General features: G+C 39.5%; 1 protein-coding gene across 1 annotated transcript; it reads right to left on the bottom strand.

Moving 5' to 3' along the window:
• Positions 1–48,578: 48,578 nt before the first annotated feature.
• SIM1 (SIM bHLH transcription factor 1) lies at positions 48,579–130,628 on the bottom strand. The gene is made up of 12 exons (XM_010389423.2): positions 130,320–130,628; positions 129,021–129,643; positions 119,411–119,493; positions 115,901–115,990; positions 115,248–115,356; positions 115,020–115,105; positions 114,136–114,335; positions 113,802–113,908; positions 112,941–113,088; positions 85,083–85,251; positions 51,870–52,272; positions 48,579–49,517 (listed from the first exon to the last, which is right to left on the bottom strand). The coding sequence occupies exons 2-12, from the start codon at positions 129,193–129,195 to the stop codon at positions 48,787–48,789; spliced, it is 2,301 nt and encodes a 766-aa protein (XP_010387725.1). The 5' UTR covers positions 129,196–129,643; positions 130,320–130,628; the 3' UTR covers positions 48,579–48,786.
• Between the last annotated feature and the right edge of the window lie 13,551 nt (positions 130,629–144,179).

Genomic DNA, 144,179 nt, shown 5'->3' with positions numbered 1-144,179 from the left:
TGAGTCCTGACAACCTCTTATGATTAATATCATCATTTGTAGTCAATGAAATTGATTTTTTCATCACCTTCAAAGCTCTATAAAAAGAGGACCAAGAGATGTATGGGCAGTTGGAGGTGATTTGTCTTTTACAATTTACAAAAGTGATAAAGAAATTTAGCAGAAAAAGGAAACAATTTAACAGTAAGTTAGGAGGCTTCTGTCATAGAGCAAATTGAATCACTGTGTGTTTACAACAAATTCCATACTAGTTCTGCCTAATTACAAGACAAAATATTTCCAATTTCGACTCAACCTCAGACAAATTCCCTGCTGTATCTTTACTGGCTGCATTCTTGAGCAACTTGGAGACTATTTGCTCAGTATTTGCAATGAACCATATGTTTTGGGTAATTTCTCACCGTAGTTTAAAACACCAATATCCTTCTCTTCTCTTGAGTAGAATTGAGTTGAGTGAAAACCTCTAACACCAAAAAAGCAATATTGTTTACTAAATCTGAATGTCTCTGTCAATTAAGAATAAAATACAGTGACCAAAAAAGAACAACTTTTCCCACTTGTACATCCATTTCCCCCTCTCACCTGTTTCCTCTTTGGGAAACTCTTCTCTCAGGTTTAGATTTGTTTTAGAAAATCAGCCCTTAGCTTCATTCCTTTGCCTTTTCTCTGTTTTGTCCTCAGTGAAAAATTCTTCTGGAAAACGGCATTTTATGCCTGAATTGATAGCCCAAGCTTTTAATTCTAACATTTCAAAACATGGACTAAGGGAGATTATATATGTGTCTTGTGTTTCATGGACTTAGGTTTGTGGTAATTTAGGTCTAGATTGCTGATAATATTGGGGCATTATACAATATATAGTCTGACAGTGGCCATAAAATGGACATTTGTTACTGCACTGTGCTTCGTGTTGCTTAATGGTGTCCACAAATATTTGCAAAACATAAAGAATACTGATATTTTAATGATGCAGTAGGATTGCATCAAATAAAAAGCACTTTAGCTATAGCTGTGTGACAGCAAAATTTACTGCACAACAATGGCAACAGAATTTAAATGAAAAGTTCTATGGAAAAGAATAGCCTGCTTTTTCTAGGCTTATACGTGTGTGTGTTTTTATTGGTGTGCTAAATTGATTCTATGCAGTAAATGGCATCATTGCTTTTACATAGCATTTTGATAATTTCCAGATGGTTCGTGTTTTCATTTTGCATTGAAAATTGTGAACATGGAATCATTTTCCAAAGTTTTAAAATGTGACGTAGTTGTGAGTCTAAACCTACATAAACACCATAACTGTGTGAAAACCTTTTTTTCTATATAAATGTAACATTTACAGACATATTCTCTATTAACTGGACAAAATCACTTTATGCCTAAAACTAACTTATTGTTGGTGATGGTGATGACCTTAATAAAGATAGTCATTGATGAGCAAACTATTTTGCCCTCTATCTGTCTACTAATATTCGTTCAACCAAAGCTAAAACTTCAGTGTTTCTCTGCTTCATTTTTCTCTTTCTCTTCAGAACCATCGGTCTCAAAGGAATGTTGCCAAGGTGTCTGATTTCCCAGAAGTCCACTGCCACAGCCGAGAATTTGATATTAAACCATAGTGTTTCTTCTGCCCACCCTGTTGGTGGTGATCCCATTTCAGCTCAGTGCACAGTCTGCATTGCCGCCCATTCTTCACACATGTCTGCCCCCAAAGATCTTGTGTTGCCAACAGCTTTGCCACAGGATAGTCAGGCTGGCTGAGATCCAGAAGCACGTTGTGGGTGATCCTGCTTTGTGTTTCATGTTAAGTACGGCTGGTGGACGATGATGAGGGAATGACTCGAGATGCCAGATGTGACATCTAGTGAAGGTTGGATACGATCATCACGCTAGAGAATTTCCATTTGGTGTGGAACTGGATGCCATGTTGGTTTCTTGCAGTCTGTTTTGCAAAAGATCATTGCCAATGTTCTCGATGTGATTATCTTTGCCGAGGAAACTGAATTAATCCAGGTAGCAAAATTCTTACTGTCTCTAATATGCTAATTAATAACATTTGTTCCATATGTGCATTTTAAGTCATAAAAAACATGTTTCCAACAAACCAAAAACATTCCTTCAACTAATATTGCTTTATTCTGAGACCTGTGCTCAGTATAAGGATAAAGTGGAGAGTAAGACAACCTGTAGACTTAACATTAAATTGGGTCTGTATTTTTTCCCTTCTTCAATGAATTGCTTTGGCATTACAAACCTGATTCCAGAACAGTCTTTAATTGTGCTATCAATGGAAATGCCACAGTTTTGGATATATGCCAGTATTATACTATAACCTTGGACTGACTAAAAATACTGTGCAGCTAATTAATTAAACCATATCTCTTCTTGTTTAGAGTGTGGTTTGTTGCAATACCTAAATGTAGTCTTGTAGATATTCAAACTGAAAGTCTCTTACAGAACAAAATATGTTACTTTCTAATTCACTGCTTCCCATGCCACCTATGAAACATAGATGTTCATACATATATGCACGCATATACACATATTTACTTTCTTCCCTCGAAGTAACTTCAATTGGTCATTTGGTGTGTGTGTCTTGTGCTTACATATATGTATGTTCACATCACAATTATATTTCATGACTGTTTTGTATACATGCGAATACTACTATTGTTTCATGCATTGTTCGCTTAAAAATATGTCTTAGAAATCTTGCCAAGTAAATGTGTGTTAAGTCTACCGCTTTCTTTTCAACCACTGAATAATATTCTTTACTATAGATAGACAATATTGGATTTAGCCCAGGCCTCCACTGATGTATCATGGTACCATTTCTCATTTAGAAGGAATAATACTTTATTGCCAATTTTTTTCTATTTAAAGGAATTTCCATGGAAAAGCTACACCATACATATGATCTCCATTTTCAATATGCTATTCTTTTTCATTTGTAGTGTTTGAAATGTATCAAAGCTCCGTAAGAGAATTCTGGGTCTAATTCTCTCCGGAGTCTTCGCTAAAGTACTCATTGCTTGAAGGCATAAGTTTCAAGTTATATATTTGGTGGCAACAGTAATCTCCAAAGTATTTCACACTTTGCATTTTTTAAGATAATTAACTAGTTTATAGCATTACATTCCCAGCATTGAAATTTAAAAACTGTACTTTGGAGCTATAAACCAAGTGACCTGTAAATCTTTATTTAGATGACTTAGAGAAGGTCATGTCTCATAAAATCTGAGCATATTAGTACAATTTGTTATTCACTTGATTGAATTTTGAAAAGCTAGCCTCAATAGGAACAGAGGATGGATCAAGATTAAATCTGTGTGCTTTGATTATAACCTTCAGAGACAAGACATACAATTTGTCCCTTCAAATTCCTTTTTGGTGAAGATATAAACAAATGTCAATGGAAAAGAATATATTTGTGAGTAGTGATAATGATGTGGTCCAAATAACTCAGAGCAGCAATTTCATCCACACTTCCAGTTACTAGTTGAATTTTGTCCCCTAACAGAGATGGTACGTCGCTCAAAATCACTATTTTTTTGAAATCTCTCTCAGGTTGTAAGCTTTCTGACATTCTATTAATACAAAATATGTCAGCACACACAGCTGGTGCCATTTCAAAGAATGGACATATTACCAGTTTCTTGAGAATTTCTAAGTTGAATATTATCATTTTTATTATCTCATGCCTCTCTTTAAAGGATCAACTAATTGAATTTAAGTTCTCCACATATCTCTACACATTTAACCAAGTTCTGCATAAATCAGTATGCTTAATTTCCATAGTATACAGGATTGGTTTTGCAAAGATTTTAGACTAAAGAATAAGCCCCGGACTGTCTATGAAGCACATTTGAGGCCAAGAGCTTTGGGCATAATTATTGCTGACTCAGGAGTATTGGTTTTTTCTTTAACCCCTGTTCAGGTTAGCCAATAGTCTGGCTTTGTCCTTTCTACTCTCACAGACCTAATCCAAATGTTATCCCAGCACACCAAATTCTTAGCAGAAACTGAAGGGGAGATCATTGTCCAACAATGGTAAATATTCAATTCCATCCCCTTTGTTCCTAGGTTTAGGAGGTGAAAGAGTGAGTCAATCGGAGAAGCAGAATTTTGTATTTATTAATGCAACCTCTATCAGCACAGTGAGAAAAGTAATCATTCAGCCTCGGGAATGTTTGCCTGCTTCTGCAGGCTAAATGCTGGCACTCTGCCTGTCTCAGACTTTCTCAAGCTGCTCACAATACTGCTGCTGCCTCTGTGGGCCCATCAAAGGATGTCTAGGAGTCTGTTCATTTCAAACAAATCAAAATATCCATACTTCATGCTATCATCTCATGTGATAAAGTCTAATGTCTTTAGTTCCTCTGTAACGTATACTTTTTCTTCAGTTTCTTTGATTTTCCATTATTTTCACTACAATAGTAGATAATTTTGTGGCCTGTTTTTACCCAAAAACTGTATGAAAAGATTATATCAAAACTAATGGCCAACTAAAATGAGATACCAGTTCACACCCTCGGAATACTTAAAATTAAAAAGACTGACAATACCAAGTGTTGGCAAAGATGTGGAGCCATTGGAACTCTCATCCATGACTGGTAGAAATGTGAATTGGTTCAGCTACTTTGAAAAATAGTTTGGCAGTTTTCTACAAAGTTAAGTATGTACTTTTCATATGATCCAACAATCCTCCTCCTTGGTATTTACTCCCAAAAAATGAAAACATATGCCCACAACAAAGACTGTGTCAAAATGTATAGATCAACTTTATTCAGAATAACCCAAAGCTAGAATCACTCCACTGTTCAACAGTAGGTGAGTCAATGAGTAAACAAATTATGGTATATCCATACAATAGAATCCTACTTGGTAATATGAAGAAGCAAACTACTGATACACACAACATGGGTAAATCTCAAATATATTTTGCTGAACAAAATAAGACAGACACAAAAAAGTACAGATGGTATGATTCCACTTACATGAAATTCTGGTAAAAGTGGAAAAACTAATTTACAGAAAGCAGATCAGTTGCTGCATGGGGCCAGGGTAAGGAGTGTATTGACTGCTAAGGAATACAGGAAAATTTAGGGGAGCAATGGAAATGTTTTATAGCTTGATTGTGGTGTAGTTACATGGATATATATAATTGTCAGACTTAATGGAATTGTATATGAGCACATTTTATTGGGTATGTTATACCTCAGTAAAGCTGATTTTTAAAAAATTAAATGGCCAGACATTAAGAAAGAGAATTCCTAAATCTGTCGAGATGAGCCTGAAATGAATAAACAAAGAGCAATTCACACTTCTATAAGGAGCATATTTTAGCAAAATTTGGGGGAAACAATTAGGTTCAGAGATGTTTATATCGTCAAGCCAGTAATCCCACTTCCAGAAACACATCTTAAGAACATTATGCGATCATTAAAAAAAGACATATGTAGGAAAATGTTAACTTGGTAGCAAAAATAAACATTATTTACAGTAGCAGGAGTAAAAATTTACAAAGGAATCATCCCAATGCCCAACAATAGGAAAATGATTATGAAAATTTTAGCACAACTCAATAAAAGATTATTCAATGATTAAAAACATTGAAGATCATGTAGCGGTGTGAAAAATGACCATCATATAATGTTAAAGAATACAAAATTGTGTCTGTACAATACATATCTCAGATATTTTGTTCACATATGACATGAATTAAAGGGAAACATAGAAAAATAGTTATACTTGTAGAAGTAGAAAGAGAAGCCGTTTACTTTCTTCTGTTAACGTTATCATATTATTCTTAGAACAAATAATGAATAAATGTTAGATGACCCAAAAGTGCATTTTTTGTGTCCTAACATCATCATAAGCTACTCTATGGGCTGCATGCTGCTTAGATACCTGGGAAAGGGACAAATCAATGTGCCCAGTGGAGTTAAGGGGACAGTATTCATCTGTAAACAAGAATGAACATAAGCCATGCTTTTCTCTTGACAAACTTGAAGTCCATATTTATCTCGCTCAAGCTTTTTGTTTCTTTCATTTTCACCTCTGTCGTTTATGATTTAATGGCAATTGCATTAGGTTTTTTAGCTGCATAACAAATTATATCAAATTTACCTGCTTAAAACAACACATACTTATTATCTCAGAGTTTCCATAAGTTAGAAGTCCAGGCATGGCTTAGCTGGTCCTCTGCTCAGAGTCATGCAAGGTGGCAATCTAGATGTAGACCATACTGCGTTTCCCCAAGCTCTCATAGCTGTTGGCGGAATTAATATTTTTTTGATTATAGGACTGATTGTTATACAAGGCTGCTCTCAGCAACTAGAGGCTCCATCAGTTCCCAGCAATGTAGCTCTCTCACAGGCCCTCTCACAACACTGCAGTCAACTTCCTTAATGCTAGCAGAAGCATCTGTCTTTTCAGAAAGGGTTCAATCTTTCTTTTAAGGGCTTTCATTTGAATAAATCGGGTCCACCCAAGATAACCTCCCTTTGAATCAACTGACTTGGGTCCTTAATTACACCTGCAAAATTTGAATGAATTTTATTTAAATAAAGTGGACCCACCCAAGATAATCTCCCATAGTCAACTGATTTGGGTACATAATTACATTTGCAAAATTTTGTAATCATGAGAGTGGCCTCCATCATAATCATAGGTCCTGTTTATACTCCAGGGGAGGGGATTATACAGGGTGTAGGCGCCAGCAGGCGAAAATCTTGGGTTTCATCTTAGAATTCTGCCTGCCACTGTAATTGATATTTATTATATTTACTTACTTATATTATTAGTTTATATTTACATATTACATATATTTGCTATGGTAAAAAGAGGATTCCCACAGAGATTGAACCTAATTGTATGTGTCCACTACAATTTCTAAAGGTATTGCCTGAAACAGACACACACAACACACACACACACACACACACACACACACACAAACCAATAATAAAGGAAAATGATGTCCTTGCAAGGCTGTCATCCCTATAAGCAGAGAAGCCACTCACCTTCATATGTAAACATAACTGGCCTCCAGGGAACTCACCGTTTCCTTCATTTAAGTGATTTATTATTAGGTTAAGATAAGGATAATTAATATGAGCAGGAATTCCTCCAGTTCCTTTTCCATGTCAGTGACAGACATCACTAGTAGATCACAGCATTTCTTTACGCTGTGTCCAGACACAGCTTCAGAATTCCCAGCACAGCTCTTCAGAATCCACAAAAATAAGTAGCAGTTGACACATGAGATTAAGTCTACTTACTATCCCTGGTTTAAAATACTGTTTTCAGAAAGTGCCAATTAAACAACAAATTTGAATGCCAGCTATCATTAAGGCATTTCAAAGAACTTACACCCAAATTCAGAAAAAAATAAAAATATTCATAACGTATTTCATTTTGTTTTCATTCAGATTAGCACTCACTGAGGTTCTTAAAGAAAAATATATATTCCCTACCATTTAGATCACTAACTTAATTGACAAAAAAAAAAAAGTGGGAAAAGTTGCATTGTGCTTCTGAAAGCATATTTGAGAAGAGCAATGGAAAGACAGCTTTCTTATTTCTTATCGTTTTCCTCCATAGGGCACTTCAGAATTTCCAGAGTGAATTCATGGTATGATATCACTTAATTCTTGAAATAATGTTGCAATACAGGCATTATTATAATCTTCCCTTTAAGTTGGAGAGGTCAATATAGGTCAATTGAGATCATATAGGTGACCACATCACTTGCCGAAAATGAGAGTATTCTCTGCAGATAGAACCAGAATCAGTTTATTGTAGTTAAAACCGTATTTACTGTCTGCCAAAGAATCAGCCTTGAGAAAGGGCTTTAACAGAATTATTCAGGCTACAAGTAACACCAACTCAAGCTGTGTTAAATAATAAAGTATCTCACATAACAGGAAGTCCAGGCTGTTGTGTCAGTTACGTTAACAAGGACTCAGGTTCTTTCTGTCCATCTGTCCTGCTGTCCTCAGCAACCACTTCTTCCTAAAACTAGTTTCCTTTTCCCACTCCCCATGGCCTCCATACAGAAGCCTCCTACTCTCCCCAAACCCTCTCTGATTCATGCCTAACTGCTATCTGTGCACCTACCCTGAATCATTTTCTGCCTCTTCCTTATCCTCTCCATTTGACTACCCCTTTTATCTTTAGTGAGTTCTCACTCTTTCCAGTAGAAACATGATTTAGTATTTTTCTCCTCCTGCTCGGATAAGCAATTTCCATTTACAGGAATCAAAACATTATTTATTCTCAGCTACTGAGATGAGCAATATGCTCATGTATTCACATTCAGGTGCTAGAGCTATTCAAACTATCCAAGTACCTACAGAATAAGCTTTTCAAAACTTAAGCACAGTTTCCAAAAACATAGAAACAAATTTTCCAAAGTCCACTTTTTCTTTTTTTACAATCTTTGCTAAATCTGGTTTTGAACATGTATCTAATAATAATTCCTTAGATGTATATGGTAACAGTCGAACCTTTTCAAACCACATAAAATAACTGATTTGAGCCTTACAACAATTCTACAGGGCTGGAAAAGTGTGTGCTCTGACCCCATTTGTATCTGAAGCATTTCTTTCCTCTTACAGAGGCATGAGCGTGATAAGCGGAACGTCATAGACTCCTCTGCAAATTATTGCAACATGCATTGAAAAGCTTACATTTGCCAGGCACGATTAATTCAGTGATTACATTGAAGAACACAGAGTGGTAATATGCATTGTAGAGGATGCTATAATATACATCTTTATTAACACATATTAATTAATAATATATTCATATCTATTTGTGATTAATATATTAGCTATTATATATTATATAATCAATAAGAAGTAGGTATGTATTTCACAATACTTAAAGAGATTTGTAATTTATGATGCACTTTCACATCTGCTCTCCCATGGTAGAGGCTGCCATGCTTGCTTTGTTCCCTGTGACCCTGCTAACAGCCAGCCCTGGTTAGATTCAGAGCCCCAGAGCCCACCAAATACTTTGGCAAGAGGAATAAATACCCTCAGCTGTGTACCACACTAGGTGACACCCCACCAACTGATGACAATACCATGAGACATACAGTGAGAGGACTCACTGGTTAAAAATGAAGAGAGAGCAGATAGAAAATGAAAAGGGAGAGGCTGAGCCGCGGAAATGTGCAACCAGTAGAGCTGCCACGTTATCCTGGAAGATGTTCCAGTCTTCGCTGACACCTGACTCTCCAAACCTGAGGCAGCTTCTCGACTTCCTTACTTTCTCGTGGATCCTTAGAAACGCCCCACCATCTGAAGTCCCAGAATTTGTTGTTCCTTGAAACTTGAAAAAGCCAACACACTGATTTCATGAAGTGAAATGTCACTAAACATTCTCTGGATTAATCAACAAAATCAAATCTTTTTTCCCCTCTAAATGAAAAAGACAAAGGAAAAATAATAAAGATCGAATATTTTAGTATTAGGAGGAAATCATTTTATTTTCCTGAACAGAATTATGTTTTCAATTACCAAAGGGTTGAAAAATCTTCAGACTAGAAAAGAAAAAGTACTTTCAGTTTTCCCTCTTTCCCACCCTAATTAAATAAAATATATGTGCAAGGGACAGAGTATCACAATATTTGCCATAAATGAACCAAGCACACAATATCTTTGCAATTTAACAGATTGTTCAGTTCCATTTAGGTCACATTGGACTTTCATTTAAAATGCATCATGTTTTATTTATTATTTATAATTATACCACTAAATGCTGCTAAATGTACTGAGTCTAGATGGTGCTTGTAGCATGCAAGGGTTTGGGCCCAAAAACTAAGGTCACATAGACCTGGAAAGTGAGGCTTAATATCCACTGGCTTACAGAGTGAATGTTACTTTTCCAACACTATCCACCCTCTGAAACTGTGTTAGGATGACAGAGTTAACTCCATTTTGTGAAACCATGTTTGAGGTTAAAGTCACCTTTAACAGTTTGCTGCCCCAGCAGGGAAATAAATAAATATAAGTAAATAAGAAATAGGCATTTTGTAGCAAAAAAAAAAAAAAAAAAAAATACACATCCCTCGTGTATGTTTTTCTTCTAGTGAGTTGTATGTGTATTTGAAATGGGTAAAAAATGAATCAGGAAGCAATGATTCTTGCTTTAAAGGAAGAAAAACATCACTTCTTATTGAGCCAATTTCCAACAGATAATTAATCTATATATGTTGTTGCCACTTAGTAGTTTGACCCCAGGACAGCAGGCAGAGTCAATCTCTCTGTCTCTGTCTCTCTCTCTCTCTCTCTCTCTCTCTCACACACACACACACACACACACACACACCCCTCACACAAAACTCTCTCTCTGTGTCACATACACCTGCATGTACTAAGGTCCAAAGTGTCATTAGTAGTAAATACAGTCTCTGTTTAAAGATGATAACTCAGTTATTCCAAGATAGGAAGCTCTTTTACCCTTGACACCTGCATAAAAGTGCCAGGTATTTAAAACAAGTTGCCTGGTATTTATTTCCAAATACCAACAGTATTACTGCTGCAGCTAGATAAATACCACATGACATGAGGGATAACAAACATTCTGCCATGGCCCTAGATAGATCTGAGTTTACAAAGATTAAGGCAGACAACACTGAGAAACTCAGGGCAACCAAAGAAACTAAAAATATGACTTTCTCTCAATGGTGTGAAAAGCTATGGGAAATTAAAAAAAATAAGCTTCATAGAAAGCTTTGTAAAAATAACCTGGAGAAAACACAAATATGAATATCAGCAATAAATTAAACATACCTGGAAGTGGGTGTTGACTCAGACAATGCAAAATTTTGAAACTGGGACTTGAGACCAGTCCTTAGAAGGATATGAAATTGGCAGCAACAGGAATGGGCACATCACTCACAAACTTTGAAAAGTTAAAAATACTCTCCTCAAGTAAAGTGATTTTCATTAAAGTTCAAAAAGCAGGACTTAAAGTTTCTCTTCTCACGCAGTTCTCAAGAGCACTCTTCAGCTTTCACTTCCTTCTTGCCCAAAGGCAAAGATGACATAGCTGTGTCTTTATGAATTTTCATCCACTCTTATAAGAAAACTGAGACACACCAACACTTTGAAAACATTTAAAGATAGTTCTATTTTTGAATCTGTGTGACCAGGAAATCCAAAATAATACATTGACTCAAAGTCTTGCAATGTTTTGATTCATATCCAAGATCTACACAAAGAACGGCTTTCATTCTTTGAACAAATAATTTCTGAATGTCTACCATATGCCAGGCTCAGCACTGGGCACTGGAAACTTAACAATGGTATAAGAGGCTTTCAGTAAGTATTTTTTTTTTCACTCATTTGAACCAAAATTAGGATGAAATGGGGCAAAAGATGTGAGTTAGTAATTGTTCATTAAAGACTATTTTTAGAATTGTCTTAATTTTAAAATAATTTTATTTTTTAATGGATGCATAATAGATGTACATATTTTGGTGATACGTGTGACAATTTATACATTCATGTAATGTGTAAAAATCAAATCAGTATAACTGGGATATCTATCACTTTAAATATTTGTCTTTTCTTTATCCTAGAAACATTCAAATTATTCTCTTCTACCTATTTTAAAATATACAATAGATTATTGTATATAGTCATTCAACTGATCTCTCAAACTCTAGACTTTATTTCTTCCATCTAATTGTACATTTATACCTATTAATCAACTCTCTTCATTTCCCCCATCTCCAGTTTTATCATTGCAAAATACGATTACAACTCAAACTGATATAGCAAAATTAACTTGACAAAGTAATAAAAAATAAGACAGATTAATATATAATTAGGAACTCAATTTGTACACATAAATAAATACTTCTAAAATATTCAATAACCATTTTTTCTCTACTAATTTACTCCTCCACAATTTTGTGCATACTATTAATTTTAAATTTTAATGTATTGAGATTTTAAGAAAATTTTTAACTCAGTTTTCTCCTAAATAATAAAAATTTCCACATATAAGAGACCAGATCCATAAGGTTTGGGGGGCTTCTATATGCTCTTCTGCATACTGCTCTTCACACTCACATCCCATTTAGAGCCTTCCTCTTAGGTGTCTTGGTTAATTCTGAAGCTGGCTGGGCACATGAAAGTGTGCAGACATTCAGTGCTCCCATTGGAAGTTTACCTCTCAGCCCAAAATATAAACATTCGCATTCTCACTTAGAAGAGGATGAGAGAAGAGAGCAAATCAAAGTAACTTAAAAGCTGTTACAGCATTTTAAATGTTCAGTCATTTAATCACTACCTTAACATAGACATGTAAGTTATATTTATTAATACTAAAGAAAATCCTGCCCTGGTTATAACATCATTTTGTTACGTATTATAAATAAACTTTTGTCTGTTGGAATTGTTTTGTGCAAAAGTAACTGAGTCACATGACAGCATTCGAGATTTTAACAGAAACCTTTTTTGCTGGTGGAAGCTTCTGTTAGAATGTTACTCACAGAGAAATCACAAGTGCATTTTTTGTTACTAGGGAAAGTAGAACAGATATGCTGTTAGACTTTACCTTCCTTTAAAGCCCAAAGAAAGAAAAGATTTCTACTGCCTTAACAGTTTGAAAGCAAGTGAAATAAGCTTTACTTCCCAAAGCATTCTTGTTTAGAACACTATGCAATTCAAATTCACTTTGCAGAAAATAAAATCAGAACATTTAAGAGGACGGAAAGGATCCTAGAAGAAAAGACTGAAGGAAGCCATGTGTCATTAATTCAGTTATAAATTATTAGCTGAAAGCAGCCTCTCAGCACTTGTATTTGATGAACAAAAATTGATTGCTTCAAGGGCATTTCAATCCTTTTGATGTTCCCATCTTTTAGCCCACCACAAATCTGAATCCTTAACAGAATGATTATAGCATTATAGTAATCCTGAGAGCCAATACTAAAGGATTTGCAGGAGCAATGGAGATCAATAGTTTGAAAAAAGAATGTCTTTTTGAATTGACAGCGCTGTCTCGCCTGATCGTGAACCTGAACAAAATAAGTGGAGTCTAAATACACAAGCAATCTCACAGGCCAAGCTGAGCTGCTGCGATGAGCCAGTTCTCTGAGAGCTTGAATAGGCCTGAGCGCTGAATATTTCTAAAGGATTAAACCCAAACTAATGGCAACCCAAAGATATTTTGCAAACAATCAGCTTTCCCCCAAAATAGTTAAGATAATACATTATGGGTCTTGGTTTGGTATTCAAAAGACTGAGTTCAGCTACAGGTTCAACATTTGCTTTTGCATAGAGTTTGAGATTATGGGAAATTGGATTAGCAGCCACGCTGTCTTAATGGCCATCTCCTTTGGGCTACTTTGAAATTGAGAATCCCCGCAGTATTTCAGGATGGACTGGAAAGAACTACATCCTTAACACATAACATGTTAGAAAACCCAACGAGCCAGAATTATTTAAAGACACAATTGCCCGCATCTATGGGATTTTCAAGTTGTAACATTATTTGATACCTCAAAAGACAGAGAAAGACAGCTGACTGTTAAAGACTTCTTGAACAATTCAAGGATTAGCATAATATTATACATAAAGGAGAGTAAGTACAGCACAGGCACTTGCTCACCACAGTAGGGGCATTGTTAGGAAACGCAAATGGACTCAGTGAAAGTGTGAAGGCATCTTAACATTGTCTGATGGCCCGCATGTTTTAACATTGATGTATATATTTTCCAGTTCTTTGTTTCCTCAAGAAGAGGCAGCTTAGTCCACTGGAGAAAGAAGTCAGAAGACTTCAGATGGCACACATCTGGAGAACATCCCATGGAAAATTGTGAATGGCTAAGTAATCTCTTTCAGAACTAAGACAAGGAGTGGTAATTTACGGTTTAACAGACTACAAAACCTGCCATTAGTTCTAACATACAAACTTTAAACCAATGATTTGAAAGAGTAAAATACACAACAACAATTAACAGAAGGAAAACAGCCATCCTGCATGACACAAGTTCCACACTTTCAAAGATTAAAAAGAAAAGAAATCTTTTCTCTAACCGAGTTTATGTTTTCAGCCACCGGGCAAGACAGCCTTGCCGGCCATTGCACTGGTGGGATGGTGCTGATCCTCACATTTCTGGCATCTAAAAGAGTGGCTCAAATTAAAAGCATGTTGAAGTCACAATCCTTGAGAATTGTGCTGGAGCAGGCTTAAACATTTTATTTGGAGGCTATGCGTGATAACATGTGATCCTTAAAGTTAACCTTTTTTTTCAAGCTGTTTAAAATGTTTTGTAGCTGTTCTTGTCTAAATGAATCAAAAGAAGGATAAGCAGGAACCAGCATAAATAATAGCTGCCTTAAAAGGGGGCAGCAAAATTGATAGCTCTACAAATGGCAGCCACCTGTACCAGGAAAACTCAAAGAAAGAGAATAAGTATTTGAAAGAAAGAATAATTGGAGATGTGACAGCAAAGAATAGAAATCACTCCCCAGAAGGTGTTTAAAAAGCTCTTCTCTCTCCTACTTAATCACTGTTCCCTTAAGCCCATAAATTAAAATGCAATGTGTATGTTATATGCATTATGAGCATGAATACTCGTGTAATCTAAAGAATCTTTGCTCAGCTTGTTTTCATACTGCCAGACTCAATTCCATAAATAATATAAGAACAACAAACACTTACAGTGAACCGCTCTGCATTACATTATCTCACAATTTTATTGAATTGTGGTATTGATAGTCTGTTACTTAAGACTCTCATATTAGTGCATAAACAAAGACTTGATTTCTCTAAAAAAAAATTATCATTCTTTCCTTTAGAAAAGGTATAACAGATACATCACTAAATGTGAAAGAAATTTATAAAAGAATAAAGAACTTGTTGGCAATATATCCCTGAGAACTTAAATGGTACACGTGATGGATGATGGAGTGAGTCAAATGATAGCTTTGTTGTATTAAAAGAAGTGTTTTAAAGAAGTCCTTTGTTGGAAAAAGAAATGCACAACCTTCTAATTTTTGAAAGAATAAGAAATATTTAACCCTAACTCTTTAGTAAATTAATAATTCAATCCAACCAACTTGACTAGCATCAACTGGTCTTGTAATAGGGATTCAATGATAAATAAGATACTTGAAGGAGCTTGAAATCTAGTAGGGGTGATTGTTGTGCCCTTGAAATGTGCCTGTGCTATAAAAGAAAAATGTATGTCATCTTTGTCCTTAGGTTCCTGGCACAGAGTTCCTAAAGCCGTTGGAATTTCCTGAGTGATAAGAATGGCTTTTATTATTCATAAGAAGCCCCTTTTGATCCTGTCAGAGTTTATGTTAATGAAGTAACTTGGAATGGGGTCCCTAGGTAGACTCAGGATAGGTCTGGTCATCAGGAAGACCAAGTGATTAGAACTGGAACTTTCACTTCCTCCCACCAACATCCAGGAATAAGAGGGAGATCTAGAGATTAAGATCTGTAAAAACTCTTGACATGTGATGAGCTTCTGGTTGGCAAGCACATGGAGGTACTGGAAGGGTAGCTCCCTAGAGAGATCATGGAAACTCTGCACATACACACCCCAGCTCCCATACATTTGGCTGTTCCTGAGTTTTCCTTTATAGTAAACTGGAAAGTACAAATAAAATACTTTCCTGAATTCTGTGAGCCATTCTAACAAATTATCACATCTGAGAACAGGGGTCATAGAAACCTCAATTTATAGCTGGTCAGTCAAAACACAAGTGGTAACTCAGACTTGAGTTACTGGCATTTGTGACTGGCATTTGAAGTGGGGGGGGGGTCAGTCTTGCAGAGCTCAGCCCTTTAACTTGTGACATTTGACACTAACTCAGGTAGATAGTGTCAGAACTGAATGGAATTGTAGGACACCCAATAGAGAAACAGTTTTCTATTAATGTCATTAGTATTATGGTTTTATTATTGCCAATGTCACCTAAAAGTTGATCTGATTTTCTATAAATACCTATAATTTCAAAGGACTTTTAGTATCATTTACAAGTGAAAAAGCTATGTAATCAGTTAAAGAGCAGGTCAAGCCTAGCAACACTATGCAACACAGTCTTCCCCAAATACTTCCCTTAGAACAATACACAACAAAGGTTATAGGTTTGTTTGCCTGATGTGCAGCAAGTCAACATACAGGACATTGGGGATGGCAGCAGAGAAAGAACTGAATGGGGAGATAGAAGGGAATCTCAAATCCACCTCTCCAAGGAGCTGGTTCTAAGGATTTTAAAGGGTTTGCAGGAGGCCGAGGTGTGAGGACTATTAATTAGTTGAAGAGTGTAGAGTGAAGTCATGAGAGAGAGAGAGATGAAAAAACTTCATTATTACACTGATATGATTCCTCTGTGGGGGTCTATAAATTGGATGGCATCAGCCATTCCACTGGAATTCAAGATCTGAAGAACATCTTAAGCAATTCTTAAACATAAAGCCTTATAATTCTAACATCAGTGATCCTATCTGTAAGACCAGGGGGAATGCAAATGGTCAGTATTTAGTGCTACATGACTTTTGGTTACAAGGAAATGGGCCAAAGTGCAGTCTGATTAATACATAATTATAACTGTATTTCTGCCGAGAACCCAGCATGTAATCCCTGTTAACCCTGTGGGGATGGTTTCTATAACACGTGCCAAGGAACACTAGTCTCAAAAGATGTTCTCTACAGAAAAAAGATTCCATGGCCAATTAGTTTAGTAATTACAAAACTATACATAGATTAGAGAATCACAATATATATATCACTATATAAAATCACTTGTGAAAAAAATTATTTAATGAAGAAAAGAGCTTAACTCTCTTTAAATTCAGTATTGCACAGCATGTCTGAACATGCAATGCCTTTATTCATTACACCATTAACATCCTTGAAAACAAGAGTTCTAGCGAACACACGTTGGGAAATTTCTGTGGATCATCCTCAAGGACCAGTTTTTGAGCCAGACCAAAGCAGTGATTTCATTTGCTCTGAAATTCTATCTCAACTGATACCAGAAACATTACATCATTTTGTTCTTTTTAAAACTTTTATTTTAAGTTCAGGGGTACATGTGCAGGTTTGTTGCATAGGTAATCTGTGTCATGGTGGTTTGTTGTACAGATTATTTCATCACCCAGGTATTAAGCCCAGTGCCCATTTGTTATTTTTCCTGATCCCCCCCCCACCGCCACCTTTCACTCTCTAATAGTCCCTAGTGTGTGTCATTCCCCTCTATATGTCCATGTGTTTTCATAATTTAGCTCCCACTTATAAGTGAGAACATAATGGCATTTGGTTTTCTGTTGCTTTGTTAGTTTGCTAAGGATAATCTTTCCTAAACATGAGTTAGCACAAACCATTTCAAATATTCTTCACAGATTTAGAGACATCCCTCAAAACCTGCGTTAGAAATAAATTAATTAATCAATTATGTCTTAAACGTTCAGCACAACTATAAAATTAGACTAATTCCAAATTTACGTAACTAAAGCAGATGAACCGTTCTGTGTTCCAAATGTTAACAAAATTTAACTGTTGGAAACACACATGGAGATTGAGTTTCACTGCATAAAAATAGAAGAGCAATAGAATAACAGAAGGCCACAAAGGAGTGGCAGGAGCCTGTGGGTGGTGGCAGTGGACTTGTGCACTTCATTTGAGATCATCGCTGATGAGAACCAGGAGTCTTTAAGGTATCTGGATGCTACTCTGCTACCTTAAATGAAAACAGAGCTTTAGTTATACACATGGAGAATTCTTCATGAAACTGAAGGCCAAGAATGCAACTGGGACTGCACACCAGGAAGCATCCTGGAAGTCAGCTCTCTTCCAATCTCTCCAAACTGCATCTTGGCTTCTTTCTACTGTCTACTCCCTTCCTCTCTCTCTCTCTGCAGATAGGCCTTTCTCCACTCCTCACTCATGACTCATGGCAGCCTCTGGCCTCCAGGTCTACATGTTCAGCCACATGAAGTAACTAGAGGTCTAGTTTCAAAGCCAAATCATTGAACGAAAAAATGTGACTGGTCTATTGCAGATCAGGTGTCTTCACAACGCTGCCTAAAGGCACAAATAAAGATGCACATCAAAATGACCTCCAAGAGCCCACCCTGTGAAGCTGAAGTGTAGTTAACCAAAGAACCAGAGATATCCCATGAATGAAGGAGGCTCTCTGATAATATCCACTGAAGGTACTGAAGCTGTGGTTTAGCAATTTATTACTTCAGAAAACAGACAGGGTTTAGTGTTACACATGTAGGTAGATTGGCAAATGCCATTACTAATACTAATAATGGAAAGGCACGATGAGCAAATTAATAGTAAAAGCAGAATTTCAGCGGTACGTGGAATATTGTTATCTCACTTCAGAGGAGATACAATGAGAAGCTTTTTCACTTCTTGTCTGATAACACAAACCAAATTTTAATAAGAAAAATGCTTTGTTTGTTTGTTTTGAGATGGAGTCTCACTGTCACCCACGCTGGAGTGCAGTGGTGCGATCTTGGCTCACTGCAACCTCTGCCTCCTAGGTTCAAGTGATTCTCCTGCCTCAGCCTCCTGAGTAGCTGGGACTATAGGTGCATGGCATGCCACCACGTTTTCGGGTTTTCTTTTTTTTTTTTTTTTTTTTGCATGTGTGTTTTTAGTAGAGACAGGGTTTCATCATGTTAGCCAGGATGGTCTTGACCTCCTGACCTCATGATCCTCCCACCTTGGTCTCCCAAAGTGCCTGGATTACAGGTGTAAGCCACCGCGCCCAGCTGAAAAATGCTTTTAACATTACCTTTAAGATATGTTTCCACTTCAAAATAATTGCTAACATGTTCTGAGACACTATTCTAAGCTTTTTAGGTGTAGTATCTCAACTAATAATCCAGCAACTCTATCTATGATAAGGTATTAGTTTCATCTCCACTTTACAAATGATGCAACTGAGGCTTAGAGTGGTCAAGAAAATTTTCAAGGGTTACATAGCTAGAAAACAGCAGAGCCAGGGCTTCAACCAAAAAAACCACACTGGAACCCTCCGAATAATAAGTCTGTCCAATCCAGAGTCCAGGAGAGGGAGAAACTGAGGCTGCCTGGAGCTGCATAGTCACATGAATGTTGCTTCAACATTAGTAGGTATCACCTACCTTCCTCATAAAACAAATATACTCAAACTTAAAAATGAAATTTAAATCAGTGCACTAACAAAGGCTCAAAACATACAATTTCACCAACTTCTCAACACTAAGCATTACTGCCTTAGTAGACTGTTAAGCACACATGCTCTGCACCATATGTAGAGAGATACTCATTCCACAGGTCCTGGGAGTTAAATTTTTTCCTCATTTCATATGAATTGAGAAGAATTAAAAGAGTTTGTGTTGGGGTGAAAAGCTTTCCAGGCAGGTTTTGTTCACTGAAGTTAGAGGACAGTTAATTTTAAAATATGTGCACTTAAGAACAGCGTTTGATCTGCCAACAAATAAACCAAGAATTTTCAGTAAAATGGAAAAAGTTTTAAGGTCTGGAAGTGATATAAACTTGTCATGAAAAATAAAATGTTTCAGTTGCTTGATAGCAGCGTGGTGCCAGTTCTGATAGACACTCTAGGATCCAGAGATTTCCCAAACCAGGGGCATATGGCAAAGAATTGTTATGTACAGAGGTTTGATCTAGTACTGTACGACCCTGTTAGCATTCAGCAGTTAGTAGATACTTAAATGTTAGTTTTCATCTAGCCTTAGTTGGAAGGAAGAGAAGATCTTGAAGTTCCAAAGCAAAACTGGTAAAGTTCTCTGTGTCTTTCAAAGTCACCGTCGCTACCTCTGCACATACTTCCCAGTAACCTGGGTGGGCTCTCTCATGGATGGGCTCACATTGCTCTCAAAGAGCACAAATGCTGTCAATTAAAGCAATGACTCTGAATGAAACAAGTCTACTCTTAGCTATACAGTTCTGTGCATGGAACTGCAAAGGCAACAAAAATTCTAATAGCAGGGATGGGAAAATAAAAGTTCAAAGATTAGGAGACCCTAGGGCTAGAAACAAATTCAAGGAGAGTGTTGTAGGGCTGAACAGAAGCATCCAGTGAGAGCAGAAACCTGAATATGATTATCACAGGACTTCCTAAGGGGAGAACCTGACTGGAATGTGAGGGAGAAGAAGGCACAGTGGGAAGCCATAAAATACACTTTCCTTCTCTGGTCCTCAACAAATGAGCCTCATCATCATCCCCAGACATCACAGTTAAGTACCCTGAAAAGCTCCACTTCAAAATAAGAAGGAATACGAGTTAGACAAACTCAGTTTGTTGAATACAAATTATCCACAGCCTTATTAGAAATAAAATGTCCTTATTAATAAAGCACTCTGGTTATCATATAGGCTGTATATGGATTACGATTTTTATCATATATGCTGTATATGGATTACAGATATGAATGCACAAAAGTACATTCACTGCCTTAAATGGAATAAATCTGTTTTTTGTTTTTTTTTTCCTTAATGGTGTGCAGACCCTTGAGGATCCCATTCTGTACAGGCACAACATCATTTAGCAACATTTATCATTCAGCTGAAGATGTGTGAAATTGCTAGTTAACACAAATCCCTTTGATGGTCTGTCAGATTAAAACTCAGTTCTCACTGTTCGCAATATGTGTTCTATATATAAATTAATATATTATAACTGAAGTCAAAACCACAGCTAATATTGACATTGCCATATTATTAGGCAAGGGTCCATTACGTGTTCAGGAACTCCAAGTTGCTGCCTTGCACAGATAACACCCACACTAACCAGCTCCTCATTTCCCTCCCTCTCTCTCCTTTCCTCTTCTTGAGTAGCCCTTTGAGTACTTTCCCATCTTACTCCTTTTTAACTTGGACTGCTTTCTTTATTATGCCTTTTTATGTTCCTGTGAGTTAAAGCATATATTCTTCAAATTTGAATGTAAAAATCAGTCCAGAATGAGTCAATCAATAGAATGTGCTAGAATTACTACTGGAAAGATGGAGGAGGGAGGGAAAGGAGAGAAGGGTTTAATGCTTTGCAAAAAAAACCAACCTTCTCTATCAGCAGAAAGCATAACCCACTAGCATTCCAAACAGGCTGTGCTGAACTGGTCCTGCCCCTCTCCCCATGCACACACATACCAGGGTTGTCTCCATCCTGGAGCCTCCACACACACGGCTGGCACAGCATCTGGAATTTTATCACCATTACAGAGAGAGGATCTGGATGAACCCACTGCTGGTTACTCCAAATTTTTCTCATGACTGAATGGCTTGATATGCATTAACTTGCATGGTATTCTTTGTAGTTGATTTTTGCAGATATTTGCTCTTTCGACACATTTGTATTACAAAGAGGAACATATGGTCCTCAAGGAACCATTTCTATATGTATACGTTCCAGAGTTTTCAGATCTTTTTTGTTTCTAATTTAGCTTTTAAAAAACTTTTTTTATTTTTACACTTTAAAGATGGTTTTTCTACAAGGACCACATATAATCATACTTAAAATTCCTTAAAGTCAGTGGCATTTTAGTGAGCATACTTTACGTAGGAGACAAATATGTAAGACAAATACCTAACACAAATAGACAAGAGGCTTAAGAAAGAAGAAATACAAATAATATATTCCCATGGAGTAAAAGTATAGAGGGCTGCATTTTTGTCTGTAGAATGGTTATCCCTTAACTGGCATTTCCTCTATTCACACAAATTAACACAGGCCACCTCTAGCATCTCAACCAGGATCTTGGCGTTTTAAAGGCTGTTCTCCTTTTATAGCTGGAGTACAGAGAGAAATATGGAAGATGTGGACTAATGGGAATAAAAAGTAATCCTGCCAAATAAAAAAAACAACAAAAAAAAATGGGTAGACATGATATGACATGTCTCAGTGGAGGTATTGTGGCCCAGCGGAGAAAGAAAACTATAAGGACGATGCATATGTATTTGCATTGCTATAAGTGCTGCAATAATTATTCAATGACCTAAGGACTAAGGTTTTCAGCTATGAAAATTATAGTTACTTGTAGCTACTTATAACAAGATTTTTTTAAATGATTAGAGCAAAAAGTTAGCTGAAGCTCACTTCACTCCATGATTTACTTCTTTAAAGCAAAATTAATGATAACATGATATGTTTTATAAACAAATGCCACAGTAAAATGGATAAATGCATGAACTTCAAGGCCATTCTTCCTAGCTTTCAATCCTGGTGCTACCACTCATTATCTGGTGGCCTTGGTTAAGTGAGTTAACCTCTCTATGCTTCAGTCCTTGGCATTAAATGAACAGACAATAGGTGCTGCCACTTCTGTTATTTTGACTCATTTTTGTATTAGCAAATATATAAACACTTATACTAACTGGTTTAGGTGGGGATAAGTAATGTTAGCTAATATAACAAACTCCAAAATTTAAATTAGCTTAACACAACAAAAGTATTTCTCACTCATGTCAAAGGACAGAGTGTGGAGATAGTTTTACTCACCAATGTGGGAGCTAGGTTCCACCTATTTGGTAGTTGTAGTTTCTTCATATTCTATGGCCTTGGTGTCCATCACTGGATCTCCTGCATCCAGTCTGCAGAAAGAAAGCTCAGGAAAACGCAGGGGATTTAGGAAGGCCTAAAAGAAGCTTTCATCATGTCCACCACATTTTGTTCTCCAACACCTAATTATGGCTGCATCTGGATGCAAGGGGGTTAGAAAATACAGTCTTATAGTATGCCAGAAAGAAGAGGAGAAAATAGATTTTGGAGAGCACTACAGGTTTTGTGACAAGACACTCTCCTTCTTACTAGTCATCTTTGACACAAAGGGCATTGGTAGGAGTTTACTTGGGATTTAAAGATGGAAAAAGGAAGCAATGCCTTGCAGACATACAAGTCTGCAAGCAATGCCTTAATAGACTTATCACAGCAATAGTATGTATATGATGTAATATTTATGACCATTAAGTGAGAGAGTATAGGTAAAGAGCCTGGCACCTAGTAGATATTCAATAATTGTCAGCTGTTTCATTAATTATTGTATATGAATTTACAAATCTTAGGCACATCATATACCAATTGCCTTTTTTGAGAATGTAAAATATTCTTCCCACAAACCTTTCCATACCAGTGTATATATTTTATATTCTCCTTTTACTTGACTCAAAATGAATAACCTTTGTAATAGGAAGGTCAATCCCAAGCCCCAAAGCACACTGAATTCTATATTTTCTAATAATCTTATTACTTATTTCTCCTAGATCTCATCTCAGTTTCTCTTAGTTATTTTTCTGAGAGTCCTGAGAATGGAATAAAGTAATGGTGTTGGGATATTATATGTAACCTGAAAGCACTGTTGTGTTACCAGTCAAAAACATGATCTTCCTCACAATTTCTCTATCTATCTCATAGCTTTCATTTTCAAAGTGATTCTGAGATTCCACATATTTTGCAGAAGATCCTGAGAATCAATTAAATTGAGAGTACCAATGTAAAGAGTAATAAGCTTTATACTAACTCACTACAGGTATTATAAAATGTAGTCCTATTAGAATAGGAGGAAAATGTAATTACGTGATTCAAATCTAGAGGCAACTTGTGTCTGTTAGGTCATGGAAATACACTAGCAAATAATCTCTTCCATGGTACTATCCTGTAAGAGCTAATTCAGGAATTATGTTTCTTCTATAGAAACTATAGTTATCAATGTGGTGGTTGGGGGGCGGGGTGGTGGTAGAATTATCCTCTAACAAAGGAGCAAAATTGCTCTGTTTAGAAATTTTTACTTTACTTTTGTCTAAGACACTTTGTTTCGATCATTTTTCAGCAAGAAGATCAAGCTACCCGTATAAGATTGACAAAAAAAGAACACAAAATAAGACTAAATTAAGCCTTCTTTACTTTATGGTAAGAAAATGTCAGCCAACATATTCTGAGTCCTTGCTATGTGCCAGATGTTGTTCTAGGTCCTTTGAGGCAGGCTCTATTATTGTCCCCATTTTACAGACAGGAAATGGAGACTGGGAGAAGTAACTTGCCAAAGGCCAGGGGCTGATTTGGGGCAACGCTGGAATTTGAATATAGGGAACCTGGCTCCAGGGTCCAAGTTCTTAACCATGACCAGCCCTTAATAACTAGAAGGTGACAAACTACCTGAAACTGATACCCAATGTAATGCGTTAAATACTTCTCATGTTGTTTATGTGTAGAAAAATAACTATTTGTTATTCCAAACCAATAGCTGGCCCCATGCCTGAACATAGGAATTCTTCCCAAGCAGGACCTTGGGCTTAGCACATTGATATGGTTAGGCTTTGTGTTGCCACCAGAATCTCATCTTGAATTGTAAGCCCCGTAATCCCCATGTGTCAAGGGAGAGACCAGGTGAAGGGAATTGAATCATGGGGGTGGTTACCTCCATGCTGTTCTCATGATAGTGAATGGGTTCTCATGAGATCTGATGGTTTCATAAAGGGCTCTTCCCCACTTTGCTGGGCACCTCTCCTTCCTGCCACCTTGTGAAGAAGGTGCCTTGCTTCCTCTTTCACCATGATTGTAAGTTTCCTGAGGCTTCCCCAGTCATGCTGAACTGAACTTCCCCAGTCATGAGTCAACTAAAGCTCTTTCCTTTATAAATTACCCAGTCTTGGGCAGTTCTTCATAGCCACATGGAAATGACTAATACGCACATATTGCCCTAAGGATCTTAGCTCCTATTAGGTGACTCAAGACATTGTTACTCAAATATGAGTCAAATGATGTAACATAGGAAACAGATGAACTTTATCCCACAGTCCCCATACAGTATCTATGAGCTTTGTCTTTCAACGAACCCATGAAAAGATAATAAATAGCAAAGAGTAACTCCAGGAGCCTAAGAGCTTGGCCTCAGTAGCAGACAGGAGGCTTTGAGGCCTAATACTCTATTACCACTTGTGTGACCAGTTACTTTAACATGCTAATAAAAGTACTTTTCCTGTTAGGTTTTCCTTTTTTTTTTTTTTTTTTTTTTTTTTTTTTGAGACAGAGTCTCACTTTGTCACCCAGGCTGGAGGGTAGTAGCGTGGTCTTAGCTCACTGCAACCTCTGCCTCCCAGCTTCAAACGATTCTCCTGCCTCAGCTCCTGGGTAGCTGGGATTACAGGTGCACGCCACCACACCCGGCTAATTTTAGTATTTTTAGTAGAGACGAGGTTTCACCAGGTTAACCAGCCTGGTCTCGAACTACTGACCTTAGGTGATCCACCCACCTAGGCCTCCCAAAATGTTGGGATTACAGGCGTGAGCCACCACGCCTGGCCCTATTAAGTTTTCTAAGGCAATAACATTTCTCAATCTTTCTGTGTGGAAGTACAGAGGAGACTCAAGGTGTGATTTGGTAGATTATAAAAATGGCAGTGTTTTAACCTCCCTGTGACACACAGGCAGAATTCTAAAGATGCTCTTCCTAACCCCAATATTTCTATTCCATGCCCATTCAAACGAACCCTAATCTACATACTGCTGTGAAGGGAATTTTTAGGTGTAAAGTTCCAAGTCAGTTGACCTTAAGGTATGGAGATTTTGGTAGGCCTGACACAATCAAGTGAGACCTTTAAAAGGAGAGAGTTTTCTCTAGCTGGTGGCAGAAGAGGAAGTTAGAGATTCAAAGCATGAGGGAAATTTTATAAGCCATTGCTGGTTTGAATATGTGTCAAGGAGTGAGGGCAGACTTTAGGGCAGAGAGAGGACCCTGTTGAAAACTGACACTAAGAAACAGAACCTCAGTCTTACAACCAGAAGGAGCTGAATTTGACCCAAATTACCTTAGCAGAGTTTTCCCTCGAGCTTTCCAGAAAAAAGCCCAGCCTGGCCAATACCTTAATTATAGTTTTGTGAGGCCTTCAGCAGAGAACCCTGTTGTTCCTGCCCAGATTTCTGAACTAGAGACCTGTGAGCTAATGAATGATATTGCAGCCAGGCACAGTGGCTACACCTGCAATCCCATCACTTTGGGAGGATGAGGTGGATGGATCACTTGAGCCCAGGATTTCAAGACGAGCCTGAGCAACATGGCAAAACCTGGTCTCTACAAAAAATACAAAAATTAGCCGAATGTGGTGATATGCTCCTGTAGTCCTACCTACTGGCAGGGCTAAGGTGGGAGGATTGCCTGAGCTCAGGGAGGTTGAGGCTCCAGTGAGCCGAGCATGATCACGCCACCACACTCCAGCTTGGGCAAGAAAGAGCTCAATAATAACAACAAAAATAAGAAATGAGTATTGCAATAAGCTGTTACATTTATGAAAATGTGTTACACAGCAATAGAAAACTAATACATTCCCCAACCCTTTACTACTACACCCTTCATTTAAAAACTCTTAATCTCAGTAATTCTTAATTTGTTCACAATTTCACCAACTCCTGAAAAAAACATATTTTTATTTGAGGTTTTCATGCCATTAAAAAGGCTGCTATAGACTGGATATTTGTGTCTCCCGGCCAAAATTCATATGTTTGAAACCTAATCCCCCAATGTAAGGGTATTTGGAGATTAGGTCATAAAGGCGGAGCCCTCATGAATGGGACTAGTGCCATCATAAAAGAGGCCCAGAGAGGTCCTTGCTTATTCTGCCATGCTAGAACAGAGGAAGAAGATGGTCTTCTGTGAACCAGGAAGAAGTCCCTTACCAGACACCCAATCCAAGCACCTTGAACTTGGACCTTCCAGCCTCTGGAACTTTGAGAAATAAATCTCTGTGGTTCATAAGCCACCTGGTCCATGGCAATCTGCTATAGTAGCCTTCATAGACTAAGACAGAGGCCTACACTGAGCAACTGTAAGCCCTAGGCAACCATTTTTGTTTAAAGTACGAGGTAAGCTAAGCACGCTGCACTTCAGCCTGTAGAGAAAAGAAACTTCTCAGAGCACACTACAGATTTGCAGCCTCTGCTGTGTGCCATAGAGTTGTGTGCCAAGTGTCACACATCTTAATCTTTGACCAGAAAAATAAAATCTCTGCTCTTCCCTTATTAATCAAACGAGCAGGAACTGGTTTGATTCAGCAATACCTTCATCCATTCTCCTCTTTCTTCCAGGTTACAGTTTACATACACATTTCACTTTCCCTTCAAAAAAGTTATTTATGTCATCAATTGACTGTCATCTAGAGATTCTCTTTATCACAAACAAATGTATAAAGAACAGGATACCAAACAGTATATACATACACAGTAGATAGATAGATATAGATAGATAGATAGATAGATAGATAGATAGATAGATAGATAGATAGATAGACAGACAGATGATAGATAGAGATCCAGATAGATAGATCCATAGATCCAGATGGATGGATAAATAAATAGATATATAGATAGGTAGATAGTTAGATCCATAAATTCCAGAAGGAAATACACAAAAATTGTAAGAATTGTTATCTCTGAATAATGGGATTGTGAATATTTCATAATTTCCTCTTTATTTCTAAACTTCTACAATGAAAATGCATTTTTAAGTCTGAAAAAATATTATTATAAAAGAAAAAATTTCCTGCTAGTGGATAAAGCAACATTATTCATGCACTTGGAACTTTTTCTTGGATCCTAGACAAAGATTTGAACCACTCACTTGCCATGATAAAATTTGTATCGCATTTGCCCTGCACTGGGACATAGATGATCCATTAACTTGAACTAGAAGATCTAAGTTCAAGTCCTAAACTTGCCACATGTGGCCTCTTCAGAAAATCATCTATTTTTCTCTTATTTTCTTCTTTATAAAATACAGATGGTGACATCTGCTCGGTCTTGAGAGGATCAACAAGATCCATATGAAAGGAGCTTGTAAATTTAAAATCATTATGTACATGTTTAGGTGGTATCATTTTTAGTTTAATTAGTGTTAACAATCCTCTTTCCAGAATTGCCTTGTGAATGCTGATTTTCCTCATCCCGGTCATTAATACAATAACATGTTTTTCCATAATTTGGAAACACTATTTTTAAAAAAGCCACTTCTTTCTTTCCTTTTTATGCTGTCCTTATAGAAAAAATCTTTGTTTCAAAATATTTATTAAATCAATCAAATCAGTTGGATAAGATTATGGGCAAGTATTTCTCCATTGTTGCAAAAAGAACCCAAAGACTAACTCAGATTCTGTGAAACAGTCTAATTTCACAGACCAAGACCTTTCTCTTTTTAAAAAATTTGTATAAATTTGTGTACAAATGTGATTTTGTTACATGGATAGATTTCAAGGAAACACAAGTTTACAGTAAAGCCTGCCCTGGGCAAACTGAGATCTATCTACATGAATATTACCTTTCTGAATATTTTCCCTCACACATTTTTTCACTTACTATGTTTCTACTATATTTGCCATTTGCCTACTTCTATAACATGTAACGTCCAGTGAAAAAAACCACGAACTAGTTCCCACTAAGGAACAAATAAATAATGAGGCTATGGTGTCCTATTGTAACAGACTGTCAGGAAGAAGTGTTAGAGTTTCAGTCTTCACAAACAGGTTGAAAGTCAGAAGGCCTATCTAGACCACTGAAATCTTATTGTGTGGCCCAATACTTACTCCTTACCTCCACCAACCTACACAGTGTGCTAACACCCTAAAATTATTTCTTATTGCTTTTCTCTTCCATCCCACCAGCCTGTATCTTACGCACACCCACACCACACCCACACACATTGTCAGTGTTGATAGTATTAGTTATAAATTTCCAAACAAAGTTTAATGTTTGAGTGACTCATATATTAGGCACATTTAAAAAACAGGAACTTTTCAATTTGAATTATTTTTTTCTTTTGTAAAATATGTGACTGACATTGTTTGATATCATCAACAAACTCTCCCAGTTGTCTCATACACCAGAAGTATAAGTGGCAATTTAGTGCGATAGTTTTGCACAGATTAGAACGTGAGCTTAGGAGGCTCTGGACCTTGCTTGGCTTCTATGGTGGTTCAGATCATCAGCTCTGTGTCAGAGCCTGTGTTTAAATCTCAGCCCCAGCACTAACTAGCAGTGAGAACTTAAGCAAATATGTTCCTGTGAATCAAGTACTATTATTATCTACATTGTGCAGACCAAACCTTCAGTTGGTTTGGTCTATACAATTGGATAATAATAGTACTTGATTCACAGGAGCTCAAGTAAAGATCTGAGAATATATTACATATAAAGTCCCCAGCATAGCACAGCGTTGGTCATGTAGTACACATCTGATATTTGTTAATTATTGTTGTTATACAAGTAGAGGGTGAGGCTAAAAATCTCCTCCTGGACTAGGATTCTATGATATAATTAGGGTGACGTGCCACCGTTATTTCTCCCTAAAAATCGTACTTTATTTCAAATATTTTTTATCCAGAATATGCAATGTGAATTTCTTTCTTCTATTCTTCAGAGGGCCCGAAGTTTCCTTCTGAATGGAGCATAGTTCGCTACCTTCATTGAGGCACTAAGCAAGACAAAAGAATTTGTCCCTGATTCCCTCACATCATGTAAAAGCATGTGTGAAACTAAGGAAACTTTTCACTATTTCTCCTTACCCATCTCCTCATCAAAAACCTCTCCCACTGAAAGTGACTGCGTGCTTTTAGCACGGGCAGTGAAGAGCATAGAAAGTTGGTGAAAGCAAAGAGAAATAAAGAGCCCAATGGTGTAACCTTTCGAAAGGGGATAGGGCAGGACAGGATGACAGTGTTGCAAGCACTGCAGAAGTTCATGCTCACATGCATCTTGAAAACAGCATCTCCACTCCCAAACGTCTGGTCCTAATTCCACTTGGAGGCATTGGCTTTGATATGAAGGAGCACAGCCAACACCCAGGAGCTGGATCCCCATGTCACCAGCCTCCTGGGGAGGGCTGGAGGCTGCTTCACTGAGGATCCTATCCCTCCCCAAAAAACTCCAAGTGAAAGCAAAGCTCAAGCTTACAGGAAAGCCACACAGAGGATGGGCTTTTTTTTTGCAATATGGGATAAACGGATAATGGATAGATTGCAAAAGAGGATATTCAAATGTCCTTGGTTCTTTTTACTTTTCTCAGTTGGTGTTTGCCAAGCAAAGGGTGAGAAGCTTGTTCTCTTTTTTGTACATTGAAGGGTATTAACATTTTATGGAGAGGAGATGGATTGGTCTTTTTGAAGTGCTTGCTTTGCTATTATTGCTCAAAGAAAGAAATCAGTTCCGCATTAAGCTGCGGCTCTCGTGGTAGCCTGGGAGGCCAGAGGGACGTTGTTGTCTTTCCACTTTCTGAACTCAACACACACAGCTAAGAGAAAGTCATGGGATTCCTCGGGTCTGCTTAAGCCGCTTGCAAATTATGTGGCTAAATTGGATCCAAACTACTCAGCTGTCGTTTGTTGCTAAATGGGTGCAGCAAGAAGCCCCTTCTGTCCCCAGTTGGACTATCAGAAAGTAGGGGAAATGCCTCAGCCAGATTGCAGATTAGACAACAATGAGGCGATCTCTCAGGCCTTTGGGAATCCATATCTTATACTCAAATTTCCCCAATTGTGGTATAATGAGAAAACTTGGAAGCCCACTTCAAAAATGCACCCAGCCACTCAGAGTGAAATGAGGAAAGTGCCATCTTCCATTGGGCTTCCTCATCAACACACCTGAAAACTCTCTGGCCATCCATCCTACACACCCAGTGCCAATATCCTCATCATGGCGGTTTGGCAGCTTCCATTTGCTTTTGGGCACACAGCTCCTGTGGCAGTCCAGGTTTTCCTAATACATTTAAAAAGCAGATGCCCACTACCCTGATATATGACCACAGCTTCATTCACCCATAACCAAGTTGTGATATTTTATCTTTATTATAAATGAAAAGTCTGACTCGTGACTTACAGTAAGTCATTTAAAAATCTCCAAGCCTCAATTTCCTCATCTGTCTAATGAAGATTAAGCATGAAAATGTATGGTAAGTTTCCAGACTTATTGCAGGCCCTCTTTCCATTGTCCACTGTCATGGTGATTAACTTTATGTTCTGAGCACAATAAAGTTCTTTGTACATGCTGGCAAAGTTGTCCAAGAAGAAATCTTTATAGCCATTAAGAATACCTCACCAAACCTCAGATATTTATATAAATTTAAATTCTCAATTGTTCAATTACATTCCCTAAAGCTTATGATTTCAGCAAGAGAATAATAAATAACATTAAGATGGAAAATGGGTTGAAGATATCATTACCCCAAACTTCACCTCCTCTAAAGGATTTTATTCATTGTATAATCTGGACCAAAAAAGAAAGTTTTTTTTTTAATAAAGGGAGAAGAGGAAGAAATAATAATGTGATCTACTGCCATTTTCCCATTTTTCTTTCAAAGTGACTCCCTGTCCATCACTGATAGGAGGCTACCTCTGGGACCCCAAGCCAAATCATATCAGTAGAGTTAGAAAACAGTAAATTTATTTTTCCTCTCTGGGCATCAGAACAGCATATTTTATAGTGAGCTACAGATGCTAAATTATTTGAATCCTTGTTCAGATGTTCCTAATTTACATTGTCTGTGGCAAATAAAAAGATAAGTATGATCCATATTGCAAATGCATCATACTATGATAAATCTGTAGCCTTCTTTCTCTGAGTCTTCTTCACCTCGTGGAATTTATGTTGCAGTCATAATAATGTCAGACCTACACTATGAATATCTTCCTGCTAATTATGCCATGCTTTTAAACAGTGCCCATTTATGAAGACAGTATTACGATATTCTTGATTATACCCTAAATAATTCTGTAAACATAAAACATGCTTAATAATATTGGAATTCCACTAAAGAACTGCAATAAAAATAAAACTATGACATGCATTCCAATGTTTTCTTTTTCCTTTTATAAAGAATGCTTTTGATGAGATGCAACATCCTTTAAAATCTCATGAACTAAAAAATACTCATATATATTCTGACTTCAGGTTATTCCTAGAAATAGAATTGAGGCCAAAGAACAATGTCAGAATAATAATTATAGTTATGATAGTATTGATCATAATAAGTAATATCTATCGAGTGATGAGCTAATTATGTCCTGGGTTAAACTATGCTACCATGCTTTGAAGATATTATTTTAAATCCCCTTATCAATCCTTTAAAGTAAAAACTCTTCCCCATTTTATGGTTGTGGATACTAAGACTTAGAGAGTTCAAGGACTTGTCACATTTAGGCTATATGATCTTATGAGTTTTCAGATTTCAAAATATCCAAAAGCAGAAATGGCAGAAAATTTCCAGTTGGACTTCCAGCCTATCCACATAATTTTTGGCAGGCATGTATATAAGCTATAGAGACCTAGAAGGCAAACTTCCATTTGGGTTTTGTGGGCCAAATCCTCATAGCTATAGTAATCTCACAATGTAAATGCTCTAGAATCGGGCTCTGATTCCAGGTCAGATGTGTTGCCACACAGACACAGTGGACAACTTATGAGACCTCTTTCTGATTGCTTTCCTCCCAAGGCTCCTGACCACCCAGCCCTGCCTTACCTCACACCTGTCTCTACGTTCACAACGTTTCTACTAGAAGAGCTCTTAGAACAATGGCCACAACAACAGTCTACCCTTTTAAAAACGTGGTCTTACATGACTAAGGCAGCTGATGGGACAACTTCACTTTTCAAACTGTTCTTCTGACATTTTAAAACCTTGATTCCATGTCCAAAGCTTCATTCACATGCAATTTGGCCAAGTTTACAGTTCTGAAGAGCATGTCCAAATCTGCAGCATGTGACAGAGTCTGGGTGGGAGTGGGGGGATGGTATTGTTACTCCTCTGTGATATCATCTGAACCTGTAACATGCATATCAATCTGGGATAGTCCCATGGGTAGTAGGACAGTGGAGAGCTGGGTTCAAAGCACTTGGAATACAAAGAAATTCATTTTCATTCAAATGAACTATCCTAAACATAAAGAACAAAGTTAATAATCAAGATATACCATATATGCTGAGGATGCTAAAATGTGATTGATTTACTTTGACATACAAAAATAGATAAATCAAATTTTTCTATAATTTAAAATTTACAACCTAGTGCTGTAAAAAACTGACAGACTACTAGCTTCATTAAAATCCACACTTCCCCCCACCCAACAAAATAGTCTCAAATCTTACTCAGTATAATTAAGTGATCTGGCAACTTCTATATAAAGCATCTTGAAATAGCATGAATAGCTTCTGTGTTACCCCACACCCTAGGATATCACCGCAAACAAAATTTCACACTTAACAAAACGAAAATGACTCCATGTGCCTTGGAGAAAATTGGAAACATTAGCAGGAATCTGTGCAAATGAATTTTTCCTGATCAATTATAATATATTAAATAGTACTTGGTTTGAGAAGAATATTACAAGGTTTGGGTACACTAATTTTTTAAATATTTAAAACGTTTATATTCTTCACATCTTTCACAGATTTTTTTTTTCTCCCAAGGATAAATAAAAAAGAAAATCCAGTTCTATTCATTTCTTTCAATATAGCACACTAGGACTTCCTCATTTAAACCGCAGACAACGTCCGCTCTAGTCCCCTCCTCCCCTGAGCCTGAGTCGAGGGAGACTCTCTCAATGTATGCTCAGCCACCAGCTACCACAAGTCACTTAAGTAAACACAGAGGCACCTTGGTGGAAGCAATTGCATGGTCTGAATACCATCAACTGACACTTCTATTCAGTGACCCTCTCAGGTCTCAGAAATAGTCTTTTCAAATTCCGGGTCTTGAGGTATTGATTTCAATCAGCAGCTTTTCCTAAGAGCATCATTTCAAAAATAGCCCTGTCACAATTTCTACTATCTCATCTTAGTTTCATCTGGGCTTTGTATTCCTATTTGAAACCATTCAGTGAGATGACACCAGAGGGTTTTACTGAGACATTGATTCAGCTTCATGCATAGGCAATAGAATGTATTCTCCTGTATATGGGAAAACATTAATACTTAAGTTTGGTGGAGAATGGTTTCAGGTTTAAACAGTCCAGGTATTATTTTGCTCTTCTTGTAAAAATAAAAAGCCCAAATTAGACCACTCTCATCATAAAATTCTCAAGCTTATTGCTGAACTGGTGACTTAATAAGTCAGTAGCAATCCTAGTCTTTCAGGACATGTAAGAGATAGTCTAAAAGCAAAAATGAAAAAGATGTATATGTATTTCTGTTCATATCTGCATACATGTGGTTGAAGTAGGAAATATGAAGGAATGACCTATAATTTCAGTATAAATTTCTTATAATTGACCATGATATCTATACTATATTAAGGTTTTCTGAAGTTGTAATTATAATCCGCCCAACAAATATATTTGTTGACAGTGATCAAAAGAAAATGACATCCACTAGTTCATTTTGCAGTGGGGGAGTGAAAGTTTAGAGTCACTCATAATCTTACATGCAAAAATCTTCTTGGATCGCCCCGATAATTCTGCCATGACAGGTAAATCCAGGTTATTTTTCTATCTTAAAAGGAAAAAGAAGGGAGTTAACTTTACTTTCACTGCTCTAAACACTGCCATAGATATTTAACATTTAACATAGATATTTAAATGTTTTTCCATTTAATCTTTACACTGGTCCTTTGAGGAGGTAATACCATATTTACAAATGAAGAAACAGACACAATGTCAAGTGACCTGCTCACATTTTTAGGAAGAGTTAGAATTGCGGGTTGAATCTGGGTCTGCAGAGCACAAACACAAGGCAACGTTTTAGCATCTACTATGTGTACCTGGTGTTATATGTGGTGTGGGTATGTATGGATGTGTGCTTACCCTGATGTATGCTGTATGCTGAGTGATGTATGCTTTCTGCCCTCAAAAGGCCCATGTTCAAAAAAGGACAAAAATAAGAAAATGAATTACAATGGAAAATATAGAAGAAAAGACTTGAAATTGAAGTTAAACATTAGCACACTGAATACAGAAATATATTAAAAGAATAATTTGACCAAGCAGGTTTTGGCTAGGAGTTCAAGAATATGTCAACATTAGGAAAGAATATCTCAAATTAAGAAATTAAGGGGGGAAAAAAGTACTGTCATCTTGACTACCAAAATTCTGTTGATAAATTCAAGCATGATACTATTTTTTTCAATATACTAATCTAAAACTCAAAAAAGAAATATTTAAGTATTGAAAAATATTGTCTACATAGAAAATCCAGAGGAATCAACTAAAAACTATCAGAAATAATGAGGTCAATAAAAGATTATCTGTATAAGGTGAATATGCAAAAATCAAGTGCTTTCCTATACATTATCAATTCCAAATGAGAAAAAATGTTATAGAAAAAGATCCACATGTTGATATTAATAGTTCAGAAAGTTATTGAATAACCATGAATCAAGTTAAGAAATACATAAAACTTATATGAAACAAACTATGAAATTTATTAAAGGGCAAGAGTATGGTCTCATATCCTGTTGAAGGGAGTGTCTACTTTTAGAATGTCTTTGAAGGGCAATTTGATAATACTTATAAAAATTAAAGATACTCTTTGAATCAGCAATTTTGCTTCTAGGAATCCATTCTACTGAAATTTAGTCACAGATGCAAAAAGATATATTTGCAAAGATGTTTATTGTACATATGTACATGATGTAAAATAACACATAAAAATTAGAAGGAAGTAGATGTCTGTTAAAAAGACAGATTTCTATCATAAGTAGAACTATAGCAAGCCCATACAATAAAATACTATAAAGATAATTGAGAGCTATATGAACTCATATAGAATGATGCCTATGATATATTGTTGAACGAAAAAATTTACAAAATTGTATGTATTCTCTTTATTACTGCACACATTTGTGTATTACATCAATTTTTAACTAGTCCCTTGTTTTTATAATTTTTTAAACCTTATAACTCATAGTACACTCAATAAATATATAACAGAAATATGAGCCATGCACTGTAGGAGCCAAGAAAGGAGTATAAAACTTTCCCAAAGAGAACTAGACATCACACGAGAACTATGTGCCTTGAAGGGCGAAGAGGAATTTCCCCAATAAATAACGGTTGTGGAACATTCCAACCAGAAAACAGTGTGTGCCAAGGCCTGGGATAATGAAAGGCAAGGCATATTGCAGGAAGAGTGAAAAACTCAGTACAGCAAAAACCTAGGGTACCCAAGGTGACAGATGGAGATAAGGCTAATGAGGTAGTTTAGGGCTTAGTTGTAAAGCACCCAATGTGACAGGCTAAGGGATTTAAATTTCATTCAGCTGCTACAGGGACATAAAAGGGCTTTCTAAGTAGATGAATGACATAAACTATTTGGGAAGAAGACCCTGTCAGCAGTGTGGGAGATGTACAGAACAGGGGAAAGGAAAATTGGGGGAAAATTTGAAGGAAGAATGAGAGGAAGTTGAATTTGTGTTATTATCTCAGTAACAGAGTAAGATTTGGGAAAAGTGTTTTTTAAAAAGGATTTGTGTCATGGAATACAATTTAAAAATATGGAATATGCATCATAAATGCAGAAAGAGATTTGGGGGCAAATTAGGGGAAAATGTAGATTTGAGAGGGAAGAAGAGGTGGAACACAATTGTGTTCAGTGACCATAAGCCAGAGACTGTGCCAACGTGTCTCATATATAATCTCCTTTAGAATGCAAGTTGTGGGTAAAAATCATTAACATGGATGAGACTCAGAATGATTACTGTTCAGGTTTTAAAATCGGAATGTTGAAAACAACTTGCAATCCTCCCTCTGCCCCCACAACAAAAAGAAAGAAAATATGAAGAAGCTATAATCCTGTTTATACAATCCAGAGATTATCTGGGGTTGCACAAGCCACAGGAGGTTTTATAATGCTGACTGAAGACCAGATGAAATAATCTGAAATACATGACCATTTGCAAGGCACATAGTCACTCATCCAGCATATTCATTATGTTTCTCTCCTTTGTCAGGTGCTGTTAGAGGGGCTGGGGCTGAAGGTAACAGAAGGCACAGGGTATAGTCCCTGCATTGAAGGCCTTGCTGCTGATGAAAGAGCCCACACAAACATACTAGAGAGCACAAGAAAACAGCTGGCAAGCTGGCCAGGGACACTTGGAGTTCAGAAAAAAAGTGCATATCGAGGCAGTGCACAGGGGTCAGTCAAGGAGGGGGCCACGTCAGGCAGGCTTCACAGGAGGGGTGGCATCTATGCAGGAGGAAAGGACTGAAGGGCATTTGAGATTATCCGTCGCCACCTTCCCCAACTGTGAACCTCGTGTGTCAGGGGCTACACGGAATTTTGTCTGTAGTGGCCTGGGACTAGCTGAATGTCAGTCAGTAGGTGGAGGCACTTCATAAATGTCAGTTAAGCACTGACTGAATGATGAATGAAGGGGAGGTGAATTCTTGGAGACCCGTAATACTAATAGCTAACATCTATTGAGCACTTGCTGTATACTGAGGGTGCCACAAGCATTGCTTCATTGAATGTTCACAAAGGTTTTTTGAGATATAAATCTTCTGCATCCCCATTTTACCAAGGAAAGAACCAAGCCAGAGTGTTCAAAGTTGCATCACTAGTAAGTAGCAGGGCTGGGATTCAAATCTAGGTCTGATTTAGCATGTAAGCACGTGCACACTGGCTACACTGCCAGTCTCTCAGAGACAAATGATGTGATATGGGAAAATGAGTACACCTGTGTGTTGGGTGTAGACTAATTATGTAGGAGAGTAGTGGAAGATGATTTTGAAAATGGCAGTAGAGCCACGTGCAATGACTCACACCTGTGATCTTAGCACTTTGGGAGGCCGAGGTGGGCAGATTGCTTGAACTCAGGAGTTCGAGACCAGCCTGGGCAACATGGCAAAACCCCGTCTCCAAAAAGTAGAAAAACTAGCCAGGTGTGGTGGCACAGGCCTTGAGCCCAGAAGGTCAAGGCTGCAGTGGGCCATGATCACACCACTGCACTCTAGCCTGGGTGACAGAATGAGATCTTGTCTCAGAAAAAGAAAGAAAGAAAATGGCAGTAGAAACTAGATTGGAGGAAATCTTAAATACCAAGAAAAGGGGTCAGGATTCTATATGAAAGACAATGAAGAGCTGATGATGACTTGTGCATGAGGGAACCATAAGATAAAAGGGGAAAATTGTACCTTAAGGCTTGGGAGTGTGTGTAAAGTAGAAAGTAAGGAGTGTATCATGTCATCTAAATACACAAATAAATGAATTATTTTGTTGGTAATAGGAAGAGAGAGGATAGTATTCAAAGGACTATCCTTATTTTTGTTCTTCGTGTTTTGTATTTTTTTTTTTTAATTGAGAGACTGAGGCATATCTAGAAGCAGAAACAAAGGAGTCAGTGAATAGAGAAAAGAAGGGAACAATTAGCAGTGTAACTGCATCAGTATCACAGGAAGACGAGTTACTCTTGGAAAGGAAAATCACTTGTTTTATGAGATAAACAGGCAGAAAAGAAGGGCAAAGATACAGACACATTTTGAAGTGTTGGAAAGAGATACTGAAACGTTTCAGGAAGGTAGGACTATAAAGCACTCAGTCTTCACCTAAGAATCGGATTTAGGATGCTCTCGGAATGGAAAACAGCTGCTGTGAGGATTGAGCCAGAGTAACTGAGCAGCTATGAGGCCTGTGGGCTGAAGGCTGGGCCCATCTGGGAGCATGTGCATGTGTGTGTATGCATGTATGTAAGCATATGTTAAAAGAACACTGACGTACCTAAAAATCCTGGGAAGAAGCTGAGAGGAGTCAAAAATGAGAGAAGTGGGAGAAGTGTGAGTAGACGAAGAGAGCTATGGAAGCATCGAAGACAGAATGTCCAAAGGGAGGCAAGAGGACCTTGAGACAGAAGGAAACAAATTCACGCCTGATCACAGCCTTCTTTCAAAAAGTGCCACATATTGGATGACAATAAGTTATTGTTAAGTTTGGTATGTATGAGAGTGGCATAATGGTTATATATGTATTTTTAAGACCTTATCATTTAGAGATGGTTCCTGAAGTAAAATGACATGATGTCTGCAGGGTAAGGGGAGCCTGGGAAAAAAAGTAAAAATTTGGAGCAATGGAATATGACATAATATCCGTAATGAAGGACACTTGACCATAAACCAACTAAAGAGGGCATGAAAGAGTGGCAGAATTCTTAAGCCATTTTATTTCCATTAAGTGAAGGAACAGCAGTGTCATGAAATAAAAATAAATTTCAAAAACAAGACATTCTGTGTCATTCATAACAAGGCATCTCTTATGTATTTGAATTTTATGTAGGGAAACTAGCAAGGTTAATTAGATAACAGACATGGGTATTTAAACAAGGAACCCGCGAGCCTGGAAGGAGTATCTAACCAGTGTAAAAGCCAGCCCGCTCATCTCTTTTACTCCCCACCCTGAAAAAACTTTTCTTAGCTATCGACAACCCTTAATTATGTAACAGAATTGCAAATGTGAATTAAAAACATGCCTCTGACCTTTTAAATTAAAAAATAGTTTTAGCATGCTACCATGGACAAGCCCTGTCTAGCCTAACTAATGGGGCATGTGACTCACACAACAGCTGAAATTGGAAATTAGAAATGTAGAAATGCACTGAATAATGAACCTCAATTATTGCCTGGATGACGTCTTCTTATGTTAGAACCCAATTACCCATTTCCAAGTGAATCCTAGAGACTTCATCCACAAAAGACTCCTCAGGTTCAGGTGTTTTTTGTTTTTTGTTTGGTTGGTTTGGTTTTTTGTTTGAGAGAGATATATATCTCAAATATATATATATATATATATATATATATATATCCCCACACAGGAGCCTGGCCTGGAGGAAGCTGAACAAAGCAGAGATTATTTACAAATTCCCAAAGCGGGGGCTGTTTTACATTTCTCCCACCCTGGATCTAGTTCCATCAGTAACTACAGTACATATTAAGTTATAAAGTATAATTATTAAAAGGCCAAGAAGTACTACAGAGAATCGACCCTCCTAATACTATAAGGCAGAGAGGCCAGTGGCGGTGGATGGCTGGGTGGGCCTGAGAGGCTGCCTCAGTTCCTGATACCTATGGGTTACACAATTACCAAGGCAGCCAGAGACAGACTGATTCCAGCCGGCGCACATCATTGCTTAAAGATATCCTACAAAAAAAAAAAAAAAAAAAAAAAAAAAAGATATCCTACAGGAATCATCTGCAGTTAGAAGGGCAGTCTTCCTGTCAGATAACTTGCAACAAGTTCCCCCTCAAATAAGGAAAATACATAATGTGGTAGTTGAAATAGCAAAACCAGGCCCTTAAATAATGCAGTCATTGCTGACACATATTGACTCTTGCTTGAGTGAGTTTTGGTTGGTTTTTATTCAAATAGGAAGGAAAATTTTCCATGAAACAAAACAAAGTATTTAATGACTGTGATGAAAAAGTAAAACTTTTGTTTGGGTTCATGTCCTGAAAATGTTAGGTAAAACATGTATACAGTTTATAATTACTAATGAAGCCATTTGCGTTTTGTTAATTGAGAAAGTCTCAAAAAAAAAAGTCAAATATTGTGCAGAACCTTTTAGGATAACTTTCCTGTGAGCTTACTGTGCCCTAAACTTTTCTTGGTATCATGGTCATATAAAAGAAACATCAGAATCCTCATTCAGCAGGAAAGAAAAATGTATGTAAGGGGCATATCTATATATATGAAAGAAACAGCCTATAGAAAGAAAACAGAATGAAGTTAGGTAAAAGAAAACTTTATCTAACTTCATTCTGCTTTCTTTATATACATGCACACACACATATGCATATATACATCTATATGTGTATATATATAGATGAAACATGCATTTTGTTAATTGAGAAAGGATGGCTGGATGGGCCTGGAAGGCTGCCTCAGCTCCTCATACCCATGGGTTGCATGATTACCAAGGCAACCAGCGACAGACTGATCCCAGCAGGCTGATTTATTATATTAAATATTATATTATTATATTATATTATATTATATTATATTACATATACAAAGAGCAGAATGAAGTTAGGTAAAGTTTTAGAGTAAATCATCCTGAGTTCAAATTTCATCTCACCACTTATTAGCTCTGTGACTAAGTTACTCAAGTGAGACCTTGAGTCTCAGTTACCTCATTAATCAAATGGAGCATGTAGGTATCTTCCTCTGTGATGGTCTTCATTCAGACTTCTGTGATGATCTGAGCTTGATTCAGCGTGTAGCACATGGTAGTTCAATAAGTGCTTGTCATTTTTACGATTATCTAAAGAATTTATACTTCAAAGCATATAGAGAAAATCAAAGACCCATTGTATGTCCTTTCTTATGACACCCTGCAATGAGAAAGATTCTTGGTGCCTATCCCATTTGAGACACATAATAGGTATTCAATAAAAGTTGTGGATTAAATTGGAAGTGCAGTTCTTTTGGAGAATAAAATAGGTGAAAACAATTTTATTTGCAGAAGCAAAAGCCCAAAAACAAGTATTTCAAAGAATCATATTTGAAAATATCTGATAAATGCTATAATATTAATAACAATGATATCCTCATATTTTGTTCACTTCATAAAAATGCTTCATAAAATACGAACTATATTTCCATTGAATTAGACAGATATTGTGTAGGTTCGTTAAATTGGCCAATAGTTGACAATTTCTGAGTACTTTAGGGCAAAACAGAAATTCTCAGAGGAGAAAAAGAAAAGCACGTTGGGCATTATGAAAATGCTTAAAAGAGGCTGGGCGTGGTGGCTCAAGCCTGTAATCCCAGCACTTTGGGAGGCCGAGACAGGTGGATCACGAGGTCAGAAGATCGAGACCATCCTGGCTAACACGGTGAAACCCCGTCTCTACTAAAAATACAAAAACTATGACCCAGCCATCCCACTACTGGGTATATACCCAAAGGATTATAAATCATGCTGCTATAAAGACACATGCACACGTATGTTTATTACGGAACTATTCACAATAGCGAAGACTTGGAATCAACCCAAATGTCCATCTGTGACAGACTGGATTAAGAAAATGTGGCACATATACACCATGAAATACTATGCAACCATAAAAAAGGATGAGTTTGCGTCCTTTGTAGGGACATGGATGCAGCTGGAAACCATCATTCTTAGCAAACTATCACAAGAACAGAAAACCAAACACCGCATGTTCTCACTCATAGGTGGGAACTGAACAATGAGATCACTTGGACTCAGGAAGGGGAACATCACACATCGGGGCCTATCATGGGGAGGGGGCAGGGGGGAGGGATTGCATTGGGAGTTATACCTGATATAAATGATGAATTGATGGGTGCTGACGAGTTGATGGGTGCAGCACACCAACATGGCACAAGTATACATATGTAACAAACCTGCACGTTATGCACATGTACCCTAGTACTTAAAGTATAATAAATAAAAATAAAAAAATAAAAAATAAAAATACAAAAACTAGCCGGGCGAGGTGGCGGGCGCCTGTAGTCCCAGCTACTTGGGAGGCTGAGGCAGGAGAATGGCATAAACCCGGGAGGCGGAGCTTGCAGTGAGCTGAGATCCGGCCATTGCACTCCAGTCCGAGCGACAGAGCGAGACTCCGCTTCAAAAAAAAAAAAAAAAAAAAGAAAAGAAAAGAAAAGAAAAAAGAAAATGCTTAAAAGAGAAAAAAATAGATTGCCAGATAGAATAGATTGCTACCTGGCAATCTGTTTTGGTTTGACCTTAATTCTTCATTCTAAATTTTTAAACTACTTTGGATTCCAAAACAAAAATTATTCAGAGAGTATTTTTAAATGACAACAAATTAAATAATCTCAATATTTTAGGTTTTCTTTTCATGTAGGCATTAAAAACGTAATCTTTACTTTCAAATTTTCTGCTTTATTTAACAAAGAAGTCCTGCGTAAGTTGTCCTAATGAAATGTTGAAAAACCATTCTCCAGCGTCTAATAAAAAACAGACCCATTGTTTAATAGTTGCTGTGCATATGTATATGCTTCTATTCCCGGGTCTCTTACAGTATGTGTGTGTGTACATTTTTTTTTTGTGTGTGTGTGTGTGTGTGTGCGTTTAGTGCTACCCATTCCAATAGAATCTAGAGCTAAAATGGTTCCTGTTTCTTTATAGTACTCCTTTGGTTGACAGTCTTCTTTGTCCTATAGAGATTTTTCTTTCAATGAATAACTCAGACTCAAACTGCATATTGGTAACTATATTTTAAACCAAAAAAATTCTTCACATAATAAATACATTTTATGCACATTAACTTTGAATTTACTTCAGAAAACTATTTACAATATAAATAATTATAAATGGGAACACTTTGCAAGATATCATTGACATAGCTAATATTTTCTACTTTACATTCCAAAGTAAAATTTCAAATTACAGCTTTATACTACAATGTCACTAAAAACTATACATTGCAACATGGTGTTTGAAATATTGGCGATCAGTATCTTTTCTCACAAATATAATCCTTTTTATAGCACATTATTCAAAAAACAAATGTAAAATATTTTATCTTTTTTGAAGTGTCTACTCATAATGTTTCATTTTTTGAAATATTTCCCTTTGAAAAAAAGAAAAAAATTACAGTACTTCCAAAATTTTTTCCAGGCCAATTTCATTTCTTTTGAAATGTAAACACATCAGGGTTATTGGGTGTAAATTTAACTGTGATTACATGTGTCCCAGGTCAGCAAATTAGGGTAAATTTCCCCCAACCCCATATAGATTTATGAAAGCAAAGTCCCATGCAGCAAAGTTGCAATAAACAAAACTGTAAATGTTTGGTTTAAAATTAGCAATTAGGATTTCTTATGTGAACCATCATTTATTTATTTTTATGTGTGTGTGTGTGTGTTATAATTGGATATGGTACATTTTCATGAATATGTTATAAAAATCATATTTTTCTGTGTGTGTGTGTGTGTGTGTGTGTATGTGTGTGTATGCTTTCTACATACAGTCCTAGAGAAGGAACTCTGAACAAACCCCTATTTGGCAATGACTACACTCTCACTTTTTGAGTTAAGCACTATCCATACAACCCTTGCAAGAAATTAGCACCACACAGAAATTTCCCCCAAGAATATTTTCTATGTCTGATACCTTTTGCATGTGTCCATAACTGCTCTGTCATTCATTTAAAATTTAGAATGATAACGAGTGTTTTATCCACAATAAGTTCCACAGTAAGAACTGGTTCAATAGATTTTTCTGTCTTGGACATAAATCCCTATTCACAAAAACTTGACATTTACATGAAAGTTGAATCATTTACTTGGAGGACCATAGGATTTACATTCTTTTAAAAATCATTATGAAAACAGGATGTATGTCTACATCTATGATCTGAGTGAACTGGGGAACCAAATCTGGGCATTCAAACATTTTAAATCAGAAAGACTTCATTTGGTTGTATTAAAGTGTAAGCTATTCCACTAGGCCAGGTGAGTAACCCCAAAATGGTCAAATGCTCAATTTTCCAAATATCAGCATTCACTCTGTCACTTCCAAATACTACTAGGACTGATAGATTGCACTGAATATCTTAGTAATATCCTACTCTTGAAAGAAGAGCTATAAAAATCAAATGTGTATTCAGAAGGTTTCTTTACCTGTGCTGCCGTCCATCAAACTTACTTGGTTTAGACCTTGAAGGCGGAAGTCTTGTATTTCACTTTAAAATGTCTATGCATATTTTCCAAATGGTCTTGTATTATAATTGATCCTCATCCCCCATAAGAAGAAATAAAAATTGGAGCACATTATCTTTTTTTAGAAGATCCCCTAAAGTTTATTTTAAGTGGGATTCTTTGCCCAGAGGCAGCATGTGACAACATGGCATAGAGTGAATTAAGAATAGTACCAATGGAAATAATCTAGCCCTATAAAATACAACCAAGAAAGAGCAAGTGGTTTTTCTGTATAAATGCTGAAGGCAATCATTTATTGCATCTGGTCTCATTTTGAATGACACCTCAGCACTGTCATATTATCTTTTATCAGGCAATTACAGTTTAGTTAAGCGAGCATAATATGACAAAAGACTTGTGGAGCTGAAGCACACCTAAATATCTGACCTGTAGTGACTGTGACATTAATATTACGCATCCCAAAATAACACATCAAATCTGTATATTCCCAATAACAATTTAAACAGAATTTTCCCCAGAAAGATTGGGGAAACGTTCATTTACTTCTTTGGTCATCCAAATTTTTAAAATAGGTATGGCAGGTGAAATGGGCAGTAAAGATACTTATTATTACTAGAAAGCAGAATTCTACAAAACCATGAGTTATATTTTACCTAATGAACTGATACATATTATACCAGTAATTGGATAGAGCACATTTTTATGTATCCCCAAGGTGATATAAAAATCATACTTCTCCATCTATTTCAATCAAATTTCGTATGTCTCAACATTTGGCAAAGTTATGGAAATTAAGAATTAAAACTAAAGCCACATTAAGTTTAACTGATTAAATTATCAGGAACATATTTATTCTATATACTATTTTTAAAAGACACAGATGACATTTTCATCATGAGGAAGTATGTTCCTTCACAGAACAAAATAATGTAGATTATAAACACATTTTAACACATTCACATGTATATTAAGAAGGTACATTGTCATCAAATGTCTTAACTTACCTTGGGTCATTTTGTGATAATCATGCCATATTGCAAAAAATGTAAGCTATACAATACGGTGAGTTAATATGATATTTTATGTAATGTAATAAAGTTGCTACTATAAAATTATTGACATTCAGTAAATTTTAAAATGGTTATGTACTTAAAACTGGGTCAATCTACCAAAATTTTGAATCAAGATATAATTTAGTTACTTCTGTATTCCCTTAAAAATATTGGTCATGTCATTTTGAAGACCATTATTCCTTCTGATTACTCTCATCTGTGAAATTCATAATTTCTTCCTTTCACCAGTTAACTATCTTCCATATAAAAATTCCACTGAAATTCCTTTAGTGACAGCCTTTTCTTTAATATCAGTTAATTTTCCCTGGTTCTTAAGTTTCCAGTTCTTTTAGCTTCTGTCCCTGACACATTTGGTAGAAAGTATAGCCACCAAAAATACCCATCTGTGAAAATTACCCTTCCAAAATACACCACATTCATCAAATATTTTTGTCTTCCAAACACTTATCAATCTACAGAATTCTACAAAACCGTTAGCACTCTTAAGACATTACTTCATGTTGCAAACTGATCAAAACTCCATTTGATGTATTCCAGGATTTCTCATAAATAATTTTCTCAAAATTACTAAATACTCGTTTGTATCATTCAAAATTTAGTTTTTATTGTAGAGTCACCCCTTGGTATAAACAGGGAGTTGGTTCCAGGACCACCCCCATATAACCAAATTCTCACATACTCAAGTCCTGCCGTTGACCCTGTGGAGCTCGCTTATACAAAACATCAGCCCTCTGTACACTCGGATTTCACATTTCTCCAAATACTGGGTTTTTGATCTGCATTTGATTGGAAAAAAAAAAAACCACATATAAGTGAATCTGCACAGTTCAAACCCATGTTATTCAAGGGTCAGCTGCACTTTGAATTTTTTGAAAATATATATAACCACTAACTTTCTCACTTACTTGCACTTTTTTGCATTTACAGCACAAATGTTAACATTATCTAATTTTATGGAGCCTCTTCTTGCGTATACAAACAACCCAATATTCATCTTTCATATTATCATTCAGATTGTCACCTACCTATGGACTGTCAAAGAACTGTGTGTTAAATGATGAAAATATACTACTAATCCCTGAGTATTCAGTTTCATGTTCTGTTTCCAAAATTATAAGTTAAGTTCTTCCAGTACATTCCCCTCCTTAAATATGGCAAGAGTTTTGGGGATGAGACTCCTAGGAAATATTATCTATGAAATTTCTCTAATCACTTATATCATTTTGCCTTAATTACTAAAGAATAGTGCAGTAAATAAATCTTGATATTTTTCTTCTTTGTCATAAATTTCTACCAATTACGTTTTGGCTAAATCTAGAAAGTTAACTGTAACCTGCCTAAAGGAGCCCACACACCTGCTTAAGTCACAAAGCATCTAAACTTCTGTGTACAGAAAAACCAGAATGATCAGTCTTGACAACTCATAGCAGAGAGTTAATTAGGTAGTAAGTTCAGTTCTGCTCTATCACAGAACATGGAATGTTAGGGCTGCCTTACAAACCAGGAAATTAGAGCCCAGGCATGGTGAATGACACAAATGTGATCGCAAAATTAAGTTATAGGTAGGGCCAAAATTAGAATCCAGAGATCTAGTCAGCTGGCCTTTCTACTATACCACACAGATGTAAGACCAAGTTTGTTGTTTACCAACAATAAGGAAAATAAACATTTTGCCTATTCCTTCAGAGTACCGCTCTTAGCTTTTAACTACTTGTCTATCAGCCTAAGCTTTTATCTTAGATCCTCGCCTGAGGCTTTCCACATGTTGTTACACTGGCACATATATGCTTTGAAACGTTTTCAAACACTTACACTGCTGTCATGTAGCACTTCACTGGTTTTCCTTTTATTTTTGCATGTATCAGTCTTTTTTCTGGGTGAATTGGTCTGAATTTTTTTATTTAGTTGGTTTTCCAAGCAAACCCCAAATATGTCATTTACTTATGCTGAGCCCTTAAATTGTGTCTTTTGAGATATCATTTTATTTCACTCTGCCTCTGGCCTTTCCATATTCATAGAACTTCTTCCAATTGAGCACACCAGGTTTTTGATGTGTGTCCCAACATCTCAGTGTTTTTACTTAGAAAAACCCTTAGCGCCATGTCAGTGCAATCCTCGTCCTTGTCTAACTGAAAAGCAAGGTGAAAAATTACCTCTTCCTGATTGTTTATAATGGATACCAGGTGAAAATTCATTTTTGCACCACATCCAGAACCATTTCTCTAATTTACGCCTGAACCAAATGAGCTGGCTGATTTGAAACCACAAAGAAGTCAGTTTATAAGATATATCTCTCTCTTTCTCAGTTATTTTGGGAATGGAAATTTCTTTGAGAAGTTTAGACCGGGAGCAGTGGCTCAAGCCTGTAATCCCAGCACTTTGGGAGGCCGAGACGGGCGGATCACGAGGTCAGGAGATCAAGACCATCCTGGTTAACATGGTGAAACCCCGTCTCTACTAAAAAATACAAAAAACTAGCCCAGCGAGGTGGCGGGCACCTGTAGTCCCAGTTACATGGGAGGCTGAGGCAGGAGAATGGCATAAACCCAGGAGGCAGAGCTTGCAGTGAGCTGAGATCCGGCCACTGCACTCCAGTCTGGGTGACAGAGTGAGACTCCGTCTCAAAAGAAAAAAAAAAAAAAGAAGTTTAGTGTGATAGAGTCCAAGAAAATTACCCATTTTTTATGTATTTACATTACATAGCCTATATTTCCATATGTAAAATGTACACCGCAGTTTGTAAGTAATAGTTTGTGTGTATGAGGATCACTGGATAGTCACAATGCAATGTTGTCATTCATCAGTCCTCTCACGTGGTATATATGCACACTTGATCTACATGAATATTTTTCTATTCAAAATTTATCTATTCTGGTTCCCATATAATTAGAGGGGAAATCTGTGTATTCAATTTAGCTCCATTTTCTATGTATAACCCTGAATGCTAGTGCTATGTTTTCTTTGATTTTATAGGAACACGTATCAAATACCCAGTAACTTAAGTTACCCTCTCTAACAATCTGTGGCATAGTAAATGCTGGTAACGGGGTATTAAACTATAAATACGTTTCAGAGATCCTTAAAGAACAAAATATTTCAGCAAAACATCAGCTTCCATTGGTTATTATAACAGATGTTCCCTTGTGTCCTTGTGCTGGGTCTGGTTGCATCCTTAGATGGGAAGTTACATCAAAGTGTGAGCCATTACAGCCCAAGGAATAGTTTCTAATGGTTTCGCTGTCATATAAGTGCTCCAGGGCATATCCAGTTAATGTGTAAGCATGCTTATCAAAATACTGCCGGTGAGAGCCAAAGCAATTTGGAGAGACAGTAGGGTGGTCTCCTGCTGTCTGATGAGGAGATATATCTGAATGCAGATAGTCTTTAGCTAGGATCAAACTGGATTTTGAAATGCGATCTGAATTGGGACTACTTATCCGTGATAGTGCGGTGGGACTGTTGTCATAGTCATTTTCATGGGGGCTCAACATTTTTCCCTCTCTCTGTTGGATGTGGTCACATGGTGAAGTGTTGGCAAGAGCAGAGCTGTGGCAGACTTCACCTGTTGGTGGGGGCTGTTGGTAGTTTGCAAAACAGAGGGAGTGTTTTTTCCCAGCCCCGTTAATGGAAGCCAGTTGGTCTGAGGGGGCTTTCCTTAGTTGTAATCTGTTCTCTTCTTCTTTAATCATTTGCTGGGTGGCTCTTATAAGAGTTTCAATTTTGCTGGGTTCATGTGGGCTACTTTGATACTGCTCAGTACGATATCGGTCACCTGATTCACTGGCCGACCCAGGGTCTGGAGAACTGACCACACTATCTTCATCCCAATGACCTCGCCCTAGAAATTAGAAAAAGTCCAAAGTAAGTGATCTCAGAATTCACCCTCAAAAATAAATATATTTCATTTTTCTATTGAAATAAACTTTATATCTTTCATTTTTAATATATGCGCCAATATTTGAAACAGGCACAGGCTCACATGATAGAGTGTCAACTCTCTGTACTGGATTCATATGAAATCAGTGAATTTTAAATGCAGACCAAGTTTATAACAAGTTTCTTAGAAGATAAACCTTGTTCATTGTGAATTACAATTAGCAAAATGGTGAAGTGTGTTTATACTTCTCTATGGATATATGTTATTAGACCTGTCTGACTGGAAATAAGAGGAGGATGCATAGAATTTGGTTTACGTTATTCACTAGAGCACTGTCACGTTAAATTGATGCTTGGAAAATGTTTTCAATTGGACTTGAGGGAAATAATTATATAGGCTGAACTATTCTCTCACTTCCAAATAAATAACCTAAAATGTTAATATTGCTAAATATATCTTAAGTAGAGTTAAAATAAAGCTCTAATATATCTTAAGTACAGTTACAATAAAGCTCTAATATTCATTTTTAGAGTATTTGAAAGTTAAAAATATACATCTATTCACATAGATATATATGTAAGCATGGATGGATATAAATGAAGATTATAGATATAGATACAATCTTGCCCAAATAAAAACATAAATATCATCTTATCAAATTTGGTGGTAAACATCTCAGCTTCACAGGTAATCATCTAGTAACTCAGGTACCTTAGATTGTTTTTGAAGTAAGGTAAAGAATAAGGCCGGGCATGGTGGCTCACATCTGTAATCCCAACACTTTGGGAGGCCCAGGTGGGTGGATTACCTGAGGTCAGGAATTCAGAATCAGCCTGGCCAATATGGTGAAACCCCATCTCTACTAAAAAACACAAAAATTAGCCAACCATGGTGGCAGACACCTGTAATCCCAGCTACTAGGGAGGTTGAGGCAGGAGAATTGCTTGAACCCAGGAGGCAGAGGTTGCAGTGAGCCGAGATCGCGCCACTGCACTCCAGCCTGGGCAACAAGAGCGAAACTCTGTCTCGAAAAAAAAATTTTTTTAAACAATAAGGAAAGAAATAAAATATGGAGGAGTAGTGCATCCAAAGTATATTCCATAAACCAAATTATTCTCAAAACAGTCTGAAGTCAATATAAAAAGAGAGAAGAGAAACAAGTAGGAATATATGAAAGCTGTAAATTGCTTAATGCAGCAGAGAAAGCCTGGATCACACTGTTCATTGCTTTCCTTTTCTCTTTTCTTCTTGTTTTATTTCTAATATTTTCTTCCAGACCCCGTAGGTTAAGCCAGGATTTTCACTTAACTCTATTCTTTGGCAAGTAATTGCCCTTTCCTCTGGGTTTCCATTACCAGTCGACCAAACTAGGGATACTCAAAGTAAAATCAGGAAAAGAGAAAGCAAGAATAGAAACAGATTAAAATTACTCAGCTTCTGAGTGGTATTTGACAGGAAGGTTTATTAACGGAAAGAATATTGCCTAGCACATTTCTCATTCTAAAGACAAATGTAGTAGTATTGGGGCCTTCAGATCAATCCTAATGTCACTGGCTTTTAATGAAATAGGGAGGATTCCAAAGACCGGTCTGGACCCAACCTTGGAATGGACGGAATGAACTCTCCTTAACCAGTTTACTTTTGAAATGAACAAAGGGAAGCATTAGCAACAATCAAGGCTTTAGCTATGGTGCCCATTTCAATGTGTTTATAAAGCCGTATAATTATCCCAAGGTGAAAATTGCAGTGCATTCTACATATTGCTTCATCCTTTACTCACAGGATCATCATTGTGGGTTGTCATAATGATGGGGAAAGAAGGGGAAGTTACTGGCATTTAATGCCCAGAAAGGTTAAACATCTGTGATATGTGTGACTGTCCATAAAACAAAGACTGGCCGTCTCCAACATATCAATAGTGCCCTCATTCAGAAACACTGCTATGACCAAATGAGCCTACAGACTGTTCAAGTCCACATTTGAAGCATGCAAATACAAGAGAAAATAATGCACGAGGAACGTAAATGCATACACACTACAAATTCAATAGACATATTCAATAGTAAGCTACATAATTTCAATATTTTCTGATGTTTAAAATAGGAATCGTTTTTATTCACTTGTCAAAATTAAATGTATTTGGCAAATACTAGCAAAATTCATAACAGAGTGAACTTTTAAAAAAAATCTCATGGGTTCTGATTTGTAAATCAAAGAAGAGAACTATTTGGTCATTCTCTCTAGTGTCACAATATGATGAACCTGCCCAGGGCCTAAAGCTTGGAGTTCGGGAACCCTTTCACCTGCTCTTACCATGGATCCTGTGGACTGAAGCGATGTGAGGCATGCTGTTTTCATAGGCTTCTCTGCTTTCTGGGGAGGCCTTGGTCAGGGGCAAGGCTGCGCGAGAGCCCCACCAGGGCTCCCTCCCGGCCTGCGGCGTTCCCAGGAAGTACCTGCCTGCCTCACACCGGCCTCCTTCACAGGCCTGGGTATGGAAATGCCTCTCTTCCACCAGCCTGGAATGGTCAAGCGCAAAGCCATAGCAGAGAGAGCTGCGGTCCGAGAACTGTCTGTAGGCGCACGATGCGTCGTGCTGGGAGCCCGGCCTGTCGGCGGGGTCCAGAAGCTGCGGAGAGGCCGTGTCGGTCAAGGGACTTCCGCCCCACTGGCTGTCATGATCAGATTCTGATCTTTCCGTGTGAAATCCCGAATACTGAAACCGAGTAGGGGAGAAAAGTTCATTTCAAAAATCGATCAATCAGTAAACGAAAACAAACAAACAAACAAACAAAAAACAGCTTTTATTTACTCTACAAGCACCCTTAAGGTCTAATTGTCCTGAGGTCGTCAAAATAACCGTTGCTTTGGCATCATGGCTTGGTGCAGGTGTGCATACCTAACTGGGAATTACTTAATTCATTATGATGCTTCCAAAGAAAATCCTTTTGGCTGCTGAAAGCAGGAGATAAAAATAATAATGACAACCATCGACTGAAGTACTAGGCCCTGAATGAAGTGCCTCATATGAACTATCCACGTAGCTCCTATAGGAAACCCTTAATGGCGCTATTAGTATCCCCAGTTTATGGATAGAGAAGCTAAGGCTCAGAGAGAGAAAGTGATTTGCCCAAAGCCACAGTGTTAGCAGGTGACAGAATGAAGATTATTGAAACCCAGGTTCTTCATCTACCTTGACAGTATTGCCAAAGAGAGATTCCAAGTAAGTTCCATATTTTATTTCTATTTGCTTTCTACGTTTTTTTTTTTTTTTTTTTTTTTTTTTTTTTTTTTTTTTTTGACAGGGTCTGGCTCTGTCCCCGACTGGAGTGCAGTGGCGTGATCACGGCTCACTGCAGCCTCCATCTTCTGGGCTCAAGCAAACCTCCCAACTCAGTCTCCTGAGTAGGTGGGATCACAGGTGTGCAAACATGCACAGTTAATTTTTAAATTTTTGGTAGAGACAGGGTCTCACTTTGTTGTCCAAGGTGGTCTTGAACTCTGGAGCTCAAGCAATTCTCCCACCTCAGCCTCCAAAAGGGCTGAGATTACAGATATGAGCCACAACACCCAGCCTACATTTTTTCTTAATTAAAACAAACAGACAAAAACCTAAGGTTTAAGGCACCAATGTCCTGAAACTTAATCTTCATACTTGACTGTTAACTTTCTGAAGGCCCTGCTGGGTAGATGGCAGAACAGTTAATAAGTGCTTACCTAATTCAATTGCAATGTAACTCTTAAGAAGTCTTGTCCCATACAAGAACTGGGCCTATTCACTAGCATTTGCCTCTTGTTTAGAAGATGAAACTTGAAATATGCATAGGGTCACCAGAAAATAACAAGCCACAGGCATTGCTGTGCCTCGTTGGAATTAAATGGCTTATCTACTCCCAGACTATTTGGTCAGATTTTGAAAGAAAATATAAAATGTTTGGTAGATCTCCCTCAGAAGTGTGCTCAGTTTGAAGGCTCTCGTGAGCCACTAAAATCAGTAATATAATAAAAATTTTTACCAGTTTTGGGTTGCCTAATGCCAAACAATTCTAGGTACTGTAAAGAGATTACCTACTATGATAATGATGGATGCCATTTATTGAGAGCTTACTATGTGTCTGGCAATATGCTAATCATTCCATATACATTTCATCATTTAATCCTCACAACCACCTGAACATAATATAGCTCCATTTAATAGAGGAAGAAAGGACATTACTACAAGTTTTAATAAGATGCTACAGCCACTTCACAGTTTATCTGGTCTCAAAGCCTGCACTTAAAACCATGATTTTACATTTCAGATAAAACACTGTTAAGGAAGAAAGGAGAGAAAAAATGATCCAATGTTAGGGAGATTTGCAAAGAAGGAGCAGGAACTGTTTCATAGTCCCAGGAACCAAAATACAAGTCCATTTTAGACTTTTATTTCTTATCCCAGAATAAACAGGGGTGGGCATGTGTGGTGTTGTGGAGGGAAGAAGAAAAATTCCTAGTCTCCACTGCTGTTCCTTTGTCACCCATGATGAGAACTTCACAGGACAAAACAAACCTTCCCCTTACCAGTAGGCCCACCCTGTGGGAATAAGAATCCTGGCTCTTCCCATTTCAGTACAAAGAGCCATCTCAGCCGAGGGCTCTTGGGGATAGAGAGATGAACTACACAGGTTCCTCTGGGGAACCTCCAAAGTATGCCAATATAGCATGCTCAGAACAGAGTCCTGTGCAAATTCCGGGTCAAAATTTTTCCTTTGCCATTTCTAATTATTACTTTAATTATTTTCCACATGCACATGTGGGCTATCACTATATTCCATCAAGAAAAAAAATTAGAAAATCCACCTTCTCTCCCTGCAGGGTTGTAGGATAGGAGACATCAAGGCATCCTGGGACTCAGATCCTATATCATGCCTTCCACATGCCATCATCCACTTCTCCCAGTGAACCCAGACTCTCTTTTCACAAGATACCACCTTCACTTTCACCAAAGCAGGGTTGGCGCTTCCTCACCTTACTGAGTGGGGATCCAAGTGCTATACATGTACATGTGTTCCTTGAGAGTACCATCCATGTGCTTGCCTCAGAGAAACTCAGACCATCAGTGTTATTCCAAGCTAGGAGTTGTCCAGATTCTGCTTGTTTTTATAAAAGTATAAACCAGGTCTATTTCTGAGGTACTCCAGTCAAGACTTTTGAACCCTGTTAAGAGGGGGAAAAGCTTTCCCTGAGTGTGTATGGGAAAGTGCTATTGGCGCAACAGAGAAGAACATTCTGTCCTTCAATCAAATGAAAATTCAACAAGAGACAACCTGGGCATACAGGAGGTATACATTTCAAGAGTACCCAAAGAAGAATTTGAAGGATAAGCCTCTTGTCAATAGGCAGGAAACTACAACAACACCAAATGCATTGCCCTGAGATATTCAAGCAGGTGGAAGTTGGTTGGTTCAGTTAGTCCAAGACCTCACGCTGCTTAGGAGATACAGAGGAAAAAACCTCACAGTAAACTTTTGTTTTCAAGACCTATAAATTTATACCAGTGGGCACCATCAAAACTCTGAGCCACGTTCATCGCTTTAAAATGAACTGCACTTGATGTAAACTCTGTTGAGGACACTACAGCCACATTACTTGATCCAAAATATTTCAGGTATTCATTATATATTTGAGAAAAGAGAGAAGGCAGAAAGAGAGGAAGGCAGCCAGCCAATATATGTAGTGTGTGCGGTGCAATGAATGAATACTGCATAAAAATGCAGTAGTGGGTTAGATTAGACTTTATCTAACTTGTCTTTCAGCTCTACTACTCTTTACAATATAGTAACTATTCAGTATCGTTTCTAGTGTTGAAATGTTTGAGTCTTGTGCCTGTCCCTACATCTCAGTTATTGGAAGAAAATAATTATTGAGAACAATGATCCAAGTCTACAAGTTTTTATTGTCATAATTATAAAAAGAAAGTTATTGTGTAAATTATAATTTTACTATAATGCCTATTTTTCCTCCAAGTATCCCGTTATGACACAATTTCATTAGGAATTACATGCTGCTTTTTGGTCAATAAATTATTACATTCTAGAGGCTTCTGAGTTTGAAGGATAATGGCAACCACTGTAATCTGGATCTGTCCACACATTCTGCCCTCAAAACCTATAAAGTCATTAAGAAGCACAAATTAAGTCACACATTACCCATACTATCAGCATTACTTGGAGGTAGAAAATGTGACAAACTTCAAATATGCTCAACTGATTTTTGACAATTCAGTGAAGGAAACATAAACTTCTCAGCAAATGGTGCTAGAGTAATTGGACATTCATAGGCAAAAATCAAATAAATCTCAACCTAAGTGTCACAGCTTATATAAAAAATAACTTAAAAGGTTCACAGACTTAAATGTAAAACATAAAATTATAAAACTTTTAGAAAATAACATAAAAGAAAATCTTCAAGGTCTAGGACTAGGTAAGGAGTTTTTAGACTTGACAACAAAAACAGAATCCATAAAAGAAAAAAATAGATAAATTAAACTAGATCAAACTTAAACATTTTTGCTCCAAACAAGACCCCATTAAGAGGATGAAAAGACAAGCTATAGGAAGGGATAAGGCATTTACCGACTACATATCTAACAAAGGACTAGCCTCTAGAATATATACCGAACTCCCAAAACTCAACAAGAACAACAAAAAACGGTGAAAGATATGAAGTGGCACTTCACTGGGTAGGATATACAGATGGCAAATAATCATATGAAAAGATGTTCAACATCATTACTGACTAGGAAGATGCAAATTAAAACCACAATGAAATATCACAATATACCTATCAAGTTGGCTAAAATAAAAAATAATGACAACACCAATTGCTGGCAAAGATGTAGGAAAACTGGATCACTCATACAATGCTGATGGGAATATAAAATGGTGTACTTACTCTAGAAAATAGTTTGGCAGCTTCTTAAAAACAAAATGTGCAATTACCACATGTAATCCTGGACATTTATCCCAGAGGAATAAAAACTATATTCATATAAAACTTGCACACAAATATTTATAGCAATTACCTCTCTGCACTTCCAAGTCCACTTTGTTTCCTTTCTTTTTCAATGTGGCAAAATACACATAACATAAAATTTACTATCATCCATTTTTAAGTATACAGTTCAGTGTCATTAAGTACATTCATGGTGCCATGCAACCATCACCACCATTCATTTCCAGAACTCTTCATTTTACAAAACTGAACTCTGTACCCATTAAACAATAACTCCCCATTCCCTCTTCCCTTCGGTTCCTAACAACCACCATTCTAACTTCTGTTTCTATTACTTTGACTATTCCAGGTACCTCACATAAGGAAATTTGTAGAGTATTTGTCTCTTTGTGACTGGTTTATTTCGCTTAGCATTATGTTCTCAAGGTTCTTCCATGTTGAAACAGGTGTCAAAATTTCCATCCTTTTTAAAACTGGAGAGTGTTCTATTGTATATACCACAATTTGCTTATCCATTCACCCATTGATGACATTTGGGTTGCTTCTACCTTTCAGCTATGAAGCTACTATGAACATGGATGTACAAATATATCTTTGAGACTCTGTTTTAAATCCTTTAGGGTATATAACCAGAAATGGGATTGCTGCATCATATGATAATTCTATTTTGAATTCTTTGAGGACCTGCCATGCTGTTTTTCATAGAAGCTGCACCATTTTACATTCCCATCAATAGTACAACGGGTTCCAATTTATCTACATCCTCACCAACACTTGTTATTGTGTGTGTGTGTGTGTGTGTGTGTAGTAGGAGTAGTGGTAGCCATCCTAATGTGTGTGAGATGGTGTCTCATTGCAGTTTTGATTTGCATTTCTCTAATGATTAGCAATGTTGAACATCATTCCACATGCATGTTGGTCATTTGTAAATCTTTGGAGAAATGTCTATTCAAGTCCTTTTCCCATTTTTTAATTGAGCTGCTTTTGTTGTTATTGAGTTGTTATAGCTTTATTTTTAATAACCAAAAACAACAATAAAAAAATGAACTATTGATACATGCACCAATGTGGATGAATCTCCAGTGAATTATGCTGAGTGAAAAAAGTCAATTCCAAAACACTGTATGATTCCATTTCTACAGCATTCTTGTAATAACAAAATTACAGATATGAAGAATGGATTAGTGCTTGCTGAGGCTAATGACAAAAGCAGGAGCCAGAGAGAGGTAGATGTGGTCATAAAATGGCAACATGAGGAATCCTTGTGGTAGTGAAATTGTTCTATATGATGATAGTAACAATGCAATATCCTGGTTGTGATACTGTACTACAGCTTTGCAAGGTGTTACCACTGGGGAAACCAGATAATGAGTAAATGGGCACTTTCTGTGACACCTGCATTTTAATTTAGAAATATATCAAAATTACAATTTGATTAAAAACAGAAAAACAGACAAATCAAGAAAACACATTAAATATAGCATAATGCATACAGTAAATATTAAATAATATGACAGCATTAAATCAAACATATCAAACCCATCAATAAATGTGAATTGGCTTAAATCACCAATTTTAAAAAAGAATTTTCTGATAATTTATAGAGCAAACCCAATTCTATACTGAACATGTGACATACCTGAAACACAGTTTCAAAAGGCTAAAAATAAAGGAAAAGGCAAACATAAACAAAGCAAATGTAGACAATAAGAAACCAAGAGTTTGGATTGTAAAACCAAGCAAAGTAGAATTTAGCCTTTAAAAAAAGCATTAAATAAAACAAACAAAACAAAAGACATTTTATGTTGCTAAAAGCCAGAATTCACAATGAAGATAGAAATGTTATGAATATTTATGCATCAAATAACATTGCAATGCCATCTATATGAAGCAAAAGCTATAGGAGATCCAAAGGAGATATAGAAACACTGACAAATAAAAGACTAACATACCACTCTCAGTAACGGAGTAAAGTGAATTTTAAAAATAATAAAGACTACAGAAGACTTAAAAAAAACGAAAACCAATCAGTTAAATTGTATGGCTATGTATCACTTCAAATACTGATAATAAAGAAGAAACCTTCTTGATGTAGATGCCCAATCATCAAAATCAAGCAAATATTAGGTCACAAAGAAAACTTCAGCAAATTTCATGGAATAGAAATATAAACAACACTCTCTGATCACAATGCATAAAAATGGAAATTAAAAACAAAATTAAAAAAAAAACCCTTCGACCTGAAAAAAAAAAAAAAAAAAAAAAAAAACCTTTAAATAACCTTTTGGGAAAATAGGTAACCACAAATTATGTAAATTAAATACAGAATTCTGGAGGTAAAAACTACATATCCAGACCTATGGGATCCACGTTTTGAATAGCTTTACATAGGAATGATAGGGACATGTCAAAACGACACAGGAGCCAGCTTGAAGGAAATCCCTCGGCCAAATACAGAAAAACTTAAGCAAAAGTAAATGACAGTAATTAATAAATTGTAACCCACTAAATAAACCCATGGGTCCAAACTGATAAACAAATTAGCTAATAAATAGGGAAACATAAACGAATCTTCCTTACAGGAGAGTGCCAACTGATAAATATGGAGGGAGTAGTTGAGTTAGAAAATAAACATTTTGCAATCACCTCAGTAAAGATTTATTTGGGCACAGATGATCATGGATGATAAATCTCGGGGAAGAACTGTTGAGAAATAGGCTATTTTTATGGTCTTAAAGGGTTTCCCCACAAATTGCTTTTTAATTGGAAAGGGAAAAAAAAGTTATACAGTAAAGAAACCAAACGATACTTTCACCAGGTGATCAAAATTAACATCACCAACCAACTCAGAGCAGATGGACATTATGTGCCTCTGGATGTGACAGACACTCTGAAGACACAACCTTACTAATGAAGTATTCCAGTGGATACTGTATAACCAGAATCTAACCATGAAGAAGCAGCACACAAACTCAAATTGAAGAATATTCTGTAAAATAACTGGGCTGTGTTCTTCAAAAATACCAATAACATGAAAGAAAAGTCCAGGCTAAAGAACTATTCAGATTAAAGGAGATGAAAGAGGCATGAAAATTAAATGTAATATAGATTCCAGGACTGAGTCTTGTACTAGAGAGGAAATAACAAATGCTATTGGGGACATTACTGGAGAAATCTTACATCTTACACCTGTAAGATTAGATAAAAATCATCTTATGAATGTTAAATACTCTGATATTGATAATTGTGCTGTGGTTGTATAAGAGACTATTCTTGTCCTTAGGAAATACACATTGATGTATTAAGGTTTAGGTAGAGGCATGATATATGTAACCTACTCTAAAATGGTTCAAAAAAATAAATAATAATGAGGGCAGAGGGAAGGGAAAGAGAAAAAAATGATAAGGCAAATGTGGCAAAATGCTAAGCACTGGTGAACCTAGTGTACAATTATACTATTCTTGCAACTTTTCTTAAAGTATGTAATCATTTTAAAATAAATATTTGAACATCAGAAAAATCCCATATAGTAAACTTATATCTTATTTTTATAGAATCATTTCAGACAAAGCCTTTTTTTAAACAACATTTTTCTGAAGAAATGGAAACTTGTTTTAATAAAGCTATAATTTAATTATTTAAATACCTTTGTTTTTATTTCTGACTATTAATATTTTGCATATGAAAATATAAAATTATCAACCAGGAATTTCAGTACAAATAAACCTTGGATTCAGATATGGGTACATCCTGATATACTGCCATTTGATATGACTTGTGCAAAGGATCACTTTTCTTGGGCCTTGGTTTTCCCATTTGTAGAATAGGAACAGACTACCTTATAGGATTGCAGTAAGAATCAAATAAATAATACATATAACAGCACTAAAAAATACAAATGGTACAGATATGCATGTGTCATGTAAAGGTTGTTGATTAATCACTTTCACTTAGGTAAACAGAAATGGTTACCATCTTGTAAAAATTATTTTCTGCCATAGACTATATTGTCTAGAAAAACCATGTTTTCAGTACCATCTTATAGGCAGGTAAAAGATAAGATATATGTGTTAAAGTGTTAAAAAAAATCAATATTCCCAACTGCAGAAAGAAATCAGGCCACTAGCCAGTCATCTAAATACTGGGGCCTCTTCTTCCAAATACTGCAGTTTTCAAAGCTGGAAGGTAGTTTGGTACCAACAGTTTTTATCATTTATACTTTGATTAAGAGCCTAAAGATGTGTCTTGAGAGTGGAGAGGAGGGAGAATCGTGGTCAGTTAGGTTTAATGCAAGCCTGTGGATGGTTCTCCTAGCCTTTCTTGGTATTAACACTATTTTTAAGTAAAACAGTCACGCTTTATGAGTTAGAGAGTATTTGCTCTTCTTCCTTTGAAAAGGTAACAATGTTTTCTCCTATATTTGAAGCTGAGAAACTGAATGATTCCTTTATTTTCATTAGATTATGCCAATCAAGTAAGAAAGTTCAGTGAAAATCTAGCTTTAATTTTGCTGAAACCTCTTTCTTCTTAGAAAATTTTTTGTTGTTCTGAATACTATGCACCTTAACTTACCTCAATTTCATATTTAAATTTTCAAAACAAGCATTCATTTTGCAAATTAAAATATGAGTCAGATGATGGATGCTCTTGTTCTCATGAAACATGCAACCAAATGCCATCCACCAAAGGTGGACTGAGGCTGGCAAGCAAAGAGCTCAAATGACTGCCAAAACTGGATTTCAGATGACATCCACAGTCCCCCAGCTCTCCTCTGAAATTCAGCTTATAACAGAATCCTTCCTTCTAGAAGAGTTAAAGGCCTGAGCCATCCCTCGGGGCTTAATATGCACCCAATGGTATCTATTTACAAAAATTCATTCTAACATTCATTCTAATATTTATTGAGTGACTGCTATTTGCAAGGCAGCATGCCAGGTGATAGGAGAAATACAGCCCCACCTTCAAGGTGTTCACATTAAGAGGGATATAAACAATGAACAGAACATAACTTTAATACAATTTTAAAAAGGCAAAGACCTGAATAGAGAGGAAAACAAAATAGTTTAGGAGTTCAAAGAAGGAAAACATTACTGTTTCCCTTAGTAAATGGGTTATTTAGGAAAAAGGAAAAGAACTGTGACTTATTAAGTAGCAACTTACTATATTATTTTCTTATGCTAACTAATACCCATCACAATAGTTACCATTATAAAACACTTGCTATGCATTAGTCACTATGCAGATTCCATAGACATTGTTTTATTAAATGCTAACAACATCTTAAAAGTATTATTAATCCCTTTACAGACATAACAAATAAGGTCCAAAAAAATTTTTTGGCCCAAAGTTGCAGAATTAAGAAGTTTAAGAGGGGACATGTAATTCCAGAACCCTTACTCTTTTCACTGTCCCATACTTTGATATACTGTACTTAGATAATAAAGACAACAGTGTCCTATCCTCAATGCAGTAATAGATTTCAGGTTCTCAAGCATCTTTTTACAAAGGGGACTTTCTCCAGCCTCTACACCCCTTAATCCCCACACACCCTTACGTATGTCCTCTAATCACTCAAACAGTCTCCTACCACAAGTACACCCATAGATATTCTTCTTTCAATTACGGTCATAAGATTCATTCCTGCTTCAACAGCATGTTCCAGACAAGTGCTCTGCATTCATCTGGATGTGACAGCAACCACCCAGCCCAGGAAAAATGCCAGATGTTCCAACAATAGATGTCACAGTTATCTATTTTTATTCTGGCAGCTCATTGAGGTTTTTATCATTTATAGCTGTAAAATATATAAAGAGACCCTCTTCTGGTAAAGTCCTGTTTTTCATGAAAAACTTTCACTCTATCAGGCATGAGCAGCTTTCCTCTTGATTTGTGTCTGAACCATGAGAAAAAAAAAAAAAAATCACAGATGCAGACTGCATTGTACTAAGAACATATGCATGCTTTTAAATCACTTTTATCTTTTTTTCTTTTACTAATGTAACCCTGAAACATAAAATATGTTCTTTTTTTTTTCATTCACTGTTATGGGAAGAACAGATGGTGAAAGGGTTAGATTAAAGTAATACAGCATGTCCATTAAAATAACCCCACTTCTCGGGATGCTTCCCTCAAACAGGAGTCCTGTTTACTATCAAGAATGGCCTTGACTTACACACATTGGAAATTGCCAGGAGTTTTCTCAAGGATAAACACAGGAGTAAGAGAAAAACTAATATCAGAATCAAATGTATTTTTAAATGACAATAATACAACTTATTTTGCTAATCTGAGAGGTTGATGGAAACCATGTGCCTGTGATAATGTAACTGAACAGCAGTGAAATAATAAAGTTTATTTCTAACTGGAAAAATTTTAGTACCTAGAAAATATAACTAAATAAAACTGCAAAGAGAATATCAAGTGGAAATTATTTGCCACATTCCTGCACTCCTACAAATAATAGAAATGTTTGCTGCCATTTCATTTCTAATTTATTACCTTATTAATAAACAGCAAGAATAAATCTAATCTAATATTTTTAATGAGAACTAAGTATAATTTGATTTCTAGACAAGTCTCACAAATTTTTAACATTGGAAAAGAACCCTCCTGAGATATGTTTGTGAAATTTAATTCAATTACATATAGTTCCTAAAGAATCAAGCTTTAAAAAAACTTCAAGAAAAGTTGGAGAATATATTCTAAAAGAAAAATTATATCAATCTTGAGTCACATTCCAGAGTTGAAAATAATTTGGCTAGAGGAACTGAGCAGTAAATATACCCATTTATACTATAAATAATTAGATGGTAAATACTGAATCAAAATTCAGTTAATAGAAGTTTTAAATATTTTGGCCATTTCTTCCTTCATTTTAAAGAATAGTATGAATTATCAGCTTCCCAAAATCAATTTTAAAGTATTTATTCACAAGATTTTCCCCCATTATGTTATAATTTGATTCATTTATAGTTTAATCTATTATTTATTGTGACTTTTTAACCTTTTATCCACATTTTAGTCATATTTAGCTCTAAAGAAATATTCTGGCAAGAAAGCTTTTATACCTGTAAATTCTCTGATATATTTCATGAAGTAGAAACATGGGAAGTTTTAAAAATATGCCTCAAATGTGGTTTGAAATGTCATAGGCCTTCTCTTAATCCACCCCACCCCCCCAAAAAAAGTTACAAAAATGTTCCTGGGATTTGGTTAACTCATTTTTCTCACAGAAAAGTAACCATAGTCGACATCTCATTAGCTGTCAGGGTGATGTGCAGCTGGAAGGGAATCAGCACGCAGGACCCAGGGCTGGGTTTCCTTCACTGTAACTCTATAAGGAATCTCCTATAGGATTCCATATGGAGAGAGTTGTTCCCAAACCATGAAATCTACAATCCATCCCTTTTGTAAATCCAAAGGTGAAGTCTTAAAGACTTACAAGCATTTTCATTGCACTGAAAATTTTAATCAGGCAACAACAAATTAGAATAAGTATTTAATTAAGTCCTTTATGTCATGGCATCCACGACTGTAAATGATTAAGTATATCCCAACTGGCATAGATAATATAGGAATAGTTCTAGCCTACTGGGTAAAATCCTGGATTTCCAAAACCAATAGTACTAATTTTAATTTAAAGTAGCCCATCTTCCATGATGGGCTTCAGGCATGTGCCACAATCACTTTGATCCTTTCACTGATGCTCTGACTCACTCTCTGATTTTTCACATGTAAGTGGCAGATTAAATGGGTTTGAATTAGATGGGTACAGGTGGTGCCACCTGCTCCAACCCCTTGTTGCAGCTTTGTTTGGTCTTCCACTGTTTTATTCTGTGTTTGGACAAAGCATGGACTGCCCAAGCTGTTCTTGGGAATGTCCTAGAACTAGGCCAACAGATTGGGAGGCATATTACCAACCTTCTGCACACTGAAAGAGGAGGTCTATCAGATTTGTAATTTTGTAAAAAGAAATTGAAGCTTAAAGGCCCTCCACCAAGTTGAGCAACTGTGAATGGAAGGATAAGTCTACCTTTTCTTCTTCTAAGTCCAGTACAGTAAATATGAGGAAAACTAAAATAATATAAACTATATTAAACAATAGATATCAGAACCTTTTCCTCAAGCCTTACTGCAGTATAATTGACTAATAAAATTGTATACATTTATGGTATACAGCACCATAAATTTAATGTAACTATGCATCGTGAAATAAATACCACAAACAAGTTTGTTAACACATTCGTCACCTCACATCATTACCTTTTGTGTGTGTGTGGTGTGAAAACTTAAGATTATTCTTAGCAACTTTCAAGTGTACGATACAATATTATTAACTATAGTCACCATGCTCTACATTAGATCCCCAGAACACATCCATCTTATACCTGAAAGTTTGTACCCTTTTGATCAACATCTCCCCGTTTCCCCCATCCTCCAAACCCTGACAACTAGCATTCTGTTTCTATGAGTTTGATTTTTTTAGATTCTACATATAAGTGAAATCATGCATATTCTACATATAGAATATTCTACATTTTTTAGATTCTGCATATAAGTGTAATCTACATGTAAGTATTCATCTTTCTCTATGTGGTTTATTTCACCTAGCATGATTATCCATTTTGTTGCAAATGGCAGAGTTTCTTTCTTTTGTGGCTGAATAATATTTCATTGTGTATATATATACTTTTTAATCCATTCATACAGTATTCCATACATAAGTGAAATCATATAGTATTCATCTTTCTTTATCTGGCGCATTTCACTTAGCAGGTTGATTTATTTTGTTGCAAATGGCAGAATTTCCTTCTTTTGTAGCTGAATAATATTTCACTGTACATAGATATATTTTTTAATCCACTCATCCATCAATGAACATTTAGGTTGTTTCCATGCCTTCATTTTGAATAACGCTGCAACGAACATGGGAGTGCAGACATCTCCTCAACATACTGATTTTTTTCCTTCAGGTATATAAGAAGTGAGGTTGCTGAATCATAGTTCTATTTTTAATTTTTTGAAGACCTTTCATACCATTTTCCATAATGGCTGTACCAATTTACTAACAGTGCCTGGCTTTCCCTTTTCTACACATCTTTGTCAACACTTAACTCTTGTCTTTTTTAATGATAGCCATTCTAACAGGTACAAGGTGATATCTCATTGAGGCTTTGATTTGCATTTCTCTGATAATTAGTGATGTTTAGCACCTTTTCATGTACGTGTTGACCATTTGTATGCCTTCTTCAGGAAAAGGTCTATTCAGGTCCTTTGCTCATTTTTAATCAAATATTTCCTTCTTCTTTTCTTTCTTTTTTCTGCTTCCCTTTTTTGTTTATTTTGCTATTGAGTTGTACATGTTCCTTATATGTTTGTGATATTAACTCTCTACCAGATATATGATTTGCAAATATTTTCTCTCACTCCAAAGGCTGCATTTTCATTATATCATTTCCTTTGCTATGCAGAAGTTTTTAGTTTGATGTACTCCCATTGATTTATTTTTGCTTTTGGTGTCAATGCTTTTGGTGTCATATCTGAAAAATCACTGTGAAGACCTATGTCAAGGACCTTTTTCCCTATGTTTTTTTCTAGAAACTTTATAGTTTCAGGCCTTACATTTAGATTTTTAATCCATTCAAGTTACTTTTTGTGAGTTGTCTAAGATAAGGGCTCAATTTCATTGTTTTGTATGTAGATATCTGGTTTTCCCAGCACAATTTATTGAAAAAACTATCCTTTCCCCATTTTGCATTCTTGGCATCTTTGTCAAATATTAGTTGATCATATACACGTGGGTTTAATTCTGGGCTCTCTATTCTGCTCCACTGGGGTATGTGTCTGTTTTAATGCTGGTACTGTTATTGTATGGATTATTATAGCTTTGTATAATAATATTGTTTGAAGTCTGGAAGTGTGATGCATTCATCTTTGTTCTTCTTTCTCAATAGTGCTTTGGATATTTTGGTTCTTTTTTGGTTCTGTATGAATTTGAGAATGTTTTTCTATTTCTCTCTTTTCTTGTTTCTAGTCTTAGAGGGAAAGCTTTCAGCTTTTTACCATTGAGTATAATGTTAGCTGTGGGCCTGCCCTATGTAATCTTTATTATGTTGTGTTATATTTATTCTATACTAATTTGTTGAGAGTTTTTATCATGAAAGGATGTTGAATTTTATCAAATGCTTTTTCTGCATCTATTGAGATGATCACATGATTTTTATCCTTCATTCAGTTAATGTGGTATATAACATTTATTGATTGTGGATGGAACCAACCTTGCATCCCAGGGATAAATCCCACTTGATCATGGTGTATGATCCTTTCAACGTGTTGTTCAATTTTGTTTGCTAGTAATTTGTTGAGAATTTGGGTGTCTGTGTTCACCAGGGATACTGACATGTCATTTTCTTTTCTTGTGGTGTCCTTTTTGGCTTCAGTGTCAGGGTATTGTTGGCTTTGTAAAATGAGTTTGGAAATGTTCCTTCTTCTTCAATTTTTTTGGAAGAATTTGAGAAAGATTGGCGTTAATTCTTTAAGTGTTTGGTAGAATTCACCAGTGAAGTCATCTGATATTAGACTTTTCTTTGTTAGGAGGGATTTGATGATTGATTTAATTGCCTTACACATTAATGATGTGTTCAGATTTTCTGTGCCTTAATGATTCAGTCTTGGTAGGCTGTACATTCTGGAAAAGTATCCAGAAGAGTAAGTTATCCAATTTGTTAGCATATAATTGTTCATAGGGGTCTCTTACAATCCTTGATATTTCTGCAGTATCAGTTATATTTCCTCTTCCATTTATATTTTTTTATTTGTGTACCCTGTCATTTTTTTTTTTTTTTTTTGGTTAGTCTAGCTAAAGATTTGTCAATTATGTTGATCTTCTCAAAAAACTAACTCTTACTTCTGTTGATTTTTTCTATTGTTTTCCATTCTCTATTTCATTTATTCCTGCTCCAATCTTTATTAACTCCTTCCTTCTGCTAAACTTGGGTCTAGTTTGTTCTTTACCTTATAGTTCCTTTAGTTGTAAAGTTGGGTTATATAAGATCTTTGTTTTTTTCTTAATGTAAGTGTTTACACACTTTCCTATTAAAACTGCTTTTGCTGCAACCCAGATATTTTTATATGTTGTGTTCCCATTTTCATTCATCTCAAGATATTTTTTATTTCCTTTTTTATTTATTCTCTGATCCATTGGTTGTTCAGGAGTTTGTTAATTTCCATGAAATTGCAATTTTTTCAATATTCCTCCTGTTACTTATTTTTAGTTTCATACCACTGTAGTCAGTGTATATTATACTTGATATAAGGCCAACCTTCTTGAATTTATTAAGACTTGATTTGTGGACTAACATATGACTATCTGGAAAACGTTCTGCATGAGCTTGAGAAAAATGTGTATTCTGCATCAGAACCTTGACCTTACAGAAAAACAAAGCAATTCAATGCCCTGTAATACACTAAGGGGGTTTCCTAAAAATCTGTGAAAGAAGGAAGAATTAAAGGAATCTACATTTCTTAGCTAAAGATACTCAAATTCGACTTCATTAACTCTAGAAGGGTCAAATGCCACCATAAACTGTCAAATGAGGCATTGCTCTCTTTAAATTTACTGTTTAGTTTTAATAATACTTTATTCCATAGATTTTGTTAAAATAAATTTCCCTAGATACATTTTGATAGTAGATTCAGCCATTCTGCTCTTCTCTTCTTTTCAGCTGGGGAGCAGAATCACAAATTGCAGCTTCATTTCCATTAAGCCAGAAGCAGAGGCTTCCAATTTGATTTAGCACAGTTGCTCCACCCACTGCCTGATTTCTTTTTTGAAACTAACTCTTCCTCAGATCCAAACCATGCTACACTATGGAATAGTGACATGTTGAACATAAATTATGACTTATATCCAGGAATCTGTGGGGATGAGAGGCGGAGCTGCAGCTGTGCTTTGATGGGTGGATAGGATTTGAGAAGCAAGTTATCCTCACACAGAGTAAATAGACTCTAGCAAGAGTGGAGTGCTGACATGGGGGTGGGGTTGGCAGGTAGACTGAAGTGGGTAGAGTGAGGCAGGCAATGGGCCAGACTGTCAAGATTGGATGTCATACTATAACCAATGAGGTGACTCTGTAGGTATTTAAGCAGATAAGGTAAGGCATAATGAAAATCATATTTCAGGAATCTTACCCTGGCAGGAATGATCAGAGACCAAAAGAACAATAAAGAGGCAGATAAGGTTCTCTAAATGTGATATCCTGTTCCAGAGAGCCTGGAACCAGGCAAAGACAGTGAGGAGGGGACAAGAGTTAAGAAACATTATGAAGGAACATGACCCTCACAAGGCCTTTTGTGTCTATAAGATGAAAAACCAAGCCAAACAAACAGAAAATAGTTTGAGATGTTTTCCCTTTATTATGGAGAAAATCTATGTTTCATAAGCATAACACTATTAAAGATGTAGAACAAAAAGTGTACATAAACTAGTAGAAGAATAATAAGAATGTAATCTAGAAAGAGACTAGTTATCAGGAGAACTGAGCCCTGGAACTAGGGCTGAGCCCATAAACACGGGTAACTGAGATGGAATATAGGGTCAAATGGCATTTCCTACACAGCCACTCAACTGCCAATGAAGTATTTTATTATCAAAACACACACACAAAGTAAATATCAGCTGTCACATATTTCCATTTTGTACTGGAGATTACAGTGAGGACAAGAAGACTAGAAAGCCCAGCTCAGGACTGGAAATGGATGGTTCTCTGTCCCTGGAGTATGAGACAGAGAGTGCTTGTTCAAAGTTTTACTCTCAAAAGAACCCTTAGATTCCACCACATCTAATTCCTCCTCAGCACTTAGGTGTTTGATTTTTATTACAGGATGTGGCATTTGCAGACCATCCCTAGGTTGTTTTGTCTCTTTACAGAGGTTATAAATTTCTTAGTAGCAGTATGTTCCCTTCCTCTTGGGGTTTTTAATATCTCCACAGACAATTAACAAAGTGTCCCCATACTTTTAAATTTTATTTATTTATTCATTCATTCTATTACCATTTAGTGAGTAAATATGTGGATGCTGGGGAATGGAGGGGGAAGGAGGTGGATATGAAAAGACATGTCATTACTTTCAAAGAGATTATAGTCCAAGAGAGGAGATATGACATGTCTAGAAGGCCGTAGAAGGCAGATTATTCTAAATAGGGGTCCAAAGGAGAAATATAACTCAGTAATATTTTATGAAAGAGGTGGTTCTCAATCTGGACCTTAAGCAGAATTTTGAAAAATAGGGGCAATGCATGCAGAAATAAATGCATAGGCACAAGCATGGGGGCAGAAAAAGACAAGGCATTCATCAAACAGTGAGTAGACCGGTCTACCTAGATCACAAAGTTCAGATAGGGGACCAACAACAGAGAATGTGAGGAAGGTTATTTAGGGTCCAATTATAAATGACCTTGAGGAACCGCTAGGGCAGTGGCCTCTGATCATGGTCTGGGAGACATGGCAGACTGGGGAGGAAAATTTTCCAAAATAGGGAGAAAATTAAGATGCTGTTACAATCGTCCAGGCTGAGGGACCTCCCAGGACACGGGCAATGAGGGGAAGAAGATCAAATGGGCAAAAGCATAGAAAATCACAGCTTGGGCTGGGTATGGTGGCTTGTGCCTGTTATCCCAGCACTTTGGGAGGCCAAGGTGCGTGGTCACCTGAGGTCAGTAGTTCAAGACCAGCCTGGCTAACAAGGGGAAACACGTCTCTACTAAAAATACAAAAATTAGCCAGCCGTAGTGGTGGGTGCCTGTAATCCCAGCTGCTAGAGAGGCTGAGGCAGGAGAATCGCCGGAACCCGGGAGGTGGAGGTTACAGTGAGCCGAGACAGTGCCACTGCACTCCAGCCTGGGAGACAGAGCGAGACTCTGTCAGAAAGGAAGGAAGGAAGAAAGGAAGGCAAGGAACTAAGGAAGGGAGGGGAGGGAGGGAGGGAGGAGAAGGAAGAGGAAAGGAAGGAATAATGACGGAAGGAAGGAAGGAAGTGAAGAGAAAAGGAAGGAGGAAGGGGAGGGGCAGGGGGGAAGAGGGCGGGAAGAAGGAAGGAAAAAGAAGAAGGGAACTTTCCTTGAGAAGGAGGGCAGAGCGAGAGAGAGAAAGAAAAAGAAAGAAAAAGACGAAAGAAAGAAAGAAAAAAAGAGAAAGAAGAAGAAAGAAAGAAAAAACCGAAAGGAAAGAAGAAGAAAGAAAAAAGAAAGAAACGAAGAGAGAAAGAGAAGAGAGAACGAAGGAGAGAAGGAAGGAAGGAAGGAAGGAAGGAAGGAAGGAAGGAAGGAAGGAAGGAAGGAAGGAAGGAAGGAAGGAAGGAAAAGAAAGAAAGAGAAAATCACAGCAGGGTATTCAGAGTGAGCATGAGTCTGATCCTTGAAGGGGCACCCAAGTACACCAGGAGTTTATTAACTGTCATCTTGCAGCCCCTCTGCAAATCTTGTAAATAGGGATAAACCCAGTCCTGCTGGTAACTCCCCTTAACATGTGAGCTCTCTAAGCCTAGGGGCTATTGGTTCTCTCACTATCTGCTTCCAACTCCTGCCTCCAGATCATTGCTGGAAGGGCAGGTCAACTCCCAACACATACCACCACCACCACACCTACCACACTGACATCACCACGTTCCTTTATCTCATTACATATTACATGTGTTTAAACAATGTTTACATTTTAATCTTGCCCATTGAATCTGTAAGCTCTCTGGGGTGAGGATGGTATCCTCAGGACTTAACATGTCTCATCATTCTCCTGCTTCTTTCTCCATCTACCTCATCACCTTGGTAGGAATCATTCATCCATTCACTCATGCACTCACTCAATATCTGCTAAGGACTTCTAGGTGGCCAAGGCAATCTGGTTACCAAGGGCAACATCTTCTGTCCTCATGAACCTTACCTTTACTGCCCCAAAATTTCTTCCTTTTACCATGTCATTGTTGCTAGGTCTAATTTCACCTTCCTCATTTATGCCACTTTTTCTCATTGTTTCTTCTTATTGGTCTTTTCTTATTCAATAACTCCTGCCACCTTACTTAGAAAACTAATGTGACTAAATCTAGCCATCCATTTACTTAATTTTTGTGAGATGTGTCATCTTTAAATTCTCAGTATCAGGAATGCATTCTAAATGCCATGTATCAGTGTGTATTATGATGTTATGATAGTAAACATCAATAAAATATTATACCTGGGGGGGCGGAGCAAGATGGCCGAATAGGAACAACTCCAGTCTCCAACTCCCAGCGCGAGCGACACAGAAGACCGGTGATTTCTGCATTTTCAACTGAGGTACTGGGGTCATCTCACTAGGGAGTGCCGGACAATCGGTGCTGGTCAGCTGCTGCAGCCTGACCAGCGAGAGCTGAAGCAGGGCGAGGCATCGCCTCACCTGGAAGCGCAAGGGGGAAGGGGATCCGTTTTCCTAGCCAGGGGAACTGAGACACACAACACCTGGAAAATCGGGTAACTCCCACCCCAATACTGCGCTGTAAGCATACAGGCATTCCAGGAGAATATATCCCACACCTGGCCGGGAGGGTCCCACGCCCACGAAGCCTCCCTCACTGCTAACACAGCAGTCTGCCGCGATCTATCCGCAAGGCAGCAGCGAGGCTGGGGGAGGGGCGCCCGCCATTGCTGAGGCTTAAGTAGGTAAACAAAGCCGCTGGGAAGCTCGAACTGGGTGGAGCTCACAGCAGCTCAAGGAAGCCTGCCTGTCTCTGTAGTCTCCACCTCTGGGGACAGCGCACAGCTGAAGACCAACAGGGGAAGTAGCGGGAGCCGGTGCAGACGCGAACGACTCTGTCTGACAGCTTTGGGGAGAGCCGCGGATCTCCCAACGCGGAGGTTGAGATCTGAGAACGGACAGACTGCCTGCTCAGGTGTGTCCCTGACCCCTGAGTAGCCTAGCTGGGAGAAATCCCCCACTAGGGGCAGTCTGACACCCCACACCTCACAGGGTGGAGTACACCCCTGAGAGGACACTTCCAAAGGAAGAATCAGACAGGTACACTCGCTGTTCAGCAATATTCTATCTTCGGCAACCTCTGCTGCTGATACCCAGGCAAACAGGGTCTGGAGTGGACCTCAAGCAATCTCCAACAGACCAACAGAGAGTCCTTCTGACTGTCAGAAGGAAAACTATCAAACAGGAAGGACACCTATACCAAAACCCCATCAGTTCGTCACCACCATCAAAGACCAGAGACAGATAAAACCACAAAGATGGGGAAGAAGCAGGGCAGAAAAGCTGGAAATTCAAAAAATAAGAGCGCATCTCCCCCTGCAAAGGAGCGCAGCCCATCACCAGCAACGGATCAAAGCTGGTCAGAGAATGACTTGGACGAGAGGAGAGAAGAAGGCTTCACTCCATCAAACTTATCAGAGCTAAAGGAGGAATTACGTACCCAGCGCAAAGAAACTAAAAATCTTGAAAAAAGAGTGGAAGAATTGACAGCTAGACTCATTAATGCAGAGAAGATCATAAACGAAATGACAGAGATGAAAACCATGACACGAGAAATACGTGACAAATGCACAAGCTTCAGTAACCGACTCGATCAACTGGAAGAAAGAGTATCAGCGATTGAAGATCAAATGAATGAAATGAAGCGAGAAGAGAAACCAAAAGAAAAAAGAAGAAAAAGAAATGAACAAAGCCTGCAAGAAGTATGGGATTACGTAAAAAGACCAAATCTACGTCTGATTGGGGTGCCTGAAAGTGAGGGGGAAAATGGAACCAAGTTGGAAAACACTCTTCAGGATATCATCCAGGAGAACTTCCCCAACCTAGTAGGGCAGGCCAACATTCAAATTCAGGAAATACAGAGAACGCCACAAAGATACTCCTCGAGAAGAGCAACTCCAAGACACATAATTGCCAGATTCACCAAAGTTGAAATGAAGGAAAAAATCTTAAGGGCAGCCAGAGAGAAAGGTCGGGTCACCCACAAAGGGAAGCCCATCAGACTAACAGCAGATCTCTCGGCAGAAACTCTACAAGCCAGAAGAGAGTGGGGGCCAATATTCAACGTTCTTAAAGAAAAGAATTTTCAACCCAGAATTTCATATCCAGCCAAACTAAGTTTCATAAGTGAAGGAGAAATAAAATCCTTTACAGATAAGCAAATGCTTAGAGATTTTGTCACCACCAGGCCTGCCTTACAAGAGACCCTGAAGGAAGCCCTAAACATGGAAAGGAACAACCGGTACCAGCCATCGCAAAAACTTGGCAAAATGTAAAGACCATCGAGGCTAGGAAGAAACTGCATCAACTAACGAGCAAAATAACCAGTTAATATCATAATGGCAGGATCAAGTTCACACATAACAATATTAACCTTAAATGTTAATGGACTAAATGCTCCAATTAAAAGACACAGACTGGCAAACTGGATAAAGAGTCAAGACCCATCAGTCTGCTGTATTCAGGAGACCCATCTCACATGCAGAGACATACATAGGCTCAAAATAAAGGGATGGAGGAAGATCTACCAAGCAAATGGAGAACAAAAAAAAGCAGGGGTTGCAATCCTAGTCTCTGATAAAACAGACTTTAAACCATCAAAGATCAAAAGAGACAAAGAAGGCCATTACATAATGGTAAAGGGATCAATTCAACAGGAAGAGCTAACTCTCCTAAATATATATGCACCCAATACAGGAGCACCCAGATTCATAAAGCAAGTCCTTAGAGACTTACAAAGAGACTTAGACTCCCATACAATAATAATGGGGGACTTCAACACTCCGCTGTCAACATTAGACAGATCAACGAGACAGAAAGTTAACAAGGATATCCAGGAATTGAACTCATCTCTGCACCAAGCGGACCTAATAGACATCTATAGAACTCTCCACCCCAAATCAACAGAATATACATTCTTCTTAGCACCACATCGCACTTATTCCAAAATTGACCACATAATTGGAAGTAAAGCACTCCTCAGCAAATGTAAAAGAACAGAAATTATAACAAACTGTCTCTCAGACCACAGTGCAATCAAACTAGAACTCAGGACTAAGAAACTCAATCAAAACCGCTCAACTACATGGAAACTGAACAACCTGCTCCTGAATGACTACTGGGTACATAACGAAATGAAAGCGGAAATAAAGATGTTCTTTGAAACCAATGAGAACAAAGATACAACATACCAGAATCTCTGGGACACATTTAAAGCAGTGTGTAGAGGGAAATTTATAGCACTAAATGCCCACAAGAGAAAGCAGGAAAGATCTAAAATTGACACTCTAACATCACAATTAAAAGAACTAGAGAGGCAAGAGCAATCACATTCAAAAGCTAGCAGAAGGCAAGAAATAACTAAGATCAGAGCAGAACTGAAGGAGATAGAGACACAAAAAACCCTCCAAAAAATCAATGAATCCAGGAGTTGGTTTTTTGAAAAGATCAACAAAATTGACAGACCGCTAGCAAGGCTAATAAAGAAAAAAAGAGAGAGGAATCAAATAGATGCAATAAAAAATGATAAAGGGGATATCACCACTGACCCCACAGAAATTCAAACTACCATCAGAGAATACTATAAACGCCTCTACGCAAATCAACTAGAAAATCTAGAAGAAATGGATAATTTCCTGGACACTTACACTCTCCCAAGGCTAAACCAGGAAGAAGTTGAATCCCTGAATAGACCAATAGCAGGCTCTGAAATTGAGGCAACAATTAATAGCCTACCCACCAAAAAAAGTCCAGGACCAGATGGATTCACAGCTGAATTCTACCAGAGGTACAAGGAGGAGCTGGTACCATTCCTTCTGAAACTATTCCAATCAATAGAAAAAGAGGGAATCCTCCCTAACTCATTTTATGAGGCCAACATCATCCTGATACCAAAGCCTGGCAGAGACACAACAAAAAAAGAGAATTTTAGACCAATATCCCTGATGAACATTGATGCAAAAATCCTCAATAAAATACTGGCAAACCGGATTCAGCAGCACATCAAAAAGCTTATCCACCATGATCAAGTGGGCTTCATCCCTGGGATGCAAGGCTGGTTCAACATTCGCAAATCAATAAACGTAATCCAGCATATAAACAGAACCAAAGACAAGAACCACATGATTGTCTCAATAGATGCAGAAAAGGCTTTTGACAAAATTCAACAGCCCTTCATGCTAAAAACGCTCAATAAATTCGGTATTGATGGAACGTACCTCAAAATAATAAGAGCTATTTATGACAAACCCACAGTTAATATCATACTGAATGGGCAAAAACTGGAAAAATTCCCTTTGAAAACTGGCACAAGACAGGGATGCCCTCTCTCACCACTCCTATTCAACATAGTGTTGGAAGTTCTGGCTAGGGCAATCAGGCAAGAGAAAGAAATCAAGGGTATCCAGTTAGGAAAAGAAGAAGTCAAATTGTCCCTGTTTGCAGATGACATGATTGTATATTTAGAAAACCCCATCGTCTCAGCCCAAAATCTCCTTAAGCTGATAAGCAACTTCAGCAAAGTCTCAGGATACAAAATTAATGTGCAAAAATCACAAGCATTCTTATACACCAGCAACAGACAAGCAGAGAGCCAAATCAGGAATGAACTTCCATTCACAATTGCTTCAAAGAGAATAAAATACCTAGGAATCCAGCTTACAAGGGATGTAAAGGACCTCTTCAAGGAGAACTACAAACCACTGCTCAGTGAAATCAAAGAGGACACAAACAAATGGAAGAACATACCATGCTCATGGATAGGAAGAATCAATATCGTGAAAATGGCCATACTCCCCAAGGTTATTTATAGATTCAATGCCATCCCCATCAAGCTACCAATGACTTTCTTCACAGAATTGGAAAAAACTGCTTTAAAGTTCATATGGAACCAAAAAAGAGCCCGCATTGCCAAGACAATCCTAAGTCAAAAGGACAAAGCTGGAGGCGTCACGCTACCTGACTTCAAACTATACTACAAGGCTACAGTAACCAAAACAGCATGGTACTGGTACCAAAACAGAGCTATAGACCAATGGAACAGAACAGAGTCCTCAGAAATAATACCGCACATCTACAGCCATCTGATCTTTGACAAACCTGAGAGAAACAAGAAATGGGGAAAGGATTCCCTATTTAATAAATGGTGCTGGGAAAATTGGCTAGCCATAAGTAGAAAGCTGAAACTGGATCCTTTCCTTACCCCTTATACGAAGATTAATTCAAGATGGATTAGAGACTTAAATGTTAGACCTAATACCATAAAAACCCTAGAAGAAAATCTAGGTAGTACCATTCAGGACATAGGCATGGGCAAGGACTTCATGTCTAAAACACCAAAAGCAACGGCAGCAAAAGCCATAATTGACAAATGGGATCTAATTAAACTAAAGAGCTTTTGCACAGCAAAAGAAACTACCATCAGAGTGAACAGGCAACCTACAGAATGGGAGAAAATTTTTGCAACCTACTCATCTGACAAAGGGCTAATATCCAGAATCTACAAAGAACTCAAACAAATATACGAGAAAAAAACAAACAACCCCATCAAAAAGTGGGGAAAGGATATGAACAGACATTTCTCAAAAGAAGATATTCATACAGCCAACAGACACATGAAAAAATGCTCATCATCACTGGCCATCAGAGAAATGCAAATCAAAACCACAATGAGATACCATCTCACACCAGTTAGAATGGCAATCATTAAGAAGTCAGGAAACAACAGGTGTTGGAGAGGATGTGGAGAAATAGGAACACTTTTCCACTGTTGGTGGGATTGTAAACTAGTTCAACCATTATGGAAAAGAGTATGGCAATTCCTCAAGGATCTAGAACTAGATGTACCATATGACCCAGCCATCCCACTACTGGGTATATACCCAAAGGATTATAAATTAGTCTACTACAAAGACACATGTACACGTATGTTTATTGCGGCACTATTCACAATAGCAAAGACTTGGAATCAACCCAAATGTCCATCTGTGACAGACTGGATTAAGAAAATGTGGCACATATACACCATGGAATACTATGCAGCCATAAAAAAGGATGAGTTTGCATCCTTTGTAGGGACATGGATGCAGCTGGAAACCATCATTCTTAGCAAACTATCACAAGAACAGAAAACCAAACACCGCATGTTCTCACTCATAGGTGGGAACTGAACAATAAGATCACTTGGACTCGGGAAGGGGAACATCACACACTGGGGTCTATCATGGGGAGGGGGGAGGGGGGAGGAGGGAGGGATTGCATTGGGGAGTTATACATGATATAAATGATGAATTGATGGGTGCTGACGAGTTGATGGGTGCAGCACACCAACATGGCATAAGTATACATATGTAACAAACCTGCACGTTATGCACATGTACCCTAGAACTTAAAGTATAATAAAAAAAAAAAAAAAAAAAAAAAAATATTATACCTAAGATATATACCCACTTAAGTAAACTAACAAAAAAGGTATACAATCCTATATCTGATTCCATGTACCTACTTTATCTACCATAAATATCTATTTTATACTGTTGTGCTCCAAAGCAAGGTGAAAGCCAAAGAAGTTCTCTATTAAATAAACTGCATTAGAAACAACCACTTTTGCCTATCTCTACTGTTAGTTCCCTTCCATCTCTTCACCCTTTTGCACTGTCTCCTAAAATGTTCCCTTTCTCTGTGCTCCTTTACCATGCATATTCACTCAGCAAGATTGTGTGTCCTTTATAGCAGACTTCACTATAACCTATTTGAAAAAAAGCACGCTGGTTCCTCCTGAGATCCAGTTTAGAAAAATAGGATAGTGACAAATGAATTTGGGAGTATAAGGAAGTTAATTAATGGGGAATAGTGTGAACAGAATGTGATTTCATAAAGCAATCATGGAGAAACCCTGTTTGGGTAAAGGGATGGATGGGCAGAAGCCAACAGTCCCTGGACACCACTGTCTGCCCCTTGCCTCAGTCATATGCCAAGAGAATAAAAGGGCAGAAATTGTGGCCTTGAGGCCCTATGATCAACGACATCTTATAATTCCTCTCTAACAGGTTAGCTTTGCCTGCCCAACTAGACCCTAGTCTCTTAAGAGTTCACCTGTATTACTTTACTGCACATCATAGTACTTAACTAAATGCAAGAGTTAGTAAAAACCAAACTACAGAGGCTTCACCCCACTGAGTAAAATGTTTTCTAAAATGTGAATCTGAGATTCATTTATGAAAACCATCTAAAAAGATTATAAAGGTCTACTCTAATAATCTCCTAAAATTTCAACAGAAGAGGAAGAATAATCTCAAATTTATCCATGGACAGGAAATACAAATGCACCTATCTAATATAAGACTTTCTATGAAGATAACCTGAATTTTTCTGGCAATATGCATTAAAAATTTTTGTTTTTAGTGGTCCAGGATTACATGTTTGGGTGTTACATATAAAACATGAAATGAAGGAATATCTATACTAATAGTGATCAAAGTGCTATGTACAAAGGGATAACTATGCTTAAGAAATTATTGACCCTTCTGATATCTGTGACTTAAAAAGTCAGTCTCTCAGCATATAGTCACTAGTATATTTTTGAGACCAGAGAAAACCTTTGCAAAAGAAGAGTTTCTACCTTCACCAAAAGGAAGCCAGATTGCTGGCAATGAAAATTAAGAGATTTCTGTGGGATTATTTAAGGTAACAGATGTAGAATAAAATCTGCAAGTGTTACAATATATCAGTAGCAAGTGATTAAATACTTTCAGATTTCAGAAGCATACAGTCTTCTGTATGCACTATTATTACTGAATTATATAGTGTATTGGTTATTACTGACTAGGGAAAAGGCAAGAGGAGGGCAGGATGATACAATAAAACAGGATGGCACGCACTGTCTGTAATAAATGTAACTATAAACATGCCAGTGAGAAGTTTAAAAGGAAACTCTGGAATGAGGAGGCAATTTATTCATGATTGACATGACTAAACCATGACAAGATAACCTCCAACTGGTGTTAATGTAGCTATAACTAGTTTTATTAAAATAGACAGAAAATATTGTAGCAATGTCTAGCAGACAAAGTCTTTGAAATAAATTTATAAACTCAGTATTTCTAATTCAACAGAACTCTGAAAAATACATTGCTATTTTCATAAGCATAACAAATGTCATAACAATAAAATACAACTGTCATAATGGTAAGATTGCCACCATACAGCAGCACAGTAGCTATGGGCAGAATCTTTGGAAATTAACTGTAATATTTCTTACAATTTTTCCAAAACCATTCAAAACAATTTTATTTTGACCTCTCCTGTCCCCAGTAATACCTTGAGGTACAAAGGTAACTGAGTCATTCATTAAGTGGTCATAATATAATCAAGTCTAACATCATTCCTAAGGGTATCTCATACCAGAAAGGGACCTAAAGTTTCATCTATTAATGGAGACAAACTGAATGATGGTTGACAGAGCAGTAGCACCATCATCTTGGACAAACACCACCACTTTAAGTTCCAGCTCCCTTTCTAGCCTCATGCATTTCAAGGAAATCACTTCTCTTCTAACTACAAGCAGACAGAAAGAACAGACAGTAAAATAAGATAAGACAGCTCGGGCACAGAGGGAGGTGGTGGGGAAGTCTCTTGGGTAACTGCCAAACTTTACCCTCATACAATAGGCCCCAGTAAAACGGTGGGCCTTAATAAGCACATTCCTTTTCCTTCAGGTTTACTAACACAAGGAAGCTAAAAGCCGACTCCGGAGGATGCCTGCAGCTGCATGAAGATGTATGGGAACAGACACACAACGCTCCCTCCCAGATAAGCACAACAAAGAGACACAGAAGCAGTCCCAGCCTCTAATAAACTCTCCCACCCTGAACCCTTAAAAACTCTTAGTCTGTAAGAGAGTGTGGCTCTGACCTAACTCAGCCAGAAGTCCCTCTCAGGTTCATTTTCTGAAATAAACCTGTCCTTGTTGACTGGCGAGCCACCCTGCATGTTTCTCTCCTCTTTCTTTAATTCTTACAGTGGTAGCAAATTACAATTTGTGCATGTCTTGAATATTTGTATAAGGGTGCCTAAATAATTCCAAAAAGCAGTATTACTGCCATTTGTTAGATATCTGTTAGAAATCTAGATATGCCTGATACATACTAGTCAGAGCAAAAAGCCTAATGAATAATAGTGATAGAATCATTAAATCACCATTTATGTAAGTAGCTAAAGAGGCACAAGACATTACCCTATGAGTCCAATTTTGCTTTTGCTCTGGAAACTGCCTCTTGAAAATTTTAATGTGAATTTCCATGCCAAAAATATGTAAATATGTAAATAACAAAAAAGACTGTCACCTTATGTTTGAAAAAATGGACAGAAATATTTAAAATTAAATACAATTCAAAGTTTTATCATTCAGTCACTAAAAAAGGAATTTATTTTGCAGCTATTAATACAAAAAGGAGAATCTAATATGTGTGTCAATAACTACTAAAAGTAAGTTTTAAAAGTATAATTTCCAACTAAATCCATAATGAATGATCAGAATATATTTATGACAAGAAAAGTTCTACAAGCAACAAAGGATAAAACATTTTATCCATTCTTCCTCTACAGTCCCTTTTATTTCAGGAGAGAACTTTAGTTTAGATCTTCATAGACTCATGTCAGACTATTAAAATTAGTCCCCTAAATAGTTTTCCTTGCTTCAATCACATTAATCCTCTCATTTCCTGTTCAAAACCTTTACTAGTTCTCCAAAAACAAACTCTAAACTCTTTGGCCTAGCATATAGTTGGTACCAGTCTATATTTCCAAACATATCACTTCTTCTTTGTTCTCATTAAAAGACACCAATCCTCCTCCACTCCACCCCTAGACCCAATCACATTAACAATTTATTCCTGCATTTCCTCATAATCCTAGGCTTCCTGAAGTCCCCTCTCCTTTCCCTTATGCCCATATGCCTGAGTTCTACCCTTGATGCCAGGTCTCCCACAACACCTTCCTCAGCCAAGCTAGAGTCCATATTGTTCATACCACCTGCAATGTCCTTTGTATATACCATCTCCTAGACAATACTTATTCTAGTATATAATTTATGACTTCATCTGTACTGCAAAACTTAAGGATATTTCTTTTACAATTTCTTTATAGTTTAGCACTTTTTAATCCAACCCCTAACTCCCAACTATCATGATGACCAGAGAAGTATCTTTTTAATGCAGGTATTCAGCTAGCATCTGCTAAGTCAAAGACATGTAATAGCAATGATGCATGAAAATTAAAAGTGAATTATTCCTTAACAATATACAAACAATTTGGACCAGATAAGAGTTTTGAGGAGCTAATTTTTTAAAATTCTGAGAATTTAAAATCCAAGATGGAGGACTTCTAAGTTGCTTCTTCCAACAGAAACGGTGATGAGTTTGCCCTGGACACCATACTTTTCCAGTGTGCCCCAGAGGAAACTCTCAGCCTATGACAATTCACTGTAGATGCCTGCTTTCTCGTCTGTCTATACCAGCAAGGATAGCATGTTCCAATTCTGATCTCTAGGTTATCAACAACCCACGCAGGAGGAACTCAGTCAATGATTGATTTAGTACCATGATTATCTAAACACAATTAAAGAATAACCTTAACTAGGCACATAAATGTTAAGTAAACTTAATTTATGACTGTGCAATTTCAAGTGAGACATATGGTTGAAATTCTAAAGACTAGTTTATATAAGTATTAACCACAATAACAAATACACAAACTTTAAGATAAATCCTATGTGGACATATGTGTGTGCATGTGCATTTCATAGAACATTTCTAGAAGAAAGAACAATTTTGGAGAGAAAAAATGAAAAATGGGCACTTTGGGAGGCCGAGGCAGGAGGATGGCTTGAAGCCAGGAGTTCAAGACCAGCCTGGGCAACAAAGTGAGCCTCCCATGTCTACAAAAAATATTTAAAAATTTTAAAGTTAATGGGGCACATTGTTGTGTGCCTGTAGTACCAGCTACTTAGAAAGCTGGTACTACAGGGAAATATTGCTTGAGTTTAGGAGTTCGAGGCTGCAGTGAGCTAGGATCTTGCCACTGCACTCCAGCCTGGGCAAAAGTCTGAGACCCTGTCTCCAAAAATAAATAAATAAATAAGAAAATTTTAGACTTTCTACTCATCTGTGTTCCTTTTCTTTAAATCATAGAACAGATATAACTTTCCAGTTAACTCCTTTCCGCCTACCCTCACCCCAGGGAAAGGGCAATCTAATGGTAGTTAAAACATTTAGTATCCTGTTAGAGTGAACTAATAGAAATGTTAGATGTTAAGAGATGAGCATGAAAGAAAACATAGACTAGACAGTGAGGATTTGGGGGTCCAATAGGGAGATTTTATTTTTGTGGCTTAATTTCTATGTAACAATGGACAAACTCCTTCTACTTAGTACCTCCTAATTTAAATTCTTCTTTCATCTATGTGTCCAACACATCTACGTATTAAAGGTGAGAACTACCCAACGTCATAATCCATCTTTTCAAGCAGTAAAAAGAAACCATAAAACTCTCTTCCCAACGTACAAGAGAGCAATAAGAAAAGCTTCTCATTAGATGTTCCATAAAAATAAGCAGCTCCTGGCCGAGTATGGTGGCTCACCTCTGTAATCCCAGCACTTTGGGAGGCCTAGGTGAGTAGATTGCCTGAGATCGGGAGTTCGAGACCAGCCTGGCCAGCATGGTGAAACCCCGTCTCTACTAAAAATACAAAAATTAGCCTGGCGTGGTAGCGGGTGCCTGTAATCCCAGCCACTTGGGAAGCTGAGGCAGAAGAATCGCTTGAACCCAGGAGGTGGAGGTTGCAGTGAGCCAAGATCGCACCACTGCACTCCAATCTGGGCAACGGAGCAAGACTCCATCTCACAAAAAAAAAAAAAAAAAGGCAGCTTCTTCTGTGCAGTGACTTTGACTAAAGTGTATATTTTATAAATTAAGTGCCCATACTTATAATGGAAGTTGTACACTGAAAAACATCTGGGCATCACACATCTACTCTCCTTTCTTTTGCCAGAGTAAGGAAACTTGATCTTCTGTGGAAGACTCCAAACCATGTGACATAAGTCTCTTAGAGGCAGAGACCATGTTGTGTTCATCTTCATACACCAAGCCACTAAAATAATCTAGCAAATAGCAACCTCTTAGTGACTACTGGTTCAGTGACCAACATTTTCTCAAATAGTATACACTTATAGATATCAACAGAATAACATAACTCTGACAAATAAGAAAACAATAGTTTCTATGCCTACTGGATTGTCATTTTTACTTACAAAATATATGTTAAAATAAATGATGAATGAATCAGAAACGGTGATGAATAAGTGACTCAGAAACCAGTTTGGTTTTGTTTTTGTTTTTTAGAGACGGAGTCTCACCATCACCCATCCTGGAGTGCAATGGAGCGATCTTGGCTCACTGCAACCTCTGTCACCCAGATTCAAGCCATTCTCCAATCTCAGCCTCCGGAGTAGCTGGGACTACAGGCACATGCCACCACGCCTGGTTAATTTTTGTATTTTTAGCAGAGTCGGGGTTTCACCATGTTGGCTAGGCTGGTCTTGAACTCCTGACCTCAAGTGATCCCCCACCTCAACCTCCCAAAGTGCTGGGATTATAGGTATAAGCCACCATGCCCAGCCTCCAGTTTGGTTTTATACTAGCCCAGGAAGCATTTCCCGAGCTACTCTAGTGAACTGCAGGAGGTTTGACATGATGCTATTAAAAGAGAAGGATGGAGGTGAGGTGGCCACAGGATATTGGGAATGGGTAATTCTCAGTCCTGTTCTACTTCCTTCAGGCCAGGAGAGCTGTTTACACACCTTGACATAATCTAGTCTCTATGCCTGTGACTGAACAGAAAAAATAATTTTTTTTTCTTCCAAGAACCAAGAATCCTATTTGTACCTTGCAATGTTTCTGGAATACCTCTCAGGGTCTCATCTTCTCTCCACCTTGCAAAGATAAGAAGAATTTGCTTTTCCTACCATTCCGGCCATCTGGAAGACCCTCTTTATTTCATTCCTTCTAGTAAATAGCCAGTCTGTGTTCAAATTGCATGGGAACATGCATCCTTGTTCCTTTGCCTTCCCCTTTTAATTTTCTTCTTCTTTAGTTCCTGTCCCAAGATTCATTTTTCTACATCGAGCTCTTGTTTCCTGTATTTTATTTTGCTGGCTACATCATTCTGGTCACTCACTGGGTGGGAGGGAAATTCAGGATCAATCTCCTCAAAATCACAAAGAAGTTATAGTTCTGACAACAACCAGACTCTCGTGACCTTTATATTAATGCAGTAAACCACAAATTTTCAAATTTTCAAATTTTTACTAGCAGTTATTTTAAAAGGAGGCAGATAGTTTAGAGAACCTTCTAGATTTACAGAAGTTTTAGTTATTAACACTAGATAATTCATTCCAAACAGTTTTAATACTTTCTCAACTTCAAGTTCAAAACATATCACCAAAAGAAAGTTGCAAAACAGCAATGCACTTACCTGAGGGTATGGAGAAGTCCTGGATTTTGACTTTGAGCTGGAGAGCCGGGATTTGGCCCCCTTTCTGTTGTCAGTCATGGTGGGGGTGGAGCTGCTGGTATAGGAGAAGGCTCGTTTGGAGACTGAGATCTGATCCAGGGAGAGCTGCAGCCCTTTGTATTCTGTGTCTCTGCAGGGTGGAAGGACAAAGCCCTTAATCAGCCACCATAGGAAATGGATTCATGCATACTCTCATCAGGAATGATAGTAATCCATATTTGAAAAGAAAGCAAGCAAAAGTTAGCTCTATAACTAACTTCCACAAGCACCTGGATTATTCTAGCAAGGCCTAATATTTAACTAGTGTGCTGATAATAATGTATTTCTCATTATTTTTATTAGTTAAGTGGAAAATAAGCACATAATTCATATTTTCTGAACTTCCGTGAGCTCTTTGATGAGATATGAATTAAACAACCTACTCTACAGGTTTCTTATGTGGGGTGGTCATCTGATGCTACCAGATTATTGGTAGCATGTCTACCACTAATATAAGGAGAATGTCAACTGTCAGCCGTTCTAAGATCAATCATTCTGGTAAACATTCAAAGCATTCTTAAAGTTAGCTAACTAGTTTAAGCAGGAGTATAAATAGTTAAACATTCCTCTCAACAGGCTAATTCAGTTACTTTAGGTACATTATACCACCGTTTTTTCCATTCCTTCCTTTATTCAATAAATATTTATTGAGTTCCTAATATACACCAGACTTTGTGTTACATAAGGATGTAAGAATAAATAAGATACCTATAAACCCTGCCCTTGTGTGGTTTATAATATATTGGGGAGAAGAGACAGTAAACAAATAAACATACATAATAACTGCAGACTGTGGTATGGAGCTTATCTTAGGAAGCTCATTACAAAGGTATACTTGAGATATCTAGGGCCTGAAGATGACAGCCTTGGCCTGCCCATAGATACAACCTCTGCTGGCTTCTAGACAGCAGTGAATCTCATTGGACTCCTCAGTTTTCATAAGAGGACATTAACCCTTTTCACTGACAGCCAAAATAAAATGTTTTAGAGAGTCTTCTTTACAAAGACTCACGGGAGAATTTTCTCTCAGGTTCCGGAACTCACTGAACTGCCCCTGGGTAGTTTATTTATTTTGATCTCATGAAACTGTGAATCATATAGTTCATCAAGTTTCCCTCTTTGCACTAAAAGTCAAAAGTCCCCAAGCTCTGAGTCTGATTTGTAATCACTTCTAGCAAGTGTACAAAGTCCTCATGCCATGCATTTTGTGCAACACACTCCACTGGCTTCTCTTATTTTTCTTATTTTTCACTTTCTCTGATTCTCTAGTGGGTTTGCCTTTTAGAATTTTTTACATGCATTTTTAATTGTCTTTGGATTGAGAAGCATATAAAACCTGATTTTTTTTTTTTTTTTTTTTTAAGACAGAGTCTTACTCTGTCAACCAGGCTGGAGTGTAGTGGCGCAATCACAGTTCACTGCAGACTCCACCTCTTGGGTTCAAGCGATTTTCTTGCCTCAGCCTCCCGAGTAGCTGGGATTACAGGCAGCCACCACAATGCCTGGCTAATTTTTGTATTTTTAGTAGAGACAAGGTTTTGCCATGTTGGCCAGGCTGGTCTGGAACTTCTGACCTCAGGTGATCCACCCACCTTGGCCTCCCAAAGTGCTGGGATCACAGGCGTAGGCCACTGCACTCAGCCTAAAACCCAATAAATTAATAAAATCATATATGTAAAAGTGACCAGCACATTCCATGGATCAGTAAATATTCAGTTATCTTCTTTTCTTTGTCCCTATTGGTTCTTCTATAGCAAGATCAGGCAAAAGCAAAAGTATAATTCAGTACTTGAAAATTGCTAATAGAGTAGATTTAAAGTATCTTCACCACACAAACACACACACACACACACACACACAGACATAATGATGAGTATGTGAGGTAATGCACATGTTAAATAGTTTGATTTAGATTTTCCACAATGTATACGTACATCAAAGCATCATGTTGTACACCACAGATATACATTTTTTACTTGTCAATTTAAAATGGATAAAATATAATTCAGACAAGGAGTCCCTTAAGTGAGTAAGAAGAGAAACCAGCTAAAACAGTTCCAACAATATCACTGCCACAAAACACAGGAAAATGATGTATATCAGCAAATTACAATGGCTTCCTATCAAATAATCTATCCACTCAATGCAAGCTTTCTTTAAAAAAAAATGTTCTTCTACATAAACAGTAAAAATTTAGAAAGTGAACCTGCAATTTGTCTTTCAGGCCTGGGAAGTCCTATCCCATCACTGGTCTGCTTTTCAGCTCTAATCAACTCCTTTTAAGGACCATGTAGACTCTGAGCACTCTGTCAGAAATGGAGTATCTTTCAAAATGCTGCTCCCACTTGTTTTTTTGAAAATATTTCAAAATTTTCCTTCATCTACCCCTTACTTCATTCAAACAGTTGTCCCCGAATTGACTTTAACTCTCTTGGTTCTTCTTAACCTATAAAACTCTTCTTAACTCCCACTTGCCTCTATGAAGCCCTTCGTGACTGCTAAAGCTATTTATTCAATCCATATTTACTGAGTGTCTTTTCTGTATGGGGCCCTGTTCTGGGGACAGGGAGACATCAATGAACACAAGGACTAAGTTCCTACCCCTCATGAAGAAGGTACCAGGGCCAGTTCCCGAGTATTGTGGGGAAGGAAGCAAGAACTATGCTTTTCCACCTCTAGCCTTACTTTTCAAGTGATTATGTCTTGTCTTTCTCAGTGGATTCTAAGTCCCTAGAGGAAAAGAGTTAAGAGATATTTTATTATATTCCAATGACCATTTGCACAGTATTTCACATAGAAGGAAGAGGAAGATGACAACAAGGATGAAACTAAGAAAGATTGTTTTCCCCAGTGAGCACTAACAACTTGCAACCCAATATCCTTTCTGCACGAGAAAAAACTCAGATGGTCTATGAGTCCTCTGACCTACCTGCCATTAGACATCAGTGAGCCAAGTTAACTGGACTCTAACAGGAGGTAGAGCCTCCACCCTTGGGCATTTCCTGTGTCAAATGCACTTCCGTTCATTGGACAATAGTCCAGTAGACATTTAGTTTCTGCTGGACAGGATCTAGACAGACAATAAGAATTGTGCACCCATGAAAGTTTGGCCAAATAACTTGGTAAACCCATTCCTAATGCTGCATCTCAGCCCAGGGGTTTTATGGCTATAAGCAGGGAATAAGCAAGGATTTATTTTTCTCTTGCACACTTTCAGACCCCGCCCCCACCCAGGGTATGCATCTCACTGTTGAAAAAGTCTTACCAAAATTTTTGCATGGCTTCTAATAACAGAAATACTTCAAATTAAATAGGTTTAAATAACATTTAAAACCAAGACATAGTTTAAAATTTCACATATTCACATGAAAACTCTAAAAAAAAAGAAGAGTTAAACAACTGCTCTTGATAAATTAATACAAATATTAATGCTTTGGTACACATCAAAAATACAAAAATAATCCACCAAAATGTAATGGAAGACCATGATGGCAGGTTGATTAGTGGTTTAAGCTAACCTCTGCCTCTATGTATAGGCCTCAATTTCTTTTTTGTAACTCATATGGATTTGGTGAATTTTTTTATTTTGTTCTGTTTTGTTTTGTTTGAGACAGGGTCTTGCTCTCTCACCCAAGTTGGAGTGCAGTGGTGCAATCTTGGCTAACTGCAGCCTCAACCTCCCTGGCTCAAGGGATCCTCCCACCTCAGCCTCCCAAGTAGCTGGGACTATAGGCATGCACCACCATGCTCAACTGATTTTTTTATTTTTTTATTTTTGGTAAACACGAGACCTCTCTGTGTTGCCCAGGTTGGTCTCATACTCCCAGGCTCAAGTGATCCTACTTGCCTTGGCCTCCCAAAGTACTGGGATTACAGGTGTGAGCCACCATGACTAGCCTTGGATTTGGTGAAGTTTAGATGAAATATTCTATGAAAAACTCATAGCACAGTGCCTAGAACATAGTAAATACTCAATAAATAGCATTATATCTTACCTTCCAAACTGTGTGACAAGTTTTGGCACCTGCTATCCCCAGAACAATAGTTTCACTTTGGTAATGATTACAATAAATTTCATTATAAAAACCTTTTGCTGTATTTCATTCCTTTCTATCCCTGATATGGTTTAGCTGTGTCCCCACCCAAATCTCAACTTGAATTGCATATCAGGGACCCAGGGGGAAGTAATTGAATCATGGGGGCCAGTCTTTCCCATGCTCTTCTTGTGATAGTGAATAAGTCTCACAAGATCTGATGGGTTGATCAGGGGTTTCTGCTTTTGCTTTTTCCTCATTTTCTCTTGCCACTGCCATGCAAGAAGTTCCTTTTACCTCCCACCATGATTCTGAGGCCTCCCCAGGCATGTGGAACTGTAAGTCCAATTAAACCTCTTTTTTTTTCCCAGTCTTGGGCATGTCTTTATCAGCAGTGTGAAAACAGACTAATACAATCCTAGACCATTTTAATTTACTCTGTTACTTTTTAGCCTCTAAAATCTATTGCAGTATGGCCAGAATACTTTTTAAGGTAAATTCTTTATTGCTAAGTCAGCAAATGGGGACCTTATGGCAACACAGTCACTCCGAGAGGAATTTGGCCTTCCTGCCTCTCTGTTCAAAACTCCAACAGCTCAAAAGATGTGCTAGGATGGAAAGCACAATAAAAAATACCCACTTAAAGCCATTTCAAGTACGGTTGATGTGCTGCCAAGAGCAGCTCTGAATGGCAGATTCACTAAGAACAAAGCATTTGTTTTACTTTTAGAATTCTATTAAATTGAGCATTTCACTTGTATAGCTTAAAGGGCTAAATGCTGATGGAAATCACATTATGAGCTCCATTTTCTTCCTCCTAACCCAGACACAAATTGTCTGGCCCTACCCTCTTCCTTTCATTTCATAAGGCACTTTCTGGTATCGCATATGTCCTCAAAGTTACATGCATGCTCAGTAGAATCATACATTTAATGCTTCCTCATGGTGTGGAAAAAAGTAAAATACTCAGCTGCACAGAACTTAGACTCTTAAATCAGTGTGGTAAGAAATTTGACTTATCCAATTTTCTAAATGAAGGACAGCACTTCTCTCCTAAAGTTTTCTTGAAAAGTGCCACACAGACCCTGTTTGGGGCTCCATGAGGTAACTTTCTCAAGGGCAGTATATGCTGTTCTCTCAGACATGATTGGCATATGGAAAGGAACTGTGGCACATGCATTTGACATATCCTTCAAAAGGCTACTGAGGAAAATTTACACTTTTTTCTCCCTTCAATGATTTCTAGAGAGCTCCAGACATCTTCAGGTGCCTCAGCTCTGAAAGCAATCTGAAATGGGAAATTTGCAATCACTAGGACTTGCAGCTTGTCAATCTCACCCATATTTGCACAGACCAAAGTAATCCTCTTATTCCATTACAGGCAGTCAGAAATCATTCAATTTGCAGAATTAACCATCTGAGTCTACTTTAAACTTTATAATAGTCATGTACATATTTGAAATAACTCAAATTCCAATAGAGAAAATGGGGCCATTTTTGTATCTTTGGGCTTCCTCAGCCTTCCCTTAAGCAATACACCGTGACCACTCATGAGGCAAATGCCAACATGCCATATGGGAAGCTCAGCGTGACACCCTTGGAAAGCCAATAGAAGGTGTCTTTGCCACAAAAAGGCATTGTCAATTTTAGAAAAATGCATTCACATTATTTCTATCATTTCAACTGGGAGAATAGCCTCCATAATACCAGTAGCCAAACTAATTTATAAAGAAATTTGGAGCTATTTACAATTTCAAGTGAGTTTGAATGAGTGTATAGAGAAAGCAATCAACAGTATTTCATCAGTTCTTGTTGATTCAAGATTATTTGCAATAACTTTTCTCTTCCACCCCACCATATTCCACTTTCATTTTAGACAACGTTATTTTTGCTTCTGTCACGTCAATTTGGAGTTGGCTGGCCAATCTGGAGCTTCTTTGTTGGCTTTATGTTATGTGGCAATTCTTAAAAGAGGTTGCCAGATTTCCCGATTGAGCTTTTTTTAAACAGCTGAAGGTGATCAAATTACCAAGGAAAACGTGGAAACAAAGACATACAATTGATTTGGCTCCAAAGGCGCTGATTGAAATAAGCAGAGGATTGCATTAAACCGTGATCGGATTAGGTGGGAATGACTGTGCCTTACACTAAACTTTTTAATTGGATTCTAGAGTCACTGTTACACGAAGTGCGTGACCTTCTTTATATTCTGGCAGAGTTACCGCCTGGCCACTGGGTAAACCTTTGCAGCAGAGAGACCTACTTTATGTTTCATTTTCAAGCTCCCATGGAGCCCAGCAGAGAGAGCTGACAAGAAGGAATACTGCGAGGAGCTCACAGACTAAGACAATCTGCTGGGAAATTAGGCTAAGGCACCCTTGGAAATTGTAATAGTCTCATACTAATAAGTGAATTTATGTTTGCTCCTTGTAGTTTTCTCCATTTGATCTGGTGATTTTAATAGTTTTCCCAAAGTCTTTGGTTTTACATAAACATACATTGCCTCTGCCTAGAAACCATCTTTCTTCTCCACTTTGAAGGTTTCATCCAACATGCGATGGAGTGGATGGCATCATAAGGGTAAGGAATGGTTCAGACACAAAGTTTGCTATCACATTGTAATCTCAAGACGGAAAGACATGAGTGTAATCAACAGGCAAACAATAACAACCAAAAAGTAAGGCAAAAAAAATTGTGAAATGTTGATAAGATGTGGCAAAGTCAACCAGCCTCATAACAGAGATTGTTTAATACCTTCATACCAACCCATGGAACAAGTGGAAATATAGCTAAATCCAGACCTGCCATCACACTACATCTAAATTTGTTCCCTCACCCCTCCAGACCACGGCGATTTCTCCCAGCTCCTTCCTCTGAGTTCCTACACCATTCACTGCCTCAACCACTCATCTGGCATTTCTAATGTTCTGTCTTACAGTGTGGTGGCTTCATATCTTGATAACCTCCTTCTAAATTCCTTCTTTTTTTTTTTTTTTTTTTTTTTTTTTTTTTTTTTTTTTTTGGAGACGGAGTCTCGCTCTGTCGCCCGGGCTGGAGTGCAGTGGCCGGATCTCAGCTCACTGCAAGCTCCGCCTCCCGGGTTTACGCCATTCTCCCGCCTCAGCCTCCCGAGTAGCTGGGACTACAGGCGTCTGCCACCTCGCCCGGCTAGTTTTTTGTATTTTTTAGTAGAGACGGGGTTTCACCGTGTTAGCCAGGATGGTCTTGATCTCCTGACCTCGTGATCCGCCCGTCTCGGCCTCCCAAAGTGCTGGGATTACAGGCTTGAGCCACCGCGCCCGGCCTAAATTCCTTCTTAAAACAGCCTTTATTTACTGTCTAGACAGTATCTTACATAGAACAGATGCTCACTTGCAAGTGATTAACAAAATAATTATCTTTTAATAAACTTTTGCTCATCTCAAATCCAAATGAACAAAAATTCAAATACTGGTAAATATTTTTACATAAATGAGAAAGAGATATCTACTAAGTAAGTGAGTTTATGTGAGAGATTCTTAAATTCTCAGATTATAATTAATAATGACCATTCTGAAGTTCTGTAAGGTCTTAAATTTTAAAAAAACAAATCATGTTTTACTGTTACGCACATTAATAAAATGTACTTATTTTATGAAATTATAATTCAGGCTCAGCCTATGTGATACTTAGCCAAATTGGAATTTTAAATTAATTTCATCCTCAGGCATTTATTTGGACTATTACAATTGTATTGAAGGAGTTAGAAAGATAGTGTTTTAGACGCCCAGAGAAATAACTTCTGCAAATCAACAATAAATACAATATATCTGCAGTAGAAAAATAAGAAAAAATATATGAACAATGCACAAATTGCTGAGAAACATTTTGCAAAGGTTTAACCTCACGAGTAAAATGAATGAAAGCAGCTATATGAATTAAAGCAGCTAATGGGTGCCATTTTTGCTTTCAAATTAGCAAAAAATTTTAAATGACAATAAATCCAAATGAAGATAAGGTGGCCGGGCGCGGTGGCTCAAGCCTGTAATCCCAGCACTTTGGGAGGCCGAGACGGGCGGATCATGAGGTCAGGAGATCGAGACCATCCTGGCTAATACGATGAAACCCCGTCTCTACTAAAAAATACAAAAAACTAGCCGGGCGACGAGGCGGGCGCCTGTAGTCCCAGCTACTCGGGAGGCTGAGACAGGAGAATGGCGTGAACCCGGGAGGCGGAGCTTGCAGTGAGCTGAGAGCCGGCCACTGCACTCCAGCCTGGGTGGCAGAGCAAGACTCCGTCTCAAAAAAAAAAAAAAAGAAGATAAGGTGAAATAAATGGACACTCTTATATACTACTAGTAAGAGAGTAAACTGGTAGTGTTTATCAAGAGTTTTAAGAATGTTCATACCTTAAATTCAGCACACTAGTGCCCCCTCATCCAAGGGAGTGCATTCTAAGACCCCTAGAGGGTGCCTGAAATCATGGATAGTGCCAAACCCTATACATACATTATAGGAAATGTATGTATAGGAAAACACACACACTTTGTTATATACCTATAATAAAGTTTAATTTTAAAATAGGGTATAATAAGAGATTAACAATAATAATTGGTAATAAAATAGAACAATTATAACTACATGCTGTAATTGGATATGAACATGCTCTTTTTCCCTCTCTCTTAAAATATCTGATTGTATTGCACTCACTTATGTTTGGACTATAGTTGACCTCATATTACTGAAACCACAGAAAGCAAAACTGTGGATAAGGGGAGACTATGGTAATTCCACCTCTGGGAATATATCTTGTAAAAATAATTAGAGATAAGTATCAAGAATCTGTATACAGGGCGGGGCACGGTAGCTCATGCCTGTAATCCCAGCACTTTGGGAGGCCAAGGCGGGTGGATCATTTGAGGTCAGGAGTTTGAGAACAACTTGGTCAACATGGTGAAACCCCATCTCTACTAAAAATACGAAAAATTAGCCTGGCATGGTGGTACATGCCTGTAGTCCCGGCTACTCGAGAGGCTGAGGCAGGAGAATCGGTTGAACCCAGAGGCAGAGATTGCGGTGAGCCGAGTGCACCACTGCACTGCAGTGAGCAGAGTGCACCACTGCACTCCAACCTGAGGGACAGAGTGAGACTCCGTCTCAAAAAAAAAAAAAAAAAAAAACTATATACAAGTGTGTTTATCACAGCATAATCTCTTAATTATAAATAATCAAATAAGAAGAACCAACAATAATAGAATTACTAAATTATGATATATCCTTGTGATAAAATATTATGCAATTATTAAATATTTTTACTCTAATGGCATAAAATATACATAATAAAGTAAAAAATTGTCTCTCTTTGACATGTACTCTATATGCATATTGAGAGACAATAAACTAAAATATTTAGTTGATATTTGAAAATGGATTAAAGATGTCTTTCATCTTCTCTTTAAACATCTCTGCATTACCCTAATTTTTTCTCTTGTATGTATGACTTTTACAATCAGAAAAATATTTCTTTTAAAAAAATACTAATTGAGGCAAATTTCAGGTGCTTTCATTTCATATTAAAACTTTCCTTACATTTCCAGAATTTCTTCTTTGTGTATATTAAATTACAAAAGAGAAAGCATTAGTAAATTCCTTTTCCTCAAGGTTCAGCTCCTCAGGTATGCCATCTGTAATTTTAAAATATCCACATGCTGTCTCAGTGCCTGCATGTTTCACTCACTTTCTGATCTATTTTCCACCCTTCCTACCTTATAGAATTATCTGTCTCTGAAGGCTTTCATGTGAGCTATATGACTTTCTGTTTCCTTCTTAGGATAATATAATCCAAATTATTACCACAATTAAAAAAAAAGTATTGTCATGTACTTTCTTAAAACAATTTAGTTTCATGTGGCTTATAAATGGTACATTTGTCATTGTTCAAATGAAGTAAACCCTAATGTGGGGACCACATTTTTTGTTCTAAGGAACTTTATTCTGTTCAGAAATTCATTCCATATTTAGCTACTAAAGTTTAAATATATTTGTGAATCCTTCAGGTTGAAGTTCTACATTCTATTGACCTTATATTTTTTCTGTTTCTTATTTTCTTGGAGGCTGGAAGAGGGTGTTGGTCTTTAAAAGTTAGATCTGAATAAACACAAAATATGCTGCCTCTTTCAAATGAGGCATATATTTAAAATTGTCAGTCTCTTCTTCCACAATCTAAACCCCTAATTGTAGCCCACTTCTAGAAAAGAATCAAATATATATAAAGAAAAAGTAATATTAATATCAATCACATTTGTATTACTTCTTTTATTTTCAAAAACTAGGAAATAAAATACACATATGTTATTCTGGCCCCCTCTTTTCCATTATTTCCCACCTCCTCACCCTCTGTGTCCATCCCCGTCACCAGATCCTTCACTGTCATTTATTAAGCTAATGTCTTTCAAGTGTACCTTCCCTTTAGAAGTCTTCCAATACCTAAAAATGATAAGTAATGGAAGATCCCATTACTGAACATCTTACATTTGGTTGAGGTTCTATTATCACAGAAACAGCTTTCCTACCTAGTTCTTAGCAAAACTGATTCCTAAACCCTAAAAGTATCCTCTGGTGGGGGGGTGAAAAGAGCATACCTCCTGTTTTCAGCTCCACACAAACTCTAGGAACAAAAAAAGTTACCTGTAATCATAAAATAATTTTCCACAACACTGGGAAATTTAGACCCCATACCCAAGGCCACAGAGTCTCCAAATTCCCCACAGGATCTCACGTGGGGAGACCCCATAAGGCCAAACCTCACAGCAGGTTGGAAGCTCTGCCCTTTTCTGTACAACACAAAGACACTGGCATTTCTGTAGATTATAAAAAAGTAGAGCCTCAGTTTCTGAACTCCCCAGAAAATGACACCGCAAAAAATGATGGCATGATGTAATGTTTTCAAATGCACAAATCTTCATTTGTTTAACTTAAATATTTTAAAATATGTCCTATAACATTTATTCTTGATTAAACCTCTTCTAGATAGTTAATCATTAATGGTTTCTTTACAGTTGCTGTGCAAACAGTTCATTCATACCTATGACATATCAAATCTCATAGACATGTTCTTTAATTGGATTCATTTATTTCTAATCTCCTTAAAGCCCTTACTACTGTAATGCTTGGCTAAATATACATTAAACTCTATTATTTAAATGACTAAAATAAATTTGAGATTTATTTTACGAATAAAAATCCACAATTCAACAAATGTCCTACCATTATTAGTAGTATTATTCTGTGCTTCAGTATTCAGACATTATTTTAAATTGCCTGGTAGATAAGTTGCGTTTAAACAAAATAAGTTCTGAGTAGTTGCTAGGGATTTCAGATTGCCCACTAAAATGCCAAAATTTTCATTGTCTCTATACCTGAAGTCAGAGAACTTGCATACTACTATACAGAATACATAGTTATCAACAGAGCCCATTATCAAAGACAGAATAGGCAGCAGCAGCCAGTTTTTATGATTTATAGGGCTTGAGAAAGTTCCCTGGCCATGATGAAGATGTCTCAATAGTGGTCTAATAGCTGATGCTTAAAATTCATTTATTCATATTTTAATCTATTTACCTTAAGCCGATGGCCCAGAAAGAGATAGCAGTAGGGCTGAATGAGTGATGACTCATTCATTGGCCAAAGTGGGAGGACTGCTTGAGGCCGGGAGTTCAAGAACAGCCTGGACAACATAGCAAGACCCCATCTCTACAAAAGATAAAAAATAATTAGCCAGGCATAGTGGTGCACATCTGTAATCCTAGCTACATGAGAGGTTGAGGCAGGAGGATTGCTTGAGCCCAGCATTTTGAGGCTGCAGTGAGCTATGATCATGCCACTGCACTCCAGCCTGGGTGACAGAGTAACACCCTATCTCTAAAAAAGAGAGAGAGATAATAGTGTATGCCTCATTTGTTATCATTTATTATTTAGTTTATCAGCTACTTTCCTGGAAGCAGTAGTTCTAAAATTTCAGCACACCTCAGAAGTACCTGAAGAGTGTGTTAACACGCCTCAGAAACAGCTTGCTGGGCTGTTTCCCTTAGAGTTTCTCATTTGTAGGTCTGCGGTTGAGCCCAGTGATCTGCATTTTTAACAAGCTACTGGATGGTACTGATGCTGCAATCAAGGGCCATACTTTGAGAACTAAAGCAGTTGTTATCTGAGTTGTTGTTGTTTTAAATGAAAGGAATCAGATGAAAGGAGACCACAGAGAAGATAAGAAACCACTGAAAAGGGAGGGTTCCAAGGAAAAAATTCAAGCTTCACACTTTCCCCAAGGCATACCTTACTGGATATCTTTCAGTGAAGTACTCTCACCCCTACTCCCAACTGCCTGTTTCTTCTTAACCTCCTTTTGAGTGCCTCTTATTTCTTCAGACCCCAAAACATTTCAGAGCCGCAGGGTTTAGTCTTCAGGATGCTTCTCTTCTCTATTAACACATACTCTCTGGGTATCTCATCTACTCTGCTGACTTTAAATTCCATACACTGTTTACCCCCAATATCTAGCCCAGACTTCCCAACTCCACAGACCCCCAGGTTCAACCGCTTATGTGACATTTCCACTCTGATGAATGATGGGCATCTCAAAGCTGAACATGTTGTCCACACACAACCCTGGTTGCCACCTCTGCCTGCTAAACTGTTCCTTCCCACCATTTACCCAAGTTGCTGAGGCTAAAAATCTAGGTGTTGTTCTTGACCCCTTTCATCTTCTCACATCCCATATCCAATCTATCTGCAAATCCCATTGGGCCTACCTTCAAAACGTATGCCAAATCTGACCCCTCACCACTACCCCATGTTTCAAGCCATCGTCTTCCCTCACCATGGCAATTACAATCATTTCTCAATGGTATTCTCTGTCTCCACCACCCATACTCCCAAAAGCCTATTCTCCAAACTAGTCAGAATGATCTTTTCACGTACAATCAGATCATGTCACGCCCATGTGCAGAATTCTCCAACAGCTTCCCAAAACCTTCAAGATCCAACACGATCTGGCCCTGCCTATTTTTCTAGCATCACTTCCTTCCATTCTTCCCCCTCTTTTACTTGGTGGCCACCACAGTGACCTTCTCTGTTCCTCAACATGCCAAGCAGGTTTCCACCTCAGGGACTTTGCATTCACTTCCTTCTGTTGGGAATACTCTCCCTGTAAGACTCCACATCGCTGGCCGCCTTCCTTCATTTATGAGTCTTTAGAGAAGCCTTTCTGACCATTCCCACCTCTTTGTCCTGCTTAATTTTTCTCCTATCACTTTCTGATATTATATGACATTTTTTATTCCTTTATAAATATTTTATAAACATATTAAAATTTATGATCAAATTAGCCAGGTGTGGTAGCACATGCATGCCATCCCAGCTACTCCAGAGGCTGAGGCCATGGGAGGATCGTTTGAGCCTGGGAGGTCAAGGTGCAGTGAACCATGATCTTGCCACTGCACTGCAGCCTGACCAACAGATCAAGACTCTCTCTCTCTCTCTCTCTCTCTCTCTCTCTCCCTCTCTCTCTCTCTCTCTCTCCCTCTCTCTCTCTCTCTCACACACACACATACACACACAAAAACACACATTTATTTTATATATATAATGTATATTATATATACATATATTTAAAAACTTACATTCCATGAGGGTAGGGACTTTGTCTCTTTCAGCTACACTGTAGCCCTACCAGGGCCTGGCACACAGTAGGCACTGGGGAAATATTTGCTGATTGAATGCATGAACAATCCCCAGCTTGTCATAGAGAGGACTACACTCTAAAACATTTCTTACCATTATCTTAATTATAGCAACAGAGATTAAGCTGATTCTAATGATAGCAATTTGTTTATAATGAAGGTCCTATTGAGTCAACCAAGAAGAGACACAAATAGAAAAGAGATTAGACTGTAAAGTGCCATGTAACGTCTCTAAATATTTTCTTCCTGGTTTTCAATTAGCCTTCACAATAAAATGCTATCCTGCACATTGCTATTTCTTTAACTGCTCTAATTGGAGGAATGAAATTGACACTCACTCTGCCCTCCCCTTTGTGGGCTTCATTCTTCTAGCATTACTGAGCTGTAACCCTGCAAGGGTCCGTTATCCAAATCCAACACAACAGATACTTCACTCTGCCAGGACTGTGGTAAGATTTCAACAGTGAATATAAATGCTGTGCCTTCCAATACTATTAGTCTCTTAATGGCTTATCAAAATTAAAATGAAAAACTCTGTGATGCGTTTGGTTTGATCTGATAACAAGCAGCTCTTTGACTGTCACTTGTTTGGACACCAATATCAATTAGTGGGAGGTATTGAAACAAGTGAAGCTCCTGGTTCAGTCACAAGAACACATTATATATAGTCATTACAAGCAAGAGAGTAAAAAGAATGACTGAAGAGCAGCTGCAAACCCGTAAGAATGCTCAGAACCAAGGATTCTACTTTTGTTAATGGTTTTCAGTAGGAAGAGGTGAGAGACAGCACATTCTAAGATTGCATTTTACCAGAGAATGTTGCTATTCTTGGAGAGATGTAAAAAGTGGCAAGGGACTTGGGTTTAAAAGCACAAACACAGAAAGAATCCCACCTTAATGGGTACCATTATGATATCCAGTTCAATATAATGAGGCTATTTCTACAATCTGGCCGGCAGCCCATATTAGCACGGCTTTACTGATGTGGATACAACAAATTCTGTTTGAACAAGAAATCCCTGGGGTGGAGGGAAAAAAGGATCCATTCACAGGCCCTATCCATTTAGCAATCAAAGAAAAAATATTCTTCTAGTAAAGACAGCAGCTCCCATTTGAATCCTGGTAAAATATTAAATGTTCTAAATAAAATAATGTTCTGTGGGTGATATGTCAATTGTTGTTTTGTGAAAACATCATGACTGTTGATGCTAACATTAGTGAAGAAGAGATGGACTCAGGATATTGACTGGCAATTGAGTAGGTTCCAAATATACCCAAACTCTGAAGAAACCAAGTCACCTTGTGGAGACCCCATATTAAAAAAGGGGGGTAAACTGTTCATAGACCATGCAAGATATTGGCAAAATGTCATAAATGGCTATGTAAGTATTAGATGGAATCATATAAAATTGCCAATATTGAACTGTTTTAATGTATAGAAGTGACAATTTCATATGGTTCACCCTAAAACAGCATTATCCACTTAAAGAAAACATGCCAAAGAGGAAATCAGGTGGATGCTGGAGTCCAGGCCCTGGGTTGGTATGCTCGCTGGACCACTCACTAGCTATATTGTATTGGCTGAGTCACTTTACCTCTCTGACCTCTCACACAAAGCAGCCACCCTTCAAATGTGAGTCTGTCTTACTCCTCAGCCTTCCTAAGCATGTAATGAACAAAACAACGTGCCACCCCTCTTTCAGCTTAGCGCTAACAACCACCTCCCAGTCTCTCCCAGACAGAGCAGCAATGCCTGAGAATTACCTCTTATAAAAGAAAAAAGAAGCAAAAAAATTACAAACATCTAAAATAATTGACAATGTATTTCAAATGTAATAAATCTGCAAAGACTATTTTGAATCTAGAATAATTCGTTAATTGAAAAACTCACTGAGATTCATAATCCTATCAGAACTCAACCCCCACAATTTTGAAAAATCCCATTTAGAGCAGGACAAAATATCATTCCAACAGGACAAAAATCAACACAACTGCTCCCTCTCCCTGAGGCAATGAGATACACAGGGCCCACCCTGGGCAACGTCCTTGAGAGAGTAAAAGTTGAATTCCTTAATCTGTAGCCAGTTACTTTGCTGCCAGTCATGAACTCCCTTACCATACACATCACACACACACACACACACACACACACACACCCCTTCCAAGGTGTCCAGCTCTTCCCATTGTCTCTCCTCCCTTCCTACTATCTAGCCAGAAAGCAGTCTGACTACACCTGTGAGCTCTTTCCTCAGGAGTGACCCAAACAGTGCCAAGATGCTTTGGGCTGTCTTCCTTCTAATTGTGGATGGACACACTTTCCTCCATAAAGGCATCTTAGTTACCAGCAAGCCCACAGGGAAATCAGGCTAGGATACAGCTTGGACATATGCTTATCTCTTTTTCCTGCAGACACTGCCTTACTCATTTTGATGTCCTCTGAACTGTACACAGTGCTTGATACATAATAGGTGTTCAATAAGCCTTTTATGAATGCTTAAAGGCCACTAGTCCTAACCAGTTGAAGGAGGATCTTTCCAGATGCATCAACATAATTACTGATTTCTTGTTCTTGGGCCACTCTCTGCCTTCCTAAGACTCATGCTTTCCCTCCTTCAGTTCAAAGACTCACACACATTTATTTTGTGTTCATTGGCAGGACAAAAATTATTTTATTCAGTTTCACTAAAATAACCACTGTAATAATTCACATGTACTCAGTGTTACTGTGCCAGGCACAGAGCCACCAACCTTACACATGATCTCATTAAATGTTCCAATTGACTCTATGAGGTAGAACCTATTATTACCTGCATCTTACAGGTTTTTGTTGTTGTCGTTGTTTGTTTTTTGTTTTTTTGCGACAGCGTCTTGCTCTGTCACCAGGCTGGAGTGCAGTGGTGCAATCTTGGCTCACTGCAAACTCTGCCTCCCAGGTTCAAGCTATTCCCCTCCTCAGTCTCCCGAGTAGCTGGGACTACGGGCCCTCACCACCATGCCTGGTTAATTTTTTGTGTTTTTGTAGAGATGGGGTTTCACCATGTTGGCCAGGATGGTCTCGATCTCCTGACTTCGTGATCCACCCACCTCAGCCTCCCAAAGTGCTGGGATTACAGGTATGAGCCACTACACCTGGCCCATTTTGCAGATTTTTAAAAAATAGAGAGATAGTGTAGTTAAGCAATTTGTCCATAGTCATTGGGCTAATGAATGGCAGTGCTAGGGAACAGACAATAGACCCTAGATTCTAGAGCCCAACCTCTTAACTAATATGCCATGTCATAGGATAAAATATTATGATACCTCATTTGATAACATATTTTTCAAATAACTTGTAATGCATTGCTATGTTTTTCAGAGCCTGAAACATCCAACTAAGAAGCCTAAGGTTTAGACTGCATCATATTCTAATAACAACAGGATTATAATATCAAATGACCTGTAATCCCAGCACTTTGGGAGGCCGAGACGGGCGGATCACGAGGTCAGGAGATCGAGACCATCCTGGCTAACACGGTGAAACCCCGTCTCTACTAAAAATACAAAAAAATAGCCGGGCGAGGTGGCGGGCGCCTGTAGTCCCAGCTACTCCGGAGGCTGAGGCAGGAGAATGGCGTGAACCCGGGAGGCGGAGCTTGCAGTGAGCTGAGATCCCGCCACTGCACTCCAGCCTGGGCGGCAGAGCGAGACTCCGTCTCAACAACAACAACAACAACAACAACAACAACAACAACAACAAAAATATCAAATGAGACCCTCTGACCCTGCAAATCTGGAACAAGCTGTATAAGGACTTTGAACCTCCCTTTTCTCCAATCTTCTGGTGTTTGTCATCCTAATATATACCTCATATTTTCTTTCTGAAAATAATTTTTGAAATATACCCATCATATACTTGGTAGCACACTGTATTCATTTCAATAAGATTTACATTCAGAATATTGATATCCCTAAATTTTTTTTTTTTTTTTTTTTTTTTTTTTTTGAGTCAGAGTCTCACTCTGTCACCCAGGCTGGAGTGCAGTGGCCGGATCTCAGCTCACTGCAAGCTCCGCCTCCCGGGTTCAGGCCATTCTCCTGCCTCAGCCTCCCAAGTAGCTGGGACTACAGGCGCCCGCCACCTCGCCTGGCTAGTTTTTTTGTATTTTTTAGTAGAGACGGGGTTTCACCGTGTTAGCCAGGATGGTCTCGATCTCCCGACCTTGTGATCCTCCCGTCTCGGCCTCCCAAAGTGCTGGGATTACAGGCTTCAGCCACCGCGCCTGGCCAAAAAATTTTTAAATGGTTTTGTAGTCTAGATGCTAAAAAAAAAAAAAAAAAAAAAAAAAAAAAAAAAAAACAAACGTATTTATTACTAAAGCTGAGTGAACATTTTAATCATATATCAGTACCAATTTGGGAAAGGCAAGAGACTGTGCCTCCCTGGCACAAAGAAAGTGCTCCATAAATGCTGACGTTTCTCCCTCTGCATGGAAATCTCTGCTCCCTTTAGCCTATCAATGACAACAGTGAAAAACAGAGTGAGCCTGACGAAACTGCAGAAATCACCACATACAAAGAGCACAAAGCTTGGAGGTTTGTGTGTTGTGGGACTGGGGAAGGGACAGAAAATAAACACCTAAATTTGTGGGTTTGAGGATATAGAAAAAATAGTTTCCAGTCCTAATGAAACGCTCAATTCTGGAACCCTGTCTCTCACCTTGTACAAAATTCAACTCAAGACAGATCAAATACTTAAATCTAAGACATGAAATCATAAATTCTAGAAGATAACTTTGGAAAAACTCTTCTGAACGTGGATTTAGGCAAATAATTCATGGCTATGACCCCAAAAGCAAACGAAACAAAAATGAAAATAAATGGGACCTGATTAAACTAAAAAGCTTCTGCACTGCAAAAGAAACAATCAGCAGAATAAACAGACAACCCACAGACTGGAAGAAAATATTTGCAAACTATGCATATGACAAAGAACAAGTATTCAAAATCTACAAGGATCATCAACAAATCAACAAGGAAAAACAAATAATACCATCAAAAAGTAGACAAAGGATATAAATAGACATTTCGCAAAAGAAGATATACAAACAGCCAACAAACATATGAAGAAATGCTCGACATTACTGATCATCAGGGAAATACAAACTAAAACCCCAGTGAGATACCACCTTACACCTGCAAGAATGGCCATAATTTAAAACTTAAAAAGCAATAGATATTGGTATAAATGTGGTAAAAAGGGAACACTTTCACACTACTGGTAGAAGTGTAAATTAATATAACCACTATAGAAAACAGTATGGGAATTCTTTAAGGAACTAACAGTAGAACTACCATTTGATCCAGCAATCCCACTACTGGGTATCTACCCAAAGGAAAAGAAGGCATTTTATGAAAAACAAACATGCACATGCACATTTATAGCAGCCCAATTTGCAATTGCAAAGGTATGGGACTAATCTAAGTGCCCATCAACCAATAAGTGGATAAAGAAAATGTGGTATATATACACCATGGAATACCACTTAGTCATAAAGAGGAACGAAATAATGTCTCTTGCAGCAACTTGGTTGGAGCTGGAGGCCACTGTTCCAAGTGAAGTAACTCAGAAATGGAAAACCAAAGGTCATATGTTCTCACTTACAGGTAGGAGCTAAGCTATGAAGATGCAAAGGCATAAGAATGGTATAATGGACTTTGGGGCTTCCAGAGGAAAGGTTGTGTGGGGTAAGGAATAAAAGACTACATACATATTGGCTACAGTATACCCTGCTTTGGTGACAGATGCACTAAAATTTCATAAATCACCACTAAGGAATTTATCCATGTAACCAAAAACCACCTGTACCCCAAAAGCTATTGAAATTTTAAAAAAGAAACATGCTCAGTTTCAGCAATGAAGTTCAAGGTGAAGAATGTAAAGAAAGAGAGAAAACCCAGCTTAGACAAGAGCACTGAGACCGTCACCGTTTGAATCTAATTTGAAGAGTGATACTAACGATATTACAAGGAGTACTTACTGGAAAAGAACAACATGACAAATATATATAGGTCACTGACCCATCTCAAAACACCCTACTTCTGCTTCCAACCCTTAACATTCCATCCTTTCCCTGATAGCTCCACTGTCACTTTGAGCTCCTTTGTATTCTGTGTCCTTAGCAAATGGTACAAGTATACTATAACATTGCAAACTGGGCTAATCTGACTTCTCAAAGATTTCAATGAAACCCTTCTATTTCACCAACTAAATTGTCAACTGCTTGAGAAATGCTAAGATTCCTACTTCATGTAATCATGCAACTAATCATTGCAATCTGCTATACTCCATGAAACACTGGTATACAGCCACGCTCAGTCCATGCAGAACAATGAGGAATATACAAAAGGCTCCACTGAACACCATCAGAAATGTCAGTGTTTGGTGTTTTATGCACATTAAATTATAACTACTAGCATTGGTAAAGTTGACAAAACACTGATTCCAACTAAATTACCCTAGATATTTGATTAGTTTCTTATGATCTCTTTTTCCGTAAGAAACTAACCTATGTAAACACCTTCCACCCCCTCTAGCACAAAGAAGGTGCTCAGTAAATGCTGTGTTTTCTCCCTCCACATAGAAATCTCTACTCCCCTTAGAGTATCAAGACTACAGTGAAAAACAGGGTGAGCCTAACCGAACTGCAGAAATCACCACACACAAACAGCACAAAACTTGGAGGTTTGTGTGTTGAGGGACTGGGGAGGGAAGAGAAAATAAACACCTAAATTTTTGGATTTGAGGATATAGAAAGCCAAGTTAAGGAGAAAGCTAGTAATTCTCTTTCAAAGTATTTTAGTTGACGTTACATAATTGGCAAGAGCTAATAAAAACAGCTAAGAAATTCTGAGCACCTGCTTTCTGTCAGATACTGTGCTATATTCTCTCTCTATATTATCTCATTTAATCCTCCACAAATTCCCAAAAGGTGGGTACAAATGTCCCCATTTCACATATGGGGCAACAGAGGGTCAAAGGGGTAGAGTGATATGCTCAAGGCCTCACAGCTACTACGTAGCCGAGTCTTCATTCTAACCCAGGCCCATCTGGCACTAAAGCCCATGCCTTTGTTTCACAGATTGCTTGGAAAATGATACTGTGGGTCTTTGTAAAAACAAAATCACAATCCTACTGCAATACCACTTTCTGGAGATGGCCCAGGCTCAGCCAGACCCCAGAACATTGTCAATGCCCTGCAAAGTAACTTCTTCTTTCAGTTCCATGATCACCAAGGAGGAGCCCTCTTCCCCGCCAGCTCCCTGTCCTTGGAATGCCAGAGGCAGGGGAAAGGGAGATGGAGTCGGACAGTTTACTCCCTCAGGCAAGCCAGAATGTTAAATTCCTCTATTGACAGGCACTCAGGAATTCCAAGTTTCATCTAAACTCCAACCAATCCTTTTTTTGCATGAAGGTTTAATTATAGACACTAGCATTTCAACTCCAGTGAATTTTCTATGATTACCTGCTCATCTAGAAAGACATCATAGGCCAAGAACCGAGAAGGAAGTATTGGTTAAGGTGAAAGCAGTGGCAGCCTTTTACTAAATTATGAAGATATGTATAATCCACCCCACCCCCCACCACACACACATCTTGTATCAAACATAACAGTGTTTCCCATGTGAGTAGACTAAGTCAGGAAACAAAAACATGTTTTTCTGGAGTTCAAGTAAAGCCTCCCTTGAATTTCTCCATCCATTCACAATCACATGTATGGGTCCCTGCCTTCAAATAAGGCAGTGATCCATGTTTTTCTACAATGTGAGTCAAAGATCAAAACCCTTTTTTCCCAACAGCCAGACTAAGAGAAAGCCAGAGGAAAGTAGACAGGCTGGTCATTTAGTACACACCCAGTGGCCTTGACCCGGGAACTAAAGTGAAACTCCTGTGAATCAGTGCCCTTCAGGTCAGGGCAACAACAGAGGAAGGACTGGAGGCCAGAGAGGCCTGGGGAGGGAGAAGTAGTTGGGTAGTGGCAGTGCAAAGGGGCCAGAGGATGGCACAGCAGCCCGAAGAATACTGGGAAGTTCTTTATCCCAGGCCTCTGAATAGAACCCCCAGGGGGCATCCCCTGCTGCCATATATCCCCTCCATTCTCTCTCAAAGGCAGAAAAGGGCCAATTCCTTCCTCCCATCCCATCCCCATGGGGATGTACACACACCATGTAAGAAATACACCCCTGCCACAGCAGGCAATTTGCATCACATATGACTTGGTTTGCAAATCTACTGACATTTGGGTTAACTCTTTTGTTTAGCAAAAACATAAAATGTTAAATCTGGTTGCAGAAATAGAATAATTAGTAATAGCAATAATGTACTTGTGTAATCTAGAACCAAGCAATTCAGTAAAACACTAAAATGTTTGCAGGTTACATTTTCTTCTTACAAAATGAAAATGCCCTTAGTGAAACTTATGGGGGAAAAATGAGACATTCTTAATTGAATGTCATTGAGAAGACAGAACAGCTAAATTTTAGCTAGGAAAATGTCAATATCTGCACACACTTGTGAAGCAACCACAAAGAGGCAGTTTCTTAATCTTCCATCGTGAATTCAGATCAAAGCCTATCTTGAAGTTTTGTGGGCTGAACACTACAGGTCTCATTCATTCAAATCCATCCCTGTCTCTCAGACATCTTTTCTACAACCACCTTCCACTTCCACCCCTATACACAGAGAACAGCAGGATGCAGTAGGAGTGACACACCAGCTTTTAATTCTGGCTTCACTACTTACTCAGCATAACTGAGCCTCAGTTTCCACACCTAAAAATACGAAAAGCAATCTCTGACCCAACCACTGTGCAGAGCCATCAAAGAAGCAAGTCAGGTAACCAATGTGACAGCACGTTGAAACAGATATGCATTCAGTATTTGTTTAAAAAAATACAAAGTCTCTAAGTTCATAAAAGATGAATTCAAAACCAAATACAGATCCTTTTGATAAAATACTATAATAAGGAAACAGTGTATGAAGGATAAGATTATTTAAGTGAATATTTAACTGGTATTATGTATTTCAAAAGACACTAAATCTCCCGGCTCTTCCTTTTAACTAAGTGTTTTGGTAGTTATAAAATTAATATTAATACAAATATGTCTTCAATTTGTTTTTATAATCATTAAGTTACATAAAAGATCATCTGAAAAGAAAATTGTAACTCTGATGTTCAATATTATCTTAGTAAAGATTAAACACAATTAAGGATCAAATCTAATTTATGGGTATATGTTAGTGCATGATTATTATTTTTGAAGATCAAAAGATTAAGTCTATACAAATGCTCCAGAGAGTAAATTATTTTATATTTTCTGTAGCTTGCTAAGTGAAAAGGAAATTTCATATTGTTTGTATTTATATTATTTGTAATATAAAAATGATTTTGCTAACCAGGAAAATAAATAACTATATATGTTAACTATATATGTTATTGGTCAAGTTGTTTTAAAGCATTCTCTAAAAACTCCTATAATAATAATAATGCATCACTGGTCTTTAAATAAGTAATTTTTTAAAATTTGAAAACCCAAATTAACTCAGCACCAATAATGTACTTAAAAGAGGAAAGCAATATGAACATATTTTAATGTTTGCTACTTTATGACAAGGATATGTCAGGTTTTATACTTACAGAATATGTTAACATTTAAAATTCTTTTTAATTCTAAGAACTACAGTGGTTCTCATAATGGTAAATTGTTGTGGTTAACATACCATGGTATGCAAACAACAACAAAAAGTATGGGATCTGCAGTAATTATAATATAGAGACCCTTTTTATTTTCATTGACATGAAGGAAGTACTGTACCTCACCTTTGGTATTTGGCCTAACTTTTCTATGAATTCAAAAGGGGTATTTAGTAGACAGCAAATGTTACATACACTACTAATATAAATTGTCTCTATTTGTTTTGCTTTTAGTAACACAGAAATAGAAATTTTCACACAGAAGACTACTTCCTCATATATGTTCAGTGAATCACTCTAAAACACCACGTGAGATTTTCTAGGAAAGCAATGTTCCATCCTAAATGTAGAAAATAAATAAGCAGAGAAGCTGTCTTTGCTAAGAAAAAGAAGTTGAGATGTTAAATCTGTCTGATTCCAAAATTTCCAGATTACTCACTAAATCTATTCTCTCTTTTACTTTCCAGACATAATATCAGAATTGTATTAGCTTGCAAGTCTTATTAGAAAGCTAATTTAAAATACAGTATCATTTAGAACCTTCTATCCTACGAAAGTCTCCTCACAAAATATTACCTATCAATCAGCCTAATTGAGATCATACACCAATGAGTACTTGATGAACATTAGTGGCAGATTGTTTTTAATGGCACCAGTAAACTAGCTCTCAACTATATTTTTGCAAGCTCTACACACAATAATTTTTAACACTTTAAATGTGTCATCATAAATGGTACAGTGGCTATGTTGGAAAATGCTATTCAAGGATGAAGCACCATGATATCTGTAGCTTACTTTGAAGTGATTTAGCAGGAAAAAAAATACACATTAAAAATAAGCACACATATAGCTAGAGAGAGATGTAAAGCAAATATAGGAAAATAACAGTTGTTGGATGTAGATGAGGTGAATATGGATATTCATTTACTTCTCTTTCAACTTTTATATTTGCAAAGTTTATGTTTTAAAATATTTTTAAATAGGAATTTTATACTCTACTGGGTTATCTTTAAAAGTGGCAGAGTATTTCTTATTTTAAAAATGTATGTAGTCTAAAAACATAAATAGAACCAAGACTGTTAATTTTCTTAGAAATTGTTTTTCATAGTTTATTAAGTGTTCTATATTTTCAATTTTCTTTACATTAAAAACTAAAGCTTTCCATCTGAGCTGGCGATGAATAATTAATAATAGTAATTAAACTCAAGAAAACATGAATTCAAGAAAACTCACGTAGGTCTTTACACAGTATACTCCATATATTCTGGACTTTGCCCGACATCCTTGTTACTAGACACTAATTCCATTCACCTACCCTCTTGAAAATAACCAGAGAGTAAGGCTTGTCATACTTAACACTTATTTCAAAGCCTGAGGATACTCATAACTTATAAGAAAAATCTTTTTTAAACGTGTAAAGTAAAGCTAACAGGGTATGTGTGTCTTACAGAAAATCATGAACTGATTTGTTTTGTTTTGTTTTGTTTTGTTTTGGAGCGAGGGTTTAATGAAGAGCTATAGAAGCTTCACTGAACCTCGGAGACCCAGAAAAACTAAGGGAATTTTCAGAATTTAATCACAGTATCTTCTCACTCACCTCTCCGGATTTTCAGAACATATAGTGGGCATACAAAAGTCAGTAAAAAGCACCAAGGCATGTACCACCTGTCTCTAAAATCATCCAGTTTTCCTATATGCCCTGTTGTAACCACTTATTAAAACAAGGTTGCTAAATAAGTCTAATCATTGTCGCTTTTGTTAGATAATAACTTTTTTTCTAGGCATATTTTAACTTCAGCAATAAATCAGGAAATTAGAAAATCAATGAGCTTATGAATGTTGCCTCCACCAAAACATCACAACCTCATTTGACCAAGGCTTATTTAAAATCTCTACTTTCATGACATGAAAATCCCTTTAAAATATATGCTATTAAAGCATTTAAATTTGGAAAACATCTGGCATGTCAAACTATTTGGGAGCTTGTGGTTTTAAGTACTTTGTTCGAGGTGGTGTATTTAGAAAGAATTCACTTGTCATTCTCAGGCTTCATAGGGAAGTAGCCCTAAAAAACAAATGTATGTGGTAGTTCACTACAACCATGGAGAATCAATAGCCGTCTATTTAATTTGCTAAGACAATGTAAATTAGTAACTTCCAGCCAGATATGTGATATGCACATCAAACAAACTGCAACCTGTTCATTATGAAAATCCTGTCAACATACACAGAGCCACTTGATGGCATTTCATCTAAAACAATTTCCACATTTGCAGCCATAAAAATTATCCTAAGAATTTTTATACAAGAAACTGAAGCTGAGACTCATAAAAGGGTAATCAATTTCAGCTTTTCATCTTGTGTGCTGTGTATATATGCTTCTGTGTGTTTATTTCCATTTTCATTCAGAGGTATAAAATGTTTTAACAATGTGCACCATGTTCTTTTTCCTTCTATTAATCATTTGTTTATCCTCATTACATCTTTTTAAATTTGATGTAAAGTTGATCATCTAATTCTACAGTTCGGAAGGAGTATGTAAAGTCAGGAATGACAGAATCAACAGAAGAAAAAATGTACACTTATCTACTGGAAAACAAAACAGAATATTTCAAAATGACTCCAAACATAAATTAAGTTTACCCATTGGGAGGTCTAACTTGCATTTGGATCATTTATATGGGTCTGTGTGACTATATATCCTGCTGTTTGATAAAAAATGATTACTAACCACAGGCACCCACCAGAGAACAGAGTGTATGTGTAATGCTTGTGATGTCTCAGACATACAAAGTACCTTCTTAAAGAATGTCCGTTTCCTTTCCATGGTAAGCAGACGTAATTTTTCACCCTTTAATACTGCTGCTTCACAGAGTGTCCTATTTTATGAATTATGCTGTGCCATTCTCTCTTGCATTTATTTTAATAATATGAACAACTGTATTCATAAAATTGATGGTTTTGTTTCATGAAACCCAAAATATTGGTAAATTTTCTGTTTTGTATTAAAATACACAGCCTTCTTGATATTACAAGAATTGTATAATATTAACACTGTTTACTAAGATGAAAAAATTAAAAGATTATACTTAATTGTCAGCTACTATTCTTGAATGTTGAATCCTCATCTAAGCCAAATTCATTTTCTAAGTCTATTGAATTAAATTTTCTTATTAAACAAGACACAGAATAAATAGTCTTACTGCCAAGCATAATATTTCCAACTACTACATTTTTAATTCGGCAATTTAAAACAACCTGAAACGAATCTAGTCATCATCACCTATAGTATAGTCTGATTCCAAATAGCACCCCTTCACCAACTTCCTAATGTCTAAATAGCATTCTACTAAGTGTCTGGTGTGTCAACACTTCCAACTTCCAAAGTAAACAACCTATGAGATTCCCTAAAATCACAAGAATTTCAACTTCTACCAAAAAAAGGGTGGGGGGAGCGCAACTGCACACACAAAAGAGCTCTTCATAAAGGCTTCAACCCTAAGCAACTGGACTTTCACAAACATTATACAGAACATGCTTTCTTCACCAGCCACACACCAGGCCACGTGATCAACCTGCAGGGCCACAATGGCAACCAGAAACTATTATTGTTTCTAGAAAGAATAAGACTGAAATGCAGACCTCTGCAGCCTCCCTGTCAGTCGCGCCCGCAGGTGGCACCCAGAGCTCCGCTCCTCACTCAGTGAAGCAATTACACCCCGCTCGGGGCCTGGGCACCGGCCAAGACTTGCAGCGTTCGCTGGGGTCCCTTAGCTTTCTGCGAGTTAAAGTCAGATCCTCCTGGTCACTTAAGCCCCCTTTGTGGTTCAGGGGGAAAACCACTCTCTCAGAACTCTTAACTTTGATTGGAGACTCTGGTTAAAATTAAGAACTTCAAACCCCAGATTTGAAAAAATGAAACAGATGTCCTGTTTGTTAACGATAAATGCCTCCGTACGTCGGATCCTTTCCTCTCTCTCTCTTTTCCTTTCTGCCGCATTAAGTTTTATTTAATGCAGAGTTCGCTTAAAAGGTTAAGAGAGAAAAAGAATGAGAAGAAAGCAAATATGGACTGTGATGGAAAAACTCCTAAATCTTTCTCTAGAATATGACGAAGAAAGCCTCTTCAAAAAGCTGAAAGTGTTCGACCTGCCTCCTCTTGGCGCAGCCAGCACTCGAGGGTCAAAACGCCATTTCCAGTGGCCCGAGCCTAGTCTAACTCGGCTGTGCCGCCACCCGCACTCTCGCAGAGAGCAGGGTCGCCTGGAGTGGGTGAAGGGGTCTCAGTCTTGCACTCACGTGAGGACATAGTTGACGCTGACGATACAGTGTGGCCTGGAGGAGCGGCTGTTGTGCACGATGGTCGCGTAGCTCTGCACCCATACCCAGCCTCCGTGTTTCGCCAGGAACCTGTAGTACTTGGTGGTCACCTGTCCCTTCACCAGCACTGACGGAGAGACAGGAGGCAGATGGTGGTGAACCAGCCTGCTCGGGACTAGTCCCAAATGCAATCCCTGGTGGTGAGAATTGAGGGCCCGCTGTGGGACGTAATAACCGCACCAGGCAGGAAAGGGAGAGGACAGGCAAATTCCCAAATAATTGATTGTCCTGTTATATTGCATCGAGCCCTCCGGTCACCCTTATAGGGATGATACCGGGGTGACCAGATGTCTTCACCATTAGCACAGGGGGGAACACTTATGGTTAGGGGGTTTCCTACAGATTCGCTTTTCTAACTACGAAAGTAAAGCTCTGGGCAGCTGAACTCTGGAGCTCAGGTTCCCTGCCCGGGAGATTACGCACAAAGCAAAGCTGTATCAAAAGCCAGGCGAGTCAACGCAAGTGAGTTCCAGCCTTGGTTTTTGTTCATCTTTAGTGTGGTTCGCAGATGGGAAAAAAATACCAATAGGAGAATAATATACCTTCGCGTGGGGGGAGGGGGACAGATTTCTCCCAGAAATGCTTCTTCCGCCTGTATTAGCGGCCCGCGGATGTTAGAGAATTAGGTGGGCCCAGTGTCAGAGCAGCCCCTCAGGAGGCCTCACACACCACCACCAACCTCCCTGGGCTCCCATCTGTCCCCTTAAATCGTGGCTCCCCCACCCCCTAACCAGGGGAAGCGCCAAGTTTGCCTGGGTACGGGGCAGGGTGGCGCCTTACGCAAGTGGTGCGCGCAGCGCAGGTGGAAGGTGTCGCAGCCGTGCACATGGTGGTACAGGGTCTTCTCAATCAGGTCCTGAGGTTCGTACCCCGTCAGCTCCGCCACCCTGAGGAGAGCAATCCCTGCAGGATGAGTGCAGGTGGGGGTGCCGGGATACCCCTCAAAACACACCCTCGACAGCCCTCTGAGACCTAGCTGTCCGCCCTCACTTTCCAGGGACGGTTCAGTCGCCTCATCTGCAAAATGGGCTCATAGGATAAACGGAAAGCTCTCAGTCACTAAGCAGGGCCGCCCTCAGGCTAAGGGAAGCCCTTTCCGGCCCTGCCCACCCACCTGGAGTCCAGAAAGATGAGCTTCATGTCCAGGCTGGCGCGGAACATAAACATATTGCTGTGTAGCTTGATCTCCGTGACGGCGCTGGGAGGCAGCGAGTGGCCCACGGCCACCAGGCCCACGTTTTGGTAGCAGCCATCGAAGGGGGACATGTCCAGGCTGTACTGGCGGATCTTCAAGTAGCCGCTGCAGTGGATGACCTGAGGCAGAGGGAGAGGGAGGGAGACTCAGCCACAGTCAGGAAGAGCCCCCAAAAGGTGGAGAAGGGGTTGAAACATGTTGAAACTCGACTCAGCCACGAAAGCTGTGCTGACCACGCCCATGCACTAAGGAATCCAAAGTTATTGGTGCTCTAAGGTGTCTTAAGAAAGTGACTGCACAGCCACACTGAACTCACCTGGGAGCGCATAAAAAATGTAGAGGCTTGGCCCCACCAACCCTAACGCATCTGCATAGCGAAGTAGGGCCCTGAAACCTGCTAATGACGTTCAAGGACATTCAAAGTGAGACCCATATCTTCGAACTAAAGCTCTGGTTTCTAACCTTTTATGTAATGCTATGCATAAACTCTTAGGGATCCACCAAAGTTACCCGCCCCTTCAGAGGCGTTACGAACCCTTAAGGCCCATCTCTAAGGGTCACAAGTTCATAGCCACCAAGGCCATCCAGTATTGGCACCCAGTTAGACTTTGTCTTTAAGCATAGTCCCCAGGTGTTCACAAAGTTCCGCGGCCCTCGTGGAGAGTCCTGGCCTGCGGGTCCTCGACTCAAGCTGGGGGCGCCCTCGCGGGTAGTCCTATGGGTGGGGACATTCCTCCCACCCGCAAGCGCCTCGCTTCCTGCCCCCTCTGACTCCACCCGGAGCGGATCTTCCAGCTACGCACCTTGTAGCCGCCACAGGTGAGGCCGGCGTTACGCTTGGCCAAGACGCACTTCATCCTCAGGAAGAAGGAGCGCTCGATCTCATACTCTGGGAGAGAGGAACGGAGGGAAGCTCAGGACGTGTGATACCGGCGGCGTGGGACGGCAAGCGTCTCTGCCACGACTAATTGGGGGAAAATCACAAACGGACTGCGATGGGCCTGAGCATCGCAGGCACGTGTCTACCTTACCCTGCACGAAGTGAGAGTGGTAGGGCTGATGGGCGGTGAGCACCGCTGTCATCTCGTCGTGGTCTGCCGGGTGAATGTATTCATAAATGCTGTTTCCGGTCAGCTCTACCTGTAAAGAGGAGGATGTCGCCGCCCCGGTGGCGGTGGAATGCCTGGTGAAGGGACTGAAAGATTAGGCCACCGGAGCTGCAGGACCATGAGGACAGCAGCCAGAATTCTGGATTCGGCCCTGAGTTCTAATGCCAGCTCTTCTTCTTGCTACCTATTGCAGCCTATCTAAGATTCCACTTCCTTGTCTATATAATAATAAAAATAGCAGTAATAATGATAATAATAATAGCAGTAATAGTAGTAGTAGCAACAGCAGCAGCAGCTCCCTGGCAAAGTTCTGATAAAGATATCATGAAATAAGTATGTAACCTCCTCTCATGTTTTCTGGCTTACCACAGGGACTCAAAAAAGTAGCCATTGTTTGGGCCTGGGGTGGAAGGTAAAGGAGAAGGGAAGTGGAGAAATGGAGAGACTCAGACCCATTTAAGAGTCTTCCTGCCAGCTGTGAGATGTCCAGCTCCAGGTTTAGAGAAGTACACCCAACCCCCAACCCAGCCCTGGCTGTAAACACTGCAGGTGGAACACGTGAACCACTCACCTACCTGAGAAAGACCCAAGTGGACTGAGGCTGTCTCTGAGATGTACATGATCTTCCCATCTGGGGCTACCACGAAGATGAAGCCATCCAGAGTCTGGGGAGGCAGAAACAGAGAGAATAGAGAGCCCTCTGGGCCATCTGGAGAAATGGGAGCAGGAGGACAGAAGTTAGTGACTTTCAGCCAAAAGTGTAGAGAGATGGAGTGGAGCAGGTCTGGCAGGAAACAGGGCATAGAAAACTAGCCACATGAGCCCCTTTTGTTCATTCTAAATTTGTAAACATCTGGGGCATGCAGCCCAATGGGAAAGATCCAGAGTAATTGGTGGACAAGGCTAATGCCCTGTAAGACTCAGGATCCACTGAAATGAACAAAGAAAATACATCCATAAAACACACACACACACACTCTCTCTCTCTCTCTCTCTCTCTCTCACACACACACACACACACACACACACACACACACACACACAGTTCTAGGGGGGGAAATCACAGCCTACGTGTTCTATAATGGAAAGAGTAATAGCAGGGTTTGGGAATAGTCATGTAGTAGGCATTGGTTGGTCAATATGGAAGGGCTGGCAGTCTAAAGTTTGTAGGCAGAAGAAAGCTGGCCAGTGACTCTGGAAAGAGTCCAGGAGAGGTGGCGTTTAGGAGATGAGAGGTTTAACAAGGAGCAAGTCCATAGAGTAATGCCATAGGGTGTATGTGTGTGTAAGTTTACACTGATACATCAAACTGACAGGCTCTCCATGAAGGAAAATCTTAAGATTTTCACAGTCTCTATCTCTGTGAATAAGGCCTTAGTCCAGGCAGAGACAAGATGAGTCAGACCCTGCTCTCAAGGAGCAGGAAGTCCAGCAGGGGCAACTGGCCTGAAGACAGATATAATGATGACACAGCTGAACAGACAGTGCTGAATAGGCAAGCGGCCCAGAGCCTGAGTGACCAGAGGCCTGGGGGACAATCAGGCCTTAGAGGAGCTGATGTTTGAGCAGAACCTTGAGCAGAAGCTTGGACTGGAGAAGAGAGAAAGAACATTCTAGGCAGAAGGAATGAAGTGACAAAGTCTGCTGAGTCTGGGGATAGGACCAACCTAGTGTATTCTGAGGTGATGAATTTGGTGAACCAGAGACGGCAAAGGAGCTACACCTGCAATAGATTTTGGAGCTTGAAATGTCAACTTGAGAAACCCGGAGTTGCTCTGTAAGCACTAGAGTTCTAACAGAGGTTTCTAAGCAGAAGAATAGCATGCCTAGATGTGGCATTTGTTTAATTTCATTTTGTTTGGCAGAATGAAGACAGTGATCTGAAGAGGAAGTGGAGGGGAAGAGCAGATCAGAGAAGGCAGCTGCAGCAGAGATGGTCAAGCCTGAAATGGGGCAGTCAGAAGGGGAATATAGAAAGGCGAGAATCTAATTCAAAGATGTTTCTGGATATGGACTTCATTGGTGGCAGAGAGAGGTTTACTTCAAGGTTTCAGTGAAGGCACTAAGCAGAAGGTGGCATTAATAACCAAGATTTAGTGAGATTTTGTATGAGTAGAATTCTGGGGGAGGGAGATAATGCATCCTTGTTTTGGAGATGCTAAACTTCAAGTGTATGCAGATTTCCATTTAGATGTGTCCAGTTTGCAGTAGGAAACAAAAATCTGGAGTTCAGGAGGAGAGTCTAGACTAGAGAAACCCGTTGGTTTCATATGGAGAAAGGAGTTGAGAGGCTGGTGTTGGGTGAGATTACCTGGGTGGCCTTGAAGCTGTGACAGGAGAAATAGAGCTAAACCCTTGGGGAAATTACAGAATTTGCAGGCCGACCAGTGGCGGCAAAATCAAAAGGAAGCAGGCAGAGAGAGAGAGAAGAATCTGGGAAATAGTGCTATTTTAGAAACTGAGGAAAGGAGACAATGTTAAATAATCAGTGTCACCTCCTTCAATTCTTAGTCCAAATGTCACCTTCTCAGTGAGGCCCTCTACAACCATCTCTTATTTTAAAAGGCACTACTCTTTCTTCCTCTCCTCTTTATTTTTCTCCATGGCACCTATACCACTTGGTACACTACACAGTGTACCTATGTGGGCTTGTGAAACTGCTCTCCTTAGAATGTAAACTCCATGAGAGCAGGGCTTTCCATCTGGCCTGCAATTGTCCCCCCTAAATTTGCGGAATGAGCGAGCTCTGTTAGGATAAGAGATGAGCATCTAATTCTTGCTATCAAAATGTGGTGAAGCCAGTGAAGAGCATGATGGGTGGGAGAGATGCCAAACGGCAGGGATGTGGGAATGAATTGGGGGGGGGCATTGAAATTGGGAATGTAAGTCAGTCCTGCCAGAAATGTGGGGTGAAGAAGAGGAAATAAATTGGCAAGAGCTAGAAAGTGTCAAGGACAGTTTGGATTTTGTTTTCTTGTTTACGTTTCTGAGGAAAATTAGTTGGGAATATGAAAATATTAGGGGAAGGACACAGGGAAATTTGATAGAAGATGCCTTAGAGTTAAGTGTCTTTCTGGATAAATTCAAAGGTGTGAAGGCCAGGTCAGTGAGAGAATGCTTGCCCAAGCCCTTTCTTTGTCCCATGAAACTAAAATCTCCTTGGTGTCTTGGAAGGAGAAAGGTATAGGATAGTGGTAGGAAAAGGAGCTCCTGTCAAGAGATGCCACTTATGCCAGCCCACAGGGAAAACTTGCTTAAATTCCCCAAATGCTGCTTAGGTTCAAGGCCCCCGGGCGAAGTAGCTCCCAGTGGGCTTGAATAATAATAATGATGATGTTGCAGGGTTGGGACAAATGCAAAATCTAAAAATGCCACCGGGATTTTGCAATTTAAAATATTTGTTCTGTGACTTAAGTAGGCAAAGAGCAATTTAAAACTGTGAGCACTACATACCACAAGGTAATGGGAGCCTAGCATTGGTTAGACTCATTATCTGGGGGTGTGTATGTGCTTAAGCAAAGTCCTGCAGGCAGCCTGGGCTGGCTTGGAATGAAGGGGAATAGGAAGAGAAGAGGGAACCTGGGCTCTACAGGGAGATAAAACCAGTTGCAGATGTAGCTGAATTGGAAAGGTGTGGGCTTAAAGCACTGAAAGGTCTTTTTACCAGATTCCTGTTATTTCCTTTGGAAATTCTTTATTTGGGATGGTTCTGTGGCCTTGCCTCTTCTGCCTGATCTGGGGTGTTCCAATTCCCTCAGCCCGATGGAGACAAATGGTGCCCCCTCTCTCGGTTAGGTCGCTCTGATGGGGCCTCGTTGGGCTACCTTCCAAACCCAGCTTCTCACTCGTCTACCTTGCCTCTCTCTCAACCTCTTGAGGCATCATCTGCAAAAGCTAAAATTTTACTTTGCAGCAGCTATTGGGCTCTGAGAGGGCCCCGTGCAATCCAGATCCCTGTTTTTTGTTTTGTTTTGTTTTTGTTTGTTCGGTTTTGTTTTGTTTCTCTGAGAAACTAAAAGCCCACCTCAGGGCCAGACACTCAGACCCTCAAAGCTTATGTGCCACCGGAAGACCTGCACCTGTACCTGGAGCAGATGGGAGCCCAGTTCTCGGCCAACGTTGTCCAGGGGGCTGGTCCGACTCGAGTGGCCCCACGCCTCGCCGAGCCCTGTGGAGACAGAAACATCCTGTAGCCACTGAACCCGGACCTGGCAGGCAGTTTGGGAACAAGTCCCGCGACTGTATTACCCGAGCGAGCACCGGCCCTTTGACTGGATACCATAGGGGATCCCTCTCAGTGTGGACAGCGGAGGATGGGAGAGTGTACATTTCAGTCTGTCCTCTCAGTTTCTCAGCAGAGGTTAGATTTCCTCTTCTAAACTAGACCTGGTTTCTCAGGGAGGGCTGGGCACAGGCCAAGGGCCCCCTGGCAGGACTCCAAGTGGCCCAGGCTCGGAAAAAGTCTCCAACATTGCACCCCACCGATAACTTTCGTGTAGGTTCACTAGTGTGTTTACGGGGGTAAGGGCACTCTGCTTCTCGCCCAAAGTTTTCATCGTCATTCTTTTCCCGGGGCCGAGCTTGTCTCGACACCCAGCGAAAGCCACTGCCAGCCCACAGCGACCTGAGACTACCGGCCAGGTCCAACCGGTCCCTGGAGGGCTTTCTGATTGGCTGCGGGGCTTCTAGCCACTCTCCTCCCCTTGGCCTCTGGCTTTAATCCCCTTCGGAAAAATTAGTTCCCTGGCGGATGATTTTCAGCCTGAAGTCTACCAGCATCACTGCTCAATCCATCTTCCTATTCCTTTCCCCTCCTAGTCCTCTGCCTTACACACAACTCATGCCCCCTACCCACCCCCCTACCACTAAAACCCGCATGGGCTTTTTCTGAAGTCAGTTACTTTGGGGTGCTAACAACCTTTTTGTAATATTTTCGTTCTGTTCTCGAATTGAGACTCATTCAACTTTTCTACGTTCCAGGTACTGTATTCTATTAACAAAAACCATCTCTTTCTCTCCTTGGTGTTTCCCCGTTAAGATCTTTGGAGGCTTTGCTGCAAACTGTCTCTGGTGATGCCTAAAAAAATAAAACGCTCAGGACTCTTGTGGCCGATTTTTAAAAATTTAATATGGAGTATGCTAGAGTACCCTTTGGCGGGAAAAAAAAAAAAAGAAGAAGAAGAAAGCAAAAAAATAAAAAACTTTTGAAGGCCTGTGTTAAGCTATTTATGGGTGTTATCTTTTTAATAGTGCTGCTGCTAAAATTATTTTAACTAGGTAGTTAAATCCTTTTATTCTTACACCATTAAACAAAGTTTAACATGACCTCCCAAACCCCACCCCCTCAGAAAGGTGATTTACTGCGTTAAGGACCAAATCACCAAGAAGTACACAATGATGAACACTCGCCTTGTAATATGAGGTTGGGGGCAGATCTTTCAAAATAAAACATGGAGTTGGATTTTTAAAAGGTGTTGACTAGGAGCTGTTTCCTAAGCAAGCGATCAAAGCCTTGGTAATGAGGAACCGTGAGCGCCCCTTAAACTCAAATCCGGTCTTTCTGGGTGTTTGCACATCTAAATAAATCTAACGATTTCCCCACCACTCTGCAAACACTGATGCTCCCCGCCCGCACTCGGGACTCCTCTACCTCTCTGGCTTCCGGTCAACTCCTCCCGACTCTTTAGCCCGCCCAGCTTTCCTCCCTGGAGTGACTCCACTGCCCTGGTCCCTGGGGTCCTCCTGGACCGTTCTGGGAGGGCCTCCCGCCACAGCCACCTGTACACACCCTTTCGCCTTCTCACATTTTTCGCTCTTCCCGTTTCAGCCAATCTATTCTTCACAACCTACTTTTTTCTTTTTAAATCCCGGCTCAGACATACCCACTCAGAAGGAGTGGCAGGAGGGACTGGCTGCGGAGGCCACACGGGGGAAAGGAGAAAGGACCCTGTCGGGAAAGCCGAGGACGCTGGCGACGCTGGCCTTTGGGCGCTCTGGGGCCTACGGAGGCCTTAAACCCCAAAGCTTGGTGGGGACGAAGGGCCGGGGCACTCGGGCTAGCCCAGAGCGGGCGGAGACTGCGTTGCGACTGGGAACAGGTCTCGCGCGGCTCCCGGAAGGGTATGAAGCCTGAGCTGAAGGCCAACAAAACGTCTTCAAACTAACATTTTGAGGGTCTCCCAAAGGGGCTGAAAGACACCCAAAGCGGCCTCCCAACTAGAATGGTATGAAAATCCCCCCAGGCTGGGCTCGGGATAAATACTCGTTCTGAACTCCCGGTGCCAGCTTAGGCTGTTTGTTGTTTCGGGTTTCCGCCTCATTAGTATGCGCCTACGAGGGAAAATAAGACTTCCCCACTGGTTAATAAACAACCTGTCCGGCACAGGTTAACAGGAGCCTTCCTCGCCCTCTCCTGCCCCACCCCCGCCACCTTTTAAGGAACCTTTTGCTTTCCCAGAGGTTTGCCTTTTCTTTCTGTTACCCGTAGAAATCTCACGATTGTGTCTGGGTTAATGTTTTATAAAGGACTGGCTACTCTCGTCTACCTGCCGGGCTTTCCCGATCTAATATCGAGGGAACCTCCCCAAGTCCTAGTAAGGGGTCCCCCCTCCCTAAAGTCTCGAAGTGGGGTAGAGACCTCCTCCCTGGACCCCCTCGCCTCCTGCCTTCGTTGACGCGCTCTGGCAAACCCAATTTCAGTTGGCCAGGGGGTAAGCTGAGATTTCGTTTCTGCACTTGACCTACCGCAGAAAATTCGCAAATCCTTTGATTGTCTGTTTAAAATGAGGAGGAAACCAGCTCCCTTTGCGGCGGGATTACAGTGGGAACAAGATCTAAAGATTCTCTTGTAATTCGGTGAGGCCGAGGGAACGGGGTTTTGCAAAGGAGAAAAGGAGCTCTGTGAGGGAGGCGATAACTAAATCGGGTTTTAGACAAAAGGATTTTCCTCAGCTAAAGTGGCCGAAGACAAAGGAAAACAGAATCTATTTTGGAAGATTTCCAAGATATGCCACATTAACCTTAGCTGATAAATTTTGCTTCTCCCAGGCCCCCCTCTTCCCTTAAAGTCTGGTTTATCATATTTACATAAGTAGCATTAGAAGGGATGTATCTATTATGGATCTAAAGGGCTAGCTCACATTTCCTGTGAAACCCAGGCAAGTTTCACTGTTGCTTTACCCTCCGTTCTCGGTTGAGCCATTTCCATTTAAATACCCCCTGACCCAAGGATTACCTCAATGGACTGACTGCACGGGTTTTGTAATTTCCTGAAAATGAGATTTCGATTTATAAAACAAGAAACCAATTAGTAACCAAATGAGGCGAAGTAGATCCACTAAAATTGACCTAATCCCACAGGCATCATTTAGGCCCGTTCTTGGCGAATGAATGATGAGCTTCAGTCTAGCGTGAGCTCAAAGCATCATCCAGCTGTGTTATTGCAAGCAGCAAAAATAAATTGATAGAGCTTTTCCTTCGGAATGAATTTCATACCCTTGACAAAATATAGATTACAGACCCGGCATCATCACTGCCTTCACTTAGACAGGAAAAGGAGGAAGAGAAGAGTGTGTTCTGTTCTTTTAAAATTTTTCTTTATTTTAATAAATAAACGCTACATCTCAATAGAAATGTATCCTCCTTGCAGTCCTTCCCAGGAACCTTCACCTCCCCAACTAACTGAGGTGCCTTTTAGGCAATGGAGGAGGGTGGACCGAGGCGCTGTTTCATGACCTGACCACGACTTGGTGACTGAGGAGGGGAAAGCCCTCTGAGGTCGAGGCCACTGCGGTTCCTGAACAACTTTTCTCAACCAACTGAGTGTCCCTTGAGAGTGCGTAGGAGAGTCTGGTCCGGGGGTGGGGCGTAACCCTGAAAACCCCAAATCCCATGTATCCTTCCGGGCCTGCGCATCCTCGCTAAATGCGTGCTGTCCAAGTCTTCCCCGGGCTGAGGCGTTGAGCGGCCTTTGTGTTCAGCCTCCGGGCGCCTCCGCGGCAGGGCTCTTAGAGAAAAAAAGTGACTGCAAATGGGTGCTACCAGCCCGAACCAAGCTCCTGGAGCAGTCACTGGCAGGAGGCCGCTTCACGCACCAAGGCTCACCCGACCCCACCTCTGGCGCTGCTGCCCCCCTCTGCCTGCGGCCTTCTACGGCCAAGGGGCCTGTTTGGTTGACCTGAGGGCATCGCCGAGCGCGCCGGGCCAGGTCTTGTTGCACTCAGCAGCCTGGACCCCACAGTGTGTGCCTGCACTCGGCAGTGCCCTGATCTCTCCTGCCTGCGGATCCCGGTTCAGAGACACCGCGTCCGCGCCCAGGGAATCCACTAATGTTACTGCGTCCGCGCCCAGGGAATCCACTAATGTTACTGTAAATGTGGGGTGGAGGCCTAAGGTCACAGCGCTGACTCTCTCTCTCTCTCTCTCTCTCTCTCTCTCTCTCTCTCTCTCTCTCTCTCTCTCTCTCTCTCTCTCTCTCTCTCTCCCCGCCTTCGCGGAGCTCCAGCCCCGGAATTTGGGTTTCTCATAGGGATAGAGCCTGCGGGCCAACCTGGCTGCCCGAATTGGAGTCAGCCGCCAAACGACTGCAGAAACCCAAGGAGGGCGGGGTTCGGTCAGACTAAAACTGGGGGCGAAATTCATGCAGCGTTCACGAGACAGTCCTGCGTGACGGCCGAAAAACGTCAACCGATGTCACCCTGGGACTCTGTGTCTTCTAATGCGGCCCAGCTTTGGCGATGCCACCTCCCTAGAGGCCCGCGCTGGCGTGGCCAAGCCCAAAGTCGCAGGCGAATCCACTTCGGTTCTACTTGGCTCAGGGACTCGGACGATGGCACCTAACCCGCCTTCCCGGGATCTGGACCTAAGATTTAGACGACTGCTTGCCCTTCGGGAGCAGTGGCCGGGACGGTAGGAGGGGCTGCTGGCACACACCTGCTCCAGAGGGACTTCTGATCCGGGCAGGGGGTGGCACCTGGGCCGGCCTGGGGAGTGAGGAGACTCTGTGCTGAGACCATGAGCTAGGCCTTTGGCTGGGGCCATCGCAGACAGAAGATGCGACACATCGCACAGACCTGGCTGACTGCGTGCTTTGGACGGTGCGGGAGGCGCGACGGGGGCCTGGACATAATTGTCCCCTGTCGGCCCCGAGCCGCCGAGGCCGAGTGACAAGGTGCAGGAACCGCCTATTCAGTGGGGCTGCCTGCGGAAGGAATTTTACTCTGCCGTGGACACTGTTTTAGCACTTTCAGAGTAGCAGGACCATTTCTAAATAATTGAGGTTCCCCTTCCTCCACACAAAATTTTAAAATTTCACGGCTCAGAGACTGGCAATAGGTGGCCCATTAAAATCATTAGATGTTAGCAAGGTACAAGCCTCATTTTCCTGCGAAATACCTGGTGGTACGGAGAAATGCGGTGAGAATCTATGGGCTCTCATTCTGTGTCCACATTTGGGTCTGTAAAAGCTGGAAGCTGCCAAGATTTCTTAGAACTGGACAACAACTCCCCTAGAAATTAGATTTGTCCTTTAGAAATTTAGCCTTGTTTTATCATTAGATGAGTGACTGCACCCTGCTTGAAAGCATCCCACAATAGCTTATAATACCTGTTTTTGTTGTTGTTGTTTTTATTAGTGATCTCTCCCTTAAAAGAAAAGAGTATCCTTTTTTATTGATCTGATCTACAATTTCTAGCACATAAATCCGCCTTGCAAATGCTCTGCACGGAGTTTAGTTCTGCACTCCACATTTTAAGTCAACATCAAAACTGGAATTAAACACAGAAAACCAGCACGGAGCGTAAACTGTGCTTAAAGGCCTTTAAATGAGAAAAACTTCTGTAAGAAAATAAACATGGAAACCTAATGCTCAATCATTTCCCCAAGAAGCAAGAAAAACAGCCTTAAATCACCGACCCACGTGGGAAATGGGGCCTCCTTTTCTTTTTCAGTTCTCTGCCTCAAAAAAAAAAAAAAAATATGTATATATATATAGCGCCATTAAGGATTTCAATCTTCAGGTGAATATTATAGAAATCGTCTGCGGAAGTTTGTTTAATCACCCTTGTCTGTTGTAGAGACCATCTTTCCCGAGTAGTTACTAATTTCAACTCTGTGATTATTTTTATTTTTCCAAGACATCTTGTCAATGACATGGCAATGTGATGTTACCAAGATTTTGAATAGCTATAGATTAGAAAATATATCTGATCCTTTCAAAGTTTATTATGAAAGCCACTACACACCCAGCCAAAATTGCTTTATAGCTGGATAACAGATATATATTTCTTTGTAGTTGAATTTGTCCTATTTTGCACACAAATCAAGTCATGCTATTTTATAGATCCTGTCCCTCTGGCTTTGATAATACCAAAAATTGGTACATTTCCATGTGCCTCGATTTTTTCTTCACAAGGCTACTTTGGAATATAATATGTCACTAATTGAGAGATATGAAGTGTTAGTGATTTCTCAGTTATCTTTCCTAATTTTCTTTTTCTCTGAAATCTCCAACCTAAAGCTTTAATTCTTAATTATTTCAGGTACCCATATCCCATTTCTCTGTTCTCCCACTCCCTCATTTTCACCTAAACAGTTTAACTTCATCTACTCAGGCAAATAAAAGCTGAAACTTGCCCCCAGACACGGAAGCTACTAGATTTGGGAGGAAAACAAAAAAGTGTATTCGGCAAATGAGAAGGGAAGGGAATTAGCTGTATTTAAGGTGTACTTAAGGATATTTATTCTTTCAAATATAATTATGAAACGATTTTTGTTCATTTAACTTACAGACTTTGGCATTACAGTGTATTAGAGATGAAATAGTATATGAACAAAACTGAAGTTTTACAGCATTTTTATACCTACAGCTATGTCACCAGATTAATAATTATTTAGATTATATAACTTACAAAATTCATATATTACCTGTAATAAGACATTTATACCTATCTTAATCTCATCCTTAAAATCGTGTTGAGGACCTACTATGTACTAGGATGGCTTCAAGATAGATGTAAAGATGAATTTCATCTTCCAACAAATTCCGTTTAACACCACTAGAAAAGATTACATCCATATAAAGTGATCAGTTCCCCCAACTGCCTTGGACCCCAATCTTGTCCACTCTCTGCCTTCAGTCAACACTGAACCTAAATTTGGCACCCCCTACAGGTTGTGCCTGGTCTTGCGATTGTAACTATTTTATTGCTTTGAAAGCTGTTGTGTTGCTGTTGTTGTTGTTGTTGTTGTTGTTGTTGTTGTTGTTGTTGTTTAATATTTTCAAGAGCTGTGTTTGAGTTTTGGGTTTTTGAAGCTTGTCCACCGTCAAAATTAAAACCTCATCCCTAGAAGCCAGCTGTTCTGATGACCCTGTCTAGCTCACTGGGTGGAGGCTGAGGGTGAGTTATGAGCTCAACAGTAGCTGGAGAAACAAATGATGTGCCCAGAGTTCACACATCGTCCACCTCCTCCTCCCCATAAACTCACACTCACCCACAGAAGGGACAGAAAGGAGGGGTACGGGGCTCGGGAGGGGGAAGGTGAGGGGGCTGCAGAAAGCACAGTGGCTGTTAAAGTAGCCAGAGGGGACCATCCTGGCCACCAAAAGGACTCCAGCGGAATCCTTCATTGGCGCTCTCTTTAAAAATAAGGAGAGGTTGGCTATGAGAGTTTACTTTTTGTTCCTATTTATTTATAACGCGACTTACAATGTGCAGAGTTAGCACTTAATTAAGCAAAAAGGCTTGCTCTTTTAAAAACAAAAACACGAACAACAGCAGAAAACAGCCCGATATCCTCCCAGCTGCGCCTGCCCCAGGTCTGCACCAAGCCGACTAGCGTCCCTGGCCGGGCGACTCCCCGGGCTCTCCCGGCCGGCTCGGTGCCCGCCCCAGAACGCCGCCTTGCTATTCTCCTCCCGCGATTACTCGCAGCCCCACAAGCAACACCATATGCTGCTTCTGATCAAACAGCGAGCGACATCGGCACAGATAATTGACGAGACCGGCTGGAAATCACGCAGAAAAGGAGCCCACTGAGACCGCAGGGGCTGACAAATCACTGCTAATAATCCTGTTAGGAACAGTGTGGCCAGCGGAGTTCGCAATAGCTTTATTTTTATAAAGTAGGCGCTGACAGTATAAAAGACAACGAGATCTCTTTTTTAAATAGAAGGCAGTGTGGTATAATGGCAATTATCCCATCAACAATTCATAGCACAGTGTGAATGGGAAATGTGGTTTTTGGTATATAAGTTCCCCTTCTTCTTCTTTTTCTTCTTTTTAAATTATTTATTTATTTACTTTTCAGGTACTTTAGGCTTTCATTTCTTTTTTCCCCGCGGTTTCCAGGGTCAGAGAAGAACTGTTCAAGGAACTGCTTTAGGAGGGAACGACTAAAACATCACTTGTAGTTTGAAGGTAGAACTGAACTATAATTTGAAAGTTTTCCTTTGGCTTGGAGCATGTTTTGCAGGCTTTTTGACTTAGATAATAACTTTAACGTCATGATCAAGCAAAGTGAAACTGCAAACCCAACAATGACTGTTTCCTGCCCATCCATTCATCTAATGGAAAACCACAAACCCGAAACATCTAAAATCAACAACAACAAACACCTCCAGGGGTCAAATCAGAAGTTCTCGTTTGTAAATAAACAGAATTCTTTCTTTTGGATTTTTGCTTGTTAGCTTGTTTAGTAATCCCTCTTTTACATTTCTGAATCCCCTTCTGCCAGCAAAGACATATCCAAGATTTTTTTTAAAAAATATGTTTGTATTATTTGAATGCAAGTAAAGGAAAAGATGGGCAAATGTGGTGTCCTTTTCTAATAAGTATAAATGGTTTTATACAGGACACTGTTCTATGAAAGCTGCACTGTCCTCACACAGTGAATCTTGATCATCTAAATACGAGTTTTAAACCATGTCAACAGCTCAGCTATTCTAACTGCTAGGCCTTATAAGACAATTTTCTCAGAATCCATTTGCCAAGCTGACACCCAGAAGATATTTTCTAAGCGGGCTAGCCATCTTAATTCAATCTTATGTATTTTAGAACTAGCCTATTATCTTACAGATAACACCAAGCCCACAGTTGCAAATCATCAAGCTTCAGAGTTAGTTCCAGAATCTGCAAATGTCTTGAAAACTCAGAATAAATTTGCTTAGAATTTATTTGAGAACCTGAGCAAATTCAGGCATACTTGTTCACAAATATGCATGTTACCCATTTGCAAAACTTTAGACATATAGAGAAATTATTATCTGGCATATCTAGCTCCAGGTACATGGGTCTATCCACACCTGGCAAAAAATACAGAATTTGGCAGTGCTCTGGCTTTTTACTGGACAAAATTCTAACGAGAGGAGTAAAAAGAAAGTCATGTTTGGATTAGTAGTACTTTCAATTGAGCCTAGTATCTGAAGTGTTGACAAAAGGACTGTTGGGCTGCTTCCCAACCAAACATATCTGATGGACTGAAGAGAAAGTATTGATGGGGAAGTAGAGGGAGCCTCGAAAAAGCGACAGAAATTCTGAGTTCAGTGAGGACCTTAGTGAAGTAGCGAGCTAAACTTCCCTTTGCAGAATATATATGTAAATATGTATGCATTTCTCTGGTCACTGGTGTCGGCTCATTGCCTGGCAAATCCCCTGCCCCTTCTGCATTTGAAATTCCATCTGGCCAAAGTCACTTACCTTCTGGGAACACGACTCTCATTTTGAGATAGCTGGTCGTGAGTCTGATTATGGATGCTTTGTCCAGCTGCGAGGTGATAGCCGAAGGCAAAGGCAGTAATTTAGCCAGTTCATAGAATTCACTGTTTTCCTTCTCCCTCCTAGTCCGGGCAGCATTTTTGGACTTTTCTTTCATTGTGTCTTGTTCCCCCTTTCTTCTTACAACGTAAACTCCGCAGATTCATCCAAAACAAAAAATAAACTTTCAATTAGAGATCATATTTGGCAAAAACGTAAAACATACTTTGAATAAAGAGGCTGAAGTATTTGCACCAAGAACAGTGTATTGATGGCAGTAAAAGACCAGCGGGGGTGAAAGGAAAATATTTTCTTTGAAAATGCGGGATGCAGTATAGGAAAGTTGCTGATCCACGGAATTTGGGCAATCCTGGGGGTCTCTGGGGTATCAAATGCCAGTGGGACCCCTGAGGAGCCAGCCTTTTCTTCTACTCCCGGCTGCGAACGCTGGTCCTCGGAAAATCGACATAATAATCCCCGACGTTTGCTCTTCAGTCTCGCGGCATTTAAGGTATCTCCGAGCCCCTTTGGGAAGAGCAGGAACTCCAGACAACTCTTTCAAGGCCCTGTGAAGACAACAACATCAGAGCATAAGAGGTCCGCGGCTCCACAACCACTCACACACTCGTCCCAATTCCAAAAACACGGCCGGAAAGGGACTCAGCGTGCCTAGTCAGGCGTTTTGGGTTTGTTTTTAAAGAACCCGATAAATCGGCAGCGAGACGGCCCCCTGCAAATAATGCTGGCATTCCCTCACCCATGCCAGCCACATCCTCCAGACCCCTGGGAAGTTGCCCAAACAACAAAATGCATATTTTTGAAGACCCGCAAGGGACCTTCCGCTGCAAGTCCCCGAGCCCGCGCCCAGGTTGGGCGCCTGTCCCACGAAAGCAGGTTTTCACAATTCAGAATTCCTCCACGGCGCAGCGGGGGCCTTTCAGCTCCTGACCTTGGCAGATCTGGACCTTGGCTACCTCTTTAACTTGGGCCTCAAGTCTGAGGGATTCCTCAAAAAGTGACACTTACACACCAAGTCCCTCGGGACTCCCAAGCGACCCAGCGCTCTGGCTGCCCAGCAGGGGCGGCAACAAGCGGGGTCCGACAGCGCCAGGTTAACAGGTGGCGCGCTCGCGACAGCCCCTCTCAGGCGCCCCGGGGGTGGGAGGCGCCGCGGCCTCTCCCACACCGCCGCGGAGCTCCGGGGTTGCCAGGAGGGCGCGGGGTGTCTTCTGCTTCACCTACCTTCAGTCCCCACAGGCGGCAGAGGGTTCGGGGGCGCCCATCTCTTAATTGTACTCATGCCTACGGTCCAACCCCAGCGTCTCCGCCGGTCTCTCGGCTTCCCACCAGCAGAGAGGAGCAAAGCATTCCCGGCTCCCTTTTCTGGATCATGAATTGGAGGAGCGGTGCGTGGCAGAAAAAGGAGGATGCAAGCTTTGGGAAGAGTGAGGTGATTTTAGAATCCTGGTCCTCCGTAGTTGCTACGAAGCCAGTTCACTATTATTCCTAATTGGAAGCCGAAAACTGCCCCCCGTAACTTCTTTATAGCTTAAGGGTTTAGCTTCAACTTCACTCCCGGGCCGCCTCTCTCCCGCCCTCCCCCAATGCCACTCACAAGCCTCCTAGCCTCCCATTGGCCTGGCCCGGCCAGGGGCGAGGCGCTCATTGGCCAACAGGGATGAGTGACACGAGTCGGCCCCGTGCCGCCCTCCGCGCGTCCAGGCTCCGGGGTCTGGATCTTACTATCCGCTCCGCCGCTGGGCTCCTAATGAGCCCCGGGTGCGGGGTCGGCGCTGTCCGGTTGCCGCCGCTGCTTGCGGCCTCCTGGGCCTTCCCGACATCTTGCGCGACCCGCGTTCCTCGGGCTCCCTGGGGTCGGGTGGTTAGGCGCTCAGTCCAGCGCGGCGGCCCAGAAGAGCCGGGGACGTCCGGAGGCAGCGGAGGTCGGACCGGCTGGTTAGGTCTACCCGCGGAGGAGGCAGGGTTGGCCCAAAGGGCCATCTCGCTGGCAGGCGGGGGCCGACGGCGTGCGCGAGGCCGGTTTTGTGCTTTATTTTCTCTTTCTTGTGAAACCATGAAGACACGGAATTCATTGCCAGAGGAAATAAATACAATAACTGTCTTTAAATTAATCCCAAAGAAGTGCGCCTTTTTCTAAACGGTTTGGGTTTGGGGGCTGATTTTTTTTCACTGTGGAAAGCTCGACCAGGGAGTTTTCCTGTGGGGAGAAGCGAGGGGACACTAGGGGAACACGTTACATTTCAGGGCAAAATAGAATGATTGATATATAGAGATACATATCACAACAGTCCGTTATCTTAAACATTAGCCAACTCTTTGTCGGGTTTTGTTTCAGGGAACAAAAGTCCAACATGACTCTTCCTTATAGAAAGGATACAGTCTGCATGAATGAACTTAACGATGCTCACAGTTCTCTAATAGGAGTTCACAATTCCCTAATAGGAGCTGGTTAAACAAACGCTCACCAGGACTCTCCCTGAGTAATTATCTCTTAGAGACCCTCTAATTTGAAACGCCTTCTCTTTCTCTCATCTGAGAAAACACAACAGATAGCATAGAGAAAAAGTCAAATTGTCCCAAAAACAATTGTTGTGCTCACCAATCACCCCCTACAGACTCGATTCCCGGCTTGGTTTGGGTACTGCCTGTGACCAGATTCGGCTCCCGGAGGTGCGTTTGGGGGGAGTTGTCTCATCTGTCATAAAAATCAGTGAGAACACCAGTGACGGGGCACTCATCCTCTCGTGTGTGGCGCTAATTGCCATTGAGAAAATAAATACTTTGAAGAGGGGTGTGTGCCATTCTGCTGATATTCAGAACAACTTTAAGAGTGTTTGTTCAAACATACAGACATCTGCCACCTCCTTGCTGCCCGATGGCAGTGAGATCCTCGTAGAAGGACAACAGGAGCTTTCTGGTGGTATTTACACATCTGGGCAACACCTGGCTGGAGGAGGTGAACGTTTTGGATAGAAAGAAAAAGAAAGAAGCACGGAGATTTTGTACATCTTTCAAAACTGGAATCTGGCTAATGGACTCCAATCTAGGAGGAGTCATTTCCCCAGTGACTGTAGCCACTTACAGACCTGGTTCTGGGCAGCTTTCAACCACCCAGTAATGCATTTTTAACAAGCATAGCTAGAAGATAGCGAGAGATGCACTGTGGCTCACTTATGCACAAGATTCCAGAAAGATCAGATAAGGTCAAGTTGGCTACTACATGTAAAGTCGGGGGTGGAGAGTGCGTGTGGAGAGGGAAATAAACTTTCTTGACCCTCCTCTCCCCTCCAACCAGGTCAGATATAGCTGCCAGGCGAAGCAATGACACAGGGTTAAGAGGAGGTTTTCTATTCGACTGTGTTCTAGAGAGGATTTCAGTCAAGTCCGCGGTTACTCTAACCCTATCTCTACTTAAAACAACATGCCAGTGTGGAAGTGCCTCTTAGGGATCTGAAACCTGTGCCCACAGCAGGAACTTCCGGGAGTGGGGGCGGGGAGTCAGGTAATGCTGGGTTTCCAGAAGAAGAAACGCAGTAATTTTGCCTTCAGAAGCAAGATGGGCAAAATGAGTAAGGAAGTCTTCAGGCTTAAAGCGGACGTGCTGGGGGGCTGGGCGGGCTGTTCCAATGTCCCAGCGAAGCTCAGTTGTCAATGAGACGAGTAGATGTCGTTTAATAAACAAAGTGAATGCACGACCACGAGGTGACGGCCTCTCGCTAAGTCCTCAGCACACAACTGTCTGAGCCGCGTTTACCGAGAGAGTGAATTAGCATGACGACGTAACACCTGTTTTTCTAATCTTTGAACCTAGGTTGGAGCCGGAACGCTGCTCCTTCACTCCCCCGCCCGGGCCCAGGGACCCGGCTTTGCACCCTCCCCGCGACCCTGCCTGCCAGCCCCCCATGCGCCCTGTAGCCGGAGGCGTGAACTGTGAACCGGAACCTCAGGTGCCTCCCACGTGTTCTGAGAATTTGCGTTCGCCTCTGTCATGGGAAATTTTAAATGAATTTCTTGAAGCTCAGAGACTAATCGCACCATCCGCTTTGCCAATATAAGGAGAAAAGCCCCAGAAAGGAAGAGACGGTCACCGGCGACCCACCATCCCCAAATAGAGATCCTTATAGAGTCTAGGCCGCCACCTCCTTGAGCCAGTGGCCTTAAAACTTACCCTCTGGCCCTCAGGCATTCAGAGTGTGATCCTGATGTGGGAGAAAACCCATGCGGGGCTGCAAAAAGTATCTCCCTCCTTCCCCTACCAAGCAGGGCGAACAGCCTAGTGTGATGGGGACACTGTTCCCCCAAGAGTCCCTGCCACCTCTGGGGCAACCCAGGATGCTGCCCTCATGAAGTCTGCCCTGGACCCCGGAGGCCAGGATGTGCAGGCGTCCGTGAGTCTACCCCAGTGGTTGCCGGGAGCCATCCCGGGTGGATTCGGGAACCAACGCGCCTGTGTGAGCAATGTCCAGCATACCACGCGCACCCGGATAGAAGGGGGAATGGGCATCTCAGGCGCCTTCTGACCCCTCCCCGCAAAAGGGAAAATCAAGACTAGAGAAGGTGAACTTTCGGTTGTAAAAGAACGAGTGAATGCATAGTGGAATTCCGGTGCAAACCGCTGAACCGGGGTTCAATGCCTCGGCCCCCAACCCTTGCTCTGGCACAGACCTCCACCCTGCCTTCCGGTAACTCCGCTAATGACTCTTCTTTGCTCCAGGTTGTTTGAGTAACTTATCAAAACTAGAATGATTTCTGTCCACTACCATTCTCTTTAATTTTTTTTGCAGACTGCTAGGGACGCACACATACACATTTGCATGCTCGCACATCCCACATGCACAGTTGCACAAAGCACATAGACATGGATTTGCTCAATGTCCAAGGTCAGGATGAAGGATATATTTATAATCAAGATACAAAATCTGAAGATGGTCACTCGAACATCTCAGTATGTTATATCCAGATGTTCACTCTATCACTGAAAAGGACAAGTTATCTAGGGACATATTATTGTCTTAGGAAATATTAACATTTTCTACTTCCAAGTATATTAGTTAATGTAATCCTATCTTAGACTCATTTTATCACCACATTTAGACATTTACATCTCTGTGAGTCGTTATGATGTTGAGGCAGAAACAAAGGCCACTCGTAGCCTTGACCCCAAAGGGTAGAAGGAGCCCCCCAAAATAGGGTCATATTTGCTATGTTAGAAGTTATGGTAAATATTACTTGTCTGATCAGGACGTTTTGAAAAGTATATTTTATGTATATAAATATTTAGAAAAATCTTTTTCCGAGGTACTGTGTTTCAGTTGTCTCCCTAAATTGACCCTTGAAATACCCCGAATTCACTTCAGTGGTTACACACTGGAAAAAGAAAAAGAAAAAAAAAAAAAAGAAAATCCACCAAGTTGGAAAATGAGATTGGCGAATACAAGTAAGGGTTTCATATAGTTTCTCTAAATATTATGGTGAATTTTTCAGATATTGGAAACCGTGGTCTAATATATAACCTTGAATGGCCACCGAGAAATAAGTGCTTCTTGAATTGTGCACTACTGTATTTGCAGACATAAATTTTAAGCTTTAAATAATATAATTATTTTAACATATAATTGCTAGCTGGAAAGAGGTCTGATTCTGTGCATTCTGAGGACGGGAGCAGGTGGGTGCCTGCACTTTCACACTTTTTTCCAGAAATCGAGCGGAGGAAGCTCTGTGTACACAAATTTCAGCAACGCTGAATGCAGGCACACAGCTGAGGCGTTCTAACTCTGTAGATGAACACTGGATTGGAAACTCGGGTTGAAAAACACTTTGATTCTTAAATCGGATCCCGAATTTCAGACCAAACTCTGCTTTTGTTATAAGGTGGCCACATCAGGCCCACGCTCAAGAGGCCCGGGCTGGCGGCCGGAGGGACTGGGGGTGGGGAGGCCAGTGGCCTGAAAAAGGGTACGGGACATCAGAATGGGCTGGATCCGGAGAGCAGGTACCTATCTTTGTAACTCCAGGTCTCCAACATTAGCCCTTCAGCCCCTCCGGGTTTGAGAAACGTTGGGCTAAGTTTCTAGAGGGTTCTTCCCTTCTCTGAACCCCAACTTTCCTTCTAGCCCCTGCGCCAGTGAATCGCGGAACGATGCCCTGCATTCCCTGGGTAGGTAGGTAAGGGATTCTGAGAAGGAGGATCCCTCTAATAGGTAAGCAGATGTCTGGCTTCTAGTCTTGGCCGAGCCTCCGGGTCACTTGGAATGGAGGCTGGGGAGGAGGGCGGCTTTTAAATATGAAGTCTAAGGCCCCACTTTGGTTTAGGAATCGGAATCCCTGTCCTAATCTGGAGTTGGCATTCCGTAAGGGTGAGGAGGGCCTCAGGCCACTACGCAGCTCCGAACGCAGGGAAGCAGGAGCAAGGATGAGTTCAGAGCGAGGGTTGCCGGCGCCACCCCGGGCTGCGCAGTGAGGGGCGGTGGACCCGCCGGGAGACGCAGAGGCAGTAGCAGCTTAACCCCGTTGGGGGCGCCGCGCCGCTGAGGTGGTTGAGTCTCCAAGTCCTGAGCCTCCAATAGCTGCTCCCGCTTTCGCGTCTCAACCCCAGGACCCCGGAAAAGTACCACTGTGCTCGTCTGGGCGGGAGATCCTGTGCTTCGGGCGTCTGGGGCACATTCCTGGGTCCTTCTGGACTCATCGCCTCTGGGCCCGAGACATGGGAATCTGCCCTTGAATATCTGGGCGCCTTCGCTCTTAGCGCGGTTTTGGAACTTGAACATGCATGGGAATTGATTGAAAGGCTGCTTAAAACACAGATTGCTGGGCCTCACTTCCAGAGTTTACGATTAAGTAGATCTGGGGTGGAACTCAATAATTTATTTGCATTTCTACAGGTTCCCAGGTGATGTTGCTGGTGAGGGAACCGCACTTTAAGAACAATTGCCTTAGTCTGCTTTTTCTCAGCCTACTTTTGAAGTAGAAGACTGTGAGGGGTGATAATATTCGAAGCGATGGCCATAGTATTGTGGGATCTTGAACATACAGCATAAAATGATAGGGCGGTCTAGTCGAGGCCTAGGAGTGAGGCTGTCCTCCGTGATAGGGATGGGGTCGCTGAAGATGGCTTATTCCTGCTGGTCTCAAGAAAAGGGAGAGGAAGCTGGGGCCTTAGCCAGACCGACCTTCGGTGGGGAGTTTGGCTTCAGAAGAGCAGGAAAATACACAGGGTGCTCTCAGAATGTTCCAGTGTTCCAGGGTTCTCAGCTATGTTGCTGGAAATAAGTCCAGAGACTTTGGTTCAGTCAACAAGGGGTGGAACACACTGGAAAGATAGCAGACAAGCATTGGTTCTCCTTTTGGCCCCAAACCTGTTCCCTCATTTTTCAAGACAACTTAGGCATAAAGGGTTCAAGGTGTGTGTGTGTGTGCTGTTGGTACAGGGGGAATGGTCGCTAGAGGAGGGGGCCCTGCCTGGATGCATTGGGCCAGGGAGGTCTAGGCCTCCCCTCAAGTGGTTAAGTGCTTCCTCTTGTGCGGGGTCAACGTTATGATATAGCTTTGTTGATCCTTAAGCACTTTTCTCATGTTTTTTATGGCTCCATCCTGCATAAGAAAATATTTTAAAATTATATTTTTGTAACTGCATTGGTAAACAGATGAGTGTAATCCAGGTTGGTTTCATTATCATATATTCATTATTTTACATATCTATTTTTTTTTCTTCTGATGGTAAAAGAAAGAACCATTGAAACATTTTTCTCAGGCCGTAAAACTACATGGGACCCCGGCACTGTGACTATTGTGCGAAATGGGTAAGTCAGTGCTGCTCCTGGGTACACCTGGGATGACGTGGATGCTGGGCATGCCTTTTCCCAGCGGTGGTTCCTAAGCCCCTTTCAGAAAACTGGAGAGAGGTTTGGGATGACGATCTCTATCTGTGAGTCACAGCTCCATTTCTGGAATGAAACTGTCTCATCTCCTCAGGGCTCCACTGCAGAGTCCCTCCATCCTAAAACCAAGTGGAAAATCTAGACAGATTAGGCTACCAGCACCATTTCTTATCTTAACACCTGACCTACTTCAGTCATTTTCCTTACCTAGAAATCCAGGTTATTAAGTGAAATACAATCTCAAAACACTATGCAAACCAAGCAAATGGATCTTGGGCTACCAGTTTATGTCTGCAGCTATACAACTGCTTAGCTTCTTATTACTCTTCTGGAGTTTCAAGCAAATGTTAAGATTTATATTATACACACCATTCTGCACCTTGATTTTTTTTTTCACTTTCCATGACAGTATACAGAAAGCTTCTTCATCCTTTCTTTTCTAAACATCTGTATAGCATTCCAGGAAATACCAGTATAAATTATTTAACCTTTTACCCACTGAGGACATTTAGGTTTGTTTCCCATTATTGCTATCATGAACAATGCTGCAGTGAATAACACTGTACACATGTCATTTACCTGTGTACAAGTACACCCATGGGACAAATTCCCAAAAATGGAGTTGCTATATGGAAGGATACATGGATTGCACTCCTGATAAACATTGCTAAATTGCCCTCCATGACAGTTTTGCCAATTGACACTAATCAGCAATGTGTGAGGGTGACTGTTTCCCTACAGTCTTGGAATGCAGCATATTATTAACTTTTTTCCCCAGTCTAATAGATGAAAATTGACTTTTAATTTTTTTCTGTTATTAGGGAAGTTTGGCATATTTTCATATGCCTAAGTGCTGCTTGCATTTCTCTACTGTAAACTGTCAACCCAAATGATTTGAGGGTGAGGGCCCTCTTGGCTCTGAGGTGGGTAAATCCTTGGGTAGGAGGATGAGGTGGGGTCTGGTTTTAAATACAGTTGAACCTTTCTTGAATCCCTGGGGTGAGCTCACTCGTCAACACTGGGAAGTGGAGACAATGAGAAACACGGGTTCAAGGTTCTAGAGTCATCTACCAACACTTTTACTCACATGAAACATTTAACATTCTTTCATAGAAAACGCAGAATAAGATAGATATGCAAATATAATTCTAATGTATCTTCGTTCAACAGATCTCCTGTCTAATTATAATCAATTATATTGTACATATGTTAAAACAGTGGTTAATTTCTGGATTCTGTATGTTTTGAAATTCAATTGTCCCAAGTTGATATTTGATCAATCTGTTTCTTTATTTTACCTACAAATACATGGGAGACTTTACCACAGAAACAACTCAAGCATTAACATATGCCAGCCAATCACTTCTCGTGATTTGAACAAATAACTTGGAGGAAACAAGGGGATACACTCATCAGCAGTTTCACAGGAGGAAAAGCCATAATAGTCTGGTTAAGAATCTAAATAAAAATGATACATAGGAGAAAACAGGGGAAAACAAGTGCACTGCAAATTTGCAGCCCATCTCAGTTTAGATCTGCTTTGATATTTATTTTCACTCCTGGAGATCTGATAACTAGTTTGTGAAGATACATCTTGTACCATAAGCCATTGTGTATTCTCCTTGAATAATCAAAAGTCACAGGAAAGAAATCTTGATAGCAATGTGATTGTTTTACTCCAAGCCAAACAACAATATAAATGAGTATTAAAATTTTACATTAACTTTCCTTAAAACTTTTGATTTCCTATTCATTTTAGGGCCTCAGTGCTTTGGAATTATAGTATAGTTTTATATCAGATGGACTCTCACCTTCTTTCTCCCCCAACCCCATAAGAAAGACATGATAATGAGAAACTATTCCAGCAGGAGGAGCTGGTTTAGAAACAAATGGATTCCATGGCAACTCCTGACTCCACATGACTTCTAATAACTGACATTTCAGTTGAAAATTGTCTCTCTGTTATTCTGCTCAATGCTGGTGCTTTATATGGGGTTTTTCCTAGTTTACATCTCAGAAATGGAACGTTAATCTCCAGTTTCATGAATAAACAGCGGCAGCGGCAGCAGCAGCAGCAGCAGCAGCAATGTGTCACCACCTGTAACCGTAATGTGGCCAGTGATTTGTCAAGTGTTTCTGTCTCCAATTTTCAGACTAGCTCACAGAGGTGAACACTGAATAGAAAATATTCAGAGCTGGTACCACATAGTGTAGAAAATCTGGAAGGTGTGTTCCACTGCAAATTGACAGAGAGAGTCAAATGTTTTCATTCAACTCAAGACAATGCATGCAACAGGCCCCTGACAGCAGGTTGTGAATGTTTGGCTTTGTTGAGTCAGAGACCACTGCACTGGAAGAGGAAAACTAAACAAGGATAAAAATATCTGGTGTACCCCTGTCTTACTTAAAACTCTCTATTTTGTCCCAAGGCTGAGTGATCTGCTGATCTCCCAATGAGTACTGGCACCACTGTCATGATGATAATTAAGATGATAAATGTCATGATGATAAATAAGAAATGTGTACAGGACAGGTTTGTAAAACCTCATGTGTAAGTATTTTATAGATTTTTAGTCTAACACAGAAAGAAAGTTTGGTCACAAATGAGTCAAGGGATCACTCTTGGAATCACTGTAAGTCAGTGATGGATTTGGGTACAAAAATGATGATGAGCTGAGTGTACTTTTGAGAGCTCCTTCCATAGCTTCTTGATCTTACCGAGGAGGTTGTGTCTCATCCATGCAGGTAAGGACTGAAATTCAGCCCTGGCTCAGTCCTGTGTCCCATGCAGAGGGGGGTCTTTTTCTAATTTGCACAAAGGCACTGTATAGTCTAGCAACGGCCCTCCCAATACTATCCTCCTTGCTGATTCAGGGCTCATGTGACACACTTCAAAGAATGTTTGTCATGATGTATTGGAAATAATCTTGCAGTCATTTCAGTGCTTAATGGGTGACCAACAAATAGCTTTTCATTCCCAGCGAGTATAAGAATAGAGTGACAGAGCAAATTTGTTTAGTGAGGGCATATCCCAGAGAAAGTAGAGAATGAAAAGAAATGCTACTGTGAGGAAGAAAAAGAGATGGACACATGGAGGTAGGGAGCACCGAGGAGAAAGTTTTACAAAAAGATTGACATCAACGTGTTTAAAATGGTTCCAAAATCTATTGACCAAATTCAGGGGGAAAGGCTTTAAAAAGAGCCAAGTATGCTTATTTTGAAAATTGCATTAGACAATTAGCCTGTGCATTTTTAAAAAGTAACTTAAATATTACTATTGCTTTGACTAATTGGAAATTTGAGAAGTATAAACCCAGTAAGAACTCTTGCTGTTTAGCAATGTTATCAGCTATCAGTTCTTCAGTGGTCAGCAATGCTGTAGTTTATATAGGACCTTCACATCTTTTTCAAATGAGCTGAAACCTGACCAGTGAGACAACAGATTTGAAATGCCTGTGCATTGACCAGAATGTGATGGGTGCTCACTAGAGGAGAGTGCTCACCTCACTTCCCACTTGCTCTATTATTTCAGCATGAAAGGAGTTAATTGGAACTTCTGTGAGTAACTCTCTACATTCCCGTGAGGATGGGGACAGAAGATATTTCCCCAGGTTTCCAAAGGGAAGGCTGAAGAACAGAGAGCTGAGTAGCTTACCCAGAACCACATAAGAATAATGTTCACTCAAGTAAGTATTTTTGGGCTTTCCTCAAAAAGTGAAAAAGACCAAATAAAAAGAAGTTAAGGTTAGATGTATTGGAAATAAGGAGAGTAACCCCAGGGGAAAACATCCCAATGGAAAGTTGGCCTGGATTTCTTCTTGAAACTTTTTTTCTTAACTTTTTTTTTTTTTTTTTGAGACGGAGTCTTGCTCTGTTGCCCAGGGTGGAGGGCAGTGGCGCCATCTTGGCTCACTGCAAGCTCTGCCTCCTGGGTTCGCACCATTCTCCTGCCTCTGACTCCCGAGTAGCTAGGATTACAGGCACCCACCACCATGCCCGGCTAATGTTTTGTATTTTTAGTAGAGACAGGGTTTTACCGTGTTAGCCAGGATGGTCTGATCTCCTGACCTTGTGATCCACCCCCGTCGGCCTCCCAAAGTGCTGGGATTACAGGCCTGAGCCACCGTGCCCGGCCCTTAATTTCTAAATTTGGAAATAATTATGGATTTACAGGAAGTTGCAAATAAATGTACAGGGAATTCGGGTGCACTCTTTACCTTGCCTACCCCAGTAACATCTTGCATAACTACAGTATGTATAAATACCAAGAAAGTGACATTGGTACAATTAACAGAGCTCATTCAGGTTTCTTCAGTTACACCGGTACTCGTGTGTGTGTGTCTGTGCGCGCCTGTGTGTGTGTGTCCTTGTGTGTGTGCTCATAGTCCTATACAATCTGATCACATGTGTAGCTTAGTGTATCATCACCACAATTAAGATACAGAATTGCACCATCACCACAAGACTCCCTTATATTAGCCCTTTCTGTTTCCCTCCATCCTCATCTCTAAATCCTGGACACCACTAATCTCTTTTCCATTGATAATTTTGTTTCAGGAATGTTATGTAAATGGAATAATATATAATGTAACTTTTCGAGATTGGTGTTTTCACTCAGCACCACCTCTTGAGACCAGTTCATATTGTTACACGTATCAGTAGTTCATTCCTTTTTATTTCTGAGTAGTATTCAATGGTATGGATGTTCCACAGTTTTTTTAACGATTCACCCTGTTGAAGAGCATTTGGGTGGTTTCCAGTTTTAGTATATTATACATAAAGGTGCTATGAGCATTGCTGTACAAGTTTCTGTATGAACATAAGTCTGCATTTCTGTGGAACAGATGCCTGAAAGTACAAATGCTAGGTGGTATGGGAAGTCCATTTTTGGTTTTAAAAGAAAAAGTAAAACTATATGTGTGACTGTACCACTTTACATCCTTACCACCACATATGAGTGATCCGATTTCTCCACATCTTCACTAGCATTTGATTTTTTTCTTTTTCTTTTTTTTTTAAATCGTATCTCTCTCTCTCACCCAGGCGTGCTGCAGCCTCGACTTTCCAATCTCAAGTGATCCTCCCATCTCAACTTGGGACTACAGGCATGCACCACCACGCCTGAGAAATTTTTGTATTTTTTGTAGAGACGGGGTGTGACAGGGTTACCCAGGCCGGTCTCAAATTCCTGGGCTCAAGCAATCCAGCCGCCTCGGCCTCCCTAAGGGCTAGAATTACAGATGTGAGTCACCGTGCCTGGCCAGCATTTGACGTGATTTTTTATGTTAGCCATTCAGATAGGTCTGATATCATTGTGGTGTTTGTTAGTTTACATCTTCCTAATGGCAAATAATGTTACATACCTTCTCACGTACTTATTTGCCATCTCTGTATCCCCTTTGGTAAAATGTCTGTTCATGTTTTTGTTCCTTTTCTAATTGAATTGCCTGTGTGGTTTTTTTACAGTTGAGTTTTGAGATTATATGTATTCTTTGTTTGATTTGTGATTTGCAAATATTTTCTCTCAGTCTGTAGTCTGTCTTTTCATCTCCTTTACAGAGTCTTTCACAAGCAAAAGTTTAAAATTTTGATGATGTCCATTTTTTCTGTTTTTTTTTTTTTTTCCTATTTGAAACTTATCTTTAAAAAGCAATAGGACAACATCATCCACAAGGGAATGACTCAGTGTCAAAACCACAGCTTTCTGAAGCTATTTCACCATTGCAATGGAGAGAGGAATGGCAATTCCCATTCAACAGATATTTATGGAAGATTTTTTTCAGTGAACAAAACAGTAAAGATCCCCACCCATGTAAATTCAAATGGGGGAGGTAGGCAATGAACATAATAAAGTTAATTACATAACAGGTAAGAGGGTTGTAAATGCTCTGGGAAAAGAAAAAGAAGAGCAAGAAGTATAGGGTGCTGGTGGGGGATGTTTGCAGTATTGAATAAGGGTATTAGAAGGGCTTTACTGAGAAAGATAAATCTGAGCCAACTTGATGGAAGTGAAGGAGTTAGTCAAGTGGATATCAAGAGGTAGAGGACTGCTAAGACCCTAATGTGGGGTGTGCCTGTACGATTCATGGAGTAGCAAGAAAGTCAGTGTCCATGGCAGACTAGAGACAGGGAGGAGGAGAATGTAGGAGAAGAGAATGTAGGTGCAGATCACATAGGCCCTTGGAGGTCACCCTAAGGATTTTATGAAGTGAAGTGAGGATACGTTGCAGGATTTTGAGCTGAGGGGTAAAATGATCTGACTTGTTTTAACAGGGTCACTCTGGCTGCTGTGTTGACAGTAGTTTGAAGGAGGGCAGAGCAGAAGCAAGGAGATACCTACTACAGGGATCCAGTGGAGGGGTAATGGTGGCTTCAACCAAGTGAAAGCAGAGTAGGTGGTGAGAAGTGGCTAGATTCTGGGTGTATTTGAAGGTAAATCCAACAGAGTTTTTGGTGAATTGAGTGTGGGGTGAGAGAAAGAGGAAGAACGAAGACTTCAAGATTAAAGCTAAAACATAGGTCCAGGTGCAATGGTTTACACCTGTAATCACAGCACTTTGAGAAGCTGAGGTAAGAGGATCACTTGAACCCAGGAATTCAAGACCACCCTAGGCAACATAGCAAGACCTTATCTCTACAAAACTTAATTTTGTAAAAATTAGCCGGGCATAGTGGTGTGTACCTATAGTCACAGCTACTCAGGAGACTGAGGCAGGAGGATACCCTTGAGCCCAAGAGGCTCAAGTGAGCCATGATTGTACCACCGCACTCCAGGTTGAGAGACAGAGGGATACTATGTCTCAAAACAAAACAAAAAAAAGTTATAACAGAATAAAAGTGGCCCAGAGTATAGGTTGTGAATAGAAAGTTAATGAGAGAGGTGGGGTCAATAAAAAGGCAGTTTAGCCTTTGTGGGAGGTAATTTAACAGTATTTTTTTTTTAATTCAACATGCATATCTATGATTTGGTCCAACAATTTTTTTCTTTTAAGGAATTTATCCTTCAGAGATACTGTACACGTACACAGGTATATATAAAAGCACTTCACTACAGACCTGTATATTAATGAGAAACAGAAACAACCTAGACATCCACCAGTAAGGAAGGGAATGGTTTATATATTATAGTACATTCAAACTATAAACCCCATGACACGTTAAACTGCATAACATATGTCTAGTTAAAGCTCTCCAAGTTATACTG

Source organism: Rhinopithecus roxellana, chromosome 4, assembly GCF_007565055.1.
Source record: "Rhinopithecus roxellana isolate Shanxi Qingling chromosome 4, ASM756505v1, whole genome shotgun sequence".
Lineage (NCBI taxonomy): Eukaryota > Metazoa > Chordata > Mammalia > Primates > Cercopithecidae > Rhinopithecus > Rhinopithecus roxellana.
This window is presented reverse-complemented; position numbering and strand designations above follow the sequence as displayed.

What these genes read in the sequence shown, in the direction of transcription:
- SIM1 (XM_010389423.2), bottom strand. Translation starts at nt 129,195, where the DNA reads ATGAAAGAAAAGTCCAAAAATGCTGCCCGGACTAGGAGGGAGAAGGAA. An exon ending in CCACTCTCACTTCGTGCAGG is followed by an intron (nt 115,106 to 115,247) that starts GTAAGGTAGACA and finishes CCTCTCTCCCAG; the next exon opens with AGTATGAGATCGAGCGCTCC. An exon ending in TTCAGTCCACAGGATCCATG is followed by an intron (nt 49,518 to 51,869) that starts GTAAGAGCAGGT and finishes TCTAATTTCTAG; the next exon opens with GGCGAGGTCATTGGGATGAA.